General features: G+C 50.8%; 4 protein-coding genes across 15 annotated transcripts in view; 2 read left to right on the forward strand and 2 right to left on the reverse strand.

The window, feature by feature from the left end:
• The window catches only part of ARHGAP18 (Rho GTPase activating protein 18), a 22,769-nt gene extending 7,536 nt beyond the window's left edge, over window positions 1-15,233 (reverse strand). Inside the window, exons 1-9 of one of the 2 annotated variants that reach the window (XM_078875922.1) lie at window positions 14,646-15,233; window positions 9,837-10,009; window positions 9,157-9,455; window positions 6,792-6,855; window positions 6,240-6,382; window positions 5,029-5,227; window positions 3,774-3,865; window positions 3,139-3,216; window positions 2,169-2,328 (exon numbers count right to left, since the gene is read on the reverse strand). In XM_078875922.1, the coding sequence (XP_078732048.1) occupies window positions 2,169-2,328; window positions 3,139-3,216; window positions 3,774-3,865; window positions 5,029-5,227; window positions 6,240-6,382; window positions 6,792-6,855; window positions 9,157-9,455; window positions 9,837-10,009; window positions 14,646-14,728 (1,291 nt within the window). In that variant the 5' untranslated portion in view covers window positions 14,729-15,233. Of the gene's footprint in view, window positions 1-2,168; window positions 2,329-3,138; window positions 3,217-3,773; window positions 3,866-5,028; window positions 5,228-6,239; window positions 6,395-6,791; window positions 6,856-9,156; window positions 9,456-9,836; window positions 10,010-14,645 lie in introns of both variants that reach the window. The other variant, XM_078875912.1, reaches the window with a different exon arrangement.
• Window positions 15,234-34,568: 19,335 nt separating this feature from the next.
• TMEM244 (transmembrane protein 244) lies at window positions 34,569-42,210 on the reverse strand. 2 transcript variants are annotated; one of them, XM_078866578.1, is made up of 6 exons: window positions 42,142-42,210; window positions 41,366-41,451; window positions 40,529-40,599; window positions 39,481-39,606; window positions 37,115-37,159; window positions 34,569-35,183 (listed from the first exon to the last, which is right to left on the reverse strand). In XM_078866578.1, exons 1-6 carry the CDS (start codon window positions 42,178-42,180, stop codon window positions 35,086-35,088), a joined length of 465 nt encoding a protein of 154 aa, XP_078722704.1. In that variant the 5' UTR covers window positions 42,181-42,210; the 3' UTR covers window positions 34,569-35,085. The 2 variants fall into 2 exon arrangements, with proteins under 2 accessions (XP_078722704.1, XP_078722695.1); XM_078866569.1 differs by lacking the exons at window positions 34,569-35,183; window positions 37,115-37,159 and having other exon boundaries at window positions 38,601-39,606.
• A 3,373-nt stretch (window positions 42,211-45,583) lies between these two features.
• Window positions 45,584-90,177, forward strand: L3MBTL3 (L3MBTL histone methyl-lysine binding protein 3). Of its 6 annotated transcripts, none has more exons than XM_078875961.1 (23): window positions 45,584-45,668; window positions 52,161-52,243; window positions 53,706-53,875; window positions 58,422-58,509; window positions 58,925-59,105; window positions 61,391-61,508; window positions 65,410-65,491; window positions 66,349-66,440; window positions 67,103-67,207; window positions 67,748-67,883; window positions 70,994-71,085; window positions 71,577-71,728; window positions 71,973-72,049; window positions 73,594-73,679; window positions 74,314-74,424; window positions 77,144-77,258; window positions 78,625-78,727; window positions 80,507-80,680; window positions 82,181-82,375; window positions 84,161-84,231; window positions 85,851-86,020; window positions 86,926-86,988; window positions 87,398-90,177. In XM_078875961.1, exons 2-23 carry the CDS (start codon window positions 52,195-52,197, stop codon window positions 87,527-87,529), a joined length of 2,562 nt encoding a protein of 853 aa, XP_078732087.1. In that variant the 5' UTR covers window positions 45,584-45,668; window positions 52,161-52,194; the 3' UTR covers window positions 87,530-90,177. The 6 variants fall into 6 exon arrangements, with proteins under 6 accessions (XP_078732087.1, XP_078732089.1, XP_078732088.1 ...); XM_078875963.1 differs by having other exon boundaries at window positions 45,595-45,668; window positions 52,164-52,243; XM_078875962.1 differs by lacking the exon at window positions 45,584-45,668 and adding an exon at window positions 46,531-46,603 and having other exon boundaries at window positions 52,164-52,243.
• Window positions 90,178-110,609: 20,432 nt separating this feature from the next.
• On the forward strand, window positions 110,610-119,670 carry LOC144946829 (uncharacterized). 5 transcript variants are annotated; one of them, XM_078875965.1, is made up of 3 exons: window positions 110,610-110,795; window positions 111,106-111,436; window positions 116,237-119,658. In XM_078875965.1, the coding sequence occupies exons 2-3, from the start codon at window positions 111,324-111,326 to the stop codon at window positions 117,840-117,842; spliced, it is 1,719 nt and encodes a 572-aa protein (XP_078732091.1). In that variant the 5' UTR covers window positions 110,610-110,795; window positions 111,106-111,323; the 3' UTR covers window positions 117,843-119,658. The 5 variants fall into 5 exon arrangements, with proteins under 5 accessions (XP_078732091.1, XP_078732092.1, XP_078732093.1 ...); XM_078875966.1 differs by having other exon boundaries at window positions 111,118-111,436; XM_078875967.1 differs by having other exon boundaries at window positions 111,129-111,436.
• The last annotated feature ends 18,929 nt before the right edge of the window (window positions 119,671-138,599 follow it).

The raw sequence follows: 138,599 nt of genomic DNA on the forward strand, positions 1-138,599 counted from the left end.
AGTCAGCCCGCTTGTAGCCTGACGAGACGCGGGGGAAGAGAACCCCTGCAAAATTACGACTGCCCCACAGCAGCGACACACAACGTCTGGAGCACGAACAATGAATGAGAATTTCTCCGTGCGTGCGTGTGTGCATGTGTGCAGATTTTCTCAGCATTTCTGTGAGGCCTTGGGAGAGGGGCAATCCCTCAGCCTGGAAAACATCATGGGGCAAATTGGGAATGACCCTGCTGAGGATGCGGTGCCTTAAATATTGGAAGAAGTAGTCACTGCCTGTAAGTGGCTGGCTGAGTTGCCATCTGCTGAGGAAGTACTGAAGGCGATCCAGAGTCTGAGATCAGGAAATGCACCAGGCAGAGATGATCTCCCAAGCGAAATGTTGAGGGAGGGTGGCGCTTGTGCAGACTCCCCTACATGACATCATAAAAACAGTCTGGACCACTGGACGGGTTCTGCAGGATTGGAAGGATGCCCTGGTGGTCTCTCTCTTTAATAAGGGGGACCGCACAGACTAACAACTACAGGGGCATCTCAACCCTCGGTGTGCCGGGAAAAATCCTGACAAGGATTATTCAACATCGCCTTGCCAGTCCTACATAGATGCCATATTTTGTCTGTCTGTTACAGCAAAGGTGTAGGGAATACCAACAATATCTACATCTCTGCTTTATTGACCTGGTCAAGGCCCATGATACCATGAGCAGGCCTGAGCTCTGGGTTGTTCTTCATGCTTTCGGAGTCCCTGACTCTCTGCTCAAACATTAAGGACCTTCATGATGGTGAGCGGGCCCGGGTAAAACTACGGGGCCGGGAGTCGAAGCCAGTCCCTGTTCACCTTAGGGTGCGTGAGGGATGTCCTCTGGCTCCCACATTATTTAACATCTATTTCGACCACGTAGTTCGTGAAGCCTTCGATGGCTGTACCGGAGGAATATCTATCTGGTACAGATACAATGGGAAGCTGATCAATGCCCAGTGCAGTCAAGGGATGGCTCCCCATTGGTCAACCATGTAATGCATTCTGATGATCTAGTGATTGCTGCTCACTCAGAGGAGGAGTTAGAGGTGCTGCTGCTGAACCTGGAGCGTGCCACTAAGAGGTGGGGCCTTACCATCAGCCCCACCAAAATTAAGCACCTGGGTATGTTGTACCATCAGACACTCCACCCCACAACTCCCAATTAGTGATGAGGCAGTTGTGGAGAGTGGGAAGTTTCCCCAATACCGAGGCAGCGTGCTCATGACTGGCTTCGGTTTGACAGTAGAGGTCTCACTTCGAATCAGTTGAGCGGCATTATCTTTTATTGGCTGCGTAACGCTGTGTGGAAGCTATCTGATCTGTCGCTCCACACTAAACTTCAGGTCTTCTCGGCCACCGTCATGCCCTTCCTTCTCTACGCTTGCAAAACGTGGAACCCCCTAACGGAACATCTTCGCCGGTTAGAAACATTTAGGCTGGCCTGCCTACGATCCATCCTAGATTTCACCAGGCTGGATTGTGTGAGGAGCTCACAAATCCCTGAAAGATCTGGACAAAGTTCCATCGGTGAGCTCCGGCAGGCAAGGCTGCGTTGGCTGGGTCATGTAGCCCGCATGCCCAGCCACCGCATGCCTAAACAGATTTTGTTCGGCCGGATAGAGGGGGCTAAATGGGCATGGCACGGGCTAGAGAAGAGATGGAGTGATGTGGTACAAGAGGACGTGGAGCTGAGTGGACTTGCCAATAACTGGGACCAGCGGTGTCAGGATCGGCTTCTGTGGAGGAGGCTCGTGAAAGACGCTGCTGGGCAGTTGGAGGCAGTCGCACTCCAACAACAACGGAGGGCAGAGGAGCGACGCTCACAATAACGAGCAGAGAGCCTGGCGGCTAAAACACAGCAAGTCGGCACAGTAGGAGGCACAGGTCAGTGAGTCGACCCATGGCACCTGGGTCTTCCCCGTGACCTCCTGCTGGCGGGCGTTCGACACTTCACGTGGCCTCAACATGCACATAGCCTGGCACAATCACTGTGGTGACATCACCGTTACTTAGTGGCGAATGGTGGTTGTTGCATGTTTGTGTGCGAGTTTGTTTGTGCGCCTGTGCACGATTGTACTCCCGTGTGTGCAATCGCGCGAGCGCACTTGTGTCTGTGTGCACAACTGCCCGTCGGTGCGTGCGCGCGTACTCTCCACGCTGGTGAAGGCGGTGAGGTACTCGGCGGTGAGCAGCGGCGCCGGCAGCTCGCGGATGAAGAGCTTGAGGAGGCTGGCTGCGTCGTGTGGCCGCACGTCGTCCCAGGTGACGGCGCCGTCATAGAATCCGGCCTCCAGCTCCTGCCGCAGGCTCTGAGCATGGGGAGAAGAACAGGAGCGACCGGCGGCGAGCGAGGTGAGGGAGGAGGTGAGAGGGGGGGGCAAGGGAGGAAGGCGAGTCAGCGGACGCAGCTGAACGATCGCCGCGAGGGGCCGTTCACCCGGGCAGCATAGCAACCATCTTGATTTGAAGCTTTCGTGACTGCAGGAATCCATACTTTCTGGTTCTTTTGGTAAAGTCACGTAGATAGAAAAAAATAGCAACTCCTCAGTTCGATTGGCTCGGACTTCACTCGACTTTCACTTGACCACGTGGCTCAGGGACTCCAATTAGTCGGTGCGTGGCCGACTTCCACGGCAATCGGCTCTGGCTACGGCCGATCTGCTTCTGGCAGTGTGATCCCCAGTTCCAGACCATCTTCTCTGATGTTATAGAGACATTTTGTTATCCCTGAACACCCTCTGATTGTTGTCCTCTGGACGAGGTCTAAGATGTCCCCTTTAAAAACCAGAATTGTTGGTACTTGAACACTCAGATACAATACCGGATTAATGACTACGATGACAATGATGATGGCAATGATAGGAATGGATGATGAATATTACTATCGTTATACTACATCGTGACAGAGATGGCGATGACAATGAATATTATGATGATCATCATCGTGAAATGACAACAATGACCACTGCAGAATGACAATGCGAAGGACGATGCATCCTGACCGTGAAGCTGCATATGATGTAGCGGTGTTGGATGACGACGATGGTTGACGATGGTTCGGGCTCCTCGATGGGGACGATGCTGCGTGCACCACGCACGTCGCCTGCGGGCCACACTACCTTAATACGCGACGATGATCCGGGGATCCTGAAGATGCCCTCCGTGTCCAGCCCGGTCTGCTCCAGGTGCGTCAACAGCTGCACGGGGACACACACGAGGGCCGGTGGGGGTGACCGCAGTGAGCCGCATGAGTGAGTGTGTGCGTACGTGCGTACGTGCATGTGTGCTCGGTGTAATGAGTCGATGAGAGGCTCCGGAATAAAACCGCTCACAATTTTTCCTCCAAATCTTAATTCAGATCGTCATATCACTGTCGTGTCATATGACAAGCCGTTGTTTAGAGAATGGCCCACAGATGTGTACCTGGTAGAACTACTCCTCAAGATGCCTTCAAGTGTTCTCTCGTCCACACAGCAGAGGGCAGCAATTTCACCCGCTCGGCGCATGAGAATAACGTACACTGCGCGTAAAATTTGAATCACCGAAATAGAATTGTCAGATTAAATGAATAACACATTTTATTGTGATGGGATTTTCCGGGGTCATTGGTAACTGGACTGAGACCACCAACTACTATACTACACTTGAGAACTCTGTTTAATCACAGGCAGCAAAACCTGGATTTGAACCCAGCGGTGCCGGCTCAGCGATCTGACCTCTCCAATACTCCCAGCCACCTCTGGGAGCCACTCACCTCTTGAAGAAAGAGCGGCACTTTGACACCCGGTGAAATTTTCTGGTCCTGCTCCAGCAGAGTGCTCAAAGGAACCCCAAAGAGCCGCGAATCTGCCACCGGTTGAGAGACGGGAGAGAGGCGATGGGCAGAGTGAGCACCAGGGCAACGGTCCGCCAGCTTTGACGTTCTACGCCACCAAACCCCAGCTCCTTCCGACCTCGTCCGCGGGGTCCAGGCCACGCGGCATCGCAGCGACGGCTCTTTAATAACAACTCGGGCGAGCCTGTAACGTCGCAGCCGAGACATTTCAGGTCGAGAAAGGCAAAATTCCATCATCTCGCCGTGTGTGAAATTGCTTCGTTGAGGGCAGGCGCCAGGATGGTTTGAGAGGTTGGCAGACCGGCGCGGGGTTGCGGAAGCGGCCCCGACAATGCAGACGCCATTACCGCAAACGATCGGCACGGGCGCCAAGGGGGATGTTTTGGTTTTATTGCAATCACCAAATACCAGCCCGCAGACGCCGCATGGCAGCGAATGACACAGAGCGAGATCAGAAGGCCTCCTCCAGGAAGAGGGACGTTGGGATAAGTTTCACGGTCGCCAAGCGGAGAGATGAACAACAGGAACAAGAGAAATGTCGTGTCCCTGAGGCCTTGCATTTGAAGCCTGGCACGGATAAGAGCAGTCAGTCTTGTAGATTGTGTCTCTGGCAAGCATGGGGCTATCAACGGGTGAATGTCAAGAGAAAAACGACCGTGGTTTAAAAGGTAAATTTAAGGCCTAAAATTGAGACCACTGCCGGTGGAACAGCCTCCACTCGAGGGTATCTGGTCTCCTTGGTTGGAAGAGATGGGCATCCTCCACAGTTAACCCCACCACGTGCGACCCGGTGGACTCCCGTGGTGCTGTGCCCATGCTCACTGCGAGGTGGGCACAGGTGGCAGGAGCGGAGATTCAAGAAACTTGTGCCGCTGTTTAAACCGCAGTGCCGGAAAGTTGTAATTAACCGTCGCCCCCTCTATGGCACGTCCGGTATGCCGATTACCACAACACCTCTGCTCGAGCAGCTCACCTCATTTCTCGGGTCAACGTCAACAACGGTTACTGCTCTGGACATTCCTCAATGTGCGGCGACCGGTATTCTACCGATATATTTCGTGCCGTCACCGGTAACAACTCTCGTGTTCACCTTCACCGCCATATTCGGAGCGTTAAGAGAGTGACAGGGAAGTGAGCGGAGAGGCGTCCGGGCACGGGGGCGTGGGGTGAGCACCTTTGGCGCGCACTTTGACGGGCCTGTTGCGCGTGAAGTCGATGTGCAGCGCATCGAAGAAGGCGGCGAGCTCGATAAGCGCCACGCGGTGCACCTTGCGCATATCCTCGGGGGACAGGTCTCCGATGCGCGTCACGCCCAGCTGGTGCTGCAGCAGCGTCGCCGCCGTCACCGCCGGCGCCGTCGTCGTCGCCGCCGCCTGCAAGGGGAGATGGCGAGCGACGTCACGAGGCCCCGGCGAGTGGTCGTGCGCGCCACTGCGTCCATCGTAGTAGCTGCTCTCGTCTTGTGGCGACACCTTGGCTGCAGGTCCCACGCTGCCCAGCAGCGTGGCCGCGTCACTTCAGGGATTTTAGTGCGGCTACGCCGCGATGCGAGGCAGTGCGACATCCATGACGACGGTGCTACAACGTGCGGTACATCACGGGAAACCTCAAACCCAGTGGCGACACTTGGGGTCTTCGCACGTGAGGCGCTCACAAGTGACGCCATCACATCTATCCCTGTATTTCAGGAACGAAAAAGGAGGATTTCTCCATAAATCTGGCTGTCGCCTGATGCTAGTTGCAATTACTGGTGAAACGTCGTACTCGGATTGTAAATGTTGTGGATTTAAATTTTGACTTCAAGCTTCCGTGACTGCAGGAATTCAAATTCTTTGGGTTTTTTGGTAAAGCCACGTAGATAGATAGATACTTGGCTTTACCGAAAGACCCAAAGAATGTTGCGGATTTACTCTCCAACACACCAGTGTGCTGTACTAGTAACGAATTGGCACGTTCTGTTAACGTGACAAACCTTACTAATTGTCTGTGTCGGGTGGTGGCGGGTTTAACGACACATTTATATTAATGCGATCTAACCCAAAAAATGTGTATTATAGACTTGGGGTCTGTTCGGCAATGTTTCGGCGGGAATCAAATTGGCGATCCTTAATTTTAAAATCGTGGGCAGAATGAAAAATGCCACCACCAGACGTCGCCAGCGCTTTCTAACTTCTGATAAATCCGGCAGCTGCTGTACAGTCGACACATGACTTTTAGGATTTAATCTAAAATTCTCCCCTTGGTCACGGAACTCAAGGAAACCACTCCAATGTCATCAAGCACATGCGCAGCGCCACATTTTTGCTGTTCATACCTACAACACGGAACGTTGGACTTCCAAACCCCACACACGGCGGGCACAGGGAAGACTCGTGGTGGACTCACGTTCGGTGTAGCGGCAGCGGCGGCGTCGCCCCGGTGTTTGTGCCGCCCCTGCGATGCCTCCTCCGAGTAGGGCACGTCACAGATGATGTCTGTCTCCGACACCACCGAGTTGCGTGACCGTTCCCTCTGCAGCGCCGCCGCTGCTGCCGACGAGTCTGGTACGAGACAACCACAATCATCAAACGGCTCCTACACTTTTCTTTGTACCGGCTTGATTTAACATTGCGTACGCATTCACCGATGCTGTATTAAGTTGGACCACGTCGGCCGTTACCTGCAATTTACGAAATTTCTTCAGAAGCGCCACCGACGCCAGCAGTTATAACCTTTATTATAGAGTTCTACTCTCTTACTCCGTAGTTTCTCGAGCTGTCCGTCCTCCTCCCCACGGGTTGGTTAACTTTACACCCAATGCCGACGTGACGGGTTAGCTCCGATCCAAATTAGCTCCGTGTGCCCGGGGAAGCTGGCGGGCGGAGCAGAGCATCGCAGCCGCTTGCCGGCTCGTGCGAAGGATGGAGCGAGCGCAACGCAGGACGCGCGATCACTCACCGTCGTCCGACAGCTCGTCCTGCGAGCTGGGCTGCATGCAGCTCATTCCCATCCCGTCCGTGTCCTGTTCGACAACAGAGAAAAGACAGCGTCGCCTACGATTCGCGAGAACCCAACTCCACATCGCACCGAGACCCAGGAGCCGCCGAGGGTGACACATTTAAAATCAACACACGCTGAGTATTTGGCTGCTATAAATTTCCACATGATAAACTACTTAATTGAGCCATCCTTTGTAGCTAGGCCGCTTCTGAAGGAGCTATATAGTTCAGTGGGCCTTACCTGGTAAAATAAAAAGTTTAGTTTCTGTTTTATTTTGGGGCAACACTCGTGTCTGTTGGCGCAAGTCTGGGACTGGAGTTCGTTACTGTCGCCACTCGGGGGCGGTGTCATCACGGCGAGTGAGCAAGGAAGGGGAGCAAAGGGAGACGGGGATCTGGGCATCGAAGGGTGTGCAACAGGTCGCTCCCCCAACTACCAACGGCTTCCACGCCCCTGCGTCCCTTGCGCTTCTTAAGCTTTCATTTCTACCACTCAAGGGCCCCGAGCCTGCAGTGGAAATTCTGCATTCCTACAGCGAGCGCAAGTGCTTCCACGTGACAATCACAAATTATGTTTTCACAAAGTGGTACTAATTTGATCGACTCCGGGAAAAGATGACGATGCATTGAGTCAACCTTTGAAAACCTTCAGATTGTGGCCCAAGCACACAAGGCTTTTTGATCTTAGTTCTTCGATTTCATATTGGACTTTGTGTAAGCGCACGAGTACCATTGCTGCTGCTACTGCCTATCGGTGAACAGGAAACGGCCCCTGCCATTGCCAGCGGTCGATTCGAGTTGGAGGCCTATCCAATTTCAAATCCCACTTCAAATTCTTAAAAGCCACTTAATTTATTTTTAATGACGGTGTGTGTGCATTTCAAATATTCCTATCCTGAAACCTTTGGGCAAATATCCCAAAGCAGAATCCTACTTTGTGTGGCTCCTGGTAAAGTTTTTTTTATTTTATGATTTACTTTCATCTGGAAGGGGCCACGAGATGTTTATTATGCATTTTACATTATTTATTCCTCCCAGTCTTTTTTTTTACGACGGCACCTCGTCTCTCCGGGCTGCGAGCCACGATAATTTACTGCGCCATTAGAGGAAGCGGCGTGCGTGGCTTGAGGAGATAAGCGGTACCGAGCGAGCAGGGAGAGCGAGCGGGGAGAGCGAGCGAATGGCAGGCGGCTCGTGTGGCGCGTTCGTCTGGAAGCTCCAAACCAACAAATCACCTCGGGCGATGGGAACCGTTCGTTTGGTGGAAACCAGGCCCAGAAAAAGCCTTGTGGGGTTGTTACATGGACAGGTTGAGAAGCCACGAACCAGAAGTTCCGACGGTTACGAGACCACCAGCACCGATTTGTGCAAAGTCCTAGACCAGGGAAGTATGACGGGCACATTGGCAGAGTGAACGCGACTTTGTAAAGCCCTAAACTCGGATAATGCCCACGTCAACAAGGAGCTATAATGCTTAAAGCTCCACGCAGATGGATTCAAGAAGCCATTTCTGTACTGCTATTTCCTAATCGCCTTACAGCCCAAGCCCACAGCCCCTGGAATTCCCAGCCCATCTAATTGCGTTATTAACTTGGCTCAACCTGCAGGTAAGAGGCCATCAACAGGATGAGCTCACGAGTGGCTTGGCGAATCCCCACCACGTGGCGAGCGTTCTCGGCGAGCGTTCCGTCACGCGAGTAGCAAGGCAGCGCCGTGTGCACGAGCCGCAGAGCACGGCCACTGCGCTGCACCCCGTGACACCATCTCGGTAATCGGCGATCAAGCTCAATCTCGTTACTTTGCCGTTTTCCCAAGTGAAAAATCGACAGAATTTGTGAGAGGAGGATGCGATGGCGATTTAGGAGTCGTTCCAGGTGAGTGTTGAAGATTCTTTATGAGTTCCCGAGGGGTAGTGCCAGGTAAACTGTTGAGTGACATCACGCCGGGCCCCAGCTCCTCTCGGATTGGGGGGCCAGCAGAGCTGTGGTGTGGGAGAAGCCACCATCACAGTGATTCACCGCTGAGGAGAGAAAACTTGGAGGACAAAGGGACATTTGTTGATGCAGTGCCCACGCCAGCACTCCCCTAGCACCGGCCCGAATGACGCGATGCCAAGTAGGCATCACGGGTCCTGTGTCCGTTCACCACGTTTAACGCCCGTTCTCGCCGAGCGAAGTATATGGACGGTCTTTCCGACCGCATCGAAATACTTGTTGGGAGTTCGTTTGGCGACACCACACTGTCCGGACATCTGAAGAGCTGGCGAGGGATCGGGCACCACCAGCAAGGTTGCGGTTTGTCCGCGGCGACGCCGCGCTGCTCACCACATTGCTGCCGAAGATGTCGCGCACGTCGCGCACCGTCTGCTTGTTCTTGCGCCGCATCGTCTGCGTGTACGTGTTGATGCGGCGGATGGCGGCGGCCGCCTGGGTGCGCGTGAGCGTCGCGAGCAGCGCCTCGGCGTCCAGCGCCCGCTCCTCTTCCGCGGCGGCAGCAGCGCCGCCATCGTCGGCACAGCCCCCAGGGCCCTCGGCCACGGCCCCCCCCGCCTGATGCTGCTGCTGCTGCACGACGAGCGTGGAGAGGCCTGTCTCGTGCAACCAGTCCGCCTGCTGCTCCTCCTCTGTGAGAGACGCGCACACGCGAGGGGCAGGGAGAGAGGGGGGAGGCACACACATTCACGTAAGAAGGTGTGTGGGAGTGGTGGTGCAGCGGTTGGCACGCCGCACGGCTTTGTTACACAAACTCCAGCTGGGAGCACTGGTGGCGCATCTGCCAGTCATCTCAAACTACCTGCGAGCGGTTTACACTTCAAATGGCCTCAAGCTGCACCTAGCCGGCTATAGTTGTGTTTACAGGTGCATGTTATGTGTTCGCTAACAGAACTTCGCCTTAAAGTGCATGAAGCCTCTATGGTATCTTTGTGTTTGTGACAACACGAAATTGCGCCTCGGCATCTCCGACACGGCCACAGTGGTACCCACGCTGCAGCGGGCCGCCTCACCGTCCGCGGGTTTGATGAGGGCCTCGTCATTGCCCCGGCTCTCCTTGATGTCGTGGACCTCGGTCCAGAAATCTCGCTCCGAGAGCTCATCCAGCGAGTCCTGGGAGCTCGAACGGTCGAAGGAGGGACGCACGGGCGACACGGAGTGCCGGGAGGCCGGAGTCATCGCGTCCCTGGTCACCACCCAGGAGAGAGGTGGCGGACCGGACAACCCAGGTGAGTTTACATTGTTTGTAAACAGTCTCCGATTTCTTCTGTAACGTGGATGTTTTCACTCCGATTTATATTTGCTTAATTGTTGTGCTTAATTTAATGTTTTTTATATATTTTTGGTAATTTTGGAGACCCAGGCCACTCTTGCAGGGGTACAATCCACGTGAACGAGAGGACTGATGAAAGGAGCAACGCAAAAGGGATTGCCAACCACGCGGTTGGCATCCGGCATGTGGAACAATTCCCCACTTTCCATTCTTATGCTCACAAGCGCGGTGCAAGCTCGCTACCACCTGTCCTCTGGTGTCACTGCAACATGGAACTCCATTGCTGCTTTATTCGCTGCCTGTGAGTGACCGCCTCCCTAAAATTAAACACGTCCACTAATTCTGTGCAGCTTCTCGAGATGCGTTCCAGTTTAGCCACCGTGTGTCTGGCGGCAATGCAAGGACACAATGCGGTCTGCCTTAACACACTGATTGGGCAAGTGCTGTTAACGAGCACCGATGTTAGCGAGCAGTATAAAGACAAAGATCCCCCGTATAGCCTTAACACACTGATGGGGAAAGTGCTGTTAGCGAGCACTTATATTAGCGAGCAGTATAAAGACAAAGATCCCCCATATAGCCTTAACACACTGATGGGGAAAGTGCTGTTAGCGAGCACTTATATTAGCGAGCAGTATAAAGACAAAGATCCCCCATATAGCCTTAACACACTGATGGGGAAAGTGCTGTTAGCGAGCACCTATGAAGGTCGGCACGGCGCTTTCGGGGGTGGGTGGTGGCCAGTACCACCACACGCACAAAGGCGATGTACACGTGTTGACACGTACAACAACAACCGCCATTCGCCACTAAGTGGTGGTGACGTCAGCACGGCGCTTGTGCCAGGCTATGTGCACGTTGAGGCCACATGCATGCACACAGGCGCCGTGCACACTGGCACACATAAACAATGTGTGCAGTACTGTAACTGTTCTAACTTGAACTGAAACCGTTATCAACTGAACATGATTAGATCAACATTTCACACAACTGGCCTCCCTGCCTACTGCTCTCAATGCAATTCTTACCTGAACCGTTAGCTAACTCTATAGGCAATAACATCTGGAACTTCACCAGCATTGGTTCAAGCGACCCTGACTGCGGATCAGACACTGAATATCGAAACCCACCCAGAGTATTGAATTAATGCTGCTGAAATGCACTTCCAAAAAGCCTTGTAGGCGATGGGAGGTGAAAAAAACCGCATCTCTTTTTGCACTGAGGAACACGTGCGAGAAAGAACACGAAGTGACTGCATATTTGTTCTGGGCTATTGATCACGTCGGAGTGTTTGTCAAGGACAAATAAAGTGTAATGGAGGCGCAAGGACATGTTAAGGCTTCCCTGAGAATATCCTGACCACCCGCAAATGATTACTGGAAATTATTGAGCATTTAGGAGTTATAAAATGCTCACTTATGATGCTCCTTTTAAGTCGGGTGCTGTGGGGGTGAGGGCATGATGAGGATGTTGAAAGTGGAGGAGCTCTTGGTTATTTCCGGCCAGCACTTCCCCCCTTACTGTCAGTTTTTAATTATTTTACACGGAACATGCCACGTGAATCGCGTTCATGACCAGACGCGATTTGTCAAGTTATGTCGATGAAGCTAAATAAGCAGACAAGTCGCCTCCTTCCCACGTTTGTCTCTCAACATACATTTTTTTAAAATACCCACCACCTCCCACCAGCCACCACACAGCCCTGTGGAAGTGGATCTTCTCAGCAGCAGTGGCTTTGGTGAAATTCAACTCGTCGTCACCGGTGTCAACGTTCAGTGTCTCGGAATAGATCACCGATTAAAACTGCGGCTTTCAAAAGTGTTGATTTTTATCCCCAGGGCATCCCTCGTGCGCGTCTCAAGCCAAGATGGCAAATCATACAACACGAGGAACACGAGGGCCACGGTCCAGGTGTTGTTGTAATGTTTTTGTCCAATTTATGGGCAAAACAGTGCCGATGTCTCCAACAAGAACTCACTGGCCGCCGCTCGTCACCGTCTCTACCCTGCGCCACTGCCAGGGACGGCTCGAGGCCACTCGCAACCGACGCCTTCACACGACAGCGGAAGAGTTACATCTGACACGGAGTCGTCGAAGCGCGGCCCCCCAAACCCCGGGGCCGTCACCCCAATTAAAAGGTGGCGCCGCGCCAGCGAGATATTGACGACCTCGCCCGGTGTGCAAGAGGTCGTGGGCTTGACCCCCACGCCTGCTGCTGCTGCTGCTGTAGCTCTATATTTCTGCGTGTTCTCCTCGTGGCCTTCCGGGGTTTCCCTCCACATTTAGAAACACCCGTTTAGAGTATTTGGCTGCTACTCATTTCTACGTTATAAGCCACTTTGTGGAGCTATTATTTGTGACCAGGTATCTTCTGAAAAGCGCTATATAGCTCAGTGGGCCTTACCTTGTAAAAATTTTTTTGTAAAATTCGCCGTACCCTATGGATGGCTCTGATCAACACAGTTATGACACGAAAACAATGACTCCCAGGGGTGCGGGAATACACGTGGCTGGTTGTTTCAGCCGTCCCGGTGTGAGACCCGGACCCCAGCCACGTCTCCATTTGAATTACACCGCAAGCGTGTATCGTGTACAACACCTGAAGCCGTAGCTACAGGCTCAACCACTTGCACCCAGCACCATCCGAGTTGGGTGCTCGCGCTGCGCCGTGACGGGACTATCGTTAGCAGTGAGCGGTGTTACGAGAGGTCGATTTGATTCTCTTCAGCAGTAATGGCCAATGAGCTCCTTGGCTCTTTTTCATGGGCGTCTTGCGAATGTATCGATGTTGTACAGTTGAGATCTTCGTGACCGGCAATGGGGAGCACTCCGCGGGGTGGTGGCTTCAGCACCAACCACCGCTTGGCAGGCGAGCACATCGGGTTGGCTGGCGAGACGGGTTGGTGAACACGGGGAGCGACAAATGAACGCACAAGCAGAGGAACGATTAACACGCCACCACCTTTGTCAACCTAGTGCTAGGTGAACGCCTCTCCACGCCGTGTGTTGGGGGGGGGGGGGGTCATACTTCACCACGCTGGTCAGTGCGGGTTCGCGATGGCTGGGGAAGCCAGGCCCCAGTCACCGGTTTAAACATCACCAGCCACTGAGATTTAGCCGTGGCCGAGAATCGAATACGGGAGCGCAGTTGCATGGAAAACCACCGCCCAACACACACGAATATCGCAAATGGACACACCGGTAGAGGACGGGGGCGGGGGGGGGGCAGGTGGGTACGTGGAGACACAGGAGGGTACGTGGAGACACAGGAGGGTACGTGGAGACACAGGAGGGTACGTGGAGACACAGGCGGGTACGTGGAGACACAGGCGGGTACAGGGAGACACAGGAGGGTACAGGGAGACACAGGAGGGTACAGGGAGACACAGGAGGGTACGTGGAGACACAGGAGGGTACGTGGAGACACAGGAGGGTACGTGGAGACACAGGAGGGTACGTGGAGACACAGGAGGGTACGTGGAGACACAGGAGGGTACGTGGAGACACAGGAGGGTACGTGGAGACACAGGAGGGTACGTGGAGACACAGGAGGGTACGTGGAGACACAGGAGGGTACGTGGAGACACAGGGGGGTACAGGGAGACACAGGGGGGTACGTGGAGACACAGGGGGTACGTGGAGACACAGGAGGGTACGTGGAGACACAGGAGGGTACGTGGAGACACAGGAGGGTACGTGGAGACACAGGGGGTTACGTGGAGACACAGGAGGGTACGTGGAGACACAGGGGGGTACAGGGAGACACAGGAGGGTACAGGGAGACACAGGAGGGTACAGGGAGACACAGGAGGGTACGTGGAGACACAGGAGGGTACGTGGAGACACAGGAGGGTACGTGGAGACACAGGGGGGTACGTGGAGACACAGGGGGGTACGTGGAGACAGGGGGGTACGTGGAGACACAGGGGGTACAGGGAGACACAGGAGGGTACGTGGAGACACAGGAGGGTACGTGGAGACACAGGAGGGTACGTGGAGACACAGGAGGGTACGTGGAGACACAGGAGGGTACGTGGAGACACAGGAGGGTACGTGGAGACACAGGGGGGTACAGGGAGACACAGGGGGGTACGTGGAGACACAGGGGGTACGTGGAGACACAGGAGGGTACGTGGAGACACAGGAGGGTACGTGGAGACACAGGAGGGTACGTGGAGACACAGGGGGTTACGTGGAGACACAGGAGGGTACGTGGAGACACAGGGGGGTACAGGGAGACACAGGAGGGTACAGGGAGACACAGGAGGGTACAGGGAGACACAGGAGGGTACGTGGAGACACAGGAGGGTACGTGGAGACACAGGAGGGTACGTGGAGACACAGGGGGGTACGTGGAGACACAGGGGGGTACGTGGAGACAGGGGGGTACGTGGAGACACAGGGGGTACAGGGAGACACAGGGGGGTACGTGGAGACACAGGAGGGTACGTGGAGACACAGGAGGATACAGGGAGACACAGGGGGGTACGTGGAGACACAGGAGGGTACGTGGAGACACAGGAGGGTACGTGGAGACACAGCGGGGTACCTGGTTTCGGCGGCCGAGTCGGGCGCGTCGCGCACGTGGTAGGATTTGAGCACCACGAGACTCGGGGCTGCGGGGGTCTCCATCCGTGCGGCGGTCGTCTCCCTCCCACGGGTCCCGCGTCTCTCTCCGTCTCTCTGTGCGCTCTCACGTTGTTGTTGTTGTTGATGATGTTGTTGATGCTTGCGAGTTGGTCTGTGTGTGTACTTCAGTGCTCGTCACTTCGTGCGTACCGTCGTATTTGTACTCTTGACTCGTGTGTGAGTGTGTGTCCCAGGTCGCGTACAGTTGGCGATCGTGACTCTGCGGGTGTCTCCACTCTCGTGGTGTCTCTGTCTCGGTGTCTCTCTCTGTCTGTCTCGGTGTCTCTCTCTGTCTGTCTGTCTCTCTGTCTGTCTGTCTGTCTCTCTGTCTGTCTGTCTCTCTGTCTGTCTGTCTCTCTCTGTCTCGGTCTCGGTGTCTCTGTCTGCCACTCGCTGTCTCTTCCCCGCGTGTCTCCTCTCGCCCCCTCGACGCTCGACTTTATAGCGGTGACGTGGCGATGACGCAGCCCGTCCGAGCTGCCGGTCACGCGGAGACGGCCACGCCGCCTCCCCCACCTCCACCTGGCCCCTCCCCCACCTGCACCTGGCTCCTCCCCCACCTGCACCTGCTGCCTCCCCCACCTCCACCTGCCGACTTGCACGGGGCCCTGGGGGGGGGGGGTGTGAATAAGTCTCGGCTGTGGTCTGGGTCAGGCGTCGTGCGTGGTTATTTGTGTCGCGATGAGAGAGGGAGAGAGAGGTGCCAGGGTCGGTAACACGGCCAATGCGACACAATAACAACGAGGTTATTATTTTCACGGTTGCTACGCACAGGTACAAACGCCCAAAAAAGCAAGACGGCCAGCAACACCCAGCACTATCAAAGTTATAACACATCGGGCGTGAACGCGTTTCTTGTACAGTATTGAGCAAAGTGATTATAACAACTTTGGGGACCACGATTACAGGCAATTCCAAAGTGGGAGAGTGCGATGAGCAGTGGTGAGTGGTGAGTGGGAGAGTGTGTTGTAAACTGCGGTGTGGTGAGTGAGTGAGTTGCTGTAGCCGGTTAATGCACGCTCATTGTCCGGGCTATTTGTTCGGGAACGCATTCCTCTCTCTCCAATCCACGACTCTTCGCATGGCTTGCTCGCTGTTCTTAATTGTAAGTTGGCAACAGCATCATCATCAACAGCAGCCATCATCGTCAACAGCAGCCATCATCCATCCAATGCTGGATGGAGTCCCGCGTGCGATGTGCCAGGCTGAGTTCGGGTGGTACAGACTTGACTATTAAACAACTTTTATTGCCGCCAGCAGCAACAGCACTGGAGGCGATTTCTATTCGAAATACACAGTCACCAGCAAACAAATGAAATATAAACGCTACAAATCCACGCGCTATGGCGCTAAAAGCACCGCGCACAACACGAAATAAAAGCCACGTGGTGGTGGTGGTCATCGCGCATGCCACAGTGACGAGCGAGCGCTTCAGAAGGTTTTACACGAGGGTGCCGTGCACGCTGCTACAGAGAGGGGCATTTCCAGCTCCCCAGCGTTCGAAGAAGACGTGCACATCACCGACATGTGTGTGGGTGCTCCAGCCGGAGCCGCGCCTTAAGCAGGCTTTTGAACACTGGAAGCACAGAGCAGTCATCGGGTGGTACAGAGAGTGGCAGCAGCAGCAGGCTGCGTGGAACCACGGCGGTGGTGTTGAGAAAGCGACACGAGAGGGAGTCAACAAATACAAAACACCCAACCACATCATCACAGCCTGATGATGACCACCCAAGTACAGGGCACATTCGGTAGAATCTGGCGATAATTTTACTGATTAATATAAGAAATGAATCGATGATGCGTTTGTATGTATGTTGTATAATTGCAGTATATCCAATGAATGAAAGAGGTCTGAGAGGACATATCTGTGTTACCGGGCCGGCACAGTTGTCAACAACGTTAGACATCCTTCTCGCCTCGTGGTGTCCTCGTGAGACCTCATTGTTCCTAATAGGATTCTAGTTATGGATGAGCATTATGAGCAGGTTTACGTTGTACTATAGTGGTAGTGCCATACGCCCATCACCCTGCTGCCAAACCAGCATAGCGGCGTTCCACACAGGCGACTCGGAAGACGTCCGGTGAGGAACGAGGCCGTGAGGAGTCTGAACAGTTGGCGGTGTCTCTGCACGGTGATGGCGGTGGTGACGCGAGGCGAGGCTGCGTTGCACTCACGAGGGTCAAAGTTCCACGTGAAGCTATTTCTGAAGCGGCCAAAGAACGGCACGAGACCTCGCCCCGCCAGGTTCTGTGGTTGTACTCAATCACTCGCACACGTACCCACACACGTGTACAAGCGTACACAGTCACACACGTACCCACACACTTTCAAAGACAAAGTCCTCCCTATAGCCTTCGACTGCAGGTGCAAGTGCTGTTAGCGAGCACCTCATGAAGGCCGCCACTGTGGCACACGAGGGGGTGGGTCGCCAGCAACACGCCGGCCGCCTGTTTTCCTAATGTTGACACACCGCATCAGGGACTCGGCTGAGGCTGAGTCGACCTATCCGTCACGTACACTCACATCGGCTAAACATACACGGGCCCACACACACACAACACAAAGGCGCCCCCTGTGAACTTGACAGACTGTCGTGCTAAGTGTTGCTGGCGAACAGCACCGATGAAGGCCGTCACTGTGGCACACGAGAGGTTGAGTGGCCAGCACCACGCACATGCGGTGTTTACTGAACTCGTTCCACGTGAAGCGGAGTGTTCCGATTGGGATGAGGGACGCAAACTCCACCACGCAGGACACACGGGGACTCGCCTCTCTTGGTCTAAAAAATGAGCGCTCTCTATTTCACTGCGCGTCGTGTTTATCAATCATCAGGCATGCGAAGCGTGTACCGACTTAATGAATATTTGAACAGACAGCAATGGGAGAACCAAGCCTTCGAAATCTCAGGCCTCCTAAATCGAGCCGCTTCTGCACGCATTACCAAACATCTCAACACATCTGTCAACAACACAGTGACCTTAAAAAGGAAGGTTTTAGTTGACGATTCAGAAAATGGCCCTTCGTCACAGCACATAGAGAGGTCATGATGCTTCATCTCTTCTCCTGGGTCTCCCATGATGGATCCCACCTCTCTACCCTTCCACCGGCCTTCAGCTACATAAGATCATATATTTGAGGAGGCTCGGAAATAAGAGGGCTAAGGTGACATCATTGAGATCGTGGGTTTAAAATGAAGTTTCAGCCACCTGTGATTAAACCGGGTTCTCAAATGGAGTGAGTTGATGGTTTCAGCCCGTCATCGTCATGTAAAATTTGGTTCTGCACTTAATTGGCTATATTCCATCTCGAAGAATAAAAAATGTCAGTTTTACTCAGGAGACGAACATTTCTATCGGTGGCAGAGCGGGTGTGGAAGTGAAGGGATCTCAGAGGTAGCTCTGCAATATCTTCTTCTGTGGGCCTTTTTTTTCATAAGGGGGTTGTGCTGCTGAGCGAAATTTAATAATGGATTAATTGTCCCATGACATGCTGCCATAAAAAAAACATGAGGATCAAATTGGTGAAGCGTTTCAACATGTTTTACACGGCATAACATACTCTATACAGTATGTAGGGATACACCCTCTGATCTGGTATCGGAGATGTAATAAACAGCCCTTGTCACAAAGGGTTCCAGCGTGGCCGTGACGTCACAGCAACTTGGGAGCAGAGGGCGACTGTCCCACTCGAGGCGGTTAAAGGTCGTGGTGCTGCGATTTGAGTGTTTCTGCCGTTACACTCTTTCCCCTTGCAGCCAGCACATGGTAGTACAGCAGTAGACTACTTTATCTATGACTCAGCTGTAAGTGGTATCATCCCCTCGAATGCGTGTAGGGGTTTTGTCCAGATTTCCTCCACCCCAATCCAACCTCCCATGAATGAAATTGGACAAACCTCCCAATGCAGGAGAATCCTCCCTGAGGTTTCACTTGAAGAATCAATTGGGCTTAGTTGATTTACATCATCAAGCGTTCATTTGGCGATGTGAATGCCAAAAACGAAACCAGCCAGATTTTGAGAAGGCGACAGGTAGCAGTGGGCTGAAACAGAGGGCAGTTTGGGGCACAGCAAACTTGCCGACCACATTCAAGCCTCAGGTTTATTCCGTCCCCAAAATCACGGCAGTGAAATAATGCACAGCAATGCAGCAAAATGACATCAGAACAAAACCAGCTGCGATACAATAGAAATCGAAAATATTGTACTGCCATCAATCAATATGATGGTAAATACCTTTCTTGCAACGAAGATTGGCTCTGAAATGGTACGTTTAAACCGTTCATATTACAATTGCGTTACAGAAACATGACATTTACGGTGGTTATTGCACTGCAATCAGACGTGTAATCAGACAAAGATATTTGTTAAAATATTTTGTATATAATCGCGGGCCCTACCCATAATCTTCACCAACTCGCCAATCAGACGCTAGTACCAGCCCGACCCCCAATCTTACACAACATGCTGTGGCATCACGTTTTGAAACGTGGACACTGACAAAATTGAACAAAAGCTGAAAAGTGTGCATGGAAGCATGGAGAGGTACATGCTGGGCATTACACCGAGTAACAAAAAGTGGAACTCATGGATTAGGCAACATTTCCAAATTAAACCCTTTGAGTTGACTGTCATCAAGAGTAACTGAGCTTGAGGAGATGAGAAAGTATCAAACAAGATACGAACACGCGTAAAAAGCACTCGCAATTTGCGGATTATGTAAAAGCAATCAGCAGCTCCTGAATAACCCAATTGTCGGCCCTCGTGTCTGAGGCCATCGTTCACATTTTACCAAATGTGAACGCGTGACACGTCTATTTCTGTTGTGTTGGGTGTCTCGTCGTGTACAGCTTTGACTGGTAAACGAGTCAGTCAGTGGACGCACAAGTGCGAGGGTGGATGCGTGGGCGGGCTAATGGGTGAGTGGGCGAGCGAGTGTGTTGCGAGTGCGTGTCCAGATGAGTTATTGAGTAACTTGGTGCGTTTGGGAGTAAGTGTGCAGGTGAGTGAGTGAGTGAGTGCACAGGTGAGTGTGGGGAGTGGTAGTGTAGCGGTTAGCGCGCTGCGCTATGAACCCGGCGACACGGGTTCGATTTCCGCTTACGGCCAACACCAGTGACGATTATCTGAACCGGTCCCAGGCCTCCCCTAGGTCGACTCAGCCTCAAATGAGTACCTGGTGCGGTGTGTAAACATTGCCACTAGGGAGGCAAAGGCGGTCGGGCGTGGTGCTGGCCACCCACCCCCTCGTGTACCGTTCCGGCCTTCATAGGTGCTCGCTAACAGCACTTGCCCCTACAGTCTGTTAAGGCTATATGGGGTGTCTTTGTACAGGTGAGTGAGCGAGTGAGTGTACAGGCGAGTGTATTTTACCAGTGAGCGAGTGAGTGAGCGAGTGTACATGTGAGTGTACAGGTGAGTGTACAGGTGCGTGAGTGAGTGTACAGGTGAGTGTATTTACCGGTGAGCCAGCGACCCAGCGAGTGAGGGAGCGAGTGCAAACTTACGATGTTGACGCCCAATCTCGTGAGCACGGGCTCCAGGTGTCAATAGCTGTCGCTCGCTGCCGGACAATGTCCAGCCGTGTTTGCGCCTCCGATCTCTCGGTCGCTATGGAACCTCCTCGGCTGAGACGATCAACGACAAATGCGAGCTGGGCAGCTTCGGGGGGAGTGGAGGAGGGGGCAGCGGCCCGGGTTCTCTTGAGAAATGAAACGGCGCTCTGAGTGTCGCGTTACGAGTTTGCTGAAAGATGACACTTGCAGCAGCGCGCCGTGACGCCCGCGCGCTCTCCCCGCTCTCACTCAGCCCCCCCCCACCACTCTCCCTCTTCCACTACTCTCTCTCCCAGCTCCCTCACTCTCCCACTGCTCTCTCCTAGCTCCCTCACTCTCCCACTGCTCTCTCTCCCAGCTCCCTCACTCTCCCACTGCTCTCTCTCTCCCAGCTCCCTCACTCTCCCACTGCTCTCTCTCTCCCAGCTCCCTCACTCTCCCACTGCTCTCTCTCTCCTAGCTCCCTCACTCTCCCACTGCTCTCTCTCTCTCCCTAAACTCTGCTCTCTCTCTCCCTTCGTTCTCTCCTTATCTCCCGTCTCGTGTTCTTATCGTCTTCCCTCACACGCACTCTCCTCTCCCCCCGCTCTCTCTTTTACTCTCCCTTCCTTTCTCCCTCCCCCCGTTCTCTCTCTGTGTGTGTGCACACTGTACACCCGGCTTTTAACAACCGCTGCACACAAATCACACAGCAGCAGATGTCTGAACGTCCCTGGACAAGAGGCCTGCCCCCGCTCAGACGGAGCCATGAAATCAATTCCCGTGCAGGTGCTAAGTGGATTAATCCATCGCAGGATCGTGTAATGTGGCGGAAACTTTGGGGAGCCCTTCGTCCAGCAGTGAATGGACCATGGCTGATCATTAGACACAACTACGGGGATCTTCCTCCGTAATTTTACGATAATTATTACCGCAAGTTCCCAATGCGGGCAATGAAAACACGCGCACCTCCTGTCAGATTCTTCTGCAAAGTGAGTAGCAACAAGCGGGCACTGAGACCGCGTAACGCGGGGGGCGGGGTAGAGATCTCCTGGTGGAGTACGGAGTGGGCAAGCAGCGTGGTGTCTGCGTGATGGGGAGAGCGCTACAAATCCGGCAAACCGGGTTTGATTCTCACTCACGGCCAACACCAGTGACGATTATCTGAACCAGTCCTGGGCCTCCCCTAGTTCAACTCAGCCTCAAATGAGTACCTAGTGCGGTGTGCAAACATCGCCACTCGGGAGACAAAGGCGGCCGGGCATGGTGTTGGCCACCCACCCCCTCGTGTGCCGTGCCGGCTTTCAGAGGTCCTCGCTAAAGGCACTTGCCCCTACAGTCTGGTAAGGCTATACGGGGGATCTTTGTATTTTATTTTTGCTATATATGTGTGTGGGGAGGTGGAGCGGTGGTTCTCTTACTGCTCTCCTAACCTCGCTATTTGGGTTATATTCTCGGTCACAGCTTATAAGTGGACAGTGGTGGGTGATATCTAAACCAATCCGGTGTCTCATCTAGGTCGACTGAGTCCTAAATGAGTACCTGGTGCGGCCTGTAAACATGCGCACTGGGGAGGCGGCAACGGGGTGTGGTTCTGGCTGCACCCCCCCCTCTTCTCGGCATGAATCGGCGCCCCACCCCCCCACGTCACTCGCCGCCCACCAAACTGGAGACGACTGGGAGGAGGAGGAGGCCTCTGTGTGGGTGGAGGGAGGCTGAGCCGGTATATCCGGCCCAGTCTGCTCTCAAACCCACGCACAAGGACTCGCCATGGCGACGTGCTGTTGTGGAACAGCTGGCCAGCCGAGTGGCGTCTTCCCCACAATACTTACCGCTCACGCACTCCTCCTGTCAATCCATCATTCAGTCCACTGTATATGTTTAAATGTGTGTTATTTAGAAAGCTAATATTGTAGAACTCCATTCTTTCTCTCCACGTGTGAATATACATTTTATCCGTTTTATTAATCAGTGACGCCACGTTTTCTATGAAGAGGAATTAAACTGCACTACAAATTACACTCAATTACAGAGCAACGCAATACGTACACATGTAACCACAAGTCAATTATCAAAACAATCGGACTCTTATGACCACACGAAGCAATTCCACGAAAGCACACATTAAAGAAAAATATCTGTTTTCTTGGAAAATGTGCGTAATCATTAACATGAAAGTAGCCAGATCCATTTTACAAAGAGAAAGGAGAATAACCCTCGCTTTGCCAGTTGGTGATGTCACGGCAGATATGTATGTTGAACTTCTTTCGCACCTTACCTAGCCAACCATGCTAATCGGAGGTGCAGGGGAAAGACAAACTAAACACACACAGAGACAAGCAGAGTCAGATGAAGTGGCCTCGATCTCCGAGTTCACTTGCTGCTGAAATCTCACGGCAGCTTTGAGCGAAACGTCATCGTGCCTCTTCATAGAATTCTGTCGTGGGAAGCGCAAAGCCGCCAGTGAGGAAGAGGAGGAGGAGCTGTTGTCAGTCAGTATTTGATCGATGCAGTGACATGGTATAAACAGTGATATCATTGTGAACGTGAAAATATTGTCGGGTGGTGTAGGGTTTACAAAAAATTGGTATAAACACCACTACGTGGCCTCACCAAAAAACTAATTCAGATCAACATATTGTAGGGCTGTTACGGGAGGGCTGTAAGTGCATACGATCCAATGGGTAACAAACACAGTGGGCGGAGTTACGGGAGTACACGGGGGGGGTGCCCGCAGCGACGTCCGCATCAGGCAGCCTGGGGGGTTGTGATCCTGATGGGGGGTATAAAGGGGGAGGACAAAGAGAGCTCGGGGCTCAGTCTGGGAACGAAGGAGGAAGAGTGAAGATCCTCTAGCTAGAGCCCTGGACTCCCCTCGACGCCGCCCTTGTCAGGGCTGCAGAGGAGCGAGCCAGAGGCGTGGTTCCGTGAACCAGGGTTAGACCCTGGGACTCCGGAGACCGTAGCCCGACTCACCAGTGTCGGGCCAGTTAGCCTCCCCTAGCTCGTTAGAGGAGGACTTGGGGATAGGTGAGATTAGCTAGGGGGTATCCCCAGTTATCCGGGTGAGGGGGCCGCTACCCCCTCTAGTGTTGTCCTGTACCGATAAGCTGAAATAAATATACGTGTGCCTCAACCTGGGTGTCCAGCGTCTTCACCGGTACTTCATCTGGTGTCAGAAGTACTACGGACATGGAAACACGTCAGACAGCTCGAGCCAGAGTACCGGAGGAGGACACTGCTGAAGTCGTTGAGCCCGAGGCGGCTCACCAAGACATGGCGCAGCCGGGGGCCGACGCGTTCCTACCGGGGCATCGGCATGAAGAGGGGCCGCAGCCAGACGCGCTACGGCTGGCTCACGAGAGACTGGCGGAGCTACTGTACGCCGCTGCCGCCACGCTGGAAAACATCACGCGGCTGGGGGCTGGTGGTCCACCACGGGGCGAGGGGAGCCGTCAACCTGAGCGCCTTCCCGCCATTTCTGAAAACTCAAGCTTTGAATTTCCCGCCATCGTCACGGCAGCTGCGGAGGGCGTGGCCGGGCTCAACCTTGGGTCCGACACCGCTCTCGCTGGGACAGCTGCGTCATCTCCAGCGGAGGGAGCGTCATCACATCCGCGACAGGCGATTCCATCTGCCATTCGCGCCGACGCACAGCCGAGTCCCGGGGATAGCAGCCTACAGACGTCCAAGGCGAACGCTGCGCTACAACAACGGCTGCCTCCGCTTAAAGAATTTGTTGGTGCAGAGGGCGACTGGGGCGGCTTCCAGCGACGCTTCATCGCCCACCAAGAAATGGCAAGGTGGTCCGACGATGAAGCCCTCTGCGCGCTGCCGGCGCTCCTCGACGCAGACGCGCTCGCCGCCCTCACATCGGCGCCGAAAGAGAAGCGGTCTACTCTGCCGAAGGCACTACAGCTGCTGGCCGGGGTCTATGGACCTTCAGCGGAATGCAGAGAGCGGTTCTACGAGCGCAAGCGGGGTGAGAAGGAGTCGCCCCTGGCATACAGGACGAGCCTCCTAGCGCTGGCTAAGACGGCTTTTCCCCGTATGGACGACGATGGCGTGGACGCGATGGTCACGGAGAAAATACTCCTCCTGGCAGACGACCTGGACATCGCTGTCGTCGCACAGGAGGACGCCGAGATGACCTCTCTTCAGGCGGCGCGCCTCCTTCACGCCAACCTTCTGTCCCTGCGGCGGAAAGCCAGCAGGGCATCGGCAGGGCGTGCGGTGGCTGCAGCCACCCTTCCGACGGAGGAGCTCTTCGCCGTCGACCATCGACGGCAACAGGCGCAAGAAGTACGGTCGGCCCGGGACGGGTCAAGCCGTTTCAACCGCCCGTCGTCTCCACCGGGGCTCCCGCGGTGTTTCAACTGCGGCGTCCGGGGCCACGTCGCCTCGGGGTGCCGCTCTCCTCGACAGCGCGGGACGACGGCTCGACGGGACGCCGGGCCTCCTCCTCCCAAGCTCCAGCAACATGACCCGGCGAGTCGCGGCACCACACATGTTTGGCCAAAGCACCTACCCGTTGCACGCTCTCGCACCACAACAAACGGGGGGCCGATGTCGCGTTGCGAGGGGCTAACGCGGATCACTGCGGGGACTCAAATCGAGCCCAAACAGTGGTCCGTGTTGGCCCATCGCGTGGTAGCCGCGTCGTCAGGGTCGTCGGCCGTAGTCGGACACATTGACGGGGTAGAAGTACGCATCTTGGTCGATACGGGGGCATCGGCGACAATCATTTCGGAATTAATTTACAATATTCTGCCCGTACAAAGCCGGCCTTTACTGCCGGTTAACGTCCCATTCTATGCCGCTAACGGGGGCTCTCTCGGCATCATGGGACAGATTCGAGCGCAAATTTCTATTGGGGACATCAAATTGTCGGGGCCGATTTTCGTTTCCTCCTCGCTGGCGGTTCCGTGCCTGCTGGGGACGGATTTCTTAGGTAAAATGCCCATTCGTATTTTGATCGACCAAGGATGCATTGAGCTTCCATCGGGGCGGCGCATGGCGTTCCTGCCATCCCCTGCGGCAGCTCGGTCGGCGTTCGCGACGGTACCGGCGTTCGTCGTTAAAACTGTTCGTGTGCCGCCGGGAGCTCAAATGCTAGTGCCTCTGAAACTTCGTAGGCCCTTCGCTAAGGGCATAGGGGATCAGGGTGTTTTGCTGGGACCGTCTAGGGCCGGGGTTAATGGGCCTCATTTGATTCCGGCCCAGACCGTCGTAAGAGGGGACGGGGACCCTTTCATCGCGGTCCTCAATGTGGGATCGCAGACGGTGGTGGTTCCTCAAGGGACGGTGCTCGCTCACGCGACGCCAGTGCCCTGCGAGGAACCTGTCGCGAACCACGTTGGCACTGCTTCCCGGATGCTCCCACATTCGGACAGCGATGAAGGGTGGATCGACGCGCTTTGTGCGGGATCGACGGACCTGACAAATTCAGAGCGCCAACAGCTTAGAACGCTACTGAGGGAATTTTCCGACGTTTTCAGTCGTGATAAATATGATTTGGGTTGCACTCACCTGCTGCGTCACCATATTGACACGGGTGACAGCGCGCCAATTCGCCAAAATCCGTTTCGGTTAAGTCCCGCCGAAAAGGACCATGTCAAATCGGCTGTTGATGACATGTTAGCCGCCGACATCATTTCTCCCTCCACCAGCCCGTGGGGAGCGCCGATCGTCCTGGTTAAAAAGCAGGACGGCTCGTTGCGGTTTTGCGTTGATTTTCGGCGCCTTAATAAAATTTCGGTTGCCGACGCATACCCGCTCCCGCGGATGGACGAATCGCTGGACGCTTTGGCGGGAGCGCGATTCTTCTCCACACTAGATTTACTTTCGGGATTCTGGCAGCTTCCTCTGGACGATGATTCTAAGCCTAAAACTGCTTTCCGTACACCGCACGGCCTGTTCCAATTCAACCGGTTGCCGATGGGCTTACACTCAGCGCCGGCAACTTTCCAGCGATTGATGGAATTGGTTTTGGCTGGATTGCAATGGGAATCGTGCCTGATTTATTTGGATGACGTTATTGTCTTTGGTAAAACTTTTGATGAACATCTCCAGAGGTTGCGGGCGGTTTTCCTAAAGATGCGGGCTGCTAATTTGAAATTTAAGCCCCAAAAATGCCATTTGTTACGCGAGTCGGTGCGTTATTTGGGGCACATCGTAGGGCGCTCGGGTATTGCTACCGATCCCGCCAAAACGCAGTGTGTCAGCTCCTGGCCGACTCCCACCTCGGTGGGAGAGGTCAGGAGTTTTATTGGCTTCGCATCATATTACCGACGCTTCGTCGCTAATTTTGCAACGATTGCCAAACCCCTACACGCGTTAACATCTAAAGGGGTTCGGTTCCACTGGGGTCAGGATGAGGAAGCTGCTTTCTGCTCCCTTCGGGACGCGCTGGTGAAGGCTCCTCCCTTGATTTACCCAGATTTTTCGAGGCCGTTTTTGCTCGACACCGACGCGAGCAACACGGGTATTGGAGGCGTGCTTTCCCAGGTGGTTGACGGCGTGGAACGGGTGGTCGCGTACGGCAGTCGGGTGTTGTCTCCAACGGAGCAAAGATATTGTGTCACCCGTAGGGAACTGTTGGCAATTGTCTATTTCATCCAACAGTATCGCCCATATCTGTACGGTCGGCATTTCACCGTCCGCACAGATCATGCGGCACTGCAGTACGCCCTGAAGGTTCAACAGCCATCGGGACAATTGTCCCGATGGCTGGAGGTCCTCCAGGATTTCAGTTTTGAAACCACTTATCGTAAGGGCGTTCGCCACACCAACGCTGACGCTCTGTCACGGATGCCAACCGCCTCCGAATGCGCATGTCTCCTGGGGTCGGGGCGTTGCAAGCCAGTAGGGGACATGATGGTTCCGGTCCTGGCGGCGGCCGCCGACGATGAAACGGTAGTCCCCATTGATATCGCCGAACAGGGGAGAGATTCCCTGCTTGGATTGCCCGTTGATGAATGGGGGCGCCTCCAGTTGGAGGATGCCTCCCTCCTCGCGTTGCGTCGTCGCGCCGGGGAGAGGGGGCGTGTGACGGGTCATGCCGACGCATGGGAAACCCATGCGGGCTTGCTTATGCATTGGGACGGGAAATCCCAGCGTCACCGGCTGGTGGTCCCTTCTGGCCTACGAGGTAAGGTGGTGTGGGCTGCTCATGAGCGCCTCCTCCACCTAGGTACCCAGAAAACACTCGCCTTGCTCCAGCTGAATTTTTTTTGGCCGGGTATGACAAAGGATGTCACTGATCTGTTGGCGGAATGCCCTCAGTGTGCGCAGCGCAAACCACCGGCACGGGAGTCGAACCCGCCCTTGCAATCCATCCAGGTCTCCAGAATAAATGAACTGGTCGCACTGGATATTCTGGGGCCATTCCCCGCCACCTCCAGGGGAAATAAATATTTGCTTACTGGGGTCGAATATTTTACGCGCTGGCCTATGGCCTGGCCCCTGGCGAATCAGTCGGCAGCAGCCATCGTCGACGCCTTTGTCCAAGGTTATGTCATGGACAAAGGTGCCCCGGAGCGGTTGTTGACCGACCAGGGTAGAAATTTTTCGGGGAAACTCCTAAAACAAGTCTGTGATCTCCTGGGAACGAAAAAAATTCGAACCTCCCCCTATCACCCGCAAACGGACGGGATGGTCGAGCGTCTGCATCGCACCATCACGTCTATGTTGTCGCAGCAAGTTTCGGACTCACAGGCTGATTGGGACTTACATATTCAAGGGGTTCTAGCGGCATACAGATTGGCTCCCCATGCTGCGACGGGGTTTTCACCTTTCTTTCTTATGTATGGCCGCGAACCCGACCCACCTGTTCGGGCACAGTTGCAGATCCCCGTGCCGCTGGGCAAATCTAAATTGGACGATCACGTTAAATTTAATCTTGACAAACTGACTGAGGCGCGGGATGCGGCGAGGCTAAATTCTGACAGGCGTCAGAAGGCGAACGAGCGCCTCAGACTGGCTCGCGCGCACGTGCTGCAGTGGAAGCCGGGGGACAGGGCATGGCTGCACTGTCCCCAGGTACCACTCGCGACCTCCTCTAAACTCGTACGCCCGTGGCGGGGCCCCGTCGAGGTTGTTGAGGTTTTGAGGCCTCAGTGCGTTCGAATCCAATGGGGGAGGCGCCGGTGGTTTGTACACCCCTCTAGGCTGAAGCCGTTTGTTGCGGTGCGGGGGCCCACGCCACGCACGCGAGGCCAAGCATGTGGGGGGTCGACCGACTCGGAGGGTCCGTCGCTGCTCTCGCCTGATGTGTTGCCGGCTGTCCCACCCACAGGTGTACCGGGAATGACGGGCTCACGCCCTGGAACCCCCACAGGTGATGCCGACAGTCGCGCGACTTCAATCGCGACCTCACCTCAAATGGGACAGCCGCCACCGGATGGTCCGCCGTCCGGGGTTGCCCCGTGTGACGGGCCTGCGGCAAGGACGCGCGCTAAAATGCGCAGACTCTTATAATATACAGCAGGAAGAAAAAGAAAAAAAAAAACTTTTCTTATTTATTTTCCTTCACGTGTCATGGTTACTGTATGCTGCGTCGGTGGTGTGCTCCTTGCACACTGAGTGTGTTGTGTTGTGTGGGCGCGGTGTGTGTGTTGTGGGTGCGTTGTGTGTCGTGGGTGTGCTGTGTGTGATGGGGGAGTTCCTGGCTAGTTGTACATACGTGCTTACGGATTTCGTATTTATGCGGGGGGGGGGGTGCGTCGGACATTCCCTTCGGGGGTATGGTTGTTGTTCTTGTTGTTGTTCTGCTATTTGCATTTTGTTGAAAAAATGAGGCACACACGGGGTCGAGGGGTAATTGTTCCTTTATTTGGAATTGTTGCAGCCGGGACGGCTGCGAGCTGTAATGGGGGGGGTGATGTAGGGCTGTTACGGGAGGGCTGTAAGTGCATACGATCCAATGGGTAACAAACACAGTGGGCGGAGTTACGGGAGTACACGGGGGGGGTGCCCGCAGCGACGTCCGCATCAGGCAGCCTGGGGGGTTGTGATCCTGATGGGGGGTATAAAGGGGGAGGACAAAGAGAGCTCGGGGCTCAGTCTGGGAACGAAGGAGGAAGAGTGAAGATCCTCTAGCTAGAGCCCTGGACTCCCCTCGACGCCGCCCTTGTCAGGGCTGCAGAGGAGCGAGCCAGAGGCGTGGTTCCGTGAACCAGGGTTAGACCCTGGGACTCCGGAGACCGTAGCCCGACTCACCAGTGTCGGGCCAGTTAGCCTCCCCTAGCTCGTTAGAGGAGGACTTGGGGATAGGTGAGATTAGCTAGGGGGTATCCCCAGTTATCCGGGTGAGGGGGCCGCTACCCCCTCTAGTGTTGTCCTGTACCGATAAGCTGAAATAAATATACGTGTGCCTCAACCTGGGTGTCCAGCGTCTTCACCGGTACTTCAATATTATGAACTTTATTCCAGTTCTTCTGAAAAATGTGCCGTGGCGCAATAGTGAGCGGTTATCACACTGCGCGAGGAACCCGGCTCCCTGAGTTCGATTCCCAGCCGCGCCGAACATGGCTCGAAGAGCAGCACGCCCAGCAGAGCACAAGGCTGTGCCCGTGTTGCCGCACGGTCACCTCTCACGCAAGCGGGCAGGGCGTGGAGTCAACTTGGATTGCAGCAACTCCGTCAATGCTGCGCCTTGTCTGCCTGTGGCGAGCGGCGGCAAGGTGGCCGCTGCCCCCATTGCCCATTCAGTCGCTGCCGTAGTCTGCAGGAACTACCCAAAGGGAGCTTCTCCCGAAGGCAGCGGCCACCAAGGACGTTGTCCCCCTACAACAGCCGTCCTCTCGAGCGGGTGTTTGCAATGCGCGGCCCCACAAAGGTGTTTGAAATTCCTGATCTGCTCTCATTAATGAGAGGGTTCTCTGTGCTACGAGTCAATAGGCGGCAATGGCCGTTTGTGCCGGTGAAGTTGAACCGGAGCCAGGAAATGCGATGTTTTCATAACAGACTGTGCGAGGGAGGGAGGGAGACGGGGCGGGTCGGGGTTTATTAATTCATGGATGAAGGGTGTCATTTGTTTCTGCTCCTTCAACTCATTTCCTCGCGTGCCACGTGCCGAGTTGTGCGGCTTCTTGAACGAACTTCATATGCGTCGTGTCAGTGACTTACCAAGGAAAGTCTCACCGAGTCGCACGACTCTCTTGTAAGGAGAGTCCTGCCACACGTTATGATGTTTGGCCAATTCTTTTGTAAATTCCAGCGTGTTTCCTTTGTGTGGAAGGAAACCGGGGGGGGGGGGCGGAGAAACCCCATAGACGGGCACAAGAACCCGCTTGCTGTGCTGTCATCTCCTGGCCACCTCGGTTTGAGAGTTTCATAAAGTTGCAAACATCCCGACAGGATCCACCAAACCCTGCCTCCACAGTGCTGAATCACACCGTCTTTGTCTTTCTGTTGCTGATTTTGACATATACATTCGGTACACATTTTAATCTGAGCCGACCTAGAGGAGGGTCAATACGGCTTTCCCATGCCGTGTGCTGACCATGCTATGCTACATCAGGGGTGGGGAACCTTTTTCTTACCGAGGGCCAAACTCATTTTAAACATTGAGTGGGCCACACGCTATTAACACGCGCGCACCACAGACTCGCATGTCACACTGCAGTGGCGAGGCTAAAGTTATAAACACGGCATGGTTGCCGATTCAAGCTTATTCCCCTCGAGCACCCGATTAGTGCGCATAAGACGCTTGCAGTGACGGATAAGAACTGGTCGGGGACCGTGTAGACGCGGCAGGCCTCGTGTGACCACACACGCCCTGCGAGGCGAAGCCGCGAGTTGCTCGTCCGGAATTTCAGGGCCAGATTTAGTTTGAAGTGGGGCCCATCGTTGTCAATTAAATCCATCCCCTTCAATCTTTTTCCAAAAGCTCCATTATGATTCATCATTGTTATTCCGGGTTTGGAATATAAATGTGATGTGCGAAATGCAAATATAAATTAAGGTTAAAACAACAACAAAAATTTTACTTCGGCAGATAGCCGGAAGTAAAGAAGTAATATTTAATACAGTGATGCTTTGGCTTTAGTTACCAAGCTGCACTGGGATTAATCACAGTGGCACAGTGTTAAGTTTAAACCAAAATAAATCCGTATATATTCTGTGTAATTTGGAGGGCCCTCAGAATCCGATAATCCGACCATGATGTAGCATTCTAGATTTGAAGCTTTCGTGACTGCAAGGATTCATACTCTTTGGGTTTCTACCAAAGAGCACGATGTAGCACTCAGCACGACAATCAGCCCTGAGTGAACATCCTCGCTATATCCAAGGCTCTCCCATTAATAACGAGTTAAACAGTTTTTCACGTTAATGTGAAAAATGAGCATGTTCAGACACTGTAAGTGATGCGAGTGCACGTCCCATTGCTCGTGATGGTCCTGCCCTCCAATGTTCACATCTCCTTGGAGCCTCTGTCCCAGCGGCGGAAGGACCCTTTCCCCTATAGGTCCCTGCGTCCCTCAGATCCCCCGACTCCGCATCCCAAACTCCCAGCGGCGTCATCGCCCTGTGCCCCCTTGGTCCCGTGGTCCTTGTCTCGGTGGCTGCTGTGTGTGACCTGCAGGCCCTGCATGTATTGAGAGGAAATCGGCCTCGCGTCTCTGTCTGCTCTCCCTCTGCCACGGCTCCGGGCAAAGGTGCGCAGTGCGGTCGGGGCAAAGGTGAGGGGCGATGACGTCATAGGCATGGCGCGCTCCGACATGAGTGAGCTCTGCTGCTTTTCATCTTTTAAGAGCCATTCACACCTGCCGTAGATGTGTACCGGGCAGTATAGAGATGTTAGGCGATTGTGTAAACAGCACTTGCCCCTGCAGTCTGGATGTAGGTTCGTGTGTCAGTTGACACTGAAGACAGCACTTTGTGGTCCATGAGCCAGTCATCCCCCGCACCTCCGATTGGCATGGTTGGTTACGTACGGTGCGAAAGAAGTTCAACATACATGCAGTTAACCCACACACCTGGTTCTGTCCCATGACCACCTGCTAGCGAGCTTTCCACACTTCGCGTAACGGCCTCAAAGTGCACCTCACCTGAATCTCCCCTTGGACGACTCAGCCAAAAATGTGTAAACATCAGCACTGGGAATACGAAGGAGGATGGGCGTGGTGATGGCCACCCACCCCTTCGTGTGCCGTGCCAGCCTTCATGGGCGCTCGCTCACAGTAGTTGCCCCAATAATCTGTCAAAGGAAATACGGGGGCTCTTTATCTTTGTTTTTGTACGTGTATATTATGATCCAAAGTCTCCTTTGATAAAAGTGACTCTTGTTCTCAATGGGCTCTCACGTGCTTGTTAAAGATATGAATGAATGTGTACGTGCATGTGTGTGCATGCGACTGTCCATGTGTATGTAGACAGATGGTTCTTTGCGTGTTACGATTTCCAGTCCTCACCGTGATGCACATCTCTCAGAGTCAAAGTGACTTTATGCTCAAATGAGCATTGAGGCAGTGATCACCTCCTCTTTAGAGCCCTGAACCTGTGGTGGAAATGTCACTTTCCTACTGTGCGGGTGAGTCTACCTTGAAGACAACCACTTGCGTTCCCCACAAAGCGGCATTCCCCAAAGCGGCGCATCGAGGCCGTGCTGACGAGGGGCAGAGTCAACCCCAACCACGATTTGAATTCGCGACCTTGTGATGACGAACCGCTCGCTTTACCGCTGAGCTACTTGGCCGGACATCACGTTTACAGCAGTGACAACTGGTATCTGAACTTGGCCTGAGCCTTCATTGGATGAACACAACTACAATTCAGTGTCACTGGAGTGACAAAGGCGGCCAAGCTACTGTGGTTCTAACCACACCACCAGTTCTCACGAGTGAATTGCTGCCTTTAAAAGACACTCGCCAACTGCGCTCGCTTCACTGCCTGTGTGGTTAAACCGAAGGTCGTGGTCACCGTTTTGTGCTGCCTGCCCCTAACCGCGCGCTTCTGTAACCCTTGCGCACTAAATACCGCAACGTGACACTAAAACAGCGGCCGCGACCTCGATCCGCAATAAAACTCGCACAAAGAGGAGGACAAGGATTTCAAAGTATAAATAACTTTTATGTTTAAATATATCTACAAAAGCACCTTGTATGTACAGGGTATAACGATTTGAAGGAAATTCACTTCAGAACACGCGAGGCTATTAGCACGGTTGTGTGCATTGCGTTAGAGTGCGCCCCAGCGCTGAAGCGGAGGTCTCCAGCCCCCTTGCGTGTGTAGGAGTGTTGGATTGTAATAAAGAAGTTACCTCTACAAGTGTCTCCAGCCCCCTTGCGTGTCTGCTCTTCACGCCGCTCGTTTCATATCACCCACGAATGATGCGATTCACAAGGGCAGCAGTCAGAGTTCTGAGAAGAGCCTGTGCATTGACGTTCGTGATACATCATAACTTCATATTGTTGGGTCTTTCGGTAAAGTCGCGTAGATAGGTTCAAAGAAAATAACAAAAAAACACAACGCAAGCAATCGTCCTGATGACGATTGCTTACATTGCGATCGAAACTTCGTAGTTTTTTGGTTATTTTAAAAATATTTTCTTTCAACCTATCTACGTGACTTTACCGAGAGACCCAATAATATGAATTCCTGCAGTCACGAACGCTTTAAGGTGGCCGGGTGCTTCGGAGGTCACAATGATCTGTGGCATCACCGAGACCCAGGGTTCGAATTTGGATTTCAGCCACGAGTTTAATGGTCTTAGCTCGGTCACTAGGCCACACAAGTACAGTATACTCCATTTGACTTTGCACTTAATTCGGCGTATTTCAGGTGTTATCACTGAATATTTCAGATTGATTTTCAAGCAGCGAACCACAGGTCAAAGAACACTTTTTGCCGGGCCCACGCAGAGGCGTGCCCCGAGTGTCGATGAATAGGGCCCGATTGAAGTGATGTCAGAAGTAGTTCTGTAACATCATCTTCCGGTTCCGCTCTTTCACACAAGGTGGTGCAATGCTTTCGGGCAAATGCTCTCAGGATGTTTTGACCGCTCATAATAGTCGTTCTCACACTGCACCAGGATGTCAACAAACTGAGTTAGATTCCTGACCGTCCACAACATGAGTGACAAGTGATATGTGAGCCGGCCCTGGGCCTCTCCTATGTCTACTCAGCCCTAAATAAACAATGCAGTGTGTAAACATCAGCACGGGGATACAAAAGTGGCTGGGCAATCGCGCACTATGGGGCTGACATTGATCAGTCTCTGTAAACACTGTTCAAATAGCTCCAATATTCATGTACGTCCTTATAATAACTCTTTACATATTCCACTCATAATGGTCATGACCTCCGAGTAGTTTTTAAAGGGTTTATTCACGAAAAAGTTATAGCACTAAATCCAGACATGTGCTGTATAATTGGAGAGGACCACCACGCGCTAATCCGACCGCGATGTAGCGCTCAGCGCGGCACTGAACACCCTGAGTGGACATCCTCACCATACCCACAGCTCTCCCGTTAATAATGAGTTAGACAGTTTTCCACGTATAGCTATCCGTCACGTTAATATGAAAAATGAGCATGTTCAAACACTGTAAGTGATGCGAGTGCACGTCCCATTGCTCGTGAAGGTCCTTCCCTCCAATGTTCACATCTCCTTGGGGCCTCTATCCCAGCGGCGGCCCGGAATCCCCGAGAAACCCTCTCCCCTGGGTGCCCGCGTCCCTGTGACCCCCCGACTCCGCATCTCAATCTCCCGGTGACTTCATCGCCCTGTGTCCCCTTGGTCCCATTTCCCTCTGTCTACATTATGTCCGAGTCTCCTTGGCTCCCATCTCGCCATGTTCTCCGTGTCCCCGTTCTCTCCGCCCTCACACCCTGTCCTCGATGATGGGGATGGCGGGCAGCTCTCGGCACACGATCAGCGCCATCAGCTGCCCCGACGTGGCCATGAGCACCAGGCCGCAGCCTATGGCACAACCAGACGCACCTGTGTGAGGGGACACCTGACGGCATCTCAATTCACAAAGAGCAGGAGGCACTCACCACCATCACCATCAGCTCACACCACCAGGACCATCATCTCACACCACCAGCATCTCTCCATCAGCACCATCATCTCACCCTACCTGCACCGGCATCTCATGTCACAAACATCGCTGACATCTCACCATGAGTATCGGCATCTCACCAGTGAGGATCCGCACAGTGGCGGTCATGATCACAGCAGTGCTCTGAGCACCAGCAGTGGAGAGTGAGCACAGCGTGCAGGAGGGGACTGGCTGAAGCACCGCTCGCTCGTGTCTGGAAACAGAGTCGGCTGGGCCTAGCAACACCACTGCGCATATACAGCACAAACACCTGCGGTGGCTCAGTTTTGTTGAACGAGCCCGACACATGGAGGATACTGAAGGCCCACTCGGACAAGACGCAGGCTTTCCAGATGCAATGCTGTTCGGACGTTGTCAGACATACGCCCGTCGGAACGGCACCTCACGCTGCCCCCAGCCTATGTTGCTACCGAACGACGCGACACGACACCTGGCAGTGGCTGCAAACGGATGCCCTTGTCGACCTAGAACCCAACCAGCTGCTCATGCTGTGGTTAGTCGAGATACACCCTCGAGCCTAGACGTGGATGGAGGGCGCTACGACCGCGTGCTGGCCACGTGTGCCAGCAGTGCACGGGGGAGTGGAGCACGAGAGATGAGTCTCGTGTTAGGAATAGTGCCAGGGATAGGGATGGCGCTCGGGGCTAAATGGGGTACCGCGGTGGCGAGATGTTAACTCCCTCGCCTGGTATGCAGGAGGTCATGGGTTCGATCCTGACCCTGAGGCCTGTATATTTGGGGTTTGTATGTTCTCCCGGTGGTCGCGAGGAATTTTCTCCGGGTTCTCCAGTTTTCCCTCCATATTTAGATAATATGCGTTTAGAGTCTTTGACTGCTATAAATTCCCATGTGATAAACCACTTTTGATGAGCTATCATTTGTGGTAAGACCGCTTCTGAAAAAGAGCTATGTAGCTCAGTGGGCTTTACCTGGTAAAAATATAAATAGTTGAGGCTAGTCTGTTAGGGCTGAGGGTTATCTGGTTGGAGTTTAGTTGGCACACGTGCTCCGCCCCCACACCCCACACCCACCAGTACCAAGTATTGCTCCGATTTTTACTTTCGGTCCTCTCATTGTGTTCACGTGACCACAACCACACACTAGTCAGTGATCAAAACCACAGCAGGATACTTCAAGTTTATTTTGTTTAACTAGGTGAGTGCTCAGGAGACCAGGAGAGTATCATTCACAATAGTGGCCTGGGTCACTAAAATGACAAGCAATGAGATAAAAACAAGTACTGTACAACAACTAAGTAAGGCGAAATCAAAGAGCAAACTACACTTGGGAAGGTGGACATTATTTGGTGATGCTGCGTTGGTATTGGTGCACGATAACATGAATGCACGAATTAATGAAATTCAAATGTTGTGGGGGTCTCGTATCCACATCTGTCATTCAAGTCACAGATATCCACATGGACAGAAGCAGCGGCACGTGGTTCTAGCGCCATCTGCTGGTGAAGGATCCTACACAATTTGATATGGTTGCCCTAACTCCACCACATCACCGTAGTTTCCCCTTGTATGGCCACACAGCATCGTGGACGAGCGTGTGGAGTTTGTCGTGGTTGTGCTTGTGCATCATCACCAACGCAGAATCACTCAAATGTTTACTCCCTCGATAATAACGACACCGGAAGTGCCAATGTAACGGCCGTCAGATTCACAATGACTGAGATACAGGAGTACAAACAATAATAGTTGCAATGCACTCGAGGTTACACGGCGGTGACATGTAAACGTGTCACCGCATCTCAAGACGCCGGAAATGATTCCATTGTACTCACCAATCGCCGCCCACCAGTGCCAGACCAGCGGGAAACTGAGCGAGACTGCAATGAATGAGACATAGAAAGGGAAGGTGTGGGATACATTTATGTTTTATTAGGAACAATAATAGCCCCGCTCATCAAAACTTCGTTCAAACTGTTCGGGGGCCAAGGAGGAGACTTAAGGGCAGACGGTAGGAGGCTGTCCGGGCAGTCGGTGGAGGTCTCTGCGTGTCGACTGCGCAGCAGCCACCAGCAGCAGCAGCAGCAGCCACCAGCAGCAGCAGCTGCAGCCACCAGCAGCAGCTGCAGCCACCAGCAGCAGCAGCTGCAGCCACCAGCAGCAGCAGCTGCAGCCACCAGCAGCAGCAGCTGCAGCCACCAGCAGCAGCAGCCACCAGCAGCTGCAGCCACCAGCAGCTGCAGCCACCAGCAGCAGCAGCTGCAGCCACCAGCAGCAGCAGCTGCAGCCACCAGCAGCAGCAGCCACCAGCAGCAACAGCCACTAGCAGCAGCAGCAACAGCCACCAGCAGCAGCAGCCACCAGCAGCTGCAGCCACCAGCAGCAGCAGCCACCAGCAGCCACCAGTAGCAGCCACCAGCAGCAGCAGCCACCAGCAGCAGCAGCCACCAGCAGCTGCAGCCAGCAGCAGCAGCAGCCACCAGCAGCAGCAGCCATTAGCAGCAGCAGCAACCACCAGCAGCAGCCACCACCAGCAGCAGCAGCAGCCACCAGCAGCAGCTGCAGCCACCAGCAGCAGCAGCAGCCACCACCAGCAGCAGCAGCAGCCACCAGCAGCAGCTGCGGTGGCATCAGAATCTGTATTTAGACTGCAGCAAGAGGAACCCGATGAGCTATGAAGCTCTTTTTCACAGACGTCCAGTTTGGGCGGCATCAACGGCTTTGGCCACGATCTTGATCTAGAATAATCGATAACGATGCCCTTCATCAAGGGAAGCCTCACCGAGTCTCCAGTCCGACATGAAAATGTGTGGCCAATTCCATGAACGAGTGTGTGGCTAAGTGTGGGAGGAAACCGGATATACATACGAGGGTGTAATTAACACTCAACGCTCTGCACAGGCAGATTTTAGAATTAATTGATGTGCTGCCATCTCATGGTCTCCTCGCAGCCAAGGCCTAGAACACGTAGGATTCCCACCTCAGTACTAACCAGACTCAAACCTGCTTAGCTTCTGAAATGTGACGAGATCGGTGCGTTCAGGGAGGTTTGGTCGTTGTTGTCGTGGCGAAGTGAGTATGCACGGGTACAGCTATGGGACACGCGGGACAATTTCTCACAATACATGGAATATCTGTTGATTGTGCGTGATGTACAGTATTATGTGATATATTGCATTATTCCATACAAATAACATTCACGCACATCTACTAAGTTGTGCGTCCTGAGCTGTCTGGCAAGTTTCAGCTTCATTACTGGGGAAAAAATAAGTCGCAAATGTGGCCATAGCCCTAAACTAAGAAGGGGTAGAAATCCTCTTTTCCTAAACTTGTTGAACGTTTTTTTTACTTAATGACTTTGAACTGTTTAAAGGTATTTTTTTCTGTGCCAACTTGTGTTGCAGGACAATGCTGTTTCTGTGTGAGAGTTGGTTCACGCTTGTCCGGTGTTTCCGTTTCCCCCGTGACGCGGTCGTCACTTCTCGGATCCCTGTTCACTCCACTGCTGGATGTCGCTGTTGTCGTCCTACTCTCATGCTTCTACTAATAACCATGCATTTACCTTGGAATCTTAAGGAAGCAAGTACCGTAGCCTTTGGCGACTGTACACCCACGGTGTATAAAGCAGCAGGGCTGTGCGGTGGGCAGCAGAGGGCAGTGCAGCGCAACCCATTGCTGCAAGCTTCTCGCCCAGACTGCCAAGTGCGTGCTGCCCACCAGCACGAATCCGCAAACACCAGCGTGGTGATGGTCAAATAACCCCCATGACCCACACGGCGTGAGGATTTGGCAAAGTGTTCGACTTCGGGATGCGTCTGGTTGTCTCCTTCTGCACGACATCTCCTCGCCCAGTCTCCCCACTGCACTGCGGAGCTTCTCCAGATCCCGGTCGCGTCTCCTCCTCTGTGGTGCTCGCAGCGATACCCTCACACACAGAGGTGGTGGTGATGCCGATGTTGGTGGTGATGCAGATCATGTGGATGCTTGTTGGTGGTGGTGATGATGTGGATGATGGTGATGATGTGGATGGTGTTGATGATGTAAATGACGTGGATGATAGTGGTGATGATGTGTATGATGGTGATTATGGTTGTGATTATATGTTTGAGATAGTGATTTGTGGTGGTGGTGGTGATGGTGGCGATGTGGATGTCGGTGATGAGGTGGATGATGGTGGTGGTGCTCCCAGTGCTCCACTCACCGATGCAGGTGGTGATGATGTGGACGACAGTCACGGAGACGGCGTAGTCCCAGAGCCAGCCCCGCACGACGATGGCAAAGAGGAGTCCACTCAGCAGGAAGGTCACCTCCGTGGAGATGAGGATGGCTGACGCAAGCACACATTCGCAAAACGGTGAAGAACTCTCCTAGAGGAACTCAACCTCACATATTAATTAGTGCAGGGTGAACAGCAGAGCCGGGTCGACAAAGATGGCAGAAGGCAGTCCTGGCCACGTTACCCCATCGGCTTTTGAGTCTACCTTATGCATTACTGGCCAACATCGCGTTAACACATTTTGTTAAATGCAATCACTTCCGTCGGATTTCGTCAGGGTTGAGCCTGGTAAGTACTTGGATGAGAGGTTACCTGGGGGTACCAGGTGTTGTAGGCTTGGATTGCAAGGTGGCCTAGAAATGCTCATACAGCAATGCATTGTTGAATCTATCTGTTTGGAGCTTGGGGTGTCGTCACCCCCTGATATGAATGCGTTTTGTCTGGGTCCTCCAGGTTCCTCCCACATGAAGCCAACACTCATTCATGGCACTGACCAAACATCCTAATGAATGAGCGATATGAAACACATTCCTGCGGAGGGAGCTGGTAGGAACGTTGGGTTGCTCGGTCAATGGCCAGGGTCAACGGCGGCGTGGTGTATTCCGCAAATATGCCCGACTTTGAGGGCGGGCACAAGCCGGCTTGAGTAGGTTAAACGTGGAATTTTATAAGGGCACCACGGGATGACCAGCCTCTCCCCACCCCTCCCACCCCCCACCCAGCCCCACCCTCCCCACCCAGCCGCTCCCCACCCTCCCCTCTCCACCCAGCCCCACCCTTCCCATTTTTGGATGCACGACGGACGGACACAATAATCCCCTGTGGGCTGGTGTAACCTGGAGGTTCCTACCAGTAAAAAGTATTGAGAGTCGGTGCTATTTTCCTAGATACATAAAACACGAGGGGCATTAACAGTACACACAAACACTCCTCATCAGTGTGACATCTCAAGCGTCTGAACTGGGAGTCTCACCTATGTAGGAGGGCTTTAGCGAAGGAGGCTCGTTGAAATCGAAGGGCATGAGACCATCAAACTTATCCATCCTGCAAGGTGGACGATCAGGGATACGATAAAAGTGGACACAACATTTGTTTAGTAAACTATTTCACCTGGAAATTCACTCCGAACGGAACATTACACAGTATGAATTTATAAAGTGAATATCACACCCGGTCAAAACCAGTGTACATCAAACCTCGATGGTCGTATCGTGTAAGAGACATGAACTAATTCATGAACTATATCCATTATCAGATGACAGCTCATTGACAATAACTGTCTCTTTTACTCATTAATTCGTTCATTCACGTCCTTTATTTATAACGAGGTCACGGCCCGCTGACACCGTCTCTTCTATGAGCTCATTCATTCATGACATTTTCATAACCAGGTGAGAGGACATTAGGAGTGAGCATGTGTTTTTCAAGCAACTTAGTAAGCGTGTGATCAAGGATGAAAAACAACAGTGATATTACAACCTTTAGTGAGATTATTTATTCGTAATAACGGTGGGACGTGTGTGTGTGCGCACGTGTGGGGAGCGGCAGCGCAACTGTTAGCACGCTCACAGCGAACACTGGTGAATCGGTCCTGCACCTCCCCTGGGTTGACTCAGCCTGAAATTAGTATCTGGTGCGATGTGTACACATCGCCACTCGGGAGACAAAGGCGGCCGGGCGTGGTGCTGGCCACCCACAACCTCGTGTGTCGTTCCAGCCTTCATAGGTGCTCGCTAACAGCACTTGCCCCAACAGTCTATTAAGACTAGACGGGGTGTCTTTGTGCGCGTGTGTGGATGAGAGGATTTACCTGAAGACTCCGAGGCATAGGCTGGACACGGTGTAGAAGGCCGAGTAGAAGATGAAGAGACACGTGACAAGTTTGAGCAAAATGGTCTGCAACACAGCCACAAGCAGCAGCAGCACAACGGATGGGTGATGATGGCGAAGAACTGCTTGGGTAGACGATCAGAATGACAGACGGATTGTGTGCAGGGTTTCATTTCTCATTCAATATTTCCAGGGGCGCTGGGAGACTGGAAAAGTAGCCACAGCCATAGCGCATCGTCTACTGGATGTGGTGTGCCGGATGCGAACCGGCTGACATGAAGCCATGCTTATTGTAGATGATGATGGTTGTAAAGTTCACAGCCCTCTATCAACCCCCTGGTGGACGAAGGCCTCCCCACGGCCGTGATGGTCGTGGGGGTTGTTTGTCCCTACATCACCGCGATGGTCAGTGGAGCAGCTTCGTGAAGAGGGACGGGGGAGCGAGACCCAGAACCCTTTCAGATATCAATCGCCACTGATGCCAGCCGTGGCAAATAGTCGAACTCCGATCGCCTGTTTCATAGCGTAGTGCGCTAACCGTTCTGCCACCTCTCCGTCCGATTATACAATGAATACACGAGCGAGGAATAGAACACAGTCGTGACGATATCGATAACTGCGATGACACGACAACGCATCTAATGCCAGACCGACTGACACGGTACTCGAACACATTCACAACACAGCAACCATCACTGCGGTAGCCTGCTGTCTGTACGACCGCTGGTGCAACTCATCCGTCAGCAGCAGCAGTACCGTGGTGCTGGGAGCAGCGCTGAATCTCACAGCTGCCATGGCTCTTGCCTCGCACAATCCTCTAACACCTCTTAGGTTGACCCATATACAGTCTAGGGAGACTGTACGGACGGGCGTATATCCGATTGGAACGGTAGGTCACCTCAGCGGGCAAATTCGGTGCGTTAGAACGCTGATTTATAATAATTCGTCGATAGACTCACTCGATGGCAGTGTCGTAGCACGCAAAATTAAATACATGTGTTTTGCGCTGTAGTGTTTGATGTATGCGAATGTTTAGTGTTGTGATGTGGGGAAATTTGCGTTCCAGGAGTTTTATTCGCTCACGTTTACACGCGACTATGATGTAATAACCTCGTTAGCAGCAACACATTGAGGGCGCTCAAAGGTTGTGAGTGGAAGGGGGGGGTTACAGAGGAGGTCGAACCACGCCTAGCCGCCTTTGTCTCCCAAGTGCTGATTTCTATCGTTAATTCACCTGCCTCTCATTCAAGGTTCAGTTGACCTAGGAGAGGCCCAGACACTACTTACCCACTGATCGGATAAATGTCATCGCCAGGAATAGAACTGATTTGTATTTGGAAGCGTGTCAATGCGTGAATGAACAAGACGGCGCTACGTCTACACACACAATATACATCCCCGTGGAGCTAGATCTACTGCTGTATGTACGTTAAACTTCTATCGCACCGTACGTAGCTAACCGTGCTAATCCGAAGTGTGGGGGAAGGAAAACAAACGAAACTAAAAGCAATTGTTTCAGCGAACACCTATTAAGGACAAGGAGGTGGGTGTTATGTTGAATCACCCTGATTTGACTTTGTCACCCCAGTGGTGATGCTTACACACCATGCTAGGTTCATATTTAAGGATGAGTGGACTAGGCCCAGGTCGGCTTTAGACACCCTTTGCCACGGGTGTCGTATGTCATGGTCAGCTATCGAACTCATAAATTAATTGAACGCTGCTCGCCAAAGAGGCTAATCGAGCCAATTCAAGGCAATGTCTGCAAGCTGAAGATTCGAGTGCGTGGGACATTGACTCAAGGTTCGAGTGCGTGGGACATTACTCAAGGTTTGAATGCGTGGTACATTGGCTCAAGGTTCGAGTGCATGGGACATTGACTCAAGGTTCGAGTGCATGGGACATTGAAGGTTTGAGTGCGTGGGACATTGACTCAAGATTCGAGTGCGTGGGACATTGACTCAAGATTCGAGTGCGTGGGACATTGACTCAAGGTTCGAGTGCATGGGACATTGAAGGTTTGAGTGCGTGGGACATTGACTCAAGATTCGAGTGCGTGGGACATTGACTCAAGATTCGAGTGCATGGGACGTTGATTCCCACAGCTATCGCGGTTGATATCGGCAATTGTCACCGTCATAGTCGGGGCAGTACATTTCTCATCCAGGAAACCCCCACCCTCGGACCCCCCCCCCCACGCCATCTAGTCCTGTATCTTTGTGTGTGTTTGTTTTAACGTTTTACCATCCAAACGCCAATGTGCAATACTTCTACATTGAACCGAAAACCGCATCTTTTTAGGGGGATTGCAGTCTGGAGCAGAAAAAAAGGTTCATTTCAGTTTTTGGTTTTCGCTCTGTAAAAAATAGCAGTTAAAACCGGTTCTTCGCTCCGGGTTTCGCTTCAACGCGCCGGAGCTTCTTTAGTCCTCGCAGCGAATTCCTTTAGAAGACTTACAATTTTCGTGACTGCAGGAATTCATATTATTGGTTCTTTCGGTAAAGTAACCAAAGAGTATGGATCCTTGCAGTCACGAAAACTTAAAATCTAGAAAGTAACGTGACTTTACCGAAAGAACCAAGAATATGAATTCTAAAGAATTCGTTGCCATCAAGCAAGACGTTCCGGCTGCTGACCCACATCAACTCAACACCGGTCATGATCTGATGGAAGGCCTCCCCAAGCCGGCGCCATCAGGACGCTGCTGCGATGTAGTTTACACTCCACACCTGCACACGAACTGATTTCAAGTGCTCCAACTCCTCGGTGGCCTGTTCTCGAAAGCGTTCCATTCCTCGGATGCCACTCCGACCATCGTCCATCATCCCTTCCAGCGGCGTGGCACTGTATATAAAACGTGATGTGATCATGCGTTGGCAGTCAACACTTCAAAGGAAAGTATGGCCCAAACTTGATTTGAAGCTTTCGTGACTGCAGGAATTACTCTTTGGTTCTTTCGGTAAAGTCACGTAGAAAATTTTTAAATAATATAATACGACGTTTAGATTGCAACACAAGCAACCGTCATCAGGTGGAACTAAATTTGAGAGAGAGACAAAATAGACACGGAGACACAGACAGACACACAAGCGGAGAGAGGCACACAACAGACACAGAGACCCAATGCCTCTGTGTCGAGGCCTTAAATAGAGAGAGGAGGGCAGAGAGAGAGAGAGAGGTGGGTCTGCTGGAGCAGCTGCTGGAGCAGAGAAATTAGCGTGTCAATGAAAGACGCAACAAGACTGGTACATTTTAGAGAGTTGCGTGGAAATTCACCCCGAAACGACCGGGAGAGAAAGAGCGAATGGACCTATGCGAGCCTGGTGAATTTTTTAGAGAGATGAATAGGTAGTTTGAGTTGTCTTTCTCTGCTTGTATGTCTGTCTGTGTGTCTCTGTTGTGTCTCTCTGTGTGTCTCTGCTTGTGTGTCTGTCTGTGTCTCTGTTGTGCGTGTCTCTGTGTTGTCTCTCTCTGCTTGTGTGTCTGTCTGTGTCTCCGTGTCTGTGTTTTGTCTCTCTCAAATTTAGTTCTACCTGATGACGGTTGCTTGTGTTGCAATCGAAACGTCGTATTCTATTACTTAATTTATTTTGTTTCTACGTGACTTTACCGAAATATCCAAAGAGAAAGTATGGCCCTTACAGGACATTATTATACCTCTTGAGCCAGGCGCTGTGGCGTACGCGTGTGGCCCTGAGCTTTAGGGACAATGGTTGGTGGACCACACAGAGATCCGTGAAACTCAGAAATCTGCTTGTATTGCGTGGTTATAAAATAAAATAGCAAGTGGATTTGGTGAAGCCGTGTGTAGCCGCCGTAGTTGTTGTTAGCCCCTAATATGTGGTGGGCTTTCTTTGCCTATTCCGGCTTCCCACACAAATTATCCACCGTGACTGCAGAATCCTCCTAAACAGGAGTCTTGGGACTGAGTCTTTCCAGGGACAAATCAATGACATCATTGTTATTTGCTAATCACCTTTTGCACGCACAGCGCCATTTTTTTTCTCGATCCACTGCTGGATGAGGGTCTTCCCCAGGCTGCCATGTGCTCTGGCCAAGGCCGGGAGCATAGACGTAAATAGAAGTGCGGTACAACCGCGCTGCCCACTGAGCGCGGCACGGCAGCTCGCTCCGGCGCGCGTTGCATAACACGCGTGACGTCACATCCTCTACACTTTGTTAAATTATTTCAGGGTAATACAGTTTGTGTTTCGCGTTAGATTTGTAAACAACTTTAGGGAATATTCACGATCCGGCACGGAGAGCGACAGCTTCAGCTGCAGGTGAGTTCCCGTGTCAGCATGAACGCGTGCCGCGCCGGGAGATCGCGCGCCTCACTGCCCCGATTGGTTTCGCGATTTGTGCCGCCCCCACGACGCGCGGATCGTGCCCCGACGGCTCTTGAACGTCCGCCTGAGCTCGGCCAGACGCCAAGCTCTGGTGCTACATTGACAATGACGGCGTGCCGCTGGTCCCATCATCACCATCATCATCAATAATAATAATGATGGTGGTGATGGTATCTGTGCAGCAGTTGTCGCATGAGCAGCAATACCGGATGCCCGTCGCAGGAATTGAACTGGTGTGAGCAAACCGGTTAGAATTGCGTCGCGGGCTTTGCAGTGCGATAATTGTTATACAACTCCAGACGGTGAATGTGAGAGAGAGAGAATTAGCGATGTGAGAGTGGTGGCGGTGGGACGCGTCGTGAGGGAACCCGTGCCTGGTGCGCTGGGTGTGAAGGTTGCGAGTTTGCTAATGTCTCTCAGGAGGCGACTGAACAACGCTCGCTAGAAGGGGGTGCGCTGGGGGTGTTTTAGTCTCGGGGGTGCGCTGGGGGTGTTTTAGTTTAGGGGTGAAGAGGTGTATAGGGGGGCGGTGTAGAGGTGAATAGGGGGGCGGTGTAGAGGTGAGAGGCGATTTGGAGGCAGCGCGCATTGTGGAGGGAGACCTGAGCGCAGCAGAAACGTGACGAGAGCAGCACGAGGAGTGGGGGGGGGGGTCTGGGGAGCGAAGAAAGGGGACGAGGAGAACGAGGGGGGCGCTCAGTGATGAGGAGCAATGGGCGCGGGGGGGGCAGAGATAAGTAAAGGGGGGGGGGGAGATGAAGAGGTGGGAGGGGGGCTGTGGGGGATGAGTGGCGGGGGTCTCTGTTCGCGCATGCGCAGAGGCCTCGCGAGGCCCATGCCGCTGCTGCCGGGAGGAGGAACCCGACCGGGTAAGAGACAGAGCGCAGGGAGGAGGTGGAGGTGGTGGACACTGGGGTGGTGGTGGTGGAGGTGTTGGTGGTGGACACTCGATGGTGGTGGTGGTGAACCCGCGAGATGACCCCGGACAGCAGCCACGGCGACACTCACTCACACAGCAGCAGCCAGCAGCACTAACAGCGAATGAAGTAAAGGGAATAGCTGAGCTTGCATGCGGAGTGCGTGTGTCCTGTGTGCGTCTTGTGTGCCGGCCTTAATAGGTGCTCGCTAACACAACCTGCCTTCACCAGCCTGCAGGGCTATACGGGGATCTTTGTCTTTGTGGTGTTGTTGTTGTAGTTTCTGTCTCTCCGCTATTCGCACTCTCGTCGCCTAAGTTGGAGGCGGTGGTCAGGCCCTGTTTGCTTCATTTCACACGCACATACTTTTGTTTTTCCCTTTATTCAAGGAGGAGGAGAAGGAGGTGTATATTGATACACACGAACACAAAATCAATATATTGCTGTTGCAATTGACGTAAAATTAGCGGTTGTAATAATTAAGGAAATATTTTAAAAACCATTCCCAGCGACATCGTCGAGTCGCGCTTCGATCAGCTCCGCCACTTGGGGGGGGAGTCGCGCCCCGCGCTCTCCCCAATCTCAGCGGCCCTCTGGGGATGTCTTCATCATCTTCATCATCGTGCCCTTGTTAGAGTTGCCTGCTGGCATGTTTGTCTAAGTTTGTACAATTTAGTTTTGTCTAATTTAGTTTTGTCCAATTAATTTTTGTCTAATTTAGTTTTGTACAATTTAGTTTTGTCCAATTTTATGTTTTTCCTTTTCGGTGAATGTTTTGGCTTAGCATTGTCGGGTTTTGCCTCAGTCATGGATGTCCCCCACATTTTAACCAATAATGTGTTGTTAATGTTGGACGAAGGTGGAGTTTGTGAAATGGAGATTGCGATTGATTCGAGTTGAGGATTTATAGTGACAATTATAAATATATATCCGTAGAGAAGCAGGGTTAGCATCAGTAACAGGTTACTTTGATGATGTTGGTGGCCTTGCGTGTCCACGTCCAGCCATCATCATCAGCCTCATCATCAGCAGCATAAGCCTCATCAGCAGCAGCATAAGCCTCATCATCAGCATCATCAGATGTAGCAACAACAAAAACTAAAATAAAAAGCCAGAGGGAAAGGGCAAAGACAAAAAAGCCCTCAAACACACCGGCTAAACAAAATGTGTCGGAGAGAGCTGGAGAACGGGGGAAGGAGGAGATGGTGGGCAAGGTGCGAGAGACGCGAGGGGGCGGAGGCAGCTGAGGGAGGTGAAGAGCAAAACGCGCTCAGGAATCCCTCCACGACTCCGCGCAGCGGCGGCGAGCTCCGCCATTTTGTCCTGGAGGCCCCCCCCCCATCCCCCACTCCCCCCATCCCCCATCCCCCGGCGGCGCGCGTCTTAGTGCCGCCCCCACCCCAGCAGCGTGCGCTGTGTGTGCTGTAAGTGTGTGCTGTGTAAGTGTGTGCTGTGTAAGTTGTGTGTGTGCTGTGTAAGTGTGTGTGCTGTGCAAGTGTGTGTAAGTGCGTGCTGTGTAAGTGTGCTGTGCGCGCTGTGTAAGTGTGCGCGCTGTGTAAGTGTGTACTCTGTGTAAGTGTGTACTGTGTGTGTGCTGTGTAAGTGTGTGTGTGCTGTGTAAGTGTGTGTGTGTGCTGTGTAAGTGTGTGTGTGCTGTGTAAGTGTGTGTGTGTTGTGTAAGTGTGTGTGTTGTGTAAGTGTGTGTGCTGTGTAAGTGTGTGTGCTGTGTAAGTGTGTGTGCTGTGTAAGTGTGTGTGCTGTGTAAGTGTGTGTGCTGTGTAAGTGTGTGTGCTGTGTAAGTGTGTGTGCTGTGTAAGTGCGTGCTGTGTAAGTGTGCTGTGTGTGTGTGTAAGTGCGTGCTGCATCAGTGTGCTGTGTAAGTGTGCGCGCTGTGTAAGTGCGCGCTGTGTAAGTGTGTGCGCTGGGTCTGTGCGTGTGTGCGCTGGGTCTGTGTAAGTGTGTGGGGAGCGGTAGCGTGTTGCAGTTGTCATCGCACAGCGTTCGGAACCCGGCGACCCAAGTTCGATTCCCGCTCACGGCCATCACAAACATTAGTGACAATGATCTGGAGCGGTGTGTGAACATCGCCACTTGGGAGACAAAGGCGACCGGGAGTGGTGTGGCCACCCGCATTTCGTGTGCCGAGTATGCCTTAATAGGTGATCACTAGCAGCACTTGCCCAAAGTCTATTTAGACTTTACGGGGGATATTGGTCTTAGCTGGGAAAATCACCAAACGCGTTAAACAAAGACAATAGCAGCAGCCGGCTGCACGTGTTTGATTTGATTTGTGTTCTATTCGATTTGTGTTTTGTCGCACCGAGGTGGTCAGTCGCGGCGGTGCTCTTACAATACTGTCTTGAAAAGTGTTCCACAGGGGGTCCCATTGCCAGTGTGTGTGTGTGGTGACACACACACACACTGCTTGGTGACACTCACACTGCTTGACACACACACACACACTACTTGGTGACACACACTACTTGGTGACACACACACACTGCTTGGTGACACACTGGTGACACACACACTGCTTGGTGACACACACACACTGGTGACACACACACACACACTGCTTGGTGACACACACACACTGCTTGGTGACACACACACACTGCTTGACACACACACACACTACTTGGTGACACACACACTGCTTGGTGACACACACACACTGCTTGGTGACACACACTGCTTGGTGACACACACACACTACTTGGTGACACACACACACACTGCTTGGTGACACACACACTGCTTGGTGACACACACTGCTTGGTAACACACACACACACTGCTTGGTGACACACACACACTGCTTGACACACACACACACTGCTTGGTGACACACACACACTGCTTGGTGACATACACACACTGCTTGGTGACACACTGCTTGACGACACACACTACTTGGTGACACACACACACAGTGCTTGATGACACACACACTGCTTGACACACACACACTGCTTGGTGACACACACACACTGCTTGACACACACACACTACTTGGTGACACACACACTGCTTGGTGACACACACACACTGCTTGGTGACATACACACACTGCTTGGTGACACACACACTGATTGGTGACACACACTGCTTGATGACACACACACTGCTTGACACACACACACACTGCTTGACACACACACTACTTGGTGACACACACTGCTTGGTGACACACTGCTTGACACACACACTGCTTGGTGACATACACACTGCTTGGTGACACACTGCTTGACACACACACTGCTTGGTGACACACACACTACTTGGTGACACACACACTGCTTGATGACACACACACTGCTTGACACACACACTGCTTGACACACACACACTGCTTGGTGACACACACACTGTTTGGTGACACACACTGGGTGCGCACACGAACACGTGCACGTGCCGCCGCGTGCGGTGCATGCGAGGCGCGTCACGGCGTTGCGTGAGTGCGTGGGGGTTTGAGTTGTGTGGGTCACGATGTGTCTTGAGTCTCTATGAGTCCGTGGGGTTTTGAGTTGTGTGGGTGACGATGTCTCTTGAGTCTCTATGAGTCCGTGGGGTTTTGAGTTGTGTGGGTGACGATGTCTCTTGAGTCTCTATGAGTGCGCGCTTATGTGAGTAGCGGAGTGTACAATCATGTTGGGGAGTGTGCGAGTCTTATGAGTGGGTGTCGGTCCAGTATGCCTGAGAGCAAGTGTGAGAGTGTGTATCTATGGGTTTCTGTACACCGTGTAAGTACTCTATCAAGTATCCGTATGTGCATACTGTATACGTGAGTACATAACACGTGTGCCTGTGTGTATACTGTATCACTGCATGTGGCAGTATATGCGTGCCTGTGTGTATATTGTATTTGCGTGTCTGTGTGTTCATCTAGCTGTGTGCACGAGTGTGTGTGTTGTAATGCTGCTCCAGTCCTCGGCGTGGTTACTGGTGGTGGTGGTGACGGCGCAGAGAGAAAAGGCCCCTGAATATCCGGCTCGAATACTTCTCTTTTCCCTGCGTCTTGTCGCCCCCATTGTTTAAAGCGAAGCAGGCGCTGTAACACATGCGGCACGTACACGTGTGTACACTTAAACACGCAACACTTAAACACAAGCGCGCACACGCGCGCTGTATGCGCCCCCCCCCCCCGGTCGTCAGTCGTCGAGCTGTTCTCCGGCATTTACCAAAAGGACGTCGTCGTCGTAAGTTGTTTCATTTCGTTATAATTCTGCGTGGGCTTCGAGTCTACAGCCGCGGGTGTGTGGTCATTCGTGTGGCGAGCAAATGTCTCATTGTGTATTTGTTAATGGTTAAACATGCCGGGGTCGCGTTTGTTTAATCCAAATTGATGCTGTAACAAAGTACGTGGGAATTTAATTTGTCAGACAAAACAAATAAGCAGCGGCAATTTATTTCATTTTATTACTGTACATATTGTAGGCTCGTTTTAACGAAGCGCAGGTTAGTGTGTGTGAACATGTATTTTATAATAAATACATGTTTTTTCACGAGACCCTGGCACCGTGTCGAGGTCACGAGGAGGCATGTGGGCAGCTGGGGTTGAGGAGCGTGCGCGTCTGTGCTGGAGGTGCTGCTGGGGCGCCGCCACTAAGATGGGCGCTGCTGGGGTTTTATTCCCATTGCCACCCAATTCGCGTGTCGCTCACGGACCCAGCGTCCTCCCCTCTTTGGCAAAACTATCACAAAAGTGGATCCATCATCATACCACGGCCAAAATGGCTTCCGCCAGCGCTGGCCGCTGCCAAATGGAGGAGCTCCATGGGAGATCATGGGGGACCCATGGGCAGCAGCAGCAGCTTTGCGAATCGTCTGTGCTCTGCAGGCAGATGATGTCTCCTCTGCGCCTCTCGCTGCCCACATTCAATACACAACTGCAGCAGCTCGGGGCAACTTTGTGCAGATTCCATAACTTCACACACCGTTGCCCCGTCTCACCAGAACAACAAAAACTCGTTTGCAATCCCCTCGGGTTCTGTTTTACACCTTCAGGGCTGATGCGTTTGATGATGTGTTTGGGTCGGTGTGCACTGCTTTAATATTTATTGTAATATTTTAGAAAAGTAATGTTGAGGCACTTGGTTTTTTGTTTTACCTCCAGTTACAATGAGTTGACCATTGTTTTTGTCGCATGTTTTTTTCTTTTATCTTTTTAAATCGCATCAATGCTTGTTTTTCATGGAAAAATATTCATCTTATTTAGAAATGAAAACTTATTCAACCGTGATTTTAAGTAAAGCAGAGTGTTTTTTGGTGTTGAGATTTTTCTTGTCACTTTAATATTTTTTTTCACAGCAATACTCAGCTTAATGTATTTTATACCAGTGACTTGAGTGTCTACCTACCGAGGCCATACAATCGCCTCGTGTGCGGCTGATAGGTGAATTGTTACACCGCAGGATCGCAGCAGGTGGCAGCACCTTGGAGAGGCCTCCATGTAGCAGTGGGTTGACCATGGCTCATGACTATGCTGAACAATTGTCCCTTTCTTTAGCAGGGCGTCGCAGAAGAACGGCTCGCACATCACAATGGAATCGGCCCCGGAGAAACCACATGCAGATGAGATTACACCCACTGGTGAGGGCTCGGAGTGTCCTTTGCACATTCAGCATCAGCAGTCACAGCCACAGGGAGCAGTCGTGATGTGGGCTCTTACACGTTTACGCATTGTTTTTTTTATCTTGGGATTTTCTTTGTCATTTATGCTTTGTGTTTATGTTTGTGTAGCTACATATACATGTTTGTGGTCAGTTAGACACTTGAGTCACTGACCCTCGCCAAGGAAGGAATAGCTAAGAATTTAACCAGTGTGTGGAACAATATATTATTTAATTTGTCCTCATATATGGGTTAATCTGCCAGCTGGATAACATTTTTCCACAGATAATGGAGATTCAACTTTATTGTATCCTGTGAGTGGCATGCTACAAATATATCGATTTATCAATTAAAATAAATGTTTTAAGCTGATGTTGAACAGTGTAACTCCTGTTTGACACGTAGTGTAACACAATGTTGCTGTTTGTGTTGACCTATTTAGCATGGACAGGACACTGAGTCAATTAAGTTATGCAAAACTGTTCACACCACCTTTTAAAATAATTTTGAGGCACAAGCGAAATGTTTGGCTGGACAAGGTAAAGCATGGTATTTTAAAATATCATTGACACATTTATTGTTTTCTTTGTTTCATATTCTTTACAATGGCAGTTTTTACTTTAGACTTTGGCCAAACTGCACCTCTCTTAGCTTAGATGCTCTCCTTGTGTTTTACCTTAATGCCTTGTTTTTTAGGCAAGAGGGCAGGGCAGGGGTCAGGCGTAGGCCTCTGCTTTATTAATGATGAAAGGCAAGTACCATCAGGGACTACAATGCATCTGTAATATGCAGCTGTTGTGCAAAATATAAGCAACGCTAGTTCCATTGCTTCATATTAAATGTTACGCAATATTGAAAAATTGTTACGTGCACAAACATACCATTTCACTTCAATTTTATGCTCACGGTACTTGCACAAAGCTCTGTGCACAAGAATTGATAACTTATTTGGAAAATTTTAATTGAAGTTTCCGCAGCCTTGATTACAATTCACATGTGACGAGTCACACGTGCAGTTATACTGGAACAAATTTGAAATATGAACTTGTTTTTACAAGTTCAAGCAAGCCTGAATACTGATGAGACATTATGTTGAAATTGATCTAGAATTTGCTTGTACTAAATCAATGCTACTGAAATTATTCACTCCCAGAAGAACATGGGGCCAATGGTTTGTGTAAAGAATAATGTTTTTTTTTTATGTGGAGAGAGATATTTGAAGGAGACAGCCTTATCTCTTTTGTTTTTACCGTTTTGTTCACTCTATTAGCCTAAATGTAACATTGTAGAATAATTTGCATACAACGTTTATTAATTTAAAGTACATTACTCCATTCTGACACACCCATGATGTGATGCATATCTGTTAACCAACGCATCATTACATGCCCAGTAGCAACAGCGCTGTGTGGTGGTCACATGTGCTGGTTTCATGCCGCAGATGCAGCCTCGTCCAAGGAGGTGCAGGTGAAGCTGGAGGCAGAGGAAGGTGCCCTGCCTGACAGTCCTCTCGGCAGTGATGGGGCAGTGCCAAGCCACCCGGACTTCGACGTGGTGGGAGCCATGGACTGGAGGGACGGTATCGGCACGTTGCCAGGCAGCACGCTCCGCGTGAGTCACCGGCAACCCACTCGCAAGCACGACCGCCGACGGAGTTTGGGTTGGCCGGTCAATCACGCGCGCTAATTGAAAAAAGCTGCAAATTGGAGGCATTAGAAATTTGTAGATTTGTTAGAATTAATGTATGATTCTTGTCATAACTTGTATGCACTCTTTCAGAGGCAACGATGGACGTTGACATATGAGCATTGTGTTGTTTGTTCTTGCATTTGTGAATTCACACGCACCACCATTGAAGGCAAAAAGTATAATACGTATAATTGATATTGATATAGCTTCCAAATGCACACTCATATCAAGACACTGAGCAGAAAAAGTGGACACATGTTTTACATGTATATAGAAAGAGCGTTATAGGCAGATAAAAGAGAAAGGTCTTACAATGGAATTAAATGGCAGCAGAGAGTTGATCACGGTGTTCTGAGGGAAGAGAGCACCTCCAATTAGCATGTTTTGCTACGTACGATGCGAAAGAAGTTCAACATATATACATACATAAAGAAACAAGGCAGAATGAGCAACCTGCCACTGAGCAAAGGTTTTATGGAGTCTTGGATGGAAAGCCTTGGCTGCTGAAGCTGAGTGTGTGTAGAGGGGAAGAGTGAGATGATGGTAGAGTTGGGCAGAGGTGAGTCCAAGGAGGATCTTGAATATGCTGAGTGTGATCTTGAAGTTGATCCAGGATTGGACTCAGCTGGTGGAGGCATTGGAGTAATGTGGTCTCGTTGGTTATAAAAGGATGTTCTCTGTGTCCCCTTTCTGTAATATTTGTTCCTCGGACATTGACCTAATTACTTAAAATTTCGAAAAAATGTGATTTTTGGTTTATCAATCTAAACAATGGGAATCACTCTCCACTTCATGCCTTTCAGCAGCTCCTCTTGCCACGTCTGTGTGTGTGTAAATTAGCTCAAGCCGACGATGAACCACGTGACTTCTGTGTGGCCACCCCTCGCCTGAATCCCTCCCTGCCGCCCCCTTTAAAAACAGACACCGCTCCATGCAGCAGCGTAGACGCCCTATGTCGCCTCTTCCTGTCTTATTTCCTGACGCTTGGCTCTTGATTTTCAATTCCTTTTTAATCCTTTTCCGCTTATTTCTCATGCTTTCTTTCCTCCCTTTTTCTGTTCATTTTTATTAAATCCTTTATATTAAGTTCACTTGCTTGCGCGCTTACAACCGTGCAAATCTTTCGGTCGTTTTTTAACCCACTTCCCGTGATCCAATCGAGCTGACATTTTGCACACAGACTCGTTGTGCGTGACAATTTATTTTCGTGAAAAATTTTTTCCAAAATTGTACACTTTTTAGGAAAAAAAAAATTATATTTAATTACCAATTGCTTAATGGTGGCAGGCAATAATCTGACCCATAGGTGGCAGCCATCTCAAGCCAGAGGACGAGAGGACTCTAGCCGCCCGTTTCAAAGACCAATGTCCTTATATACGACTTTCCTTATATTTAATTTAAAATACCAATGTGATAAAAATGAATAACTTACTCAAGAAAAACAGAAATTAATAATAAAATAAAACCGATGCCACGCATATAAAGGATTTATAGTGAAAAACTTTGTTTTTACGGGTTAATTTTTTTTCCATTCAAAGGCTATAGACCCCTTCCCATGGTGGGCCACAGGTAAAAAGTTGGGAGTGATTTTTTTAATTTAATCTGAAGATTTTATTTTTTAATCTCACATTTAATAAGTTGTATAGTCATAGTTTTAAACATTTGGAGTCTCAAGGACATAACATTGTTTCCCTCATTGTTTATCTTTAATTTCATTAATGTAGTTTTAAAGTGTTTGTACTTATTTTCAAATTGTAAAGCAGTCTGGTAGATCGAGTCCTCAATTTATATGTAGCATTTGTTCAGATTTTCACCTTTTTCTGTAATTACAGTGCTCCTCTAATGTTACTTAGTGTGGTGGCCTTCAGCTTGTGTCCATCGTCTACCCTCTATAATTGGAGGATGTATGCACAGTAATCGTGCTGGTTCAGAGTGTCTGTTTCTCCATCAAGCGTTTTGCGCCTGCATCGCTGTGAACGTAGCAGTGTTCCCTGGTGCGACACGGCTCTGCCAAGGTAGTCCCAGAACCGCGTGCAATTGCGCGCGCGTGCCTTTGTACTCGCCAGACATGCTGGGGCACCGCGCTCTGCTTGCCGAGTAAATGACACGTGACCCATTGTGCCTGATGTGTGCCCGGCGGTTGTCGCGACCCACGTGCCATTTATCTCCCATTGCCCAGCATTTTTGTGAAATTGACAGTTTGTAGCCACCACTTGCGCCAGCCGGTTGTCCCAACTCAACGCTGTCACCCTTTGCCCTAAATGTGGCGTTCAAGCTGGCTGACATGTCCATAGCTGTGCTAAAATAAATGGCAGCGTATTTTGGTCGTCCCTTTGTACAACTTGGAAACACCTTGCATTGCTGAAGGGACAAAACAGGCTGCTGGATTTATTTATTGATGTTTTTCACTGTCTTGTTATGTGTGTACTGTGCGTGTCAGTTATGTTATTGGTCTACAAAAATGTCAGTGCAACACAAAGTCGAGTTGTGTGCAATATTGGTACATTGCAGAATTAAGGTGGTATTTTATTACATACAGGAGACCTATATTCTTGGTTCTTTCGGTAAAGTCACGTCGAAGGGAAATAATAAAATAATACAAATATATATATTTGTATTGTTTTTTATTTTTTAGATTTTTATTATTTTATTACTTCCCTTCTACGTGACTTTACCGAAAGAACCAAGAATATGAATCCCTGCAGTCACGAAAGCTTTAAATCAAAATACAGGAGACCGTTGAATATCATGGGGGTTACGTTCTTGGAAAGTTCCGCGAAAGTCAAAACCGCAAATATTCAATACTTAGCCTTACATAAGTAAGACACATTATACATTGAAATAACTACTATACTGTATGCCAAAAAAATGAATATTTTAAATAAACATGTAAAAACCTAATACAAAAAACATTCCTAGACAATAAATAGTATTCTAAGTACTGTTCTTCCCAGTGATGATGATCCGGATCTGTTGTGTGGTTTTCCACGAGTGGAGGAGCGGTATTGCTTCGGTTAGTGTGCTGCACTACGAACCCAGCGACCCGAGTTCGATTCCCACTCATGCCCAACAACAATGACCATTATCTAAATCGGCCCTGGGTCATTCCCTAGGTACCTGGTGCGTTGTTTAAACATTGCCACTGGGGAGACAAAGGCGGCCGGTCTGTTGATAAGTTATGAGTTTTTTTTCTAAGTAGAGTTGCTTTTAGCATTGCAAAGTATAATTTGTTTTCCTGACACTTGAGCACTGCGCTCCCTGCTTGCATAATCCTCACTAACAATATTGATGCTGCAAGAACACCCTGATTCACCATCCTTGGCCTTTAAGTCCTCAAACAAACCTGGTGCCTTTGCCTGGATCACCAGTAAACTGAGAGGAATATGGGGCTGATGTTGATCAATCCACACTGATAACATGCGCTCCATATATCCTGCTGCAAAGCAGGATAACGATTCTAATTTGTATTCTTTGGGTCTTTCGGTAAAACCACGTAGATAGAAATTTAATAATAAAAAAAATTAAAATATTTTTCCCTGCCTCAGCAGCTCTCCCGCTATATTTTTTCACCTGATGGCGATTGCTTGTGTTGAAACGTCGTGATATTTTTTTTTATTTTTCTATCTAAGTGGCTTTACCGAAAGACCCAAAGAATATGAATTCCTGCAGTCACGAAAGCTTAGTCAAGATTCTAATTTGGTTTACAAAGTGATCACCTTCCTCCACATCACGGCACTTGAAACAGTAGGATCAGTGATAAATTACCTCCCCATATGAAAACAAAAACAGTCCACAAACTGAGGTGAGGGTGCTCCGCCGCTCACTCTATCATTCCGCTCACCTGTGCAGCCCAAGAAAGCGCGAGAACTCTCGCACTACGTTCTGGCTGCTTAGAGATACACCGGGCCGGTAGGGGGCATTGCCTAGCAACGTACGTGCTGCGCAGCCGCCTCGCTCTCTGCCGTGGAAAGTAGTTACCCACGGCAGCGACGTTGTAGCGACACCACACGACGTTAGATGCATATGTGGGTAGTGATTCATCCGCGACTTTGTAGATAAATAACGTTAAACCGGCCGACGTTATAAGCGAAGAGTCACTGTATAAGGGACACTTTTTCACTCTTGCAAGATTTAATATTCCTATTATTTCCAAATGTAAAATTTGAGCCACATTTTTCAATGCAGTCTTAAAATAAGTTACAATCCTGTTTTGTTCCAATGCTATCTGTTTTAAATAAGGGCCACTGGCCAAACCTCACCTGGTATTATTCTGTATTCAAATATCAGGCAGCATTTGTGAACGGTAATGACAATGGGAGATTATTTCCAGTTGATGCACAGCAGGCACTTTGCGTTGCCCTTGCGATTGTGTTGAAAAATGCATAATTTGAAAGTTTAAATTATCATTCTGTGTTATTATTCTTCAATTGTGTGCTCGCGCATGTGCTCGTGTCGTCATGTGATTCAGTTCCGTATTAACGAGTTCGGCACGCTGGAGATCGTCTCTCCCGAGGAGTCTGCGGCCATGGAGGGCTCGTGGAACGCAGGCCAAGGCGGTGAGCGCTGCAAGCACTCATCTGTTACCGGGGTCTCATTGTCGCCCGATTTCCACACGTAGTTACGTGCGTGGGTGCGTCGTTGTGGGAGGATAATTTTTCTACTAGGTATACATTTCTGGGTTTATTGACGTTAAATTGAGCCAGGTGGCGCAGGAGTTAGAATACTCGTCTCCCAACTGAGGGTCAACAGTATGATTTATTTACGGTCAATAAAATTAGGACCACTTTGCGAGAAGTTACCGGTGGTTGCTCTATGGATTCACTCGCCTTGCTATAGGAATGTGGAAGTTCCACCACTATCTGAGGGCTGTGAGTGGGAGATTAGCAGTGCAGTTGTGTTCGTTTGACCAGGAAGTCACTTTCACTTTCGTGTCTCACTGGGTTTTACCGTGGCTCCCTGTGCCGGTGCCAGGTCCTCCAGGCGAGGGCGTCGGTCGACCGAAGGAGGAGCCGCCGGGCGGCGCGGACGAGCTGCCAAGTATGGAGGGTATCTGCTGCTGCGAGCAGTGTGGGCACTACGGTACTGCTGAAGAGTTCTTCCAGGAAGGACGCTTCTGTAGCGACAAGTGCGCATGCATCTTCACTACAGAGAAGTACGCGCCCTCGGACCCCCCGCCCTTCTACCTAACCCCGTCACCCGCCTCTTCGGTGTAATAGTTAGCACATTGGACTTGCAAACCAAAATTCATCAGTTTAATTTGAGCTTCACAGTATTATAGCAAGTAAAATTAAGTTTTAAACAACAAAAAGTATGCACCCGTGGAAATAGAGACCGCACTGAACAAAAACAATTATTCGCGACAGGTGTAACGATTCCTCAGCATCATCAAACATGATCCTGTGCTGAATGAAGGCCTTGCCTTTCCATCGCTATCTCTCGCTGTGTTGGGACTTGGTAATGCATCTTGCACCTACCTACAAGTTCATTGCTCCATCGACGGACATCCTCCCGCACGCATTCCACGTCTTAGCTGCCACCGCGTCCTTATTTGTTTCCATGGGTCATCCCTGCTAGAGGCTTGAGAAGGTATTTCATCCAGTAGTGGATTGATTAGGGCCGATGATGAGTTGAATTGACTTGAAGCTGATTTAAAGTTTGGATGAGTGTGGTTGCTGTCGTTCACCAGTAGTGGATCTTTGTTCGTTTGGCAGCTCTAAGAATTCATGCTCTGACTTAATTCTGCAAGTTTTGGTTGCTGCTGTCACTCCACAATCCGATACATTTTCACAACTGGGGGTTACAATTCATGAATTATTGAATGTTTTGGTGCATGTGGAATCTGGTGTTATCAATCTATAGAATCTATAATTGTATAAACATAAATAAATCAGAAATAATCGATGTTATGCGCAATTTGTTGCATGTTTTATGAGCATAAGAATCAATTTTAATAAATTATTAAATCCTTATAATTTATCCACAAGCATGTAACTTTGGACACGATGACATGCTGATTTTTATTTTTTTAAATATAAACATCAATCTATGAACACAAAAGCAATTGATACTTGGGCAGATAACCATCTTCTCGCTGAGGGTGTCACAGACACTACATTACACCCTTTCCCTGTTGCATCTTCGTACAGGGAGTCGGGATGACTGGCTAGGTTGTAGTGGGCCGACCCTATGATCTAATATTCGATCCATGATCGTCCACTTTACAAAATATTGTTATGATTTGTTGTGATTATATTTGCTAATGTTATATTTTTTTAATATTGAAAAATTTATGACAGTATGTATTATAATTTGCGACAATTAATATCATAAATCAATAACTACTATCCATCTAGATGTTTGTCATCGCTGTAGTAAACAAATTATGTTAGTGATGCTTCAAATCAAAATCTCAAAATCTTTTTTTAGATGGGAGGAATCTAATGAGCTTATGAAGCTCTTTTTCACCGATGTCCAGTAGAGGCGCGTCAGCAATTTGACACTGGTGCTCGAGGACAAATAACACAAATCTCAACACGTTCGTCAATAAGTCTGTGGTGTAAAAAACATATGTTAATATGCAAAGTTTTTGCCATTGACCCTTCTTCATAGCACGATAGTATTTCATTTGATTATTTAGATAGGTATTGTATTTGCAGTATGTGCGATTTGGCCACAGTGAGTAGTCTGATTTACACGTGAGGGCGTCAGGTGCGGTGATGGAGCTGTGCCGATGTGCGGTGCCCTCACGCACCTCCCCTTTTAATCTTCCTGTGCCCCTAATCCTCTTAACTGGCACATGGAGTGGCTCTCAGAGCGGCCCTGTTGCTCAAACCCACGAGGAATGCCAACCGCGAACAAGGGAAACCCCACGTCTTGCGCGGTGGTGATGTTTGTGGTATGGTGCCAACGGGCGATGGCTCACTCATGCTTTAGAGTTGTGTCAGATTGCCTAAGGCAGCATAGATTTGTCTGTCTACAACAGCGATGGGAAATCATTTCCTGACCGAGGGCTGAATATTTCAAATACCTTGGTCTACAAATTAACATGATAACCTTTGCATTATCCAATTCTAATGCAAAAAGTACATGTTGACCTAATATAAAGAGGCCGTTGCAGTTTACAGAAGTGAGTACGTGTAGCGCTAACATTTTAAACATTGTTGCTAAGTCAAAATATTCCCCTCTAGTACCGATTAGTGTGGCAAGGATGCTTGCAGTAATAGATAAATATCGTTTTCGGACCGTTTGCCAGTGGTGGTCCTCGTGTGGCCTTATGCGGGGCCGTAGGTTTCCCACCCCTGGTCTACAATATAAGAGCTCGTTGAGTGTTTGCATTGCGTCTTTAACGTCGCACGTGAGAGAGGGAATGTGATAATATTTCTGGGTGTATTTTGGTCTTGAGAGCAGGGTGTTATGTGCCTTATTTAACATGTGTAGGCCAGGGCAGGTAAGCAGCGTCGACACCAGAGCCTCGGACGCCAAGAAACGCGGGCGGAAGCTGAGCCTGAACACGCGAGCCGACCCCGAGCAGATGTCAAATGGCGACGATCGCCTGGTAAAAGTCACACCCGTCTCCATGCCGGGCAACACTTGTGCAGGACCCTATTTCTATAGCTCCCACAGTTATCTGCATCTGTCAATGTTTGCTGCTTCCTGTATGTCTGTTTGTCCCTGTGTCTGTCTCTCCATGTGTTTGTGTCATTGTTCGTTCGTTTCTCAATCCGCTTGTCCTTGTTAGGGTTGCGGCAGCAGCATGTTAGTAGACTAGCTCTTCCTGGTGAGTTCCCAGGCCAGCTGAGAGACATAGTCCCGCCAGCGTGTCCTGGGCCGGCCCCGAGGTCTTCGTCCAGTGGGACGTGCCCGGTAGAGTTCCAGGGGGGGCATCCTTACAAGGTGCCCGAACAACCCTCAACTTGCTCCTCTTGATCCAGAGGAGCAGCGGCTCGACTCTGAGCCTCTCCTGGATTACCAAGCGCCTCACCCGATCACGGAAAGTGAGCCCAGAAACCCTGCGGAGAAACCTCATTTCGGCCCCTTGTATCCGCGATCTCATCCTTTCAGTCATTACCAAAAGCTCATGACCATAGGATAGGGTGGGAATGTAGATCGACCTGTAAACCTAGAGCTTTGGTCGAGAGCTCAGCTCCCGCTTCACGACCAAGGAACGGTACAGTGCCCGCAACACTGCAGATGCCACATCGATCCGCCGGCTGATCTCCCGCTCCCACTTACCATCGCTCGCGAAAGAGACTCTGAGGTATTTAAACTTCTCCACTAAGGGCAGCTGTTCCCCCCTCACCTGGAGAAAACATGACCTCAAGATTTGGAGGTGCTGATCCTCATCCCAGCTGCTTCACACTCGGCATCAAAAGGTTCAAGTACACGCCTGAGATCACTGACTGACGAGGCAAAGAGGACAACGTCATCTGCAAAAGCAGTGACGCCACCTCCATGCTCTCCATACCTGGGGCTGCGCCTTGATAGCCTGTCCATGAAAATCACAAACAGGATTAGAGACAAGACTCGCCCTTAGCGGAGTCCAACACCCACAGTGAACGACTTTGATTTAACACCAAGAATATGGACACAGCTCTCACTCTGCGAATAGAGGGACTGGATATCGCACAAAAGCGGCACCGGTACAGCATACTCCCACAGCACCTCCCACAAGACATTGCGGGGAACACGGTTATATGCCTTCAAGTCTACAAAGCAGAGGTAGACTGGAGATGCATACTTCCATGACCCCTCAAATATCTGTGAGAGGGAAAAGAGCTGGTCCATTGTTCTAACATCATGACGAAATCCGCATTGTTCCTCCTGAATCTGAGGCTCGACCACGGGGCGGAGCCTCCTCTCGAGCACTCTGACATAGGCTTTACCTGGGATGCTGAGGAGTGCGATCCCTCTGTAGTTGGAGCACACCCTCTGGTCCTCTTTTTTAATAATGGGAACCACGACCCCGGTTTGCCAGTCCAGAGGTACTGTACCCACCTTCCATGCAAAATTGAAGAGGCTTATTAACCACGACACTCCTATACTGTCCTGCGCTTTCAACAACTCTGGGCGAATCTCGTCCACCCCAGCAACTTTGCCGCTATGAAGTTCCCTTGACCACCACAGTAACTTCAGCAATCGTGATGGATCTGACCTCCCCAACTGTTTCCAGGGCTGCCTCCTGAAAGAAGGGCATGTCCACAGGGTTGAGAAGCTCCTCAAAGTGTCCCTTCCACCTCTCGACTATCTCCCTAGTTGAGGTCAATGTTTCGCCACCCTTACTGAAAACAGCCTGAGCCACGTTCCGTCAACCCCTCCTAAGGCATTGTATGGTTTGCTGGAACATCTTTGAGGCTGCTCGGTAGTCCCTCTCCATGGCCTCTCCAAACTCCTCTCACGCCCCCGGGGCTTTCGCTTCAGCGACTGCTGCAGCTGCCGCCCTCTTGGCAAACCGGTACCTCTCAATCGAGTCGGGAGACGTTTTTCCGAGTAGAGCTCGGAAAGCCTCCTTCTTCAACTTGACAGCTTCCCTCACTGCTGGTGTCCACCAGCGGGTCCTCGGTTTGCCACCATGACAGGCACTGACTGCCTTCAGGCCATGGCTTTTCACAGCTGCATCCCCAATCGTGATCGTGAACATCATCCACTCGGACTAAATGTCCACGACCACCCCTGAAGTGCAGGATAAGTTTTTCCGGAGGTGGAAGTTGAAATCTTTTATGCACTGGGTCTTCCGCCAGACGTTCACAGAAAACCCGCACTATTCGTTGGGGCCTTCCACGTCATCTGGTCGGTGCCCCATGCATCGCATCCAACTTACCACCAGGTGGTGATCAGTTGACAGCTCTGCCTCTCTCTTCACCCGAGTGTCGAGAACATACGGCGTTAGGTCCGATGATACAACTGTAATAAAGGTCGTGAAAGCGACTTCTGGAATCCGGTCTTTATTTGTCTTTCCTTCACAACACTTCTGTCTTACCCCTTCACGCTGCTAGCAGACAGCGTGAGAGGGAGAGAGAGAGAGAGAGACACGCGCGGCCACGTGGCAGCCTGGACCCCGCTCCAGCGTGGCCTCACCCTCCGTTCGTTCCAGATCTGACCACGTGTTGTCCGTCTCCACCCCTTTTAATACCCGGGTCACGTGGTACCTTTCCACCTATCCTGGTTAACCTCCATGGAATCTTCTAGACTCCATCGTACGATCCCAGGACCGCGCCCCTGACTCGTCCCCCCATTGGCTGTGGCTAAAGCCAGCAGATCCAATCCTCTACTTACAGATGTCACCTTCCCATTACATCAGGGCCACGCCCCTAGACTTCCCCCCATTGGCTATGGGCCAGGACCGGTAGAGCCAATCATCGTAACGAGGTGTGATCCATCAACCACCCGGATATATCCTCACATTACACAACTATGAAGTCAATCATTGACCATCGGCCCAAGGTGCTCTGGCACCAAGTACACTTATGAGCATCCTTGTGTTTGAACATGGTATTTGTTATTAACTTGCACAGAATTCCAATAACATCTCACGATTTGGGATCAGATCGGGGGGGGGGGGCATTCCTCCCAATCACGCCTCTCCAGGTATCTCCATCGTTTCCCACGTGAGCATTGAAGTCGCCCAGTCAGACTACGGAGGCGGAACTCTGCCAAGCACTGCGCCCACTGTCTCCAAGAAGGCCGAATACTCTAAACTGCTGTTTGGTGCATAAGCACAGACAACAGTCAGAGCTTCCCCTCCTGAGACGCGAAGTCTCATTGAGGCGACCCTCTCATCCACTGGGACAATCTCCAGCTGAACAGCACCCAGCCGGGGGCTTGTGAGTATCCCCACACCCGCCTGGGGCCTCTTACCAGGGGTCACTCCGGAATAGGAGAGAGATCGAGAAGTTTGGTTCCAGTGACGATGCTGTGCGTGGAGGTGAGACCAACTATATCTAGTCGGTACCTTTCCACCTCCATCAGCTCTGGCTCCTCCCCCCCCCCAGTGACATGGCATTCCACATCCCACTAGCGAGTGTCCATCGCCAAGGTCTAATCCGTCTGAGACTATCCCTCTCCCTGCCATACTGGCATCGCACCCCCACCCCTCCCTCTTCATCCTGTGGATGGTGGGCCCACAGGGTGGTCTTTGTGTCTGTTTCTGTCAAGGCCTCTTGCCATGTGAATATTTTTTTGTTTCTCTGTCTCTTCATGGTTGGCTCATTCTGTGCCTTTTCAGTATGTGTCTGTGTCTTTAGACAGCTCTCACTAGCAATCTGTAGTGACGTACTGAAAACATATATGTGTCACGACATATATATAGGACTTTCCCACACCTCCGATTAACACGGTTGGCTACGTACAGTGCAATATATATACTGTACATAGGAACACACGAATGTAAGCACAATCTTCTATTTAAAAGCAGAAAGCTCTGGGTAGACAACATCTCAGCTTGGTTGTGTTTGCTGCAGGAGAAGCGGGGAGACCTCAAGATGAAGATCAAAGTCCCCAGCCCTGTGGAGGCACCAATCAAACTGCGCCGTCACTCTGAGGGTAACGACCTAAATCCCGTGCCTCCCTCCAAACCCTGCCCCCCCCCCCCCACCATACAGATTTATTTGTGGTACAGTCGTGTGCTCCTACAAATGCCCTTTCATTGTTTAGAGATGTAACTTGTATGGATGACAGAGTTTTAAAATTAAACATGAATATTAAATAGGCCACCATATAAAAAATACTTGTGCCAGAACTGGGCCTTATGGTGGACAGGGCAGCAGATTACCCCCTATAATGTTCTTAGGCCCATTTGTGGTCTGGCTGTTGTAAGGTTTGACAGGTGGATTTTGGGTACTTGAAGTTCTGGACGAATTCACTGACAATGCATTTTACATTTTTCTGCCATCACATGATTTATGTAATGTTACATTTTACACGGGAGTGATACAAAATAGGAGCTATTACTTTTATGGTAAGTATAGTAATATGGGATGGAGTGGTGGCACAGTGGTTCACACACTTTCCTACAAACTCCGTGACATCAGTTTGATTCCTGGCTATAGCTAACACCACTGACAATTTATATCTGTATTGATCTTGGACCCGCATGGCGAAGTATGGTCAGATACCCCCATGACCAATACATTGTGTCTACAACATTGGGACGTCTCTGTTGCAGCCACCTTCCTTTTAGCCACTTATCCTGTCCAAGTCCGCTTGGTGTTCTTAACACTCAATCGGATGTCAACGACTTGCGCTTGTTCTTTTCGCAATGTTATGCATAACGCTATTGTATAACATTCAATACAGCCTTCACCCAGCAGTGGACGTGTAAGGCAACATCCACGTCTCTGCTGCGCGGGTGGCCTACGGTCATGTGGGCGAGCGACGGCGTTTGCGTGTCCCCGTTGCAGCGGCATCGACCACCAAGAAGCGTGCGTGGACGTGGATGCTGTACCTGGAGGAGGACAAGGGCGTCGCAGCTCCCGTGCGTCTTTTCAGAGAGGTGCGTTCCGGCCACCGATGGAGGAGGGGGGTGTCATTGTTGCCCTGGTCAGTTGTACAAAGCAACACGTAGTGCTTTTTGTATTTAGTTTGTTGTCCTTCCCCTCACCTCTGATGAGCACGGTTGGTTACGCACGAGGCAAAAGAGGTTCAACATATACATGCATATGCACACCAGCTGAAAACAAGGAAAGTGAATCACTGGTGCGTGTGGATTCTGTAACGCTTTGCAACACGCACTTGTTGTCGGAACTATTCAATGAGCAATGATAACATTCCAAGCCGCACAGTGAGATTACGCGACATACAATAGCACACGGCCTAAATGTGTGTCGATAAGAAAACTTCTATTTAGCTTGTAAGTTCTGCTTTTTAGTTATGGCCCCTTGTTTCTCGTTAGTCGATACAGTTTGTACCACTTGGTGGGAAGTCAACAGTGGTTGTCCTGTGGATAGACTCACCCTTGACATACGAATGAGGAATTTCCACCGCTGGCTTTGGGCTCTCAACAAAAGTAAAGCACTTCCCCCCATGGCTGGTTTGAGCCAAAGAGGGCTTTTCACTCAACTCTGGCGCAGTGTTATAACCTGTCTGTGGGTGCGTGTGTCTATGTATGCGACTGCATGCGTCCGTGTGCATCTGTGTGTGTTTGTCCCGCTCCAGTCTCAGTCGTTCCCCCAGAGCCGGAACGGGTTCAAGGTGGGGATGCGGCTCGAAGGCATCGACCCGAAGCATCCGTCCCTGGTGTGCGTGCTCTCCGTGGCCGAGGTGCGTTGCTGTGTATTCGCATGCGATCGTTCATTGGTACGTGCTTCATTGGTTTATCGAGTTAATTGATTTTTGGTTTAATCTACGTCATAATGTGGCCATATATGTGTCATAAGACCCTCCACCACCTGACATAGCTAAGCAACTTGCGTTGTTACGTGTGCTTACGTGTGTGCACGTTCATCACGCCAATTAATTATCGCTGTTTTAGCTCGCCGGTAAGTTGAAGAACTATTTTCACAACCAAACTGAGGAATTGAATATGCGAGGTTTAATTTGAAACTGTGTCAAGCATCATCGGAACAAGATCCAGGAAGTTGGAATAAAATCCAGGAAGTCAAATAATGACATGGTCTAACCCAAAAATATATTATGAATCGTAGCATTGGCTGCGACAAACCTACTTGTTCCATAATGCCTTCAGTGGCTCTGACAGAGAGCAGAGCTACATGAAAACATAGCTTTATCTTAACCAGAGCCTCAAGCATTTTCAAAGCACATTTATCTCTCCGAGGCATCGTGTATGTGTGTGTGTGGAAGGTGTGTGGCTACAGAGTAAGACTCCACTTTGACGGATACTCTGAGTGCTATGACTTCTGGGTGAACGCCGACTCGCCCGACATCCACCCCGTGGGCTGGTGCGAGAAGACCAACCACAAACTACAGCCACCCAAAGGTGCTCGCACAAAAAAGACAAAGATCACCTGTGTAGTTTTTTTCTTTTTTTAATAAGAGCCCATTATAAAATTCGAGCGATAGAGGAAAGGGGTACAGTTATTCCACGGACGACAAGCCCGGGCCAGGTGTCCACGTGGTAAGGGGAGGGAAGAGGGGTAACGATTTGGAACGTGGTGTTTTTAGGAGAGAGAAAGGAGAGCGAAGGTGGGGGGGAGATAATATCCTCAAAACAGAACTGCAAAATAGCATACACGCCCTGGGTGAACTTGTCATTATTATGGGACCCTTGGGCAGCAGCTACCTCATGTCTGTCCATGAGGTAGTGTGTTGGGAGTCTTATCCCCCCCCCCACGCCGTATAGCTTTAAACAGACTGGTGGGGCAAATGCTATTCACAAGCACTTATGAAGGCCGGCACGGCACACGAGTGGGTGGATGGCCAGCACCACACCTGGCCACCTTTGTCTCCTTAGTTGCGATGTTTACACTTTGCACCAGCTACTCATTTGAGGCTGAGTCGACCTAGGGGAGGCCCAGTAGCTGTGCAAATATTTGCCAATGTTATTGGTCATGAGCGGAAATTGACCTCTAACTCTATAGCAGTGTGTACTGGCTGTAGTAGAAGCTATACTAACTCTTTAATAATACTCTTTGGTTCTTTCGGTAAAGTCACGTAGATAGAACAATAAAAAAAAGTGAATAAAAAAATTGCTACAGTCTAAATTATGGACTGCCAGTACACTCACCCAGCGTAATAACCATTGCTACAGTCTACACTATAGACTGCCAGTACACTCACCAAACTTTATAACCAGGCTACAGTCTACATTATAGACTGCCAGTACACTCACTCCGAATCAGAACCAGACAGTCAGTCTATATTAGTGGTTTTATTTAATATTGTTATTTTATTATTTTTTATTAACTTTCTTTTTTATTACAATTTTTCCATCTACGTGACTTTACCGAACGAACCAAAGAATATGAATTCCTGCAGTCACGAAAGTTTTAAGTCAAAATCTATAAAAGTACGAACTTCACAGAGTGTAGTGGTGAGGCCTAGTCCCGTGCAGAGCCCCCGGCCTCGCCTAGATTGCCCAGTCGGCCGAGGTGGCACCTTGGCAGGCTGGGGCTGGGCTGCGACCCCTCACCCCCCCCACCCACGATCCCCCTGCCCGCTCTGCAGTAGTATCTACGGCCTATAGTAACATCTACCGACTCTATAGTAGTAGCTGCACACATTGGGGTGGGAGGTGAGAAGAGGACATCACATTGTGAAGAATTTACCTCGGCGTTTTGTGTGTTTTTATTGCATTTTTAACGCGAATGATAATTTTTCCCCAACTCCACCGATCGCGCGTGTGCGTTGGTAAGGGCAACTACGGCTTTGTCGCACATGCGCAAATGTGTGCTTATGTCACGCGCTGAGCGGCGTAAGGAAATAAATAATAAATATTCTATGGGTCTATCGGTAAAGCCACGTAGATAGAAAAATAATAAAAATATCACGACGTTTCGATCGCAACACAAGCAATCATCTTCAGGTGAGAGAGAGAAAGCTGCTGAGACAAGGTCTTATATAGGCCTGAGGTGGGTGCATCTCGGTAGGTGGGTGGAGCTAGAGATGGTCCAACCACAGAGACTGGGGCAGTGGCCTTTGTATTGTGAGAGATTAGCTTGTAGGGCGCCACCAAAGCTGTGGAGGTGGCCATTGTATTGTGTGTAGCCCAAGGGTAAGTGGGTGGGGGTAGAGATGGTATTTGCATGTAAATGTAGGATCCCATTGGGGTACCTTCAAATCAAGACTACCTTCAAATTGTTTGTAGAATGTTCCATTTCAGGTGAAGTAAGTGTAACCAGGGCAAGTACATCAGCATTCAGTCCTTGTTGGACCAAATCTTCAATGATTGCAATGGATGGTGTCAGGCACAGGAACTTTTGTAAACAAAGATACCACATCGAAACTGACAAGCAAGTCACCTAAAGATAGTGAGATGTCCTTAATTAGAGATACCAAGTGAGCTGAGTTAAGTACCGCTGAGGTGGTCTTGCCAGTGAATGGATGTCAGGTCTCAGACAGAAATCGGGCCAGTTTGTAGGTGGGTGAGTCAATGGTGGAGACGAAAGGACGGAGTGGTGTACCTTCTTTATGGATTTTTGGTAAGCCATAAAATCTGGGTGGTCTAGCAGCAGAGGGTTTTAGAGAAAGCCGCTTGGTTGGTTCGATTAAAGATGCCGAATCAGTGATTATCTTGTTGGTTTTCGTAACCAGGCTGTTGGTAGGATCTCTATTGATTTTGGTATAGCTGCCATCATTAAGTAGGTCCTGAATTTTGTTATTGTATGTGGTTTTGTCCATGATAATAAATAGCACTAAATTGTTAATTTAACTACTTTAAATTTGACGGATGCGAAAATGGAATAGCGCTGGCTCACCACGGGGCTTATCGTGTGGTACCAGGTACTTTTTTTTAAACGTAAACCCCACGGATCGCGAGCCAAATCCTTCGCAAGTTTTATCAACAGACAAAAAAATTAGTCTATAGGTAAGATTGATTAAAATGAAAATATAAAAATGCTGGCAATTATTCATAAAGCATGTGGCACATACTGCACACTTTTATTAAACTACCAGTGATATGAGCATTCGTTATTTTAACTACTGTTGCGATTTAGAGTTATGTCATGGTGCTTGTACGTATGAATGCTGGAGTGTCTACGTGCGTATGTACATACGTGTGTGCGTGCAGTACAACACAATGGAAAGATCTTTGTTTACGCCTCTACTTCAACGAGCTTCTTCTTGCTCTTGCTGCTCGTTCTGCACAATGATGTCCTCTAGCCGTCCTATGTAGCACCACAACAGAATTATTCCTGTAAGCTGAGGCAAGAGGAAGCCCATGTGCTAAGCACATGTGGAAATGTTCTTGTGGTGATAGTTCTGTTTATTTCTGGCCGCTTGACCTTCTGGGCCTTTGGGCCTGTGGTGAACAACTGTGTTTAAAATCCAAAATATTAAGCAAATCTGATCAGCTCCCTACCGCATGACAAAGGAAGCCTTGCCTCAGTGGCTGAAGGGGGATTCCATTGCCCCCGACGTGAGCGACAGGTCACAAGGAAGAGGAGTTTGCGTGGCCGGCGTACCTGAAGACCGTCAAGGCACAGGCGGCGCCGCGGCAGCTCTTCAAGAATCAGAACACGGTGGGTGCTCCTCTCACCCAGGTGTATAGACTCGCACAGAGACCCTCAGGCTCACAATGTGTCCCGCCGTGTGCCACAGACACATTTGGGTGATTCATGTTGATTTTTGCAATAGGTGAAACGGCTTGGCGTTAGCATGTTAGCCACTTGTTGCAGAGGTTAACGATTCAAATCCAGTGGCCACCCTGAATTATACTGCGGGTGTATTAAATGCAAAAATACGTGCCATCTGCTTCACAGTGAATGTTAAAAGATCCCGCGCTGGCATTGTCCAAATTAGCAAAGTGAAAAAAAATACCCGCATATTTCTTAATTGGAATTATACGTAGCAATGATCGCCCTTACTGTGAAATCTTTCCAGCACCTTACTGAAAAAGAGTCATGAGACTCAGTGAGGCTTTCCTGGGTACACAATCATAAATTACACGATCTGCGGTGTGACTGTTGGGATTCAGCCGTGTTTAATGTGGGGGAGGAACCCTGTGGTGCAGACCGTGACCCCGATGGGGTTCCGCGTGGGCATGAAGCTCGAGGCCGTCGACAAGAAGAATCCGGCGCTCGTGTGCGTCGCCACCATCACCGACGTCGTTGATAGCCGCTTCCTCGTGCACTTCGACACGTGGGATGACTCCTACGACTACTGGTGAGTGCCGTGCCACGCCACTCCTATACAACGTGAAGCGACAACACTCCACTTGAGAGTGTACAGCCACGTGTCTGTGTCCCCGCTTATAACCGTGCCTCTGTCTTTTATTGTGTCTGTGTCCCCGCATTCCATCATATCTTCCTGTCGACTGCATGTGATTATGTCTTTGTGTGGCCATGTCTCCCTGTCTCCACTTGTGGCCGTGTCCCCGCGTCTGACCGTGTCCCCTCTTGCGATGCAGGTGCGACTCTAGCAGCCCGTACATCCACCCCGTGGGCTGGTGTCAGGAGCATGGCCGCCCCCTCACCCCCCCACAGAGTCAGTCCCTGCACCACAATACCACATGTCCACCACAATACTTCGCGTCCTTCACCATCACCGCGTGTCCACCAGAAACAGCCCAGGAAAAGTCCTAGGAACAACCTAGGAATCGCTAGATTCCCAGTCTGCCCTCTGTCCCCACACACAGTGGGTGAATACAGTGCGAGGTCACTTTTGGTCACATTTATAAACAACATAAATCTACAATATATTGCATATGAGCAAATTAGTCTCCGAGGGCTTATCTCTTCCGAATCCATCTCAAAGTGTTTTCTTAGTCCTTGGGCATGGGCATGATGGTCCAGATGTTAAATAAAAGTGTATCTGGACAAAGTTTAATGTTGGCATGTGGAGGGTTGGCCAGGTGGCTCAGCGGCAGGACAGGTGGCTCGCAATCAGAAGTTTGCATATTAATTTCCTGATTAGGGGTTGACTCAGCTCATCGTGCCTCCAGGTTCGATACAATTTGTACCACTTCATGGGGCTGTTAATAGTGGTTGTTTTATGGAATGTCCACAACTGTCTCAAGGCTGTAAGCATGAGATGTGCAATTGCCTCAATGCTCATTTGAGCTGGAAATCACTTAAGGATTATTTTAGTCAATATATATTCAGTAAAGATGCATATAAATTTTTACATTAGATTGTTACACTTACACTTAGTCGACTGAGTTGTTTCAGTCTGCAAGTGACGTCACACCCTGCGGCTTCATCGGTGACCCCATGTCATCTGGTTCTGGGGTCAGCTTGGCTCTCAGTCGGTAAGGCACTTGGAGGAACGTTATCGTGGCCAGGTTCTGGAACCGATTACGATTATATTCAGCCAGACCAAGTTGCCGTGGAAACACGGGCAGGCCAGCTTGGCCTCGAGCCAGCACAGCTCCAGAATGGTTGTTGGTAGTCATAGAAACACGGCATCATGGCGCATCGTTTGGGAAACAACAAATTCAATGCACGTGTACGCTGCCAGAGCTCCGTACGCTCCCAAGTGCAGCACGCTGCATCAAGATCCACCAGTAATTTATAGCTTCACTTATTGATGTGCGTCTCACTAAAATTGTACTCCTTTACCTTCATTACTCGTTTTCCATTCAACTTTTTATAGTTTTTTTAATTGACAACAAGCAGTGATTAATGTACCTCAGCGCAAAATGAATCAAGGTTAATGGGTGGTCGGTGTCTCTCGAATGTAAGCGTGTGTTATAGCCTGGCGTTCCGCACAATCCTCCACTTTGCGCTCGTTTTGCTCGGCAGAGTGATTTGACGCGATGGCCGTCACGCGACGGTGATGTCTGATTTTACAAACGAGCGAAGCAGATTGCGGGGCGGGTTGTCGTGCTGCCCTGTCGCTGTGAAACCCTCATAGAGTGCCATGCAGCAGCATTGTCAATTTTCCTTCCACCGCTAACAAAATAAAATAATACGCCCCTCTGAAAATGTACACAACCACATTAACCTCCGACGCACGCCGCCTGTGCCATGCACAATGGTGACGGCACTGGCTGATGGATGATCTCTTACCATTCCTTCCATCCATTGCAGCTTACAGCGAAGGGAAAAAGTTCTCCTGGGAGAAATACCTGGAGGAGAATGGAGCACAAGCTGCTCCTGCACGCGCCTTCAAGCAGGTGCGTGCGCCTGGCCGCTCTCCCATCCAGTTCCCATGTGCAGACCACAGGCCCAGCAGGGCCCCTGATAGGTGCCCCCTTCATCCATGGGCCCCATACACAGGTACCCCATGCCAGCATCACTGAGCCCGCAGTGGTGGTCTTCAAAGTGAAAGCGTGTCTGCTCAAGCTCGTGTGTGGCAACGCTCAATACCACCGGCGGTGTTATGCCATTGTTGGAAATTCTACATTATTATGGCAGAGGTCAGTCACTTTAACTATGTTGAGGAAGTGCCAATAACAGTTGAATAAAAAGGATAATAACACTCATTCCTCATATGTGCTTCATGAGTGTTTCGATTTTAGTCTGTGCGCGTGTGCACGCGTGGATGTGCATGTACATGCTTGTGTGCTTGTGCATGAGTGCATGCACGTATGTGGGCATGTGAATGTGCGCATACGTGTCTTTGAATGGAATGTGTATGCAAACCTGCATGTGTGTCCGTGTATGCTTGCACTGTGCTTACATATGTGTGCACGTGCGTGTCTGTCTGTATGTGTGTGTGCGTGTCGGTGTGTGTGTCAGTGTGTGTGTGTGCACGTGCCGGTGTGTGTGTGTACGTGTCGGTGTGTGTTTGTGCGCACGTTTCTTTAGCGGCCCACGCACGGCTTCCAGCCAGGGATGCGTCTTGAGGCCGTGGACCGGAGGAACCCAACTCTGGTTTGCGTCGCGACCATCGCCAACTGCGATGACCATCGCATTAAGGTGGGATCAGCAACGCAGACCGTGTCTCTGCCAGCACCGCCACTTACGTCACAGCCATTACCATCAGCAGTAATATAACAGCACCTTATTTGCATACATTTAAAAAAAATTAATAGATCCTTACACTTGAAATTTAATGCACATACATCTTGACTTTAAGCTTTCGTGACTGCAGGAATTCATATTCTTTGGGTCTTTCTGTAAAGCCACGCAGATAGAAAAATAATAAAAATAATAATAATATCACGACATTCGTGATATTGTTATTATTTTTATAATTTTTATATCTACGTGGCTTTACCGAAAGACCCAAAGAATATGAATGCACATATTCTGAGCATAAGAGTTGAGTTTAACCCATGAGTCCTTACAGAATAAACGTGGCCGTCACCACCACCGCCATGTTCACTACCACTGCCACCATCACCATGACTACCACCACCACCATCATGCTTCCACCACCTTGAGTGCTGTGCTTGGATTTCTGTGCAGGAGGCAGGAGACCCCTGCTGGGCGTTTGTGTCAGTATAGTCGCCTTCCACTGCGAGTGCAAATATGTTTCTGGGTGGGTGTAAGCTCACTGCATTTTCAGAAAATTCCATTACATTCTGGGGCTTTTGTTTAAAAACTGTGGGCGTGATGCCGCCGTGTGTGTAATCTGGCAATGCGGATGCGTGGTTGAAAGACCACGAACTTGCTTCAGACACTCACCTGTAGGGTGTGTTGCCTTGCGTGCTTGGAGTGTAATAGGTAAAGGTGCAGCCTTGCAATTGCTGCTGGATGAACGGCTTCTGCTAGGGGAAGCTCTAGAAGGTATTTGGTCTACTCTTACACGCAGACCAGACTTGTAAGAGATGGCGTACCAAAACTTTATCCCACCACACATGACTTGTTGATCGCCTGTGGTGTACCTATTTATGCTACTGGATGGAGAGAGGCGGGGAGTGTTCAAGAAACTGGCGCTGTTGTTTCAACTGCTGCACTGAAAGGTGGAATCTAAATGGCAAGTCCCGTGTGCGAACCATAATACCAGGGCAACTCCATGAATGTTTCGGAAAAAAAACGCTTATATTACATCAAATGACAACCGCAAATCCTGACAATTAATCGAATCACCTTACGGGCGATTCGTGTATGACTACCTGCCAACATGTGTGCACATCCTATTGTGCATATCGTCACTGTTCTGCTGGCAGCCTATGGCCAAATCTCTCCAAATCAGGCAGAATGCGCCCGATCTCGTCAGCCCTCGGAATCAAAGCCGAGTTTAGCCTGGGTGGTACTTGGATGATGACCACTGTGCACAGCCAGTGGTTTATTGACTGCGGCACTACGAGGTGCAAAGTCCATTGTTGTGCAGTGCTCCTGCATCTGTGCTCCCCGCATTCACCGACTCATACTGACCAGCAGAGTGGCATTGGTTGAATAACGAGTGGAGATAGAGCATTGAGATCAGCTTGTGCGCAGGAGTGCGGTGGATCATGGCATCGAAAGACCACGACAAACGGCGATGGCAGGTTCAGGCCCTCATCCAGCAGTGGATTGACCGAGGGCCATACATGTGTAATAAAAGACTCGACCACGGTATCTGGCTTGGTGTCCTTTATTCGGGTTCGTCTACTTTTCCCACACGGCTCTCTCCCTCTGAGACCCTCCGCTCGGCGCCGACGCTGCTGTCGCTCCCGTCGCCGCTAGCAGCCTCGCTGCTGATCTCCTCGTGTCGCTCCCGTAGCCTCTAGCAGCCTCGCTGCTGATCTCCTCGTGTCGCTCCCGTAGCCTCTAGCAGCCTCGCTGCTGATCTCCTCGTGTCGCTCCCGTAGCCTCTAGCAGCCTCGCTGCTGATCTCCTCGTGTCGCTCCCGTAGCCTCTAGCAGCCTCGCTGCTGATCTCCTCGTGTCGCTCCCGTCGCCTCTAGCAGCCTCGCTGCTGGTCTCCTCGTGTCGCTCCCGTAGCCTCTAGCAGCCTCGCTGCTGATCTCCTCGCGCAGCCTCTCCGGCTGCCCTCGCTGCAGCTCCACCACTGCTCTCCCTCTCCGAGCAGTCCCACTGCTGCCTCTTCGTGCAGCCTCGCTGGCTGCACTCGCTGCAGCCTCGCCGCTGCTCCCTGGGTTGGTCACCGCTGGCCGACGGTGCTAATCCTCTCTCCGAGTGTGTGTGGCGATCTCGCCACTCCTCCCAGCCTTCGCCCTGCGTGGCCTCACCCTAGTCCAGTCTCCAACAACCTCCTTTCCTCTTCCGGTTTCTCCCCTTAAAGACCCGAACCCTTCTCCCACGTGACGTAACTCCTCCCCCCCGTGACGTCACATCCGGAAGGTCGTTTACGCCCGCATTACACATGTGTAATGACAGAGGCAACAGACCACTTATCTAAAACAAGCGTACGTGCAAACAGACAGTCAGGAAGTCAACCAAGTCCTCGATTGGTGCAGAGAGGCCTCCAGAGTGATTGGTCGGGAGGCAAGGTTCAAAAGGATTGGAGGAGAGGAAGCGAGGGTGGACGGTAGGGGCGACGGTTGACAACCATTAAGAGGAGGAGGATTGGATTATAGAAGTGGGGTGAGCGAAGCTTCCAGAAAGGGGGATCGAGGGGTATAAGAGGGGAGAGTACAAGGGGAGGGGACGAGTTTCAAGCATCAAGAACGAAGCCCGGGCCTATTGTTGGTGCTGTGCTCGAATAAAAGGCTCCGAACAGCAACGTGTGCTGTTGTCACAATAACTAGGTTCACTTTGACGGCTGGAGCCCCGAATACAACTACTGGCTGGACGCAGACTGCCCTGACATCCACCCTGTGGGCTGGTGCGAGAAGACGGGACACCCCCTGCAGCTGCCCGTCAGTGAGTATCCCCCGCTCTCTTTTGTCTGCGCACGTGCCGGCTTGTGTGTCGTGCTGGCCATAGTGAACCGTATTTGTGGTCCGGCAACTCGGAGTTAGATGGGCAAGGTTGGTGGTTCTGTTCTCATCATCCCATCTTGAGTGAGAGATGCCCTGCAAGACTGAGCACAGCGACTATGTTGCTGACATTGTGCAGATTTCTGAGTGCCGTTGCGTAATTTGTGTGGTTTTCTCTAGGAACTCTCATTTTTATCCAACGTCATAAATTACTCCTTCAGGAACTTGATAAATGTTGTAAGCTTGACCCTTGATTATGCATTGACATTTGTAATTATATTCATATTCTATGGTTCTTTCGGTAAAGTCACGTAGATAGAAAATAAAATAATAAAAATAAAATATGCAAAAAATATATAAAAACTCATGACGTTTCGATCGCAACACAATAGGTCGTCATCAGGCGGAGAGAAAAAAAGGGGGGCAAGCCTCTAACTGAAACTGCTTATAAAGGTCTAAAATGGGCGCAAGAGCAGTGAAGCAGCATGAATGGACGAGCTCAAGGTGTGAGTGGGCGGGGCACAAGAGTCGTGGTGCCGAGCTCGTTTGGCGTAGTCCAAGTGTGCCAGCAGCATGGGCGGGGCAGCAAATGTTAATGTAGGAGAAGACAAAGGGGGAGAGAGAAGGGAGAGAGAAGGGGCAGAGGTAGGGGAGAGAGGGGGGGGGGTAGAGATAGGGGAGAGAGAGGGGGGGGGGAGAGATAGGGGGGTAGAGATGGGGGGGAAAGAAGGGGGGTAGAGATAGGAGGAGAGAGAGGGGGGGGGTGTAGCTATTTCTTTTTCCTATCTACGTGGCTTTACCGACAGAACCATAGAATATGAATTCCTGCAGTCACGAAAGTTAAGTCAAAATTTACTTGTAATTATGTAATATTCAGAGTATTACAATACAATTTAAATATATTGCATATCAAAATGCAACATCTCAAGGTGATGAACAGAAGTATGGGGAACAAGTGATGGGGAAATGTGACTGGGAGGGAGAGCAGAGAGGTGAAGAGAGGCCACAATCAGATTGGCAGAGGAGATATTGAATCAAGCGAGGCAGTTATAGGCCGAGAAATTAGATAGCGGTAGGGAGTTCCATAGCGTAGGGGCAGCAGATGAGAAGGAGCCACCTCCCATTCGCAGAGTTGATCTCGTATGTCCACAGGCGGCCTTTCTGGCTGGGACAGGGAGGAGAGGCGACAAGTATTTTCCTTGCTGCTCTACTGTAAAATATGGATGACAAAGGATTGTACTCCAACATCTCCCCCTTCCACGCTCTCCAAATTCCACCTTCCCACGGCTGCCGTACCTTGCCCCTCCTAGGTTCCGTGGAGCTCGTGTCGAGCCCAGGCCCTGGAGGTTGCCCCACGCCGGGCTGCAAAGGCATTGGTCACATTAAGGGAGCGAAGTACACGAGGCACCACAGGTGGGCTCGCTTCTCAAGCCAAATGCCGCACGTCGCTCGTTCGCCGGCAGTCAGTCACCTCCTTATTGCTCTTTTACTGCTACTACCTTGGCTACTTTTACTGTCAACTTCACTCATTGATTTTTTTCACCTGTATTAAATACTCGGACTTTTAGACTGACTGTTTCATCTCATCCACACTGTATTCACTTACCACGCTGCAGGTCACAACACTTCTCTCTCTGATACGTCTCTTCCACTGCTCCACTTGGAAATTCACTCCCATTGTCTATTTTCCATGCTCTAAGCATAACCTTAATCAATTCAGGAAACGTGTTAACTCTGCTTTGTTATACATTTGAAAGCACTGTTTGTTTCTTACCACTTCACATTTTGGATCTGACACTCCATGCACACCACCACAAAGACAAATATCCTCAGTATAGACTTAATAGACTGTTGGGGCAAGTGCTGTTAGGGAGCACCTATGAAGGCCGGCATGGTGTACGAGGGGGTGGGTGGCCAACACCACACTAGCGGCGATGTTTACACACAGCACCAGGTACTCATTTGAGGCTGTCGACGCAGGGAGGCCCAGGACCGGTTAAGATAATCGTCACTGGTGTTGGCCGTGAACAGGAATCAAACTCAGGTAGCCAGGTTTTTAGTGCAGCACGCTTAACGCTACACTACCACTCCCCACCACACAACAACAACAACCACCATTCGCCACTAAGTGGCCGTGACGTCACCACGACGCTTGTGCCAGGCTATGTGCACCTTGAGGCCACGTGAAGTGTCGAACGCCCGCTGGCAGGAGGTCACGGGGCAGACCCAGGTGCCACGGGTCGACGGACTGAGATAACCGAGATGACTGGCTGATGCACCACCACACACACACACCACCACACACACCACCACACACACCACCACACACACCACCACACAAGACCGCACACATCACGCACACAAACACTACATACACACTACACACATCGCAGAACACTCAGCACTCCCCTTTGTCACACCAAAGTTTGATGCGTTTACAGGGAACCCACGAGTGAGCACGAGCTCTTGCAACGTTAAGCGCTCAATAGTAATTGGCCACACGTACCAATGCAGGACTCTCCTGCGGTGAGAAACTTTCACGTACGCACGGAACCTGGGCATAATTCGGAGATTTTTTTTATTTTCCTTTTAAAACTAAAACAAAAGAATTTGAGAAATCCCCAGACAGTTCAACAAACACAACAATATTTAATTCCTTAATTTAAGATATTGAGATGGACCTGTAGGGATTTATTACATCTTGTGTTCTCGCAGTCATTTCTGGAACTTGTTTCCACGTATCATTTTCTCATGAACCAGACCCCACCTCGGTGCGGTGTGTACCTGTTTCCCTTCGCGCCACTCACCTCGTCTGTTGGAACCGAATGATGCTCGGAAGCGTCGGTGGGCAAGGCTACGTATTTTAATTCAGAACACACGTTTGTTGTGTTTCACCTGCATCCATAGGCACCCAGTTATCTCTATGGTTACAGTCAATGACAATTTCAAAGTTAAGTTCAAATCCTGGCTGGAGTTTGACTCGGCCCTTTACCGCTCCAGTATCGATAAAATGAGTACCACTGTCGGAAATTGGCAGTGGCCTTCACAGTGCCCAAGCACCGCCCAGATCGATTCAGAATCCTTTTCAGTACTGTTGTTTGAAGACGTGATTGAGGTTCTTCCCAGTGCCGTTGTTTTATCTGCGTCGCACTGGGCTTTGCCTGCACCGTGCTTCACGTCCCGTGCTTGCAGCGCTTTTGGCTGTCCCTACTCGGAGCTGAACATCAACAAAGAGACGTCGCTGCAGGATCGGCTGGGGGGCGGTAGTACGAGCGGTGGTGGGGAGCGCTTCCCCGGCCCCGCGGGTCCCCCACGTCCCCGCCGTCTCGACTCCACGGGTTCCAACGGCTCCACCGATGGCACCCGGTACCACCAAGTGGCTCACATTCTGGCTTGTGCACTCGCTCACATGGTTGTTCGCACTCGCAAAGACAAACACACTGCTGTCGCTGTACAAACTGCTGGGACAAGTGCTGTGGTGTGGCCAGAACCATCCCCAGCTTCCGAGAGAGTTATGGGTGATTGAAAGACATGGGTTAGATCAGCTCAATAACAATGGTAGTCGGCTGCCAAACCATACAGCCCATAGAATTGTAATCACCAATCCACCGAACCACTGCACATACGCTCACGCGCATACACAAAGATTCCCCATATAGCTGACCAGACTGTTTGGGTAAGTTCTGTTTGTGAGTTCCTACAAAGGCCATCAAGGCACATGAGGGCATGGTGTGGCTAGAACCTCACATGGCCGCCTTTGTCTCCCCAATGCTGATGTTTACAAACGACACTAAGTACTCATTAAGGTTGAATCGACTTAGAACCATTTCAGATAATTGTCACTGCTGTTAATTGTGGCTGGAAAAGTCACTGAGGTAGCCTGGTTCATAGCACAGTGCTTACACACAAAGACATGCTCACACGCATGCTTGGATGTTAACAACACAGCGTGCGCAGATGGTAGGATGATGATGATGCGTGAATAGTTAAAAACTTTGGTACAAAATGAAGGTGGCCGAGTAGCCCTTCGGAATTCATCATGTCCATGTCAGAGACCCCGAGTCAACACAGGTGAAATGCTGAGTTGTAATCTGGGTATTTGCCCCCCATGTCGTGAGTTGATGGTCTGAACCCAGTCAGCTATGCCTGCACAATCTCCATCATATTAATTTTAGTTTTTCAGTTAAATTGGCAAATTTCATCTGTGAGGACTAAAAATGTCAGATGGACATTTGACGCAACTCAATGGCACTAACAGGTTCTTCAGGCTCTTATGCTTCTTAAATAAAATTTGTTTTCTTTGTATTTCCCTGCAGCTATATCTAACCAGGTATCGCAATGGTCACAGTACTTTGCACACAATCTGTAATGCTCTTTATTTATCTAGGAAAACCTCACTGAGTCTCAAGACTCTTTCTCAGGAGAGCTCTGTATTGTTTCAGTGTGAAATTCCATCTAAGTATTTCGTTTGGGAGGAAACTGCAGTAGTATCTGTGTGTGTTTCTGTGTGGACAGCGATGCCACCGTGGTTAGCACTCTGCACTACGAACCTAAATAGCTGGATTACATTTCTGGCCATAGTTTGCATCAGTGGCAATTGGTGTCTGAACCTGTCCTGGGCCTCTCTCCTAGCTTGACTCAGTCTTGAATGCATATCCATTACTGTGTGTTAATGTCACCAGTGGAGAGACAAAAGTGGTCGGGTGTGATTCCGGACACACGACCTTGTGCTCCATGCTGTTGTTGGTGCTAACAGCAGTCTCTCTCGCTATGTGGGGGACCTTTGTGTGTGAGCTTAGCGAGCGTGGTGCACGGCGCCGCATTTACACAAGCGGCTGATGCATGCGTCTACGTTCTCACTTGAAGCAGCCCGGCGAGTGGCGTAGACATTCCCGGGACGGGCAGGGGCGGCCTCGGCGCCGAGCCGGACCCCGACGACCCTGGGGCCCCGTCGGAGCCGCCCTCCCCGCCGTCCCCCGAAGACGACACTGCCTCACCCCTGTCCAAGAAGGCGTCGCTGATGTCGCCCTCAAGGGGGCGCAAGCCCAAGCTCTACGGCAGGTGAGCGGCCTGCGTTCTCTTCGGCTGATTGCTCGCGTGCGGCATGTGGCGGTCACAGCCGACTCGGGCGACTGATGATCCGAGTCATCATTCGAGCGGACAGTGGTTCACCTGCTCACACTCTTGTGGTTCACCTGCACCGCTGATGGAGCATACCCTGAGGAGCATCGCACAGATGTTCCCGGCGGAACGCAGATCAGGCGAGCAGTACAAATGCAACTGAACAATCAAGAGAGACAGTAAAGATGAGATGATACAAATGAGACGTAACAGAATGTATTGCTTGTGTCCACATTTGTCATGCACCTCGAGGGATACCCCCAGTACCTAAGTGATGCTCACAGGTATCGCACTTCCGCCGCATTACGATACTCATCACGGTCTGCAATTCGAATCGGTTGTATCGGCCACGCTTTCTCAAGTTTTCACTGGTTACATCATCATCGTCATCTTCACGCCGATCTCTTTGTGTATTCTATAGTGGGCACGACGCGTAAGGTACATTTTTAATAAATGCATGTGCACGTCCTCACACGTGAATTCCTACGAGTTGCAGCGTGAGTGTGAACAAACACAAGGTATGGATGCCGCGATGCAAAAACCACCGCCGATGGGGCAGCGTTATCCAAGGCTGGTTCGTGGCCAGCTCCCACGTCCCCGGTTTGCCTGGCGTGTAATTGGCTGCTTTTTTGCCGCAAGGTTTGCTTGCAGGAACGGCCGTGCAGTCTGGCGCAAGCTGTACCACGGTGGTCTGGGGGGTGTTTTTTCAGCTAAGCAAATTCTGTCTTCGCTTTCACCCCAATTCCTACGCCCCATTTGTATGTATGTATGTGGAACTGAATGACATGTTCTTAACTCGTATTTGTTACGTTTGACATTGAGTTTTAATGTTACGTGGCAATTCCAGCCGATGGAGACTGAGAGTGACTAGCGAGATGCAATTTAAGATAATTGTGCTGGAAAGTGAGATGGAGAGCTGGGCCAGTGAGTGGGGTATTTTGCGGAGACACCTTGGTTTTTACTATGGTGGCCTTTTCGTCTCTGCATCCCTCGCTTCCCCTGGATTCGAGTCCGGCGGGAGAGCTCCTGACAGGGATAACGGCCGAGGTCACCCCTCTGGCGTGGGGGTGTAGTGGGCATTACTTCGCTCCCTGATAATACATTCTTAGCTTGATGTTGGGGCACTTAATTAACCGCTTCCTTTAAAGCTTTCGTGACTGCAGGGATTCATATTCTTGGTTCTTTCGACCGCAACACAAGCAGTCATCATCAGGTGATGATGATTGCTTGTGTTGCAGTCGAAACGTCGTGAGAATTTTATTGTTTTATATTTTTATTATTTTATTATTTCCCTTCTACGTGACTTTACCGAAAGAACCAAGAATATAACCTTTTCCTGTTTGTGTTTGGCTCCTACGGTTTAGCAGGTTGCACTTTCCGTTATCAATGATACATTGCATATATATTAAGTTAATACAGGGTTAATTAACCTGTAATCTTAATTCCGGCTGTTCTTTCCACGGGCAAATGGGTTTTTAATATTCCCCATAAGAATGACGCGGTGATGCACAGTGCAGCGGATGGAAAATGTATCATCAGACCACCCGTGGTTTTACGATCCTGATTGTGGACGTTTAAATAATAATTATAATTTATTATGGAAGAGCGAGCTCGCTTAACAATTAGAGTGCTCCTAGCGATTGTGCTCTGTCAACTTTTTTTTTACTGCTGCGGGAGAACGTCGCTAATGAGCTAATAAACGAGCGAGCGGTGGTTATTTCGCAGGGTTGGCCGTCCGCCAAAATACTTGAAGCTCAAGCGTGAGCAGGAACTGGCACAGCAGCGTGAAGCCAAAGGTAGCACCACCACTACCACCACCGCCAGTTGACTCTGTAAACCTACAGTTCATCTGTAGCTCATGGTGTGTTCGCGTGCCAGGTGTGTCTATGTGCAGGTGTATCTCTGTGCCAGGTGTCTCTTTGTGCGATGTGTGTATATGTGCCAGGCGTGCCATGTGTGTGTGCTAGGTGTGTCATGGCAAAGTAGAGGGCACACGTGGTGCATCTGCCAGCCATCTCAGTAAACCCATGGCACCTGGGTCTGTCCCGTGACCTCCTGTCAGCGGGCATTCGACACTTCATGTGGCCTTAAAATGTACATAGCCTGGCACAAGCAGTGGTGATTTCGTGGCGAATGGCGGCTGTTATTTATCTCTGCTAGGTTTATCACGTGTCATTTGAAACTGAAATATTGTATTTTTAAGCAAAGCTGGGGTACAAAGTCAAACACAGTAATTTTTTGTGGTTAAATCGCGTAAATATAAATGTGTCGTTAAACCCGCCACCATCCGAAACAGCCAATTAGTAAGGTTTGTCACCTAAACAGAACATACCAATTCGTTACTATTACAGCACACCGGTGTGTTGGAGAGCAAATCCAGTACTCCAATCATAAATGTTGTGGACTTGCTCTCCCTGTGTCGGGTGGTGGCATGTTTAACGATACATTTATATTCACGCGATCTAACCCAAAACAATCTATGTTATGGATGATATTGGTCGCGAAAGCCTGCGTGTTTAAAGCAAGTAAACATGTAAATAAAGGGAATAAAGGAAATGTTGCATGTATCTTGAGGGGCTTGAATAGAGGAAAGAGATGTTCAACGTAGGTGGATGCCAGATTGTTGCGGGATGAGAAGTGTCATGGATGAATGCACTTTACCACAATCTTGTTTTTTGCCATCTTATAACAACAGAGTTTGTGGCCAGGCTTCGGTTACGTGGTGGTTTATGTCGAATATAAGCGGAGCAGATGAACTAGAACCCATATCTTATAGAAAGGTCCCTTGCCTATGAACATCAGGTGATTCACCAACATCAGGTGATTCACCAGCATTGGTTGAAGCACACCCAACTCTGCTGATGAGACCCTGAATGTCGAAACTGGTCCAGAATTTGATTGCGTTGATCCAATGCTGTTGATAAGATGCACTCCCAGAAGGCCTTGCAGCTGATATGATGTGTGGAGGCAAAAACATGAGAAGGGAGGCATTATCACGTGATGAACATTCTCGACAATGACACTTCGAGATTGTTGTGTTGGATTAACTTAAACACAGGTCATTAGTACCTGCTTTGAAAACATCGACACCAGTGCATGTATACAAGTACAGCCCATCTTGGTCTTGTGAGTTCTCATGTGGTTAAAAAAAAACTTGCGTTTGATTGTCAATATTGAGTGTGAAATTAAACCCTGTCTCTAAGTGTGCATTGTGCTCGGTGTATCTGTTTCTGTCTGTGTGGTAGAGGCACGTCCATGTGCGTCTGTGTGCCGGTACATGCGTGGCTTGTACGCTCGGTGCGGTCTATCCTCGTGTGAGTTATGTCTGTGTGTCTTGCTGGCTTTGTCTGTGCATCCATTACGGACGAGGAATATCTCTGCAGGATGTTACAAGTGTCCACGTGTGCGTGTGCAGAGCGAGAGGAGCACTGTCTGCAGCAGACACTGCACCAGTCCGTCTTCATGTCGGCGCTCTCGGCGCATCCGGCGCGCGAGCTGCCGCTCGTCTGGCAGCAGCACGGCAAGCTGCTGCCAGAGGTGGCGGGGCTCACGGCGAGCCGCGTGGCGTCCTGGGGCACGGAAGAGGTGGCGACGACGATGCACGCGATAAACAGCCGCACTAATCTCTACCGCACCCCACTGAGCCACCGCACCGCACAGGCCTCATGCAAAACAACATGACAACTCACTGCTCAACTACTTGGGCAAGTAACGATGCATCAGCTCAATTATTAAAATTGGTTAATCTCCCGATATACATACATAGGAAGTTAAGTGATATAATATTTACCGTGTATGGAAATTAACTGCTAATGTTACGATTAGGATATTAGCATCGAGAATTCAAATTCGATGGGAAAAAACGGAAATTTAATCAAATCAGGCGGCGTGCTTGGCACAATATGATAGAGTTGAATTTCCGCACTGGTAGTTTCTTCCGTCGTCGCTTGCCGATTAAGAACCACGCTATGGACTTCTTACACATCTCACACCGCACTCCTGGAACATGACATACCACAATGATCGGGGTTCAGAGGGAACTAAGCCCACAATCATCTAGGCAAGAAAAAGATTTGAGGTAATGTCAAAAGCAAGCAAACACGACAAGAAACTGAACGGAATAGATGGCAGCTGCCAACGTTCGGTAATCTGACCACATAAACACATCGCTTGTAGCGTGTGGGCTTAGTTCAACATCAAACACATCACTGACGAGTACACCATCCATGCACACAATGGTGGTATCGCTGCAATCGATACAGCATCTACTGCCGCCTTCGATTGGTTAAAGAACTTTAACATTCAACTATGACATTTATATAAACTGTTTCTTACATGGCTTACGAAAGACAAAGTTCACTTCTGGCCGCAGATAGAGCCTAACCGCTGCCAGTTTTGTGGTTTCTCTCGGGAACTTTCACTGCACAACCCATCGCCCACCTCCCTCCCCACCCCCTTGATGACGCTTTCACCGTCCTCGCTCTTGTCAGGTGGCGAGCTTCATCAAGACGCTGCCTGGATGCCAGGAGCAGGCACGCATGTTTCACGAGCAGGTGAGTAGCTGCGTCGCTCTGCGCCAGGAAATCTAAGCACCCACTCCGTTGCGTTCCTCCGGCCGAGAGCCTGGCCTATCAGGGAAGTGGCCTTCACGAATTCGGCCACATATTTGTGCTGTGTCAGGCCAGTAATGAATAACCTTTATTCCTACATTAATCAATAACGTGAGCATCAGTAAAACTGGATTTAAAAAACTTGCGTTCTCCGCACTTATCTTCGGTGCCCCTTGCAGCTCTGCGCCGTGGCTGGCCTCTGCAATCACCGATGTACAATCGATATCACATGAACGCACCCAGTACCATACTCGGTATGTCTGTGTGATTCACGGGCAGTGCAAACTCCAACAAACTCCCAGCAGCGCACGTGCATGTGATTTGTTTTTCGCGCGCGCCGTGCTTGTGACAGCAAATTGACGGGCAGGCGCTGCTGCTGCTCAACCAGACGGATCTAGTGAGGATCATGAGCATCAAGTTGGGCCCGGCGCTCAAGATCTACAACTCCATCCTCATGTTCAAGAACTCGGACACCTGCGCTTAACGACCTCATCCTCTGCCTCCTCGGTCCACCCAGTCCAGAGCATGGCGTTACCACTTGGAACAAAACACTCGCCCCCCAAACCCACCCTACGGCACGCTCGCTCGCTCACGTGGGCCGAACACAGAATTATACGCTCGCTGCCTATCCGAGTCACTGGATTCACCGAAGCTACCGGAGCCCACGGAACTTGATTCGCCGGTATTTTGGTGACGTTTGGCCCAATGCCGAGAGGCCAAGCGTGACTGCTCGTGGGAATAATTTGGAACAAGCCAAGGAGACAGTGGAGACCGAGTGAAGAGAAGGGAGAGCGTTGTTGAGTTGTCGAGGGTGCTACACATCAAGACGTTTGCATCAAACTTGTTTACAAGAGCATACATCCTCTATGCCGGTTTTCACCATATGCAGAATGAAATCGGTGACTGGTTTTGCCGTGAGCGAGCGTGTGTGTGCGTGTGTACAGCGTTGCCCATAACGGATAGGAGGTCGCGTGCACGATGCATCTGTACAGTTTTCAGCAATAATGTATAGCTGAGGTGTTTTGCTTTTAGATTTTTCGAGAATCTGTTTGATTTCATTTTAAGTCGGTCGTATCCTTTACTAGTATTCCATTATCACAATATGCAAACCGCCTAAGTGTACAAACGCTAGTTTCCCTGTTTGCCGGTATTTCACAATGTACAAGTTGGGCCTTTGGGAAGTGGAATCGGCCTTGCTGCGATTGTTACGTGCGACGTTTGAGATTTGTACAACAAAAACGAATTACAATTCATAGCTTTTGCACTTCTAAGTATTGTACAGTTAAGAGGTTTCCAACCTTTCTAGGATTGCACACCTTTCTTTATAGGTGCTCTGAGAATCATCTTGGGACCCCTTATTTATCCTTTGGTGACCCTGTTCCCGAGTATGATCTGTGTTCCCCTCGGGTTCCACCAGCCTCTGCTTGAGAATCCCTGCATTGATGACAGCAACGTTGGTGTCCGCATTATGCGTCGCTAACGATGCTTCCGGTTCACTCATTAAAATTGATTATTATGCTCGTGGTACAAGAATAAAATCATGTGTCTCAGAATTATTTTCAGTTCTTGTGGTAATAGGGTCACATGACCTCTGCAGCCAATAGGGGGTGCTGCACTTACGTCAATAAATCGTTCCTCGCCCTCTTCCGATTCGTGCACCAGAATTTGACGATTCATGGAAATGCGGGGTGTGGGTTGGTTTGCATCGTTATGCACATGGGTGCCGCGGTGTTCTTGAATTATGCGACTAAATGAGCATCAGGGCTGGTTCGGTGGAAGAAGCTGGTGGGGGGGGGGGTGACCCTGGGGAGCCGAGCTCGTGGCTCCCTGCTCATCATTTTATTTCTTTATTTAATGTAAATCGCTGCCCTTTGCAAATGGTATTACGGCAGAAATATAAACCCGTCCCGTGTTCGCGTATCGCCTCCAGGTGCGTTTTCACCGGCCGCTGCCACTGCTGCTGCACGGATTACAAATCTACCTAAACAAAACACGACAAAGGTCACCTTGCTTGACCATTTGCTTCCCTGCCTATGCTCTCACTCCCCAAATTAAAAACTACTTCCGTGTGGGTTATTTTCAGTCTCCCATTTACCCATCACAACTTTCCTGGCTTCCGGTTGACTGCACCGCTGTCTTTTCAAATCCCTTACACTCGCCTTCAATTCTCTCCATGGCCTTGCTCCCCTCCTCATCTCGCCTCCATCATCTCTTTTTATGTCCCCTCTCTTCGTTCACCATCTTCTCTGTCTCTCTGTCCCTCCTGTTACTTGGCCACTGGGGCTGGTGAGACAAAGGTGGCCGTTTTCGATCTTTCTCACTCTTTGCACCCCTCCACTGGAATCAACTTCCCCTGCACATTAAGCAGTCCCCCTCCTTCACCTCATTTGATTCCTCTCGTAATGTTCACCTTTTCTTTTATTACCAATTCCTCCGCTCACCCCTCCACTCCTGTGCCCTTTTGTGACCCCTATATTACCTCTGTTACCGTCACTCATTCCATGGCCCTTGCACGTCCACAACATCTAAATCAGTCATTTTCTTACAGCTTTTTAACGATGTATATCGGCTTGAGCTAAGATGCTCGATAAATATAAAATAAGATAATTCACATTCGCCGTTGGAATTAGCGCATAAAACTGATGCTAGTGGGGTCTCGGAACAGACGGTGTTTTCACGTGTTCTCTGCTACTCGCAGGGAACAAGATCCACCTCCGCTTTTGTGGTGGGCCCACAATACACGGGGGGGGGGGGGCTATCACTTGTGGGCCAAATTTCATCCAGTGTTAGGGTCTGTGTTGACCGATGGCAGCCAATGCTGGGTCAATGAAATCCACTTACCAGTAGTGATGTATATTGAGCCATTGTAGTGCAGTGAATGCGTCTTGACCAAAATCGGCCGTCGCTGGCCCAACACTGGCCCTGGTGCGGTCGCTGTGTCGACGTGGTGGATCCCGCTGGTGCGCGCGGGAGTCGCGGGCTGTGTGCCTGCTTTCGCGACCCTCCGAGCCTCTTAATCAAAACCCTCTCGTATACATGGTGCTAAGGAGCGCGACGGACGGTTGTATAGGCGACGTGGCGGTTGTGACCTGGTGGTGGATCTGTCTTTGCATTAAATAATGATGATGGCAAGTGTTGGTTTACGTGTGGGTTATGCTCCCGATAGATTTTTTCTTAAATTCTCTTGTGATTTTGTAACAAAAGAGCGGACAGAATAGTAACAATAACTTGAAAACTGGATTATTTTCAAAGATATACAGTCCATGGGTTCACAGTTTGTGTTTCAAACCATGTTTATTTCATTAAAACCGTTTGAAAAATGAATTAGATGAAAAATGATACCTCCTTTACCATGTATCACACTTATCATTAGAGTAAATGTGCACACGTTCCTGTTAGTTTTTCAATAAATTAATTTATGATGTAGTAAATGAAATGAAGGACATCTTCATCAAGAGCCACATCTCTTATCTGAAATCAAAAATCATGGCAAATGTATATTTTTCTTATCTCTAGACATCTGCATACAATTCCTCCACTACCGTAGTGTTTTTTGTTGTACAATTGTGCTGTTGTGGATTGTGTTGTAGTCATAACTACCATCAGCATTATCAGGCAATTATAATCCAATTATACTTTGAGACTCATCGTCCTGAGACATTTTCATTCCACTGCTGAATGGTCCTGTGATGTCACGTTTCATCTCCTGCCTCATAGCTGATCTCACTGCTCCATCTCCACGGTGGTTGCACTCGTGGGCGTCTTCTCGACTTTGGCTCCCATTCCATGCCCAGCCTCGTCCATCGGCCATCGTGTGATGTGTCCTGCCCAAGCCACGTGACAGCCTGAACCCAGTCCTGCCCAAGCCACGTGACAGCCTGAACTCAGTCCTGCCCAAGCCACGTGACAGCCTTAACCCAGTCCTGCCCAAGCCACGTGACAGCCTTAACCCAGTCCTGGCCAAGCCACGTGACAGCCTTAACCCAGTCCTGCCCAAGCCACGTGACAGCCTGAACCCAGTCCTGCCCAAGCCACGTGACAGCCTTAATCCAGTCCTGCCCAAGCCACGTGACAGCCTGAACCCAGTCCTGCCCAAGCCACGTGACAGCCTGAACCCAGTCCTGCCCAAGCCACGTGACAGCCTTAACCCAGTCCTGCCCAAGCCACGTGACAGCCTTAACCCAGTCCTGCCCAAGCCACGTGACAGCCTTAACCCAGGCCTGCCCAAACCACGTGACAGCCTTAACCCAGTCCTGCCCAAGCCACGTGACAGCCTTAACCCAGTCCTGCCCAAGCCACGTGACAGCCTTAACCCAGTCCTGCCCAAGCCACGTGACAGCCTGAACCCAGTCCTGCCCAAGCCACGTGACAGCCTTAACCAGTCTACACAACAAAGGCTCATTCCTAGCAGCGTGCTTCAGCTGCACCGAACCTCACAATAATAATATCCAGGTGCCTGCCTTGGCTCCTCCCACCCTCAACCAGTATATATATGTAGTGGTGATACGCGCTGGTAGTAAGGATCGTGGGGTAGCGCGTGGTGATTGGCTGTGTGTTGGTGACGCGCGCTGACGGTGAGGGATCGTAGGTCAGCGCGGGGTCATGGGTTATGTGATGGTGATTGGCTGTGTGTTGGTGACGCGCGCTGACAGTGATGGATCGTGTGGCAGCGCGTGGGGATTGGTTATGTGCGCTGGCACAAGAAGGGATCGTGTGGCAGCGCGTGATGATTGGTCGGTTAGGGTGGGTGCTCGCATCGCGGTCTGCATAGGCTCCGTCTCCTTGGAGCGGAGGGTTATATAAGGCGGTGCGCGCGGGCGCTCGAGGAGAAGTTGGTGACCAGTGAAGACGGAAGACGGAGGAGGAAGAGAAAGGGCCCTGAGACACCTAGTCCCGCTGTCCTTGTAGGGACCGGGGCCCTGTGTGGCTCAGAGGCGGGACCTTGGGACCCGGGGGCCGGACGTCCGTGTGAGGACCGGGCCACGGGACCCAGTGGTCGTGATCCGTACCCAAGCTGGGGTGGGTCTAGAGGTTTCCCCGGATGCTACGGGGCTGGAATGCCCGTGTGTGTGTAGCCGGGTGGAACGTGTAGCGTGAGCAGTAGGCAGTAGTTACCACCCGTGTCAGGTGGAACGTGTAGCGTGAGCAGTAGTTACCACCCGTGTCAGGTGGAACGTGTAGTGTGAGCAGTAGTTACCACCCGTGTCAGGTGAAACGTGTAGCGTGAGCTGTAGTGACAATACGTGTTATTGTGACAACCCAAGTGTGAATAAAGTGTGCTACCCGTCAAGTGGTTTCCCGCCGTAGTTTACTATACTTCAACTGGCATCAGGAGTGAAAGTCTTCCAGGCATGGATACCAGGAAGACTCATCGGACTCACGAGATTGACCGCGAGGATAACCACGACGACGCGGGCCAGCAGGCATCGGGGGGAGAAGAGGAGGAGATGCCTGCGCCACAGGACCCCTCATGGCCGCCAGACGAGCGGCTGGGGGCTGATGCCGGACTCCGCGAGGCGCACTCCCGCCTGGCGGAGCTGCTACTCGCCGCGGCGTCCATCCTGGCGGAGATCACCATGTCGGGAGGAGCGGGGACGTCGGCGGACATTCAAAAGACTCGCCTCGCTGATTCCCGCCAAAATTACTTTGCAGTTCCCGCCATTTCTACCGAGCGGACATCTTTTGGCGGGAATGGCGAGCACCACGTGGCGGGGGTCCTCCAAGCGCGGCCGCTTACGTCATCGGCGCGCGCTGCGGGCCGCCATCTTCCACCTACCATAGGGGCCGCCATTTTGCAGACCGACGGTGCGGCGGGGGAGAGCCACGTGGCGGAGGACGACTTCATCTTCCAGCAGCGCCTTCCCACGTTGACAGCCTTCAAGGCGGACGGCGGGGACTGGGGCGCATTCCAACGGAGGTTCCTGGCGCATCAAGAGATGTCGGCCTGGTCCGACGCTACGGCGCTGCGGGCACTGCCGGCCATGTTGGACGACGACGCGCTCGCGGCCTTCGGGTCCGCATCGAGATCGGCGCGCTCCACGCTCAAGGCTGCGCTGGGCCTCATGGCCAAAGTTTACGGACCACCTTCGGCCTGCCGCCACCTATTTTACGGCCGACGGAAGGCAGACAACGGAGACCGCGCTCGCCTACCGCACGGCGTTGCTGGCCCTCGCCGATGCCGCGTTCCCTCGTATGGACGAGGAGGGGTAGGACGCTATGGTTTTGGAACAACTGCTCAAGTTGGCACAGGACCTGGGGGTCCCCATCAACACAGCCGACGAAGTGGATATATGTTCGTTGCGTGTTGCAACGAGTATTCAAGCGCACGAGGTCCTGCAGCGGAAACAAGTGGTCGTCTGCACTGCTGCCGGGGTCTCAGCTCCGGGCCCGGTGGTCACCGAGCCCCAGGTCGTTCGCCCACGGGAGGAGGCGTTCACAGCTGCACGACCGGGGGATTGGAGGTCGGGGGGTCGCTCGCCTCTGCGATCGACCCGCAAGCTGGAGCAACCGAGACCTCCGACGTCCCTCATCACGTGCTACAACTGCGGCCTTCGGGGCCACGTGGCGTCCGGGTGCCGCGCTCCACGTCAGTGCGCCACGGGACCTCGGCTGGACGACGACCATGGCCCCAAGTCGTCCCACCTACCCCCGGCAAGTCGCGGCACTTCACATGCTCGGCCTACATACACGACACACATGGGCCGTCGCTTTGCGGCGGAGGATGGGCGATTGGGGGTCGGGGAATCAGTTCGGAGAGGGGGGTTCGTACGGGGCGACGGGGACATTAAATGGTCCGAGTTGTGCCACAGAATTGTGGCCGCGGCGGCGGGTTCGTCGGTCGTTACGGGTTTCATAGACGGGGTCGAGGTCAGGGTGTTGGTGGACACGGGAGCGTCGGCCACTATAATTTCAGACCTCATTTATAACATTCTCCCCGTCCAATGTCGACCTCTGCTTCCGGTGGACGTGCCATTTTACGCGACAAATGGGGGCTCATTGGGTATTATTGGTCAGATTCGGGCGTCCATTTCCATAGGTGATATTAAATTGGCAGGACCTCCTCTTCCCTAGCGGTTCCTTGTATGTTGGGCACAGATTTTTTGGCTAAGATGTCCATTAAAATTCTCGTGGATCAACGTTGTATTGAGCTGCCATTGGGTCGCCGTATTTCTTTTATGTCTAACCCTACTGAAATACGGACGGCGTGCGCGACGATCCAAGCGCTAGCGACACAGACGGTGCACGTGCCCCCGGGTTCGCAGAAGTTGATACCCCTCCGGTTGCGGAAGCCATTGGGTGGGGAGACTGCGGGACAAGGCGTGCTTTTGGGTCCATCGAATAGAGCCGTCGGGGGTCTGGATTTGGCGGTGGCTCAAACGTTGGTTCGGGCTGACGGGGACCCGTTCGTTATGGTGTTAAACGCGGGTTCTAGGCCGGCCATTATTCCGCAGGGCACCGTGCTTGCTCACGCGGCACGGGTCCCTGCAGAAGAGCGCCTTGTTGCACATGTTGTTCCCGTCCCGGCGCAGAAAATTGCATCGGGTGATGACCTTGAATGGGTCGATTCGCTGTGTGCGGACTCGAGTGATTTGTCAAGGGTGCAATTGGGTGCGCTGCGCGCTCTGCTGATCGAATTTTCCGATGTGTTCAGCACGCACAAATATGATATTGGGTGCACGGACCTGTTACGCCACCACATTGAAACAGGCGATGCAGCACCAGTCCGGCAGAATCCCTTCCGGCTGAGTCCTGCCGAGAAGGAACACGTTCAATCGGCCGTCAATGACATGCTGACGGCCGACATTATTTTGCCCTCATCCAGTCCGTGGGGAGCACCTATCGTTCTGGTTAAAAAGCAAGACGGCTCCTTGCGATTTTGTGTGGATTTCCGTCGCCTGAATAAAATCTCCGTGGCCGACGCGTATCCGCTCCCCAGGATGGACGAGTCCCTGGACGCATTGTCCGGGGCGCAGTATTTTTCTACGCTTGACTTACTGTCGGGATTCTAAACCTAAGACAGCATTCCGGACCCCAGGGGGCCTGTTCCAGTTTAATCGGTTGCCCATGGGACTCCACTCCGCTCCCGCGACGTTTCAGCGCCTTATGGAATTGGTTTTGTCGGGTTTGCAATGGGATACTTGCTTAATTTATCTTGACGATGTCATTGTTTTCAGTAAAACCTTTGAGGAACACCTCCAGCGATTAAGAGGGGTGTTCTTGCGGATGCGTTCGGCTAAGTTAAAGTTCAAACCGGCGAAATGCCACCTGCGAAAATCCGTAAGGTACTTGGGCCACATTGTCGATTCTTCAGGGATCTCCACCGATCCCGCGAAGACAAACTGTGTCAGTTCATGGCCAACGCCCACGTCGGTTTCTGAGGTCCGCAGCTTCATTGGTTTTGCGTCATACTACCGCCGATTCGTGGAGCATTTCGCCACCATTGCCAAACCCTTGCACGCTCTAACAGGCAAAGGAGTCAGGTTTCGATGGGGGCCAGAGGAGGAGGCCGCGTTCTGCTCCCTTCGGGACGCCTTGGTGGGTGCCCCGCCCTTACGTTACCCTGACTTTACGAGTCCCTTCTTGCTGGATACTGATGTTAGTAACACGGACATTGGGGGGGTGCTCTCACAGGTCGTTGGGGGAGTTGAACGGGTGGTCGCCTATGGTAGCAGGGTTTTGTCGCCTGCGGAACAGTGCTACTGCGTCACCCGTCGCGAGTTGCTGGCTATTGTTTTTTTTGTGCAGCAATTTCGGCCTTATCTCTATGGCCGTCATTTTACGGTCCGGACGGACCACGCAGCGCTTCAGTATTCATTGAGGGTCGCCCAGCCCTCGGGCCAATTGTCACGGTGGTTGGAAGTCCTCCGGGACTATCAATTTACGACCACTTACCGTAAGGGGTTGCGCCACACCAACGCGGATGCCCTGTCGCGGTTGTCGCCTAGTCCTGAATGTGCGTGCTTGATGGGGTCGGCGCGCTGTAAACCGCCAGGTGCTGTGCCCGAGAGTGAGTTGGTCGCGGCCACGAATGCGCCGATGGTTGACGTTCCCGCTAACCCTACGGGCAGGGACTCGCTACTCTCACTGTCTCTCGTTGAGTGGGGCCGACTCCAGATGGCTGACAGCTCCCTGCTCGCGTTGCGTCGTAGGGCGGGGGGTCCCGAGGAGGGTAGAACACGGGCTGGCTCCTGGCTGCTCAAGCAGGGCCTGCTAATGAGGTGGGACAATATGTCCCGGCGGCACGCACTCGTCGTGCCTTACGCTATGCGGGGCAAAGTTGTTTTGGCTGCACACGAACGCCTCTTACATCTGGGGGTAAACAAAACGCTTGCCCTGATCCAGCGGGACTATTATTGGCCGGGGATGGGGAGCGATGTGGTCAATATACTGAAGGGGTGTGTGGATTGCGCCAAACGGAAACCACCGCCCGTTGCGCCGAATCCACCCCTGCAGTCTATTCAGGTCTCGCGCACCAACGAGCTCGTTGCGCTGGATATTTTGGGGCCTTTTCCTGTCACGACTATGGGTAACAAGTACCTGTTGGTTGGTGTGGAATACTTTACCCGATGGCCTATGGCGTGGCCACTCGCCAACCAGTCAGCGGCGGCCGTGACGGATGCTTTTGTCCAAGGCTACGTCTTGGACAAGGGGGCTCCCGAACGCTTGCTGACCGACCAGGGAAAGAATTTTTCGAGTAAATTGCTGCAGGAGGTGTGCGACCTTTTGGGTACTAAAAAGGTGCGTACCTCCCCGTACCACCCACAGACTAACGGGATGGTGGAGCGACTCCACAGGACTTTAACCTCCATGTTGTGCCAGCAGGTGTGCGAGGCACAGGTTGACTGGGACTTGCAGGTCCCGGGGGTCCTCGCCGCGTATAGAATGGCCCCCCACGCAGCTACGGGGTTTTCCCCATTTTATCTGATGTATGGTCGGGAGGCCGATCCGCCCATGGAGACTCAGCTGGGACTTTCCGCGCCACGGCCCAATTCCAAATTGGCCGACCATATTAAATTTAACATTGCAAAACTCGCCGAGGCACGGGAGGCCGCACGGCTTAATTCAAGATCTCGGCAAGTCGCCAACGAGCGCTTGCGTGCACGGAAGGTGTCCGTGCACGATTGGAAACCGGGCGATAAGGCCTGGCTGCACTGCCCTCATGCACCTTTGGCTACGTCACCTAAATTGTTGAAGCCATGGCGGGGACCCGTGGAGGTCGTGCGGGTTGCACGCCCCCAGTGTGTGCAGATAAAATGGGGAAAGCGCCGGTGGTACGTTCACCCCTCCCGGCTAAAACCGTTCTCGCCACCATATGGCCTTCCTTTGTGTCGTGATGACCGAGCAGGTGATGTGACCGACGACCCGGGAAGGGGGATTTCTTCGCCTGATCCTCACATGTTTTCGCCTGATCCGCTCCCAGGTGTCGGGGAACTGACGGCTGCCGACCACCGGCGACCGGATCCCCGGGGCACGGCCGGTTCTTCCAGGCCCGAACCGTGCCTTCCTGGGCTGCCGGTGCCACCGGACGGTCGACAGCGTCTCGTTCCGTACGACGGACCGGCCAGGCGGACTCGCGCTATGTCGCGCAACTTTTCCTGACCGAATAAATGGGGTGGGGATGCGGGCCGACGCGGCCGGAGCGTCTCGTCACTACGTTCCCCGTCCGCTCGACCACTTTATCACCCGTTCAAGGAGCGTGCGGAAGGGGGATCGGTAGTCAAGGAGACACTGGACACGTTTTTTCAGAATAATTTTATTGTGTTGCTCGTCGGTTTGTACATAGGTTGTTGTTGTGTTGTCTTGTTGTGTTGTGTTGTTGTGTTGTCTTGTTGTGTTGTGTTGTTGTTTTGCGTTGTTGTTGTGTTACGGGGCACACTTCGGGAGTGGGGTTTTTTTTGTTGGTTTGTTGTTGTTTGGCAGCCGGGCCGGCTGCGAGCTATGTGGGGGGGGGGGGGTGATGTAGTGGTGATACGCGCTGGTAGTAAGGATCGTGGGGTAGCGCGTGGTGATTGGCTGTGTGTTGGTGACGCGCGCTGACGGTGAGAGATCGTAGGTCAGCGCGGGGTCATGGGTTATGTGATGGTGATTGGCTGTGTGTTGGTGACGTGCGCTGACAGTGATGGATCGTGTGGCAGCGCGTGGGGATTGGTTATGTGCGCTGGCACAAGAAGGGATCGTGTGGCAGCGCGTGATGATTGGTCGGTTAGGGTGGGTGCTCGCATCGCGGTCCGCATAGGCTCCGTCTCCTTGGAGCGGAGGGTTATATAAGGCGGTGCACGCGGGCGCTCGAGGAGAAGTTGGTGACCAGTGAAGACGGAAGACGGAGGAGGAAGAGATAGGGCCCTGAGACACCTAGTCCTGCTGTCCTTGTAGGGACCGGGGCCCTGTGTGGCTCAGAGGCGGGACCTTGGGACCCGGGGGCCGGACGTCCGTGTGACGACCGGGCCACGGGACCCAGTGGTCGTGATCCGTACCCAAGCTGGGGTGGGTCTAGAGGTTTCCCCGGATGCTACGGGGCTGGAATGCCCGTGTGTGTGTAGCCGGGTGGAACGTGTAGCGTGAGCAGTAGTTACCACCCGTGTCAGGTGGAACGTGTAGCGTGAGCAGTAGTTACCACCCGTGTCAGGTGGAACGTGTAGTGTGAGCAGTAGTTACCACCCGTGTCAGGTGGAACGTGTAGTGTGAGCAGTAGTTACCACCCGTGTCAGGTGGAACGTGTAGCGTGAGCTGTAGTGACAACACGTGTTATTGTGACAACCCAAGTGTGAATAAAGTGTGCTACCCGTCAAGTGGTTTCCCGCCGTAGTTTACTATACTTCATATACAAGGGACTGTTTTCTTGGAATTTCTCTTACTTGATGCAGCAATCGTGCTGTGAGTTCCACCTGAAGACGGAAGCTTGTGTTGCCTCCGAAACGTCGTGATTTTTATTTTATTTTACTTTTATTAATTTTAATTTTTTACCTACGTGACTTTACCGAAAAAACCTAAGAATATGAATCATTGCAGTCACGAAAGCTTCAAATCTAGAGTTTTTAATGTTATTGAAAAAAATATATCATTTGAAAAATGTTGCGAGAATCTTACACATTAGTCATTGGTGAAATAAATATTTTTGTAGGATGGTACACAGGGGAAAGAGCCATGAAGTTCGTTATCCCAAGAATTTGGCGGGAACCCACTGACCACTCAAGCAACTGCTACTTCTGCATGGTGGACCATTCCAAACGTCGGACTGGCAAGAATGCACCTGCTATCACGTATCGGGACCTTCCTTCATCCATCACCCCGGTGCCACACTGCCATGAGCTCCCCGTACCCACTCCTCCGGAGAGAGAGCAGCTGTCTTTAGAAGAGAGCAGCAAGTCAGAGAGCGAGGAAGACAGATCCAGATGACAATTTCAGAGGTGGAGTTGAGATAAACCTATACTACCCCAACCAAAAAGAGCTCAACGACTTGATCAGAGATCTTGGTCTCACCAAGTCCAATGCCGAGCTTTTGACGTCTAGGCTCAAGCAGTGGAACATGTTGGATAAAAGTGTGCAAGTCAAAGATAAGAGGAAGCGTCACCAACTTTTTTGCAGCTTCTTCACCCGTCAAGATGGGCTCTGTTTCTGCCACAATGTGATCAGTCTGTTCGAGGCAATCGGAATCGCCTGTAACCAGAATGAGTGGCGCCTCTTCATTGACAGCTCATCCAGGAGCCTCAAAGCCGTGCTGCTCCATAATAGTAACAAGTTCCCCTGGCTCACTCGGTGCACCTCAGAGGATTACAACAGCATCAAGACCTTGCTGGACGCTTTGAAATATGATGAGTACGGCTGGGAGATCATCGGAGACTTCAAAATGGTGGCATTCCTGATGGGTCTCCAAGGCGGTTTTACCAAGTTTCCCTGCTATCTTTGCCTTTGGGACAGCAGGGACACCAAGGCGCACTACCACAGGCGGGACTGGCCGCAGCGGACCGAGTTCTCTGTGGGGCGGAAAAACGTCAAGTGGGAGCCACTGGTGGACCCCCCGACGGTGCTGATGCCACCACTGCACATCAAAATGGGCCCTATTAAAAAATTGTCAGAGCTGTAGATAAGGAGTCAGCAGCCTTCAAGTACCTTCAAGACTTCTTCCCTAAGCTGTCTGAGGCAAAGGTCAAAGCCAATGTCTTCGTCGGACCACAAATAAAGAAGATCCTGGTGTGCAATTAATTCCCCAAGAAGCTCACTAGTAGGGAGAAATCGGCTTGGAACAGCTTTGTCGCAGTGGTTCGTGGCTTCCTGGGCAATCACAAGGTCGAAGACTATGTGGAGCTGGTTGAGACTGGTGAAGAACTACAGCACAATGGGCTGTAGGATGTCCCTCAAAGTCCATATCCTTGATGCTCATCTTGAATAATTCAAGGAGAACATGGGAGCGTACTCGGAGGAGCAAGGCGAGCACTTCCACCAGGATATGCTGGACTTTGAACGCCGCTACCAAGGACAATATAACGAGAACATGATAGGAGACTACATTTGGGGGCTGATTCGTGAAAGTGATTTACAATAAAAACTTTCATGACTGCAGGAATTCTTGTGCTTGTATTGCGATCGAAACGTCGTGGATATTTTGCTTTTAATTTAGATTTTTGTTTTATATCTACGTGACTTTACCGAAAGAACCAAGAATATGATTTACAGTATAATCGTAAATCTCGAAAAACTACTCACTTCTAAATCTTTTGTAGTTTATTACTTTAGCATACATACTATAATCACCCAGGAATGGCTGTCCTTAATGCTCGTGACGTCACTCCACCAACTAGTCACCCCTCATTAATATTCATGAGCAGGTGACGCCCTCCAAATGGACCCCCCCCCCCGCCATTATTATTAGCTACTATAATGAGCCAAGAATGTCTGTGTGCAACGCTCGTGACGTCACTCCACGTCGACCAGCTCCCCTCATTAATAATCATGAACAGGTTACGTCCTGCACATTGTTGTAAATATGCCCCTTTTTAATTTTTTTTTAATATTAAGAATAATTAGGCCAATTTTTATATATATATATCTTTTTCTTGTTGTTTAATTAAATAATGAAAACAACCCTCCCAAGCACACCAGGAATCTGTAAAACGGGGAAGGCCATTAAACAACAAGATTCCAGAGCAAAGAGAGGTCAGAGACCACTTAGAGATATGCAGATGAACGAAAGGTCAATGGCCTAACCTTCCCAAAACGGTCTGGAGATGCACAGATAACGTAACGGTTTTCCTTAACGGAAAATAGGGGCCTTCTATTAGTAATTCCTTATATTACTCGTACTCGCCGCACATATATTATTTTGTATTATATCTTTCTATCTACCTGACCAAAACAATTTTAATTACGAATTCCAACAGTTAAGGAAGCGTAAGTGGCAACTTAATTACACTTAACCTCAAGACATAAAAAAAATAACTCGAGTTAAACAGTGCAATCCCTGTATACAGATAGACAACAAACATCAATAAATTCTATGAAATACGTGTTAATAACCATGGTAAATCACAAACCGAATAATAATTATTAAGTGTTAGAACAACGGTCATCCAGAAGAATAGGAAGTCAAAATAGGTCAACCACGCACAACTAAAGAATATGCATTCCATAGAACCAAAAATCTCCTCGGCCACCTTTGTCTCCCCGGAGTCGGGGCGAACACAGATGACAACCATGAAACCCATAGAGGGCGTCTGTTCTCTTGTTGTTTGTTTTCCTTTCGCAGAGAGGAGAGGTTGTTTTACGTTTTGGGTTTTAAACACAAACAGACAAAGGCTTGACGTTAAACAGTACACTCTGGGTCACCAAGGACGAGGGGAGGGGGCAATCAGAACATAGACATTGTTTTGCCTTTTCGCTCTCCATCTACGTAACTTCAGCAAATGAACCAAATATACGAACCCCTCCCATCACGAAAAACTTAAGTTCAAACTAAAACTATTCTCCAGCATCGAAATATAACTTAAAATAGAACTCCAATCCCTGGAGACAAACGCATAACCAAGCTTGGCAAAACCCTCAAAATAATGACGTAACGAGGATCATTACGAATATCCATTAAACATAAACCGAATAATAACCACGGTACACTAAGAACAAGGGAACTCATAAAAAAAATATATCAAGAATAAATGTAACACACAGGACCACATAAATGTATTGCATAAAATCTCCTCAGCCACCTTTATCTTCCAACAGCTTGGCACAAACACATACCGCCTGAATACGTATGGGGGGTCTGGCCTCGAGATGACCCCCACTCAGGGCGGCCATAAGGAGAGACCGCAGGGAGGGGCCGAGAGGGCACCTGGGTTTCGTGTTTTCGAAGGGTAGGGGACTTCACCTCTTGGTTTAACACAAACAGATAAACTTGACGGAAACCACCCGCTCGGGGTCACCAAAGGATGGAAAAGAAAGGGGGGGGGCAATAACTCATGGCCACGGGGTAAGAGCAGAACAGAATACGCATATATTTTTTATCTATTTTTTTTTCCCTCTCGCAAGAAACACAAGGGAGGAAATTCAGATAAAAGGGGAGACACTGACACACATAGAGCATCTCGCCCATCATCACCGACGGAGGAGCGCCACCATCATCTCAGCATCTCAACACAGAAGACTCAAGAAAATCAGCAAGCATGATGGGGCCCGCTGAATAGCGAGTCGTCGAGGTGCGAGTGAAACTGACGGAGACTTCAGTTATCATCCTCGAGCAATAGCGAAGACACTCAACGACAACTCAACTTCAACCTAACGTCACCCAACAACGAACGAGAGCTTCGTTCTTCGCCAAAGAACCCGGAGTCGGCGAGCGCGCACAGCCGCGCCGTCCATCACCGAGCGCCAAGGTGCCAGCCTGCCCGCGCACGAGTGAACGAGCTTCGCCCCTTCTTCCTGTCACCAAGCCGAGGTGACAGCCTGCCCGCGCACGAGTGAACGAGCGCTGCCGTGCCGTCAGTCACCGTACGGGTGTCCGCTCCGAGGGAGGAGTCGGAAAGCGAGCAGCTCACCGCAGCCACGCTCGAGCGAGAGGGACCTTCTCCGAAAGTCGTTCATATCCACAACCCCCCCCCCACTCAAAAACCCACACACGCACGCTTCGACGTCACGAACTTACCTAAGAGACTATCTATTCCACCCACACCATCATATCAACCCTAGTCAATTATCAGAAGACTAATTACCAATTACATGAACCATCAGCTGGCCGTGAGGAATCGTGGCCCATCGAGTGATTAAGAGTCCGTCGGTTATGAGTGTGAAGTTTGTTTTTGTTCTCTTATCGCATAAACGACCAATAGATTCGTCGACGCAACTCTCGAATCTTCATTACGAATCGACACGTTTACAGAGAAAGAATATATTGTCAAACCTGTTTCTTTGCCATAGAGTCTCGCCGAAGAATTAATCAAAGCAGAGCCAGATACGCACTACCACGAATACACGCACCCACCCACTATTGTCAAACATCTCGTTAACAAATATAATCTTGCCGACGAATCGATTGACGTATGCTTCGCCTTCGGGGTACAATAAGTGCCTTTACTGCCCGTCATATGAATATCGTTGCCTGCTTGTTTTAAAACTCGGCCGTTCGCCGGTTGTGCTCGATACATGGGGGAACTAATGAGATGTCTGGTGGAAAAGTAGAATTACGATTGTTAGAAGAATGTTAGCCTTCGGTTTCGTTAATTGCATAATCTCGCCAATGAATCTATTGACGTATACTTTGCCTTTGTATGTTAGAGTATCACATGTTTGTTTAGAATAAAATTGTTAACACAGAAGTATCTCGAGTGTTTCTTTCCAAGTCCATGCAAAACTGTATCCTGCGATGAGATATGAAATTGGAGACCTAACATAACATAAACACACTTAAGATAATCAGTAAATGTTTAATCAAAGATAATCGTTTTATCCCGATTGATACAACTCTGGATAACGAAGCTAAGCCTAATTATCATAACTGCACACATTAACATAATCGCAAGCATCCGCATAAATTACTACGATTATCTCCGTGATTATCATAATGTATGCATATAATTACACACATTATCATAATTTATGCGAATTACGCATTTTTCGGAAATTTATTATGTTTTATTACTTTTATCAAAATTTCATAATTACAACATATACAACAACATGGAGCACCCTCCCCCCTCAATAATCATGAGCAGGTAACGTCCCTACACATCGAACAGTCCCCCTCATTAATAATCATAAGGTGACGTCCTCCAAATGGACACCCCCCCCCCCCATTCATAATTATTAGCGGCTAACGTCACACCACACCCGAGAAAGCTGTCTCGAGTGTGGACCAATCAACTTCAAGGACAGTGCATATCATTACCATTATCAGAGTTTTTTCTTTTTGTGTGCATTTTGACTGCTTGTGTTGTGGTTATTGCAAACATGATGCCTTGTATCAAGGTGTCAGTTGTGTACCAGTTTAAAGGGTAAAACCTACTATTACCAGACGTAATTTTCCCTGGGCTAACAAGAGCAGCACGAATGTTTTCCTGTGTGAATCTCTCATGCATTCAACACTTAATGTCAATGCTGCTCTATTTATTTTTCCACCGTCTTTTGACAAAAACTGTGGGCGATGGGATGCACACAACGTGTGTCCCCTCTGCCTGCCCTGTTCCGCTCGCCAGCCCTTTCCAGTCAAGGTTGTATGTTTGTCAAATTGACATCTCTTATCACAGCTAGCAGCGTGTGTCTTCACAGATACATGCCTCCATAATAACGTGTCTAGCTCACACTGGCACATATGTGCGTCTGTGTGTGTGTGCATGACGGCAGGCATACACTCTGGGGAGCGGTAGTGTTGCAGTTTGCTCGCTGTGCTACGAAACCAGCGACGCGAGTTCGATCCCCGCTCACAGCCTCAACTGAGTACCTGGTGCGCTGTGTAAGCATTTTCGCTAGAGATACAAAGGCGGCCCAGCGTTGTGCTGGCTAACCCCCCCACCCCCCACATGTGCCGTTACAGTTATACGGGGGGGGGGGGATCTTTGTGTTTGTTTGATGGGAGGCATCCACTGAGTCGTGCTCCCCAAATCCTCCCTCCTCCGCGAGTCGATGGCTCAGCATTCCATTCGCCTAAGGTAACAGTTTTCTATCTTTTTGGCATATATTAAATCTTGACTTAAAGCTTTCGTGACTGCAGGAAAGTCACGTAGATAGGTTCAAAGATAATTAAATAAACGACGGCGTTTCAATCGCAACACAAGCGGTCGTCTTCAGGAAAAGGGGGGGGGGGGGGTTAGCTTAATAGCTTCCAATTATTATTTTTGAACCTATCTGCGTGACTTTACCGAAAGACCCAAATAATATTTGGCATATATTATAAACTAGCTTATATGTTGCCCGGGCCAAAAAAATATTTCAAAACTACTCTAACAGCAGTGCGTACTGACTGTGGTGGTACCTGCTATTATTAGAACAGTGCATACTGTGGTGGTACCTGCTTTCACTGCAGCAGTGCATATTGTGGTGGTACCTGCTATGATTACAGCAGTGCATACCGACTGACGGTGCCTGCTATCACTACAGTAGTACATGCTGACTTTATATCAGTGTTTATCGACTCATGAGCACAAAGTACTCACCTGACAGAGTGGCGTGGTGACACCTAGTCCCGAGTAGAGCCTCCGGCCTCGCCTAGATTGTCCAGCCGGCCAAGGTGGCACCTTGGCAGGCTGGGGCTGGGCTGCTAGCCCTGACTCCCCCCCCCCTCCAGCCACGATCTCCCCGGTCGCTCTGCAGTAATATCTCCAGCCTATAGTGGTAGCATCTACCGACTGTATAGTAGTAACTGCATGCATCGGGGTGGGGGGGGGCATCACACAGTGAAGAATTCACCTGAGCGTTTAGTGTATTTTTATAGCATTTTTAACCCGAAAGAATATGTCCCCCTCACTCCCACCAAAGGCCTGAAATTTGGTATGGGCCGTCTCCCCCACCAAAGGCGCGTGAGTTGGTACAGTCATGCATGCGTCATAAATAAATAAATAAAAAGGAAGTGCACGCAAATCGCACTAAATCGCTAATTAAATTAATTAAAAGTTAACGGATGTGAAAAAGGAATAGCGCTTGCTCACGGCGGGGCTTACGGCGTGGTGCATGCCTATTTGTATTTTACGTAACCCCACCGTTGGAGAGCCAAATCCTTCGCAAGCGCGCGAACTCACAAACAAATCCACAAACTCTGCCACAAACCCACAAACAATTTTTGACTTTTATACATATAGATAATCTTGATTTGAAGCTTTCATGACTGCAGGCGCATTTGGCGTCATATGTTCCAACACCATGTGAGACTAGGCTCGAAAAAAAGCTGTCTCGGGTGTGGACCAATACATTTCAAGGACAGTGCATACATTATCAGAGTTGTATTTTTTGTTTGCATTCCGACCGCAGGTATTGTGGTCAATGCAAACATGACTCCTGATAAAAAAAAAGGTGTCAGTTTTGTTGCCAGATTAAAGAGTAAAAAAACAATTATCAATACATTCACTTTATGTCTTATGGCTCTTACATGTCTGGTGCTTTCTGCCAAGTCTGAGATGCAGTTGGAGGAGCTACTGCTGAAAATGGACCTTGCTTCTAAGAGATGGGGTCTTATAAACCTGCCTGGGTAGTTTATGTCATTGAATGCTCACTTCCCTCTACTCTGCATGAGTGATAGGGCAGTTGATAGAGTTCCTGAGCAGTGTGCTCATGCCCAGCTCCGGTTTGGCAGCAGATGTCTTGCTGCGTCGAAGCTGCCTGGTCTATTGTTTCATACGAAGCTCCGAGTCTTCTCAGCCTCAGTTATGGTCTCCCTTCTCTATGCTTGCGAAACATGGAGCCTTCAAAATGAACATCTGCACCGATTTGAAACATTCAGGCTGGCCTTCCTACGATCCATCTTTAGTTTAACCTGCAGACTGGATCACAGTGTGAGGAGTTCACAGATCCTTGCAATCTCTGGACACATTACCATCAGTGAGCTCCTCGGCAGACAAGGCTTCGTTGGCTGGGTCATGTAGCCCGCATGCCCAGCCACCGCATGCCCAAGCAACTTCTGTTTGGCCGGATAGAGGGGGCTAAACGGGCTTGGCACGGGCTACAGAGGAGATGGACTGATGTGATACAGAATAATTTGGAGCTGATTGGACTTGACGATGCCTGGTACCAGCGGTGTCAAGATCGCCTCAGTGGAGGAGGTTCGTGAAGGACGCTACTTGGCAGTTGGAGGCAGTCGCCCTCCAACAACAACGAGCAGACCGCTAAAGCGCAGCAAGTTGGCACAGTGGGGAGCACAGTCGGTGCATCTGCCAATCATCTCAGTCAGTCAACCCATGGCACCTGGGTCCGTTCCGTGAACCTCCTGCCAGTGAGCCTTTGACACTTCACGTGGCCTCGAGGTGCACCTAGCCTGGCACAAACGCCGTGGTGGCGGCACCACCACTTAGGGGCGAATGGCGGTTGGGAAGCAGTGGTATGGTGATTAGCGCACAACGTTACCAACGCAGCAACCTGAGTTCGATTGCAGGCCATGGCTAACAACAATGGTGAATGATATCCGTATTGGTCCTCGGCCTCCCTTGGGTTGACTCGGCCTAAAATATTACTTTATGCACTGTGTTACCATCAGCACTGGGGAGACAAAAGCGGAAGGGTCTGATACTGACCACACCACCTCGTGCTCCATACTGGCGTTTATAGGAGCTCACGAACAGAAATTGTTCCTTTGGTCTGTAAGGCAAATGGACGATCACTGCTTTCATCTTTTCCACCACACTGCAGGTCACAGCAACACACCCACCCACTCACTCACCCACTCACTCACCCACCTACTCACCCACCCATTCACTCACTCACACACTCACCCACCCCACTGCAGGTCACAACACTATTTCTGCTTTTTCCCTCACATTGCTCTATTTTGGCATTCTCTCAGCGTCTCCTTTCCCCAAGATCTTATAATCGCCGTGCTCAGTCCTAGTAAAACGGTAATAGTTCTGCTTGTTGCCGGCCGCTTTGTGTTTTCGGCCTGTGCTCAGCAACCGGAATGAAATCAATCTCGACAGAAGCCTTGCTGTGCCACGCGCTGTCGAGACGCCTCCCCGTTGTTGTTCAGCAGCAGCAGCGATGCCAACAATCACGAGGATCAGTAATCACCTGTTTCTCGCCACTCGACAATAGGGGCCCACACTTAGAGCGCAGCCATTCGCAATAATTACGCGATTAGGGTGCATCAATGTGTCATTCTCAAGCAGTACCCCTCACACACGATCACCAATACAGGCATCAGCGCTACCATCGCCATCACTATCATCACCAGCATCACCTGCACCATCGAGACCATCAACAGCAGCAACATCAACACCAGTTTCACCTGCAGCGACACCAGCACCATCACCAGCACTATCACAGCCTCAGACAATCACCAAATCTCCCTAAATGCTCCTGATCTCGTCAAATTTGGGAAGCTAAGCTGAAATTAGCCTGGTTAGTATTCAGATGGGACGCTGCCTATGAATCTCAGGTGTTTTAAGCTTGGACTGCGAGGGGGTTTTCTCAGGGTTGTCGTATTTATTACCGCAAGCTAAACACTCATTCATGGAATTGGCCAAACATCCAATGAAGGACCCTGCTACTACATAATCTTAAAACTCTGTGAGGATTTTCTGGAAAATTAAATGCATTCTTTGTATTATTTTCATATTCCAGCATACCCAGATTCAAGGCATCGTATTTACTGCCACGAGGAGTAAGTGGGCTTGGGCCTGGCGCGAGTGATGGTGGCCCCTGGTGCAGTGGCATGAGCTCGCATGCAGCTTCTGAGTGGATTGTTGCATCGCGGGATCGTGAGAGATGGCGATGGAGTGGGGGAGGTCCTCATCCAGCATTGGATTGGTCACGGCTGATGATGATGATGGTGATGATATTCCGTCTCCGTCATGAGCATCCACGCCAGCTCATGGCTCCCAGCGCAGCGTGTGGTGGCTGACGTCGCGAGACACGAGCCCTGGTGACTCGGCGTTTGATCTCGCAGCTCCGCGCCGCGCCTCCGTCTTGATCTTTAGCGACCCCTATTTCCGCGGCACTCAATTACATCTGAGTAAATATAATGCGGGGAAATGAAACCTACAGCAGCCTCATCGCACTCGTGATGATTGTTAATGATTTTAAAATAATGGTTCTACAAGCTCCCGTTTCTGTGATGTATTGAGCGCGCCATCATCTATCCAGTGCCGATCAAATTGGCACAGCCTGGTGAGGTCCTGGGAAGTGGTTTCCGTTTGCAAGGCCTGTCCCCCGCCGCATAAATGTGGAATTGCCGTCGGTGGTTCGCTACCACCGACGGGGTTGAACGCTGCTCATTTGAGGATTGGTCACACTTTGAGACAACTGTGATGAGAGTAGGTTCATGGCTCACGCAGCTGATGCCACTGCGCTGCGTCGATGCTTCCTTCCTTCTGCGAGATCCCTTCGCAAGGATGATGAACACGTGTGGTGGCATGGGCGCTTCGCATAATGACGACGGCGATGATGGTGGTGGTGATGATGATGATGACGTCAATTTTCATCTGTAGATATTACATGCTGCAAACATTGATGCTGATTTAGGACAATTACCCGAAACTTTCCACGTCATACGTTTAATTACGTCTGATAATGACGACTGCCACGTTGTCATATTCGGTCCCACCATGGGAATGAGGAATTCCCCCCACTCGCTCAGCGCTGTAAACGGAAGATGAGCGCCGCTTGAATGCTCATTTGAGGCGCAGGAGATCAGCCGGACTCGTGTTGTGTGATGAAGATGTCGGGGGCATTCGGACCCCTCGCGTGCCCCGGGAGAAGAGTCCCGTGGGCCTGGCAGCCGCGCGCTGCACGAGAGGGAGAAGCCTCCGGGGAAATCGCGAAGCGCAGGTGGCAGCCGCGTTCACAAAGCCGGAGCGATGTTCGGCTCAAAGAGCACCGGGGCGTCGGTTCTCAAATCCCGTTTACAGCCCTGAGCCAGTGGTGGAAATTCCTATGGTGAGGGCGAGTCCCCCACAAAGTGGTACTATTTTAACGACCCATGAGAGATGATGGGCCAGGATTGAACTTGTAACCTTCCGATTGCGAGCAGCTGGCTCCCCCGCCGTGCCACGAGGAGCGAGCGCCATCAATGATGCAGTCGTTACAAATTACATTACACGAGGTGATGATGACGATGAGGGCTATGAACTGCGACAGTAAGGGGGTGATATTATTGATAATGCTGATGATGTATAGCAGTCGGGTTCTGATGTGATTATGCCTGTGATTATGCACATTTAATCGTGATTATCTGGAATATTTAAATGCACAAACAAAACGCGTCATTCCGTCCAGCGGACGAATCTTCTCACTTAGCCCCGGGTCGTGCGTGGGTGGTGGCGAAGGCGGTGGCGGCGATGGTGGTGGTGATGTTAGCTGAGTGCTGGGGTAGCAGTGGGTGGTGAGTGAGAGGCGGGGGGAGACGGCGATGGGGGGGGGGATAAGCGGATGAGGAGGAAGTAGTGGGGGGTTGGGCCGCGCAGCAGAGATACAATTAATGTAATGAGCGCGGCCGCGAGAGAGATGATGTCGTCAGGACTGTGAGAGGCTCGCTGACTCCCCTGCCTCGCGCTCTGGGCACAGCTCCGGACTCCGGATAGCAGCAGCGAGAGTTGTGGATGGAGGCAGGGGAAGGCTGGTGAGAGGTAATTGTCTTATCCGCGCGTCCGCCTTCTCTCACCTCCACTCCTCCCACGCTCTCTGCTTCCCAATCTTCTTCCTCCTGCTCCTCTTCCCTCGAGATAGCCACGGCGGCTTCCTATTCATCCAGCTGAGCAGGGAGGGCGGTTCGTCTTAAGAAGACACGACTGACTCTCCCCTCTATGGCGAGATTTCTCCTCCCTCCTCTGCCTCTCCCCCAACCCTCTCACTCCTTTAGAAGATTAATACCACGGAGCGCCGCTGGCATAGCCGGCTTGAGCATCATCCCCGTGTTTCTCTCTCGCTGTGTGGGAGCGCGCCTGTCAGTGTGTGTGTAGATTCTGCACATCGGCTCTCTTGCGCACGATTCATCATCAGGCGTGGGGCAGCAGCATCTCGCGCCCGACTCCGCCTGCGCCGACTCTTCGCCATCCGAGACGGAATCAATCCACGCGCGCCCACGCCCATTATCTCCACGTATTTATCCATCTGGCTCATTTATTAACTGGCCAATTGCAAGCGCGAATATTTTTATGATCATTTTCTCGACGTTATTTCGCGAGCGGAGAACAAGGGGGCTCGATGCCGGAGCCCGTCTCGACCGCAGCGATGGTCGGATGCCTCTGCTGAAGAGACCGTCCGCTTGGTGAGTACGAGACGAGGGGGAGAAGCTGTGGCGGCCAATGCCACTGCTGGACGATGCGTGCCCCCATAGGCGGCGAGCACAGCAGCGATATCTCGAGGAGGTGGTGCTCGTGACGAGGCTGGGAGATGCGCTTTGTGTTCGCTCGGCACGGGAGGGGGGAGCCGCGGTCGGGGAGCGGGAGACGAGGCTCGTGCCTTGCGCTGCTGCTGCTGTGGGCTCTCGGTGCGCTCATTACGGGTGCCTCGCATCGGTGCGTGGGTGCGTCCGTGCGTGCGTGCCTGTGTGTCTGTGTGTGTCTGTGCGTGCCTGTGTGTGTCTGTGCGTGCCTGTGTGCCTGTGTGTGTCTGTGCGTGCCTGTGTGTGTGTGTGCCTGTGCGTGCCTGTGTGTGCCTGTGTGTGTCTGTGCGTGCCTGTGTGTCTGTGTGTGTGTGCGTGCCTGTGTGTGCCTGTGCGTGCCTGTGTGTGCCTGTTTGTGGCTGTGTGTGTCTGTGTGCGCCTGTGTGCGCCTGTGTGTGCCTGGGTGTGCCTGTGTGTGTCTGTGTGAGGGGAGAGTGGTGGTGTAGCGGTTAACGTGCTGCGCTACGAACCTGGCGATCCGAATTCGACTCCCGCTCACGGTCAGCATCAGTGACGAATATCTGAACTGGTCCTGGACCTCCCCTAGGTCGACTCAGCATCAAAATGAGTACATGTGTGTAAATATCGCCACTAGGGAGACAAAGGCGGCCGGGAGTGGTGCTGTTAACCCACTCCCTCGTGTGCCGTTCTGGCTTTCATAGATGCTCGTTAACAGCACTTGCCCAAAAAGTCTGTAAAGGTTATACGGGGGATCTTTGTCTTGTATAGTGGGGACCAGTGCTGCAGTGGTTATCACGAAACCGGCGACCCGAATTGGATTCCCGTTCACGGCCAACACCAGGGACGATTATATGAACCGGTCCTGGGTCTCTTCAAGGTCGACTCAGCCTTCAAATGTTTGCCTGGTGTGATGTTTTAACATATCGCCACTAGAGAGGCAAAGGCAGCTAGACGATGTTCTGGCCACCCACCCCCTCGTGTATCGTACTCGTCCCAACAGTCTGTTTTGGCTATGCGGGTTATCTGTATTTGTTTGTATGTATTTCTATATACCTCTATACCCGAGTACCTAATGCGGTATATAAACATCAGCACAAGGGATACAAAGGCGGTCGGGAGTGGTGTCACCCACACGAACCCCTTGTGTGCCGTTCAACCTTAATAGGTGAACGCTAACAGCACTGGCGAAGCGAGGATCGATGCGTGGCTGTGTGCGTGTGACCGGTGGTTCGTCACGCTAAGCGCCTTAAATCATCGCGATCATCGCGATGATCGCGATCATCGCGTTGATGATCGCCACCCAATTCAGCGCCTCGCGGACCTCTCGGCGGCACGCGGCTCGATCGCACCCCGCCCCTCTCTCTCTCTCCCTCTCATCTACCTGTCCCTCTTCCCGTCTCTCTCCCTCTCAGGGCAATGCCGATTATCTCGGTTGGCTACGTGCGGTGCGAAAGAAGTTCAACACGTACCATACGTATAGGGATAGCGCGTTAGCCACTTGTTGGTGCGAATCCAGCGGCCCACTGATTGACGCCGCCGTGCGCATTCACCGCAGTGACTCCACGCGCCGCGTGCTTCACAGCGGACGTCAAAGACCCATTGTGTGCCGGCGTCCGGGTTCAATTTTGCCAAATTAGAGAATTACTCAATTGGGACTATACGTAGTGATCATTGCCCCCTACTGGTTGACTATTGCACATTTGCAGATTTGGTGTTGAGTCGCCTTGTGCCCACAGGGACAGCTGCCACTGGAGGGGTCCCTTTTTTAATGTGTAAAGAAGGGAGGTCTCTTAAAAAACCAACACATCATGATCAATATCTCGCTCCCTCCTCCCCATGTCTCTCCTCCTGTCTCTCCCTCCATCTCTCCTCTCTACCTCTCTTCTATCCCGCTCATAACACTCATCGTATCCCTCGTCTCCTTCCATCCTCTCCACGTCCCCTGTGTGTGCTTCTCCCATCTCCTTCTGTTCCTATGCTCCCCTCCCCGCTCCCACTCTCCATTCTGTCGCTTCTCTCGCGCCTTCCTCTCGCGATCCCTCCTCTGCCTGTCTCTGGCACTGTCCCTCTCTCATCACTCCACCTCTCTTCTCTCCCTCTAACAGTGATGACGATATCCGGTATATAGCGCGCACAAATACCGCGATGCTGACATGACCCTTCTCCGCCTCTCGACCTCATTGCGTGCGGCAGTCGGTACAGACATTTTAACCCAGAATAAAACAAGACGCCGCAGCCCCTTCAACGTCGAGGCGATGTCTGTGAGCTGACCGTGGATAGACCATGGTGAATGATGATTAGAACTGCGTGTATTTATCATCACGTTTTTTTTATCTCGGTGCGGGAGCAATGATGGGATCGAGTCCGTGGGGGTAGCAGTGGAGTGATGCTCACAACAATGAACAGAGCTTCAGGTATAAAACACAAACAACAAAATGGTACATTTGCCACTCAATGATCAGCTAACCCATAACACATGGGTTTGGTCACTGACTTCCTGCCAGTGAGCATTCAAACATTCGTTACTCTACATGGCTTCAGGGTGCACCTAGCCTGGCACAAGCACCAACGAAACCCCGGACTGGGTTCGATTTAATTGATTGTCATCCGCAAGATGTGGCCATATAAACTAAGATAATGCGTGGAGCGGCGCTTATCTCTGATGACAGCCCTGAGGCAGTGGTGCAAGTTCCACATTCCTATTGCAGGAGCCACAAACAGTTGTGCGTCATGTCAAGAGATGAAGACATCTCAATGCAGAGAGCAGTGCACCACTCTGAGTCAGAGAATGTCCCCGGAGTCGCCGAGCGAGTTGAGTAGGCCATGCGAGGGACAGTCCTTGTGTATGCCCGGCAGAGACTGCTTGCCACTCGAACCCACATGCTGCCATCTGCAGAGATGGCATGACCCAAATTGTAAAATGCAACGTGGCCGTTCTCTTGGTCGCTCGAGACAGAGCTGACACTGCCCCCTCGCGACACTCGAGAACACGGCTGAATCGCAATCGGTTGAAACCCAGATACGAACACATCCCCCTAGGGTGCCGGTTGAGAGCTCTTCCGCAGTTATTATGATCTCCCTTACTCACCCCGTTCCTTGTTACAACAACAGGGGATCACTAATTCCATAGAACAGGTGACATCACCTTCTAGGCCAGGTTCCACAAGCGTGAGCCCTCGCACCAATTGTAACCCGACTCCCCTTGGGTTCCGATCCTTGCATCATTACGCACCGCACACGCCTCATGATTGCCACATGAGTCCCACATAGCAAAGCGAGTCCAGAATAAGAGCACTCCCAACAGCCGCCGTTTGTCTTATTCTCGGTGTATTGGAACATTATTATTTGGTTCTTTCGGTTAAGTCACGTCTAAAGATAAAATAATAAATTAAATTAAATAATAGAATACGACGTTTCGATTGCAACACAAGCAATCATCATCAGGTATAATGAAATAGCGACATAAAATCTAACCAGAAAACTATAGACAGACATATTAGCAGACAGATATCACCAAGATACATAGAGAGAGCAACACAGGTAACAGAGAGAGGTGGTCGTCTCTGTGGGGTGGCCTTAAATAGACAGAGGAGGGCGGACGCAGAGAGAGGGAGGGGGGTTAGAGAAAAAATTAGCATATCAATGAGTGGACAACAAAACGTGGTGCTGCAAGTGCGATGACACGGCAAGCAAGCCTGAAAATCAGGAGAAGGACACACTAAAATTAAATAACCTAGTAAAATATCGAAATGTAATGTAATACAACACAGAGGGTCGGTCAACACAGTTCTAAAATTAAGATTGAACCACTTCTACGGGGAAGTTTTAAACTTATCTTCTTTTTTCTCTCTCTCTGACTACTTGTTCTCTCTGCCTGTGTCCTCTTTTTGGAATGTTCACACTTAAATTCTAACTTAGCAATCTTTGAAATACGTAATCAACCAGGCTATGCGTTAATTGTGTGTTGACCGACCCTCTCTGTTGTATTACATTACATTTCGATATTTTACTAGGTTATTTAATTTTAGTGTGTCCTTCTCCTGATTTTCAGGCTTGCTTGCCGTGTCATCGCACTTGCAGTACCACGTTTTGTTGTCCACTCATTGATATGCTAATTTTTTCTCTAACCCCCCTCCCTCTCTCTGCGTCCGCCCTCCTCTGTCTATTTAAGGCCACCCCACAGAGACGACCACCTCTCTCTGTTACCTGTGTTGCTCTCTCTATGTATCTTGGTGATATCTGTCTGCTAATATGTCTGTCTATAGTTTTCTGGTTAGATTTTATGTCGCTATTTCATTATACCTGATGATGATTGCTTGTGTTGCAATCGAAACGTCGTATTCTATTATTTCATTTAATTTATTATTTTATCTTTAGACGTGACTTAACCGAAAGAACCAAATAATAATTCCTGCAGTCACGAAAGTTCTAAAATTAGTATTGGAACATGTTTAGCAACCATCCGGCACGTATAGCGTGCAAGGACTGAATTTGTATTTTAACAGAGAAGGCTGCCACTTTGTAGGGTTCCGTGGTTCGTATGCTTCACTCTCAGAACTATTGCTGGGTCATGGAGCTCCCAGCGTCGGATGTTGTGCCGAACAGTACGAGGCTAACCCGAGGCGCGCACGTGAGCACTGACAGAGAGGGTTGGGGCCGCACAGAGCGGCGGCGCCGCGGGTTTGGGGAACGGCTCGCTCAGCCGCCGCGCTCTCCCCCCAGGTGCTCGGCTCGCCCCGCGGTGATGTCCGCGGCCGGGGCACTGCTCCGCGGATTCAGCTCCCGGAATCGGAGCCAGGGAGGAGGAGGAGGTGGCGGGGGCGCCGCACAGCCTGAAGGCTCCAAGCGCCACCTGCGAGGCCGCGGCCGCGGCCGTGGCCGGCGGAGAAAGTACGACCCGGACGTGGTGGTGGTGAAGGGCAAGGTGCGCGTCCTCAGCTTCTCGGGGGTGTTCACCGCCTTCGGGGTCCTCATCTTGGTGGTCGGCGTGGCCATGGCCGCCATTGGCTATTGGCCTAAGGGCAGCGTGACCCGTGCCCTCTCCTCCAGCCCCACGACCGCATCGACCGCTTCCTCCTCTTCAACCTCATCCTCCGCCGCCGGCAACGCCACCTCCGTGACCGAGCGGCACAACGGCACCGGGGAGGCTGCGCCCAGCCCCAACGTGACCTCGTCCGCGACCCCAGGCCGCACCTCTGGCCCCGAGCAGGGCTTTCTGGCCGCGCAGCTTCACTCGTACCGCATGAAAGTGCTGGGGCCGCTCACCATGGGCATCGGCATCTTCATCTTCATCTGCGGCATCGCGGCCCTCTACGAAAACCGCGACCGTGAGACCAAGGTCATCCACTTGCGTGACATCTACTCGGCCATCATCGACACGCACCACCACCACCACAACCACCGCGGCGCCAAGGGGGCCGCGGCGCCATCTCGCGGCCAAGTCAACGGCCTCGCGGGACGACAGGGCGCCGACCAAATCGCTCGCTGCTACGATGCTCAGTGCGCGGCGCGGCTCACGGCCAGCATGCTCCTCACCCTGCCGTGCGCTATCAGCGACCCAAAGTTTTCAGCGGATCTGTGCGACGACCTCCGCCACGGAGACCCCTTGGGCATCCTGGGCGCTCCGTTCCGCGGCGGCCGCTCTGGCTCACTCTACACCATCCACTCGGAGACCTGTCCCCGCAGCCCGCGCAGCCCCCGCAGCCCCCGCGAGGAGAAGGGCCTCTCCAGCAAGGCGTCCAAAGCTCCGTGTCGAGCCACTTCCATCGTGTCCTCGTCCATCACCGCGTTCACGCTTCCCGTCATCAAGCTCAACAACTGCGTCATCGATGACGCCGGTGACCTCGCCGTCGCGCCTCCGCATCGCTCCGACGCGACGGCGGAGGGCGGAGGCGCTGATGGGGACCGAGAGAGAGCCAGGTCCTTGTCTCTCGTGGACGTTAGCATTGCCTCCGGCGCACAGGGACAGACGGAAGGTTCCCCCGTGGCCACAGATGGACCTGAATCTGTCCCGGATGCGTCTCCTTACGGGGAAGGGGGAGACGTGGACGTTGAGAAGGAAGACGTGGTGCCGCCACTTCGCGTCGGCTCGGGTGCGGAGCCCTCGGAGCAGCCGAAAATCGCCTCCTCCGCCGCGTCCTCGCCTCCTGCCTCGTCCCCCACCTCGTCTCCCTCCTCCTACCGGCCCATGAAGCGGCAGTACTCCAACAAGGAGAAGCTCATCATGATCTCGCGCTTGAACCGCAACGTGAGCTTCGAGGTAGAAGAGGAATTTGTGCGTCCCGCCTCTCCGCCACATTGCCCCAACCCTTCCGAGACGCATCTCTAAATAAATACCGAAACCCATCGTGGCATGAGATTTGAGGAGGCTACCAATGCCGCCCTGGGTGAAGTGTGCTATCCTTCCACGAGTCCGCCCGAGACTACGAAACCAGGACAGGAGTTGGAGCCTCCTCAACCTGGAAACAGGAGCCAATGCCGACTCCGTGTCCAACGGATTAGGGATGCTGCTCACGACTCAGATACGCATCCTCTGTGAGCCCCATAATTCATTGGGGACAGCATAGACACGGAAGGATTAGTTGGATATTTGGGGGCCGCATTTAACTTTTTATTGCACGTCCCACGTCTCGCACAGCTAGCAATGTTTACATTAAGAGAGATAATTCTGATCTTGCCTGATTGCGCCCACGCTTACACGGTGAGCTGGTGTTTGTAGAAATCAACTTCACAGCCACGTGGTGTATGAGAGGGTGTCTTATGGGAGGGTGTTGTATGTAATAGGCAAGCGGCCCACGCACGTGAAGACTCAACCAAGACGAAGTTGCGCGCTGCTGTTCCCGAGGTCTGCGGCCCGGGGGAAGCGAAGCGCGATGAAGCATGCTGACAGTCAACGAGTCGATTAATTGGTCAATTAGTGAAACAATCGCCATGCTGAGTCTTTAACATCTGCCGTTTTCTTTGCAGAAAGCGATTAAATGCAGCGGTGAGTGGTTAGTGAAGAGAACCTCGAGACGAAGAACATCACTGCCCCATGTCACTGTGTCTCTCTGTCTCTATGTGAGTCTTTGTGTATATTTTCGTCTCTTAGTGCGCATTGGTCCTATGTATGCCACAAAGTCTAATCTTTACGTGCCTGTAAATCTTCATCTCTGTCTCTCTCTCACTTGGCGTTTTAATTGTGACTGTGTATCTGTTTCTGTGTATCTGTCTCTGTGTATCTGTCTCTGTGTATCTGTCTCTGTGTATCTGTCTCTGTGAATCTGTCTCTGTGTATCTGTCTCTGTGTATCTGTCTCTGTGTATCTGTCTCTGTGTATCTGTCTCTGTGAATCTGTCTCTGGGTCTCGATTGGAGGTCACTGTGTGGGTGGACAATCCCTCTGTCGTGTTGAAGTCACGCACAAGAGGAGGGCTAATGTCTATTTTTATAGCTGTTTTTGCGCCAGCGATTTAGAGAGCGGTGATGGTGTTTATCCAAACACTGGACAGAAATGTATGGCCTCTGTATATACCTTGAATATCTAAATATTTTTGTCCCGCCAGGGCGTCTATAGGGAAACTCAACGAAGTGAGATTTATTTATTTATTTGCCTCTTGCAGGGGAGTTCTGGCAGAGGACGACAGAACATGCTCTTACAATTTGGCACAAGTCCGGCGCGCTACGATTGTCACTGTATGAATTCCCAATGTCGTAAGTCTCTTATTTATTCGGAACTACGACAAGGCTTCTCTTGAACCGAACGTACGCCACCTCTAGGACGTCGTACGTTGTTCGGTACTATTATGGAGCCCCGGAGCAGAGGGACACCTGTGAACAACATGGATCGTGGCATTGTATGGTGGATGGTGGAGACTGAGGGGAGACAATGGTTCATGATGATGGTGATGGTCTCATGAAAATGCCTGTGCATGAACCTGATTCGCTTCTTGATGACAACGCAGCTTGCTTACTCGGGTATATGACCGCACCGCTTCACTTAACTCATTCGCAAAGCCTTCCTGAGTCTCGTGGCTCGTTTTCTGGAGGCACCTGCATTAGACGCATTACTTATTCCGTTTTGAAATTTGTATTCGCATAAGTAAATAATCCTGAGTGCCAGGATATATCCTACGCATTCTTCAAATCAGCAACATACTTGCTATACTGGCTGCCTACCTTCCATGCACTTGTGTATGCTCTTGGAAAAATTGACGTTCGATCTAAATGCTTTATTTTGTGTAAATATGCTTTTAATTGTTAGCGCAGACATGAGCCGAGTCCCCGGCGTATTGGCCACGCAGCCCGCGTGGCACCCGCCGCGGGGTCTCTGCTTGAGCCGGGGCTGTCGCTCGGAGCTGCTTTCAGGGCTCCGATGGTGCGTTGCTCCGCCGAGCGCGTTGCGCTACTCAGCAGAGGGAGGCGGTGGAATGTCGCCTCGCACATTCGCGCAGGCTCTGGTCGCCGTTGATCTGGCTGCGTCATCCCTTCGTCTTGCCCAATGGAGCACGGAGGCTGCGCCGTGTAGCATTTGACTTTCTAGGTCAGGGCAAGCGGCACACGCAAACAAATGCACGCGCAGGCACAAACACAGTATTTACACGTTTGAACCAAGTATACAGCAGTTTGTTTTGGCAGAGTAACTCCTGCCATTATTCGCACGCGTTACATGTGCGTCAACAGCTGGCACATGCACGCGTGGACACATTCTGACACTGGAACCCTGTATTGAGGCTTATTGGAGGTAAAGACATTGGGATATATATGAGACAGATACAAACATGTATAACTATTTTAAACCTATATATATACCACTATTACAGGTCGACTGGGCCTGAAATGAGTACCTGGTGCGGTGCGCAGACATCAACAAAGACGGCGGAGCGTGGTGCTGGCCACCCACCCCCACGTGTGCCGAGCTGGCCTTCACAAGGTCTCGCTAACAGCACCTGCACCAACAATCTGTTAAGGCTATACGGGGGATCTTTGTCTTTTTTTACGTATGGAGCCGATGCTGCAGCGGTTCGCAAGGTCCTACAAGCCCAGCAGTCCAGGGCTTGATTCGCAGCCACGGCTAACATCAGTGGTCAGCCTTAGCATCGGTCGACCCAATGAGTAGCCGGCGCGGTGTGTAAACTTTGGTTCCGTAGGGAGACAGAGGCGGCCGTCGAGTGGCGCTGGCCACACCGAAGCGCCTTAACTGGTGCTCTTCCATAGCACTTGCCTCCAGCAGCGTGCGGCTTCAGCGGGGGATCGTTACCTCGCTTCATACAGGCCTACTGCTACACGTGTGGTGGCAGGCACGTGCCACTGATGGAGAGACAGAAATACTCTGTGTCCCATGCGGCTGAGTGTAACCTGCAGGAGAGATTGGTGCATTGATGTGTTCGAGTGAGGCGCGTTCACATCTGGCCGTGTAGAGTAACAGGCGCACGGGGACTTGTGTTCATTATTTAGTGATGTCACCCGACCCAGCAGCTGACATTCCCAAGAGCGCAGGAGAGCTCAGCTAAAAGCTCATTCGCTTCCCTTTTCCTCCAACTTGCCTGCACCGTTGCCATATCATTGTACAGTCCTTTGTCGATCCACTGCTAGATGAAGGCCTCTCAATACCTTTCGGTTATGAAGTTTGTTTGACCATACTTCACCACGCTGGTCAATCCGGCTTGGTGAAGTGGGGTGCGACCAGGATGGCTTCTGATATCATGCGTCGCTGGTGTTAGCCGTGGCTGGGAATCAAACTCAGGTAGTTAGGTTAAGTACATGGGAAGGCAATCTCACTTTCGTTTGGCCTGCACTCCTCGCTACTGGTGAGCAGGGGAGGTGTGCGAACCCACACCTGGTGAGCGAGCACTTTGGCATTGCGTGTACATTGACGCATGGGGTTCATCCCTCTGATTAGCACGGTTGGCTACGTGCGGTGCGAAAGAAGTTCAACACACTGTACATACATACAATGGGAACTGATTGTCAAGAGGAGGAGGAGGAGGCTAGGGGCGCAGTCATGGTGAGTGTTGGCGTTCATGAATACAGGGCTCGCTGCTGGGTTCAAGCAAAGTTGTGCCTCGGATTCATGGAGTCGAGTTATGCTTTGGAATGTGGCAAATGCAACGTTTATGGTTGGGCTAAGACTACGGTTTATGATATGGCTCTAATTATAAGGCGAGCGGCTGGTCGTATACACAGCGTAAGTGAACAATTCCATTAGTTTCCCACGTGAATCGCTCGCTGTAAAACACAGAACGCAGTCACTCCATGTGGTCATACGAACTCGACCGGGCCTTGGAGGGCGAGTTAATGAAACCTAAAGCCTCTGTCTTGATCGCGTTGTAGCAGGGACTGTGTTGTTTCTTCTTTCCTTATTTCACATCTACAATACAGCGCAGTGTGAATATACCTGGTGACCTGAGTACATATATATTTTACATACACAAACACACATCATTATTCACACACACACATTATTATTATTATACACAAACATCACTCACCATGGACTCACGGTTCTGCGAGGGCTTCGCCACAGTCCATGAGTTGACACGATTCAGTCTCAGTTTATTAAAACGTTCCTGGGAAGAAATGAGGTATCCACATTTTGGACATCACTTTTGTTAAAAAACGATCCTCAAGTTGGGCACTCGCCGTGACGTTGACATTGAGAGCAGGCTGGGCCGCAAGTTAGGCTGTCGGAAGGTGCTGGCTTAGCCTCACCTGGTGTAGAATCTGGGCCACGTATACGGGCAGGTTTAGCCTCACCTGGTGTAGAATGGGCTGGTTAAACCTCACCTGGTGTAGAATTGGCTGGTTTAGCCTCACCTGGTGTAGAATCTGGGCCACGTATACGGGCTGGTTTAGCCTCACCTGGTGTAGAATGGGCTGGTTAAACCTCACCTGGTGTAGACTGGGCTGGCTTAGCCTCACCTGGTGTAGAATCTGGGCCATGTATACGGGCTGGTTTAGCCTCACCTGGTGTAGAATGGGCTGGTTAAACCTCACCTGGTGTAGACCGGGCTGGACTAAGCTCACCTGGTGTAGAATCTGGGCCACGTGAAACGCAAAGAGTATATTTAGATTTGCCTGATGCGCAAACGCGGGATGTGTGCGTGCGAGTGTGATAGTCACGCGTCTCCGTCTACAACAACAATTTGTGTTAATTAGTCGCTATGTTCCTGCACTTGGTATACTTTGTAAAGACGTAAACGTGCAATTTTTCAGTACTGTAATTTTAAATTGAAATGTTAATTGTGTGGAACTTGACATTGGATGGCAATCGGAAGGCTTTGCTGTAAACGCGTTTAATTGGTGGGTAGTGAGTGTGTGATTGAGAGCAGGGTGATTTGTCCCAGTGTGGTGTCACAGTGGGACGTGCCAACACGCCAGCACGTGACCCTGGGGAGGGGGGGGGGCACATTGGTTCCACTTGAATGGGACAATTGTTTTCATACCTTTTTTTACATGGCCAATAAAGTTAGTTAGTATGTGATATGTTTTCAAATGGTTAATCACTCACAAATATCGACTATTGGTATAGGTGCTTTTGGAACCCGTATGGTGGCAACATCCGCTTGCCACCCCAGGCCCGATTTCCGTACCAGTGATACATCTGGACGAATGCTCTCGGCCCACCGGGAACGAGGTGGGACCAGGCGGTTGTGTTAACTGGATGCTGTTCCTGACATTTATTTACACATCAAAGCCTAACTGAGTCTCAAGACTCTTTTTTAAGAGATCCTGTATTGGAATGTTTGGCCAATTACATTTTAAGAAAAAATAAGAACGGAGTTTACATTACTGCGAATAAAGCAGCCGCTCGCCTTTTGGCGTTGTTCTCTGGTGTGACCCTGGTGGTGAGACGAGGCCCTCAAGAAGGCCGCTGTCTCTGGTGTAGGCCAATCCGCTTCAAAGACAATGCAGAGATTATCAGAGCATGTTTGTTTGCATGTTCACAAGTACGCGTGGTTCATGCAGACTTGATTACTTGCAAAATATTTCTATTTGGTATTTGAACATCTTATCACCTGTTTTATTGCCAGAAAGGGTAAACCCTATTCTTATTTTTCATACTTTGATACTGACAAAATGGTCCCATTTTGTACATTTTAAGAGTTTGTTATAATGTGGAAAGACACTGAAGTACCCAGGGAAACCCCTCACGTGCGAGGGGGCAACAATCCGGCATCTGCCACACTCGTGGCGTTGTCCACTTGCTGATTGGTCCAGCTGAAACGAACGATCTTCACCTGCAGTCTGTGCGTGGAGCTGAGAGATCGATGGAGGCTATACGTGAGGTCTGGTTGAATATATGGTGGTGAATGTTGGTATATACATCATGAAATGTGTCAACACGGAATAAAAACGTGACGTTGGAAAATGTTACCACGTGTTTGTTCATCACGTGAAGGAGTCGCGTTCGTTACGCATCTGTGTTCCCACTTGGATGACATTCATGTGTAACTGTATTTAGGAAGAGGGCATTGACTGGGATGTTTCGATAAATATCTAGGAGCTTTCTCATATCGAATGATAGCAGTCCACAGAGGGGACCACCACAGACACTCGAGAACACCACGACAATATATTGATATCCTTCCACAAACTCGCTTTCTGTACTGCCTTCTAGAGGAAACTGCCTCGTTATCTTGCCTTACGGCTTTCATCTCTGTATGATCCGCCAACTCCACTACCACCCTGGATTGCAGGGTCATCTCTCCAGAATGCCCCATTAATCATCAAGCGAATGCTTAGAATTCAGCAATGAACCTAAAGTACATTGATCATTCAGGCGGTGTTGAGAGATTATGGGCCGCATTGACGCGAGGGATTAGTCATCACAATAGACCCTTTGTTTCATTCGGCCTCGTGGCTCGGCGGTAGAGCGAGTGGCTCGCAGTGGCAAGGCTGCGAGTTCACATCCTGGCTGGAGGTTGCCCCAGCCCATCATCTCTCCGTGGCCAATGATAAAATATGTGACCACTTTGCGGGGAAGTCAACAGTGGATGTCCTTTGGATAAAAGTTCCCCCATCATAAGAATGTGGAATTTCCGCCACTGGCTCATGGCTGTAAACGGGGGATGAGCACCGCCTCAATGTTCATTTGAGCAGGAAATCACTTTGATTTGTTTTAACTTGAAATCGTGCATTTCATGACGCAGTGTTTGGCTTGTGGGAGGAAACAGGAGTAACCCGGAGACATTCCACGCATGCGAGGCGGTAACGCCTCGCATGCGTGGATGCCGGATTATGCTGCGAGCACTTGGCCTTCCCCTGGCCGCCACTCAGGAATCATGCCAAGACAGTGAATTTGACCGACGGTAATTGTCCGTGCAAAGCCACGTGCATTTAAACACAGGGCAGACAACGCGGTGATTTGCGAGCCGCGTGTGGCCTCGGCGCCTCCTCGAAGCAGCAGTCACGACGCGCATGCCAACACGCCTTGCTGCAGGAGACGCACCGCACGCCCCATACGAGACAAAGATCCCCCGTCTAGCCTTCACACAAGTTTGGGGCATGTGCTGTTAGTGAGCGCCTATGAAGGCCAGCACGACACACGAGGGGGTGGGTGGCCATAACGACGCCCGACCGCATTTGTCTCCTCAGTGACGATGTTTATACGTCGCACCAGGTACTAATTTGAGGCTGAATCGACCTAGGGGAGAACCAAACTCGGGTTGCGGGGTTCGTAGTGCAGCGCACTAACCGGTACGTGACACGACGCCATGCACACGCGAACGCCCCCCGTGTCGCCTCTCTTGACGAGGGAAGCGAGCGCACGAGGGGTGGCGTGGTCAGCATCACGCACGCACGGTCAGGCTCTCTGCGTAGCAACGGTCAGGCTCTCTGCGTAGCAACGGCCAAGCTTTCTGCGTAGCAACGGCCAAGCTCTCTGCGTAGCAACGGTCAAGCCCTCTGTGTAGCAACGGTCAAGCTCTCTGCGTAGCAACGGCCAAGCTCTCTGCATAGCAACGGTCAAGCTCTCTGAGTAGCAACGGTCAAGCTCTCTGCGTAGCAACGGTCAGGCCCTGTGCTCAAATTCTGTTGACTTGATGACCGCAGCAGAATTTTAGGCTGAGTTGAAATTGATGGAAAGACAGAGATGGTTCAATTTCTAATGTGTGTTATTGTGCATTTACGGGAGCCGAAACCGGGATGTTTGGACTCAAAGCGCAGGAGCGCGCGAACCACGACGACGCCTCTCTGCCCGTTATTAAAATGCGCCGGGATGTTGACGCTTTTCCAAAGGGTCCCCAATCGGGCGTCATCTGGGTTCACTCTGCATCTCACCCATCCGCACTTCTCCCTCCACCACTGCTCATCGCGCGATTCAGGGTCACCAGTCGAGAACTTCCAGCGTCTGTCTCGCCTGGTCGGTGTCGTCCGTGCTGCGTGTGGTCTCTGCGTGCTGTCTTGTGTTTGTGTCTCGCATGGAACTTGACGGCGGTGTTGGTGAGTCACGTTGTGGTGCAGTCTTTGACGTAGCACAGAAAGTAGGTTGCCGACATTACTCGATGTACAACAGAGGTCGAGCATTATCCATTCCATATCTGTGGGCTTACTCTGCACTCCTCAATTTATTCCAACATGGAACACAATAATTAGCCATGGTCAATCCACTGCTAGAATATGGTTTCTCAAGGCGCCGCCACCTCTCACGGTCCTGGGCCAATATCAAGTGAAAACTAATTTTCTAAATTCACAAAATTAAATTCTTTAGAACTGCTTTTTGCGTTTAGTTTGTTATCCATGCCCCGCACCTGCGATTAGCGCGGTTGGCTACGTACGGTGCGAAAGAAGTGCAACATAAATACACCCACATCACGAGCGGATTTCATCGCTCCATCTCCGTGGTGGATGCCCTCTCGGACGGGTTTCCTTCTTTGAATTCCACGGTCATTGATTACATTGTAACCACGTGGATGTATTTATATACAACGATACTGTATTTTAAAAAGTGCATTTAGACCTACCGGTAAAATCGGTGGAAAACACTGACGGTTTGGAGTAAGTATCTGATAAACAAAGCATCTGATAAACAAAGCACGCATCGCACAACATATCGGAGTTGGGTGAGGCGTGAATGACGGCCTCCCCGCGGCTGCGGAGCTGAGCGAGCGACGATTCCCACCTCGCGCCCACAGCGCCCGTGGCGTGGGCGCGGCGCAGATTGCGAGTGGGAGTGGAGCGTGGTGTGTGTGTTGTGTGGTGTGTGTGTGGTGTTGGTGTGTGGTGTGTGTGTGGTGTGTGTGGTGTTGGTGTGTGTGTGGTACTCATTTTAGTCCGCGTCGACCTAGGGGAGGCCCAGGACCGGTTAAATAATGCCGTCCTACATGTAGTGTAGCCTTACACGCCGATGGCGTCAGTGCTGTTCGCCCTATTAACGCCCGCAGGTAGCCAGCATCACGCGTGGCTGTCCCAGATTAACCCCGTGGGGATAGCCCAGCCCATTGAGATTCACTGACCAGGTTTTCGCGAGGGGTCGCTGGGAACACCGCGGCTACGCGAAGCCTCCACTGTGATTCGTCACCTCCACTCTCAATAGTTAATTACCCCTCGCGGCAAGAAGCACTTCTTCGATTCCCCGGGGTGCCTCTTTTTACAGGCATTCATCTCAATGAACTTCTCTAACTTGCTAGCCCTACGCACGGTCACATCTCCGAAGCTGACGCGGTATTGAGCCATACATAAAACGGATATTGTATGAACTTATTTCCCACCGTATGTAGCCAACTGGGCCAATCGGAGGCTGCGGGGCTACAGAGGGTAGTGCACGAGTCCAAATGTTGTAATGTACTTCTATACGCCCTCACGTGTGCTTCCCGAAATCATCAACCTCACTGAGCAGAAGAGTGGTGCAGTATGGAAAAGTAATCCCTCATCCAGCAGTGGTTTGACATGAGTCCTGTTCGTGTGTAGTGCAGTGGCTTCGAAAACGATATTTGTAGAGGAACCTTCTTTTATTGAGACACACCATCTCGCCTTGCACACACTCTGGAGCATCGGCGGCGCTGACTGAGACAGCTGACAGGCTGTCCAGCAGCGCAATGTCGACGAGACGAAAGCACCGACGAGACGATCCAATCCCAAACCGGCAGCCTCGAGCTCCCACTCTCGGCCAAATGGGCCCCTCAATGACCGTTGCCCCAGTTCCTCCATTCTGCCGACACGTCCGTGTATCCTGTCGCTCACTGGCGTGTTGTGCTCTTTGATCACCGCAATTGTCGTTTCTGGTCACCAGCTGGCGCTACTACACTACACATGCACAGTACGTGTCTCTCACTTTGGAAACATGAATCGATAGCACCCAGTACACAGCACAACACATCACGAATTATGCAAGTCCCATCAATGAATACATATTTTAAAATTTAATCTGGGAATGTTACAAGACAGGGTGTATCGCAGTCGAGGCAGATAACCAGAGAGGCCGATTAAGAATATTAAGCGATTATAACAGCTCATGGTGAAAGCAGTTGTTGTTAGGTGTAGTGATGTTAATGGTGGTGGTATTGGTAATGTCGGTGGTGGTGTGTGGTTGTAGTTCATGTCGCTGTGTTATATTGGTAGGTGTAGTGATGTTACTGATAGGTGGTTGTTTTGGTGGTGGTGGTAATAATGGTAATGGTGGTAGTCTTAGTGGTAGAGCTAATTATTTTTGTCAAAGTAAAGGACTGGTAGGAATGGACAGGTAGATGAGAGAGATAATAATTATGAATGCGATTTTTCACGTGTGAATACTTCAAGAATCAGACACAATGTCCTCTCGAGGGGTGGAGCCATAGGTAAAAGTTCCTCATGAATGATCAGCACGAGACTAAAAGAACACCAAATAAATATTAAATACTCCCAAATACAACTGTCAGCAGTAGCAGAGCACGCGTGCCAACAAGGACACTCAATTGATTTTGATCATGTTGAAGTTCTGTGCAAAATCAGCTACTACTGGCCAAGACTAATTAGAGAATCTATCTAAATTGAAATAAATTTTTTTAACCGTTCGGATAGGTACTGACTTAATGCTGCATGGAAGCTAATCAAATAATACATTGTGGCCTGTATAGACAGGCCACCATACTTCAATAGGGATTACCGTTGGTACGGCTATTTTAATACACACAATATACAATGGATAAACAGGAAGGACAAGATCAAAGTGCTTGCATAATGCGCATGCATAATGTACGGTTGCCTTATTAATCCCCCCCACCCACTTTGCGCAAGAGCACAGAAGTGTGGTCACCACATCTACGCCTCCATTTAAGGAATGAAACAGGTGGACTTCACAAATCTGGCTATCGCCTGATGAAGCTAGTTGGCGAAACGTCGTACTCAGATTGTAAATGTTGTTGCTCGGCTTTCCAACACACCGGTGTGCTGTACTAGTGGCGAATTGGCATGTTTTGTTTACGTGACAACCCAAAAACACTTTTATTATGGAAAGTCCCTCATATTCTAGCCTGAACAGGTGAGGGCCTGAACATGTGAGCCTTGACCTGTTGCTTGAATATGGTTGGTACTTGAATGCTCCGTATGTGCATTGGGGGAGCGTTCCAGTTGGTCAGTGCAGCTACGGAGAAACTCCACTCAGCCCGGGCGTCTTGGTTCTGGGCACAACGAGAAGAGTGGAGAGGTATGGTGGGAGACCTGGAGAGCTCGGTGACATGGGACATCGATTCTGTAGTCTATCCCTGATTTGATGGGAAGCCAAGTTTTTAGCAAAGCCATAAAAGCCACGTGACCGCGTCTGATGCGCAGGACGGCGCGTGGCACATTGCTTGTTTGTTGAGGTGTTTTTCAGACGTCCGAGTTAGGATGGCATTGCAATAATCAAGGTTAGTGCAGAAAATGCTATATAAGCCAGAGTGTTTGCTTGTAGCAGCAGTCAACATGAAGCGGATGGACCATATGGCCCTGAGATGGCCATTGCATTCCCTTATTGTATTGAGAATATGGTTGTCAAGTGAGAATGTAAAGTGATTCCAAGGATTTACAAGTGAATTGAGGGATTGGTGGTGGAGCCAGAGATGAGTACATCTTGGGGAGTGGTGAGCCGCTGCCTGACCAATACAAATGACAACGGATTTTTTTGGATTCAAAAGAAGTTGATTTGTGCCAAGACCAGTGCACAATTTGCGAGGTTGAGTGAGCCCTGTGTGGAGTTTAGGGAAGGGTATTATTGAGTGCCATCGGCATCGGTGTGATCGATTATATTATATTTCTGTGTATGATAGAAATATCTACCAATGTGAAATGCCAATGTGGAGATCTGCTCGCCACGACATCTGCACATCGGCTACTGTGGGCTCTTTGCACTTGTTTGTGACGTGTGTGAAACCCGTGGTGTTGCAGCCTGCACTATTATTATGTTTTCTTGGTTCTTTCGGTAAAGTCACGTTGAATGGAAATAATAAAAGAATAAAAATAAAACATAATAAAATAATAAAAATAAAACATAATTAAATAATTCTCACGACGTTTTCTTTTTATTATTTTATTATTTCCATTCAACGTGACTTTACCGAAAGAACCAAGAAGATGAATCCCTGCAGTCACGAAAGCTTTAAATCGAAATGTATTATTATGTTATGATGATGATGAGGTTTTTCTCGTCATTTCCAGATTTGACTCCCGTTGGCATTTTTAAATCAGCCTTACGTGTGGTGGGGTAGAGTGTGGATAAACACACCTGCTCTTTGAAAGCGACAGCGTGCGGCGGTTACGGAAGGGCGGTGTGTGGGCTCACGCGGTGTTCGCGCTGCGTCTCTCCGAGCGTGTGAATTGGCAGGACGCGGATGCAGCAGGCTTAGAGCCTCTAAGGCTTAGAGCCTCTAAGCCTCGCGTTCCCCGTGCACGCGGTGCGTGGTGATTCATCCTCTCGGTTATAGCCTCCGCGAAGCGCAACGCAATGGCTACGTAATCTAAATGTATTTGGCGAGTGTGTGAGTCTTAGTATGTATATGCATGTGCGTGTAAGGGGGGGGGGGGGGTAGTGGTGGCCCAGTGGTTAGCGGATTGCGCTATGAACCAAGCGACCTGAGTTTGATTCCCGCTCACGACCAGCGCTAGTGACGATTATCTGACCTGATCCTGGCCCTCCCCAAATGAGTAGCTGGGGTGATGTGTACACACTGCCACTAGGGAGACAAAGGCGGCCGGGCATAGTGCTGGCCACCCCACCCCGTCATGTCCCGTGCTCGCTTTCATAGGTGCTCGCTAATGGAACTTGATGTAACAGTCTGGGCAGGCTATACGGGCAACTTTGTCTTTGTTTATTTGTAAGTGGGTGTAGGTGTCTGTACATTTGAGAGTGAATATGTTTGAGAGTATGCATTGGAGAGTGTTAGGGTTTGTGCATGTCTGTGTGTATTATCTGCAGAGTGTGTCTATCTCATTATTGAAATGAGTACCTGGTGAGGTGTGAAAGCATCAGTATGGGGGATACAAAAGCGGCCGAGAGTGGTACTAGCCTCATCACCCCCTCGATGCACAATTCTGACCCTAATTGGTGCCCACGAACAGCCCTTGCCGAAACGGTCTATGTCGGCTAAGTTCGGGATATTTGTCGATGTGTGTCTGTGTGATCATTTGCTGATTTATAATGAAACTGCGTGTAATGAACAGCGAGATCTATGCAGGGAATAATTAAGAATGAATACCCACACGTAACTTGCTGTTGCGTAATCTAACATTGCACCCAAATGAGTACTTAATGACTCTGTAATGCAATCTTCCACGAGTGAATACATTAAACAGCGTGAGCTGATTCCCAACTCTGTCCTCTCTGCTACCTCACCCCACAGCCTCCAAACGCCACTCACCCCACAACCTCCAACCACCACTCACCCCACAACCTCCAACCACCACTCACCCCACAACCTCCAAACACCACTCACCCCACAACCTCCAACCACCACTCACCCCACAACCTCCAACCACCACTCACCCCACAGCCTCCAAACACCACTCACCCCACAACCTCCAACCACCACTCACCCCACAACCTCCAACCACCACTCACCCCACAACCTCCAACCACCACTCACCCCACAACCTCCAACCACCACTCACCCCACAACCTCCAACCACCACTCACCCCACAACCTCCAACCACCACTCACCCCACAACCTCCAACCACCACTCACCCCACAGCCTCCAAACACCACTCACCCCACAGCCTCCAAACACCACTCACCCCACAGCCTCCAACCACCACTCACCCCAAAACCTCCAACCACCACTCACCCCACAACCCCCAACCACCACTCACCCCACAACCTCCAACCACCACTCACCCCACAACCCCCAACCACCACTCACCCCACAACCTCCAATCACCACTCACCCCACAACCTCCAACCACCACTCACCCCACAGCCTCCAAACACCACTCACCCCACAACCTCCAACCACCACTCACCCCACAGCCTCCAACCACCACTCACCCCACAGCCTCCAACCAACACTCACCCCACAGCCTCCAACCACCACTCACCCCACAACCTCCAACCACCACTCACCCCACAGCCTCCAACCACCACTCACCCCACAGCCTCCAACCTCCACTCACCCCACAGCCTCCAACCACCACTCACCCTACAACCTCCAACCACCACTCACCCCACAGCCTCCAACCACCACTCACCCCACAGCCTCCAACCACCACTCACCCCACAACCCCCAATCACCACTCACCCCACAGCCTCTAACCACCACTCACCCCACAGCCTCCAACCACCACTCACCCCACAGCCTCCAACCACCACTCACCCCACAGCCTCCAACCACCACTCACCCCACAACCCCCAACCACCACTCACCCCACAGCCTCCAACCAGGTGAGAGCTTATTGCGACCAACATTATTTTCAAGGGAGACGTAAATATTTAAATATATTAATGAGTCTGTCTGTAAATTCACGTGAATTCAAACCCCAAATATCGCCTACCCACCGTCTTCCCATGCACCTTAATTTCTCTGCCTTCACTGTTCTGTTTGATCTACAAAATATTCGGCCCATAATTTTTTTTTTATTCCTTGCACGATGGAGCTGCCACCGCCAATGTAATATTCTCCTTGACCTTGATCTATGAACTTGCTATGAACTTGGCAATCTAATTGGAGCAGAGTAGAGGCATACCAAGGTGTGCGTTTGTGAGGGTGTTTGGATGGTACCATGTACGCTTGAGGAAACAGCAAATGTTGAACTCAAAAAACAGCTCAAGACTTAGTAATGTAAAATATAAAATATTTCACCTGGATAATTCCTTGAGATGGAACATCCCATTGGCAAGGACGTAATGTACTCTTAGGTTTTTTCGGTAAAGTCACGTAGGTAAAAAAAATACAAATAATAGAAATAGTAATAGAAATAAAATAATAAATTACGACGTTTTGGAGGCAACACAAGTCTCCGTCATCAGGTGGGACCGTCACAGCTAAATTTACTGTATCAAGTGAGGAAAAATCCAACAGACAAGCTCTTAAATACAAGTTGAGGGGGGGAGGGGCTTATCTGAATGTGGTAGCCAGGGAATGGAACAGGGGGGGGCGGGGCTTAAAGAGAACAATGGTGCACATCGACTCGGGGTTGTGGCCGGTGTTAGCTGATAATAAACATAAAAGAAAGCAGTACTGTTAAACGCTGGGGATGTCAACACTCGGTAAAGTATAATAGTACCTGTCAAATAAGATGGTACAAATATGTGTAGTTAAATATTTTTTATATGTGTAATGCGAGCGTAAATGGGGTTTGCTGCTGGGCTCTGGCCCAATCACACGGCCCGGGGTATTGAGGGGCAGAGCCCGGTATGGGGGGCGTGTGGGAGGGGCCGCCGTTCACCTCGGCTCCAATGGGAAGCGAGGTGAATGGGGGTGGAGCCAGCAGGGCAGTATGGGAAGGCCGGATCTGACGATCCGGAAGGGGAGGAGTCAGGGTCACGTGGGGGAGAGGATATAAGTGGGAGCCCGGAAGAGATAAGGGGAGTTGCGGGAGTTAAGAGGCTGAGCCACGTTGGGTGGTGACAGGGCCGGCCCGAGGCATAAGCGAACTAAGCGGCTGCTTGGGGCCCCCTGGCCACCAGGGGGCCCCCGAATCGTTTTTTTTTTTTTTTTTACAATTAAATAACTTAAACAAGTGATATAAATGAATTAATGAATGAATGAATAAATGATTCAAGACAAGAAAATTCTGTCGACAACTGCTGCTTTGTCACGGCTCACGGATGTCACGGCTCATTGACAATTCGCGTGGGCGCGGGCGCGGGCGCGGGCAGGTGCGCGCAATTGTACGTCACGATAATAAATACGCCTAAGCCATGTCACAAAAAAGGACGTATCCCTCTGGTGCCGAAAAAAGAAAAAAGAAAAGGACCGAGGAGGAGAAAAAAGAGCGAGATAAAGGTATGTTTGCATTATTATTTACAGTATGTTTTGTGCAGCAGCAGCACAAATTGTGCTCACGTCACTTGAGGAAGCAGCTAGCTAGTCATGACTCATGATATTTTTATAAGCCATTTTTTATTAATACATAACCTCACTGTATTCGTTTATAATATTCGCTATAACATTATAGTGTGACATTTGTGTCAATAATCTTCTAGCACAGATGAGTCTGCGTGGTGGGAGGGGGGCCCCCAAATCAAATTCTGCTTAGGGCCCCCAAGAGGCTCGGGCCGGCACTGGGTGGTGAGAGGAGATCCGCGCCATCGGCCACGTTGCGGAAGGACGTTCAGCACGCCGTCGGCCAGCGGTGTGCGGAGTGCGGGAGTGGAGGAGCTAACGGAGGAGCATGCGTGGGCGCGCGCGAGGAGACGCTGGTCCCTTGTCAGGACCAGCGGGGTGTGAGGAAGAGTAGAGGAGCTGACAAGGGAGCGCGTGTGGGGCGCGCGAGACGATGCTGGTCCGCGGACAGGACCAGCAGGGTGCGGAGAAAGAACCCCATAAAAGACCAACGGAGACCAGCAGTGCCTGACGGAGTCTTTTATTACACATGGTTAATAACATCTTTCCAATGATTACTCAGTTTGCACCCATCATCACTTTTGACTTCACCGAAAAAACCTAAGAGTATGAATCCTTGCAGTCACGAAAGCTTCAAATCTAGAATTAAGGACATAATGTGTTTTCAAAGTGACTTATTGTGTGATGCACCAGCCTTAATAGGCGGTTACTAACTGCACAGGCCTCAACAGTCTCTACAGATAAATGTGGATCTGTGACTTTGACTGAGTAGTTTGGTGAGACGATGAATGATGCAAATTGAGCGAGCGATGTGTGCTGATGTCTTCTACGATGTATCTGAATGTGAGCATCCAAGCGGGCAAGATGAGTGATGCTGAGTGTGTATGTCCTGGAGGATACGTAAGGATATTCATCTTCACCAAACCATATTTTCTCAGCCCGTAAAGAGACCCTATCAGGCGTGGCCAATAGGGATGGGCGATAGAGGGTCACAAGCTGTGAGGGGCGCTTGAAATGTATGATTAGAGTGCTTTAGAGTTTTGAGCCACAGTTCAACAGTCGAGTAGATACGATCGGTAACTCTCATACATACACGTTATGCCGCAGATTACAAATGACCAAAACAATTGTGGGATCATTACCAGATGGTGGCTTTCAAATGCAGCGATTTGCTGCTCAAATGCGCATTGAGGCCGTGCTCATCCTCTGTTGATATTCCTGAGCCAGCGGTGAAAAGTCCACGTTTCTATGGTGGAGGCGAGTCTATTCATAGGACAACCACTGTTGACTTCCCCATAATCGACCTTGAGAGGATGGTGGGCTGAGTCAACCTTGAAGCAGGATTAACTTGCAACCTGTGATTGCGAGCCGCTCACTCCACGGTTGAGCCACCTGGCCCGAACATGCACACTCCACAGTTTTCTGCAAGAATTCTAACCCCGACTCTAACCATAGTGCCCAGCTATAGTGCTTCTTCGCACAGCCCACTTTTCTCTTTTTTGGCTTTTTACTTTTGCTATTCACAAGAAGAAAGCCAGGAGGGCAATGGAATGCTGACGCTGCAGTTTGCATACTCGTATTTATCCACATACGTTTCTATGTCATGTAATGAAGTGTGACCGTTCGGATGATGAAATTAGTGATGCGGTCATTATTTTAGCCGCATGGGGCCCATTCTCAGATTACATTTACATAAGAGTCCGCTGTGCGACAGTTCATTAATCCTCACGGCGCCGCACAGGCCATTGGGTGCGCAGGCGAGCGGGGGCCGCAAAATCGACAGCCGTGGCCGAGCATTGGGTGGTAATTATCTCCATTGGTGATCCTCAGGCGAGTGGTGGAAATTTCGCATTTTTATGCCAAGGACCATTCTCCCATGACACCATAACTGGTCGCTTTCCTTCAGGGGATTAAGCCTCAGGAGGTGGCGCTCGTATTAAGGCGAAGGACGCCGGCCAGCATTTGAACTCACATTGTATCGACTCTGGGTCACGTTGCTCGCAGGACAAGGCAATGTTTTTCTCCCTGCACACCAAATAGCCATGATTTATTAATTGTAGAATACCGTGCACCGTCTGCTTCGCAGTGGACGTTAAAGATCCAGCGACGTCATTCGAAACGAGTAGGCCACTGTGTACCGGCGTCATGGTCCAACACTCAGAAAATTCAAACGTTTACCTGCAAATTACTCAATTGCGATTACACGTGGCAGAAATCAGCGCCCCCACCGAGCAGACGACTACCCACTGGTCTAGAGTCACCTTGTGCCCGAAATGAGGCTGAGTGCCCTTTCGTTTGTTTGGGATGAACATGTACTCATTGTAGTGTCGCGTTGTATAAATAGCTCTAAGATGCCCCGGAGTAAAGGGCGCTTGATCAAAAACAAATCGTGATCATTGCCTCAAAACGTTTCTCGAAGAGGAATTGGCAAAAAAATTCCAAAACAGTATCGTCCTGGGAGAAAAAGTATTCTCATTTACTGGGCTTCCATTACGAATGAAAACGAAATAGATTTTTTTACAAATATAAAATGTATTCTCATCGGTTGAGTAACTTATAGTAGTGTTCTCTATCACAGCCACTACTGGTATAGTGCACTGTGGTTAAATTCGTGCTCTTATTTGAATACGCGTTTAACTGAATATACCCTATTTGATGAAAAAAAGTATAAAGTATGAGTGCATATCTGCATCCTGTTTGCAAGTCGAACATGTATTTTTTCAAAATGACACACGGATTACATGCATCTTATCAATGTTCCAACACATTTTATGTGAGATAAACTGCTTATGCAACAAGAACAACAGTTATGGTGTGACGGTAGGGTGAGCCTGACTCAGCTCATCATCCCTATGATATCAGTAAAACTAGTATCACTTTGTAGTCAAAACTCCTAACTACATTTTTAACTCTAGATTTGAAGCTTTCGTGACTGCAAGGATTCATATTCTTAGGTTACATTTTTAACCACTAAAATCTACCAAGTTGACAGTAGGGGGCACAGCTGGCGCATCTGCCATGCATCTCAATCAACCCATGGCACCTGCGTCTGTCCCGTGACCTCATATCAGCGAGCCTTCGACACTTCACGTGGCCTCAAAGTGCACCTGACCTGGCGCAGGCTCCGTAGTGACGTGGGTGGTGTGAGTGTGTGTGGGTGGAGTCGGTAGTATGAGGGTTATGTGGGTGGTGTGGGTGTCTGTGTGAGTGTGTGGCTGGAGTGAGTGTGTGGGTGGCTGTATTTGTCTGTGGGGAGCGGTAGTGTAGCGGTTAGCGCGCTGCGCTATGAACCTAGCGACCCGGGTTCGATACCCGCTCACGGCCAACACCAGTGACGATTATCTGAACCGGTCCTGGGCCTCCCCTAGGTTGACTCAGCCTCAAATGAGTACCTGGTGCGGTGTGTAAACATCGCCACTGGGGAGACAAAGGCGGTCGGGCGTGGTGCTGGCCACCCACCCCCCTCGTGTACCGTTCCGGCCTTCATAGGTGCTCGCTAACAGCACTTGCCCCTACAGTCTGTTAAGGCTATATGGGGGATCTTTGATCTTTGATTTGTCTGTGTGAGGTGAGTGTGTGGGTGGTTGTGGGTGTCTGCAGAACCGGCCCTAGACCTTTGGGGGCCCTAAGCAAAATTTGGTTGGAGGCCTCTTTGATGTATGATTTTTTTCACCCACTAGCTAGCAGTGACTCTAGGGGGCCCTCTGCTGGCCACGGGGCCCTTTGCAATTGCAAAGGTCGCTTAGTGGCTGGGCCGGCTCTGAGTGTCTGTGTGGGTGGAGTGAGTGTGTGGGTGTCTCTGTGTGTGTGGGTGGGTGGGTGGAGTGTGTGGGTGTGTGGGTGGGTGGAGTGAGTGTGTGGGTGGTTGTGGGTGTCTGTGTGGGTGAGTGGGTGGAGTGAGTGTGTGGGTGGTTGTGGGTGTCTGTGAGGGTGAGTGGGTGGAGTGAGTGTGTGGGTGGTTGTGGGTGTCTGTGTGGGTGAGTGGGTGGAGTGAGTGTGTGGGTGGTTGTGGGTGTCTGTGAGGGTGAGTGGGTGGAGTGAGTGTGTGGGTGGTTGTGGGTGTCTGTGTGGGTGGAGTGAGTGTGTGGGTGTCTCTGTGTGTGTGGGTGGAGTGAGTGTGTGGGTGTCTGTGTGTGTGTGTGGGTGGAGTGAGTGTGTGGGTGGGTGGAGTGAGTGTGTGGGTGGTTGTGGGTGTCTTTGTTAGTGAGTGTGTGGGTGGTTGTGGGTGTCTGTGTGGGTGGCTGTGTGGGTGGAGTGGGTAGAGTGAGTGTGTGGGTGGTTGTGGGTGTCTGTGTGGGTGGAGTGAGTGTGTGGGTGTCTCTGTGTGTGTGGGTGGAGTGAGTGTGTGGGTGTCTGTGTGTGTGGGTGGAGTGAGTGTGTGGGTGGAGTGAGTGTGTGGGTGGTTGTGGGTGTCTGTGTGAGTGAGCGTGTGGGTGGTTGTGGGTGTCTGTGTGGGTGGAGTGGGTAGAGTGAGTGTGTGGGTGGTTGTGGGTGTCTGTGTGGGTGGAGTGACTGTGTGGGTGTCTCTGTGTGTGTGAGTGGAGTGACTGTGTGGGTGTCTCTGTGTGTGTGGGTGGAGTGAGTGTGTGGGTCTCTCTGTGTGTGTGGGTGGAGTGAGTGTGTGGGTGGAGTGAGTGTGTGGGTGGTTGTGGGT

This window comes from Lampetra fluviatilis, chromosome 2 (assembly GCF_964198595.1).
Source record: "Lampetra fluviatilis chromosome 2, kcLamFluv1.1, whole genome shotgun sequence".
NCBI lineage: Eukaryota > Metazoa > Chordata > Hyperoartia > Petromyzontiformes > Petromyzontidae > Lampetra > Lampetra fluviatilis.

What these genes read in the sequence shown, in the direction of transcription:
- LOC144946829 (XM_078875964.1), top strand. Translation starts at nt 111,562, where the DNA reads ATGCGCTTTGTGTTCGCTCGGCACGGGAGGGGGGAGCCGCGGTCGGGG. An exon ending in ATTACGGGTGCCTCGCATCG is followed by an intron (nt 111,687 to 116,236) that starts GTGCGTGGGTGC and finishes CTCTCCCCCCAG; the next exon opens with GTGCTCGGCTCGCCCCGCGG.
- L3MBTL3 (XM_078875947.1), top strand. An exon ending in AGATGAGATTACACCCACTG is followed by an intron (nt 52,244 to 53,705) that starts GTGAGGGCTCGG and finishes TTCATGCCGCAG; the next exon opens with ATGCAGCCTCGTCCAAGGAG. An exon ending in CAAATGGCGACGATCGCCTG is followed by an intron (nt 61,509 to 65,409) that starts GTAAAAGTCACA and finishes TGTTTGCTGCAG; the next exon opens with GAGAAGCGGGGAGACCTCAA.
- TMEM244 (XM_078866569.1), bottom strand. Translation starts at nt 42,180, where the DNA reads ATGGCAGCTGTGAGATTCAGCGCTGCTCCCAGCACCACG. An exon ending in GCGCTGCTCCCAGCACCACG is followed by an intron (nt 41,452 to 42,141) that starts GTACTGCTGCTG and finishes GCTGTGTTGCAG; the next exon opens with ACCATTTTGCTCAAACTTGT. An exon ending in GCTAAAGCCCTCCTACATAG is followed by an intron (nt 39,607 to 40,528) that starts GTGAGACTCCCA and finishes TGCTTGCGTCAG; the next exon opens with CCATCCTCATCTCCACGGAG.